The following is a 144,179-nucleotide window of genomic DNA, read 5'->3' as shown; positions in this document are numbered from 1 at the left end:
GGTTTGTTTTTTTTGCCATGCCCTTTTTGGAAGACAAAAGGTGTGCATGAATCATAGAATCATAGAATCATAGAATCATAGAATGGTAGGGGTTGGAAGGGACCTTCAGAGATCATCTAGTCCAACCCCCCTACAGAAGCAGGTCAACCTAGATCAGGTCACATAGGAACATGTCCAGGCAGGTCTTGAAGATTTCCAAGGAAGGAGCCTCCACAACCCCTCTGGGCAGCCTGTTCCACTGCTCCCTCACCCTCACAGTGAAATAGTTTTTTCTTATGTTTAAGTGGAACTTTTTGTGTTCCAGTTTCATCCCATTACCCCTTGTCCTATTGCTAGATACCATCGAAAAAAGTGATGTCCCAACCTCCTGACACCCACCCTTTAGATATTTATGAATGTTAATAAGATCCCCCCTCAGTCTCCTCCAGACTAAACAGCCCCAGTTCCCACAGTCTTTCCTCATATGAAAGATATTCCAGTCCCCTGATCATCTTGGTGGCCCTGTGCTGGACTCTCTCCAGCACTTCTCTCAGCTCCCTCTTGAGCTGGGGAGCCCAGAATGGAACACAGGACTCCAGACGAGGCCTCACCAGGGCAGAGTAGATAGAGAGAATAACATCCCTTGACCTGCTGGCCACACTCTTTTTGATGCATCCCAGGATGCCATTGGCCTTCTTGGCCACGAGGGCACATTGCTGGCTCATATTTAGCTTATTATCAACCAGGACTCCCAGGTCTCTCTCTGCAGAGCTGCTCTTCAGCAGTTCGACCCCCAGCCTGTACTGGTGCATGGGGTTGTTCCTTCCCAGATGCAGGACTCTGCACTTGTCCTTGTTGAACCTCATGAGGTTCCTCTCTGCCCAAATCTCAACCTGGTTGAGATCCTGCTGAATGGCAGCACAGCCTTCTGGGGAATCAGCCAGTCCTCCCAGTTTGGTGTCATCAGTGAACTTGCTAAGGGTACACTCTGTCCCCTCATCCAGGTCATTGATGAAGATATTGAACAAGACTGGCCCCAGAACCAATCCCTGTGGAACTCCACTGGCCACAGGCCTCCAACTCGACTCTGTGCCATTGATCACCACCCTCTGGGCTCTGTCATTCAGCCATGAGGAAAACTTAGGTTATTAGTTTCTAGTTTTAAAAGTTGTGATTTGAGTGTCTCCCTAAGGAAAGTATGAGAGCGGTTTTTTTTAAACCTCACTGCTCAGTGGTTGGTTTGTTTGTTTGTTTAGGTTTTTCCTACATGGAAGAAGTATGGAAAGACTGTACTTCTGAATAAAAAACAAGTGTAAGTAAAATAAAAGATTTTTATTTTCTTCAATTATCCCTCCTGCCCAATTTTGGAATATACAAGAAATTTTTCATTTTAGAGAAATTTTGCAGGAAATTATAGTGATTTTTCTTTCACTCCATCCACTGTGCTTTCCTTCCCTTTTCAATGTTTTTCACTGAGGACGCTGTATTTGACATCACACATTGTTAGGAGGTGAAATTAATGTAGAGGGTGTTAGACAGGTGGGAGGCTTAGCAGCAGTCAACAGATGAAAGCAGAAATAGAAGGAAAGAAAATCCTTCAGGGAAAGAGCTAAAGATATAATTGTTTTGTTACTGTTTGACATGTCTCGGAAAGAAACTGAGACAAAAAAATGTAGGATAAAATGAAGTGAAAATTTATGCTAAATTAAATAAGAGGGGGGTTTGTTGTGGGGGTTTTTTTTAATAAATAGACATCCCTTGGTGCAAAAGCTATGCCTTTTGCTGCAGGAGGCTATGAGATGGCCATCGGGTACTGGCCAGCTCCATGCCACCTGCATGCAGTTCCCTTAGAGCCTGGCAGAAGTCAAACAGTAGAATGGGTTGGAATGGGGGAGCCCAACTTTTAAATCAATTCATTTAACAGCTGCTTATACGGGGATCCTATCAAATTCCCCTGCTGCCTCATGGCCTTTCAGACCACCTCTGAGTGCCAAGCTCTCAAGCTGCAACTCTTGCTGTCTTCCACCACAGCTGGTGTTCTGTCATGCCAGGCTTGCTTGCTTCTCACCTCTCAAGGGCTTAGGCATCTCCTACTTCACAGCTTTGGCTTGGCTGTTGCTTGCTGCCTTAACTGTGTTTTCCTTGACCTTTCCTTGACCAGCTTAGTTTCTTGACATTGCTGAAGCTGGCTTTGGCATCTCATCCTAGCCCCTGTTTCCAACACCTTGAAATTCATTACTTGTCACAGGGAAGTATTACTGCTACTTCTTCAGCTTCTAAAATTTTACTTAAGGTGAACTATAGGTCTTGTATGCTGCACACACACCACAGTCTAAGCATGAATTAAAAACCAGACATTGTCATTAAAAGCCTAGTATTGTACAAGTTTTGATAATGAATTATATACAGAGACAAGGAAGGTAATTATTCTATTTGACAGTCCTGCACAGGCCTCATTTGCAAGGTTTATTTCAATTGTGGGCACGAGGTTTGAAAATGACCTCAGTATGTTGGAAAGAGTTCAGCTGACAGCAACAAAAACACCAAGAAGTTGAGAAATGAGGCCTATGAAGAGACGCTAAGAAATTTTGGCATGGTCCAGATAGAAAAAACAACACTGAATGGAGACATTATGATTTTTAAAATAACTAAAATGGAATGTTATGAGGAAAAGAGGGCTCAGTCTTACCAATGAAGAGTGGGACAAGTCCAGTCTAAACTGTAGATTTAGGTGAAATGTAGTTGTGACCTTGATGCTGGCTCCATCTGAAGGTTGTGCCAGACAAAACCAGGTGGAAGACTGGATTTTGGGGTGAGGGTTTTGTTTCTGGGCTGATACACCAAAGTTGTCCCTAGCCAGCAAAATCTAATTGCCTAGTTTTCCAGTCTTGTGAGACTGTGGCAGGTACGTTGTTTCTGTCAATCTAGGAGATATTGTCAAGGGATTGTGGAAATGGTTGCAGTAGGTATGGTTGAGATGAGATTTGCTATGTCTCTTTTGCTAGGTGCAGAAGAGTTTAGGAGTAATGAAATCAACTGTGTTCCTTGCAGAAGAATTAAAGTAGCCTACTAACAATCCTGTGTCACAGTATTGATTCTGTTCTTACTTTTTTTACTGCCTTGAAACTGCAATGGTCTGTTGGTTCATTAAGTTATGTTTACAGGTTTTCCCTAAACACTGGCTTTTACATAGTCTGCATTTTAACGCTCCTTAGTGCGTATCGATATGTTCTATCCTCTGTGTCAACCACAGTCAAAGAAATTCCATTTCTTCAATGGGTAATGAGGTACCAGAGTGGTAAAATAAACAGAAGAAGGAAATACACAGTGTCAGGAAGCTCAAGTAAAGGAATGTCACCTTCAGAGAAGCAGCAACTGAGAAATGACCTTTCGCTTTTTTACAGTATGTCAAATTTGGCTGGATTTAGACAAAAGCCTACAATTACTCAATATTTAGAAGTGTATACTCCTATTCACGAGGAAGCTGAATGGAGCTGGGAGGGCCCTTAGAAGTATATATTGTGAAAAGATGTGTTTGATACACTGACAAGTACCATGACTGAAATTATAGTTGAATTATGCAATTAGATTTTATTAACTATACATATTATTAAGGATTTTTCATTACAGAGGAAAGGATGTCAGGGTCCTGGTGATTGTGCTGACCTCTTGTGCCACTGGGAAAGATGCAGAGAGGCTTCCAAAAGAGCAATATAATTTCTATTTAATCTTTAAGTAAGAAAAATGGTCAAGGAATCATTGCTGAACTATTTTATTTCTCTCAAGTCTTCACCAAGGAGGTATGCTATTTTAACATGCATTGCCTTGCATTTATACATTTTAGCAAAATGCGAATCACTGAATATGTGCAGCAGAACTTACAAAGCGTTGTAAGTACATGTATATGCATCCTCAAAATGATGTAACGAAACTTTGGAGGTTTCTTGCTTTAATTCACTTCATTTCTGATACAAAAATTAAAAAGAGAAAAGAAAACCCTCGAACAGATTACTTAATGTCTCTGTAAAGACGTCCTGCCACACAGATATTCACTTATCATGCCAAAGGAAGACAACAAAAAGATTGGCAATTTATAACAGTTTTATTTTCAAATTCCATTAATAATTAAAGATAAGTAAATGAAGGTGAGCATGCAGAAAATAGTTGGCTCAAGACAAATAGGGGGTAAAAAAAACTCCACAAACCCAAAACCAAACAACCAAGATTGCAAGCACTGGTGTAATTACAGGGTTTTCCTCTCTCCTTCTGGAAGTTCACTAGTTATGCTGAAACTTTGTCAAGAAGCCTAACTGTTCCTTAAAATTTTTACTTCCCTTCAAAACTGGGAGTGACCCTTTCAGAGTAGGTACAGACCAGTTCTTTCAGAGTAGGTGCAGACCAGTTCTTTCAGAGTAGGTGCAGACCAGTTCTTCAAATGGCAGGTTGCTCAACTGCAACTGTACCAGAGCTGGTCCTTTATCACCAGCTTGATCTGGCACATTTCAGTAGGCAGAGCAGTTAGAACTTTACCCTTCCCCAGCCACGACTTCTGCAACACACAGAAAGCTCTGTTTAAAGCGTGTTCCATTAGATTCTAGAATTAAGCTTCCAGGATTTAGGAATTTGGATTCTAGAATTTAGCCTCCAGTACTGATGTTACAATACAAACTTACCTCATGTATCACAATGTATGCATGTATGCCTTGTGATAATCTTCAGCTATACGATTGTTGGTTGGTTTTTTTTTTTGGCCATTATAAAGAATGTCCTTTTGAGCTGTCACAGGTGTTGGAACTGCACTGTGATCATATGCTTCATAGTATGGGTTGTCTTATCAGCCCTCTAAGTTCAAGTATGCAATGAGGCTGGAGGTTTTAAGTATTTCACTTCTAACAGTTCTCCCTAGCAAATAATATTTTTCTGTTCAAGAGCCAGGGGATACAGAATATTTCAAAACAAAAGTCTCAAACATAGTTTGTAATATTGTTTTTGCAAGTCTCACTCTCAGAGCTGAACAAGACAGTCATCAGTTATGGAAAATTTCAACTCAAACATTTGGTCAAGTTATAAGAGGAATATAAAATAATAGAGCAGAAAGCAGTGAAAGTATGCCACTCTGGATTTGGTCTTGAATGTATGCAACACTTCATTCAAGGGGTAATAGTGGGATAGTTGTAGCCACAATAGAATTGTAATGGGAGAGAGCAAGCTAAATAAATTCAGTACGTAGATTTTCAGTTTAAAGAGAGGGAACTATACAAAAATGAAGCATATTCTCAAAATAAAATCTTAAAAGGAGGAGAAGTCTGAAAAGCAAGATACCTAAAAGCACTCTAAAGGCTCTTCAAAAGTTACTGTGTTAGAAGCCTAGGTAAAAAGATAACAAAGCAGTCCAAAAATCCTCAGCACTGCTCAATGTGAAAATATTCTAGTCCATCAAAAGAGAAAGGAAGGCTTTCTGCATATTCCTATTTTCATCATCAAATCCTTCAGCTTAGTGAGGTAGGATTTCCCATTACAGAAGGCAATCTCATTCCTCCTCTATAAGCCAAGTTTATCCATGTGTTCATGGATCTTGTTCCTTATTATTAGAGATGGCACTCCACCATTAAGCTAGGAATCACAGTAAGGCTCACTGGTCAACTGGGGGTTTGGACTAGATGATCTCTAAAGGTCCCTTCCAACCCTACCATTCTATGATTCTAAGAAACTGAAAGTTTGTTCAAATGAAAACAGGAAAGACCATGAAAATGGCAGGTCGGTTTCAAACAAGAAATTAAGAAAGCTGAAAAGAATTTCAAGACAGGCTTGCAAAGAATGTTGATGTGAAGAGTAGAGAATTCCGTAAACACACCAAAAGCGGGAAGCCAGCTGAGGACTAGTGGGAGCATGCAACGGCCAATGTATAGAAGGGGCAGCACAAGATGAAGCAAGCTCAATGAAATCTTTTGAGTTGTTTTTAACAGCAGAAGAAGTCCGATTCCCAATCCTGATGCAATCTTTGTAGTGGATAAGTCAGGAAATAAAAAATCAATTTGAAGTAAATACACAGGATGTATTGGTCCAAATAGACAAGACAGATGTCAGTAAGTCACCTAGACTTGATAACATCACCCCGTTGGATAACATCAAGAGTCCTGGAGGAACTCAGACATGCTGGCTGTGACGTGTAACACAATAATGAGGAGCCACTGTGCAGGAGGGTGAGTGCGTGGCCATCTGCAAAACTGCCAGCTTCCATCTACCAAAAGGGCTCTGGATGGGATCTTGAGAACTATGGACCAGTGAGCCTTACTGTGATTCCTAGCATAATGGTGGAGTGCCATCTCTAATAATAAGGAATAAGATCCATGAACACATGGATAAACTTGGCTTGTAGAGCAGGAATCAGGTTGCCTTCTGTAACGGGAAATCCTACCTCACTAAGCTGAAGTTTTTTTAATGGTGAAAATAGGAACATAGAGAAAGCAGATCCATTGGGCAAAGAGGATCCATTGGATTTAACATATGTGGATTTTCAAAATGCCTTTGCCAAAATTCCAAAGAAAACACTGGTGTAGTGTAAAATAGACTAGACTAGACTAGAAAAGAATAGTTCCAGTTGGAAAGGGACTTGCATTATCCAGTCCATCCTCTTAAGGTTATTAAAGAAAGGAAATTGCAGTAAGGCTGGAGAAAAGGTACTGAAAATTGGATACGGACTGAAAACTGGGCAAAGCATGAGAAGGAAAGAGTAAGGATTAATGGGCATTTCCCAGGAAGGAGAAAAGTCAACAGCAAGGTCCTGGGACCTTCAGTGTCTTCATTAAAGAGATGAAGATAGGAATGTACAGTGAAATCTTCAGGTTTGCAGGTGATATTAACTGATTTTGCATTTTTTAAACACAAATGCTCAAGGTGCTTTGGCAGAAAATAACCAAAAACAAACACATAAACCCCAAACAAGCAAACCAACCAAAAAAAATCTAAGGATGGTACAAAAGAGAGAAGACATTTTTACATCATAGAAAGCTGTGACTCACCTACTCAGTTCTTGTTTCCACATCTCAAGGAGAGGCAGCGAATTAAAAAAGGTAGAGAGAAGGTCAGTAAAAATGTTTGTGATGATGGGGCAACAACCTAATGGATTAGCTGAATCTTAAAGAAGCTCATGAAGGAATTAGAAACTTCATGGACAGGATGTGCATAAAAGGATACTAGAACGACTACATGGAAAGGTAACCTCTAAAACCTCTACAACAGTGGAGGCTAAAGCAATGCAAGAGAAAGACATTGCCAATAGTTGCCAATTTTTCCTTAAATGACTTTTCCTTTTGTTGTTACCCCCATTGGCTTCTCCACTGTAGGCCAGCCATTGGCCGAACCCACACAAAACTTCCCAGAGAGAAAGAGGTAAGGGAAAAGTAAATAAAGGAGAAAAAACCACAAAACTGTTTGAGGATGCAAAATCAACGTATGGTGCAACAACTGGGAATGCACTCAGGTATGTCTACTACTCCTCATAGAACTCTAGGGACAACAACAAAGAAAGCAAACAGTTCTGAGAACATTCCCTCCTCTTCGCTCATTTTCCTGCTGTCAGAGACACAATATCAAGCTGGATGGATCATTGGTTTTACCTCAGAGGGTGTTTCTTATGTTTGGACGGTCTTTTATTGGAGGCATTCTTGGCCTGGAATTCTAAGAGAGAGTTGTGACAAATTCTATAGAGATTTACTGCATAATTTGTTCCAGTCAGTTTCCATCTGAAAGAAAAGTACAGAGTACAGTGGACAGAAGAAGGGTAATACATAGAAGAAACTGCCATTATTTAGGAGAGATGTAAGTATGTAAAGCTGTATCTCACCTAAACCTGTGCTCTGAATCCTTTTTGATTTCCAGTGTATTTGTATGGCAAATTTAACCTACTTTGTTTCTTTGAATTTCCTTTTGCAGATCCATTGGTTTTCTCACAGTTCTGCAGACCACAGTTTGATAACTGCTACAGAAAAGAGATAATCTTGAAAGTTACCTACTTCCAGATTATTTCTGCAGTTCTGCATGGAGACTGACCAGATTATAATACCAGTGGTCACACTGTGGTAATATTTATTTTGGAAAGCTGAGTAATTGTACAATGTATAGCTGACTTTGGGGCTTAAGTTTTTAGGCAGATGCTCATCTTATTTAGAAAAGCAGAAGGGAGGCTCTAAATATAACATATGATCTCCTTCCATGGTGTATCTGTTCAGCTTTCAAGGAACTGGGTTGTCATCATTTGTGAAAGCGCATCACAAACCACAACAAAATCCTAAATGGTGAGGCTTACATGTCAGGAAATAGTTCTGTGCTTTTTGTTTCTCTAGGGCCTGATAAGGATAACTGGATAACTGCTTTTCTTTCTTTGTGATTCCTAGATACTACTATACTGAAATAATGAATGTATCTGTTTCCCTTTCTCTGATACCAATCAAATCCCACATTATGAAACAGATCTTCACCTACATTAAAGACAATTTGATTTACAGGGAGAATTTGGTGCTATATTCTTGTATGTGAGAAATAAGTGAACTTGATTTTAAAAAGGGGAAGGGAAGGGAAGGGAAGGGAAGGGAAAGGAAGGGAAGGGAAGGGAAGGGAAGGGAAGGGAAGGGAAGGGAAGGGAAGGGAAGGGAAGGGAAGGGAAGGGAAGGGAAGGGAAGGGAAGGGAAGGGAAGGGCTGTCTCTTTTTGCTATCTAACAATTATGCAAATATTTCTGATAAAATAATAGCTGGAGAGCATTTGTGGAAGATAAGAATTAGACAATCATAGAATTGTTCAGGCTGGAAAAGACCTTTAAGATCATCATTAACAGTCTCCACTAAACTATGTCCCGAAGTGCCACATCTGCACATCTTTTAAATATCTCCAAGGATGGTGACTCAAGTAATCCCTAGGCAGCCTATTCCAATGTTTAAGAATCTCTTTGATGAAGAATTTTTTCTTCTCTTAGCTCTTTTTTCCCCTTCTTTTCCACCACTTTATTTTCCTTAGCTATGCTTATTTTTCTCTTCTTTTTTCTTTCTGCATAGCTATCCTGCTCTTACCTCTTAATATTCCAGTTGTTCAGAGTTATTTCAAAAATATTCACTATTACATCTCAAATCAATTTAATTTAGGACCCAACTGTGCTCACCACCAAGTCTAAACACTGCTTTTGCTTAAGAGGACTAAGGAATACAGTACAATTCTGCATGACCAATAGCATTATCATCTGGACCTCTGTGTTTAAATAATGATTTTTATTTTTTTTTCAGATTAATTCATTTATTGTTTGCATCATAATTTGTATGATAAATTTCATGGACTGAAAATGGGTAAAACACAAAGATGACTGTTTCAGATGTCTACTCACCTTTGTGTCATCAATCAGCATGCACCTTCTGTAATTAAATATCTGAAACACCTCTGAAATAACATGGGCCAGGGAATATATGCCTGAACTGTCCACTCACATATACATCCTGGTACACATGTATCTGCAATCCAGAGAGGGTTTTCGTACATGCTACTGACTGGACTGGTACTATTTAGCTTCCTGAACCCTTTGTCAAAGTAGGTGTTCTTTTATTTGACTTAACTCAAAAAGCACCTTGGTTTTACGTATGCTTGAATGAAATTCATAGGCTGTGTCAAATCTTGAGGTAGACTGATACACAGAGGCTGGAACAGAACTGGCCAGTCTGTGCCTCTTGAGCTGCACATGTCTCTCCAACTATTCAAGTACAACTCCTGTGTTGTCTGGCATGGAGGCTGTGGCTAAATCCCTGCTCTCAGAAGCAGTGAGCCAGCAAGAGCCTCCAAGGCCAACATCAGGGATGTCCCTTGCCTCTGCCTTTTTGGCTAGCTGAGCCCTGTTCCCTGGTGAACTCTGCAAGGCCATGTCATCACCAGCCTCTCAGAAATGTTCCCATATCTTCATTTCTCCATGTCAGGATAGGCATCTTGAGGCTTTCAGCACAGTCAGGTTTTTGATGAGGTGTTTGGAAGGCTGAGGAGATTAGACATTATGAGAAAAGACTGTGATATAGTCTGATAGGTTACGGTTTTAAATCATATCTTTTCCTCAACCACAGTAAATTTTTTTACAAGCCATATGATCCTCAAATTACCAATACAAATGGGAATACAATTAATAGTGGTGCCATATCTTTGTAGAGTGCATCCCATTTTTGTGCCAGGAAGGCTTACCTTTCATTCTATTAAACTAAGAAAAGTCTTCTCCTGGGTCTCATCTTCTCTGTATGGTGCCATCTTTTCAGGAATACATCATCATCAGAGTGCTCTGTCCCAGTGATATATTACACTAATACATCTGTTGCTTTAATGATATATTAGTGTAATACCTTATCAGAGTGATGCATACCAATGATCTATTACTCAAAAGGTGGTGCCACTCAGGAATGAGAGAATTCATGGACATACTCAGTATAATTAGACAGATAAAAGCCAACATACATTACACTGGAAGCTGCTTTCATGGAACCAAGAACACTGGTATTACACTAGCCTGTTTGGTGCCATTTTCCAGTGCCATTGCACTAGATTTGTAATGCTGAGGTTGTTACATCTCTTTTAAACCTTTTAAATATACTAAGAGCAACTACCATTAACCTTGGGTCACTGTGAAGCAGACTGTATCCAGTTACATTATTTTTACTATATAGTAGTACAGTACTTACTTACCCGTAACCATATGAAACCAAGTAACATTAACCTCCAAATAGTCTGAAGAACATATCATATCTCATTATAATAATCTGGGCTTCATCCTTTGCTTGACTTTTATTATTGTCCATTCTCAAACATTTTCGATTACATGACAGTTGAACTTCAGCCTGCCATTAACTGTGGGCCTCTTTAATCTCAACCTTCATTTTCTTTACCATTACATTTTTTTAATTACTGTAGCCACTGAAAAGCAGACAAAGTCAGTCTCATTTATATTGTTTTTTGCAGTATGTTAGTGAAACATTTCAAAAGACCATCCACCAGAGATTGTGGCAAAACATAACTTCTATTTTCTGGCTTTTAAACTTTCATTATCAAGGAGAGTAAAAACGTAAACCAATAATATAAAAAACACCAATCTCAAAGCTTTTTCCCTTCTGCTTTAATTTCCTCACTAACTGGAACCAAGCTAAAGAGAAAAAGAATGAGAACCATATTTTGGTTTGTGGCAACTGAGGTATAAAGTATTTATTAGCTTATTTACATTTCCTCTAAATACGCTTTACATCAAAGTGTGAAGAACATTGCTTAGTAGAACATTAATGCCTCCAACTTGTTTCAGCTCATCAGAGTGGGAAAGGTGTGTCAGTACATCCAGAATTTTTTGCCAAATACTCCAACACAAAACAATTAGTAACACAAATGAGGAAGAAAGGGACAGGCAAAGTATTTATAGTATGTAAACACTGATTTTTTTTCTCTCTCTCTTTACTTTCTCTTCTGTAATCTTCAGCTTTCTAGTGCCAACTATCATTTTGGTTTGTAGAGTGGGTTGCTAAAGCAACTTTCAGGAATGTATTTAGTCAGGTGGTAAAGCAAGTTCACAGCAGCTGTAAATGGGAATACAGTAGGATGGATGCAGAACATCCTACTCTTTACATTCCTACTCCTCCAAGGTCACTCTGCTGACCTCTGGCCTTCCAGTTTGGAAACTGCTGACTTAGCTGTTTCTCTGATGAGAAGGAGAAGAAGTTGTCTTTGTAAGAGTCTGATGCAAGAAGTAAATTGTTCTCTTTAGTAACACAGGACAGAGAGTAGCTCGTTTAAGCGTTAGGGAATGCCTAAAGCAGAAGGTAGCATAAAAGGCTGCAGTAGGGGGTGAGGTCTGCAGTTGTGCAAATGAGGCAGCAAGATACAGATCAGTGTGGAACTTCTGGAGCAGCAAGTGTGGGGCCTTTCTGTCAGAAGATTTTTCACAGCCAGACTAAGCCTTGGCTCCTAAAGCATCAGGGTCTGAGAGGAGGTTGCTATAGCTGAGTATCCCACTCATTATCCTGTTAAACACTTTGGTTGGTGTTTTGTTTATTTTTTTATACCATCATCTCACTTATAATGTGGGAATCCATGAGTGGGACTCTGCTACCTGATCTCTGTAAGAAGTGGAAGCAGCCTGCTAGTAGAGCAGTGTAGGCTGCAGTGAGAAGAGGGCCCTTCAGCAAGAAACAGTGACTGATTCATTCTGATCAAGAAACCTTCAAGTTGCCTAACTGCACCCTGTGAAGGGTAGGGAGTATGTAGAAGAGGAAAGGTATCCTCTTTATCTGGCCAGAGAAACCCTGAACATCACTAGGACTGACCTCCAGGGCCAGGCTAGAAATCAGCATTTTACCTGAAAGTATAATAGCTCAAGTCACTGTACTAAGGATATTTGCAACCTTTTCTGCTCTTCTCATCTGAAGAAACTGGTTGTTTCACCAAGCATTTCCTAGGATTCATCCACCCTGGAAATCTGCTGGATCTGGCAGCTGACATTTGTGTTGTGGTGAGTGTAGTATGTTCCTCATAGAAGTCTGATCTATGGCAGAAGCCTTATTAGTACGCATGGTAACTGTTAATTCTGATAAACTGCAGGTGAGCAAACAGACCTTTCTCTAACTTTCCTTGTGTGCTGTGCAGTTGGAAGGGACAGATTTGGTATGGGAAGAGAGACTAGCAGGGAGGCACCTCGTGCCATTGCTCCTCTTGTGCACATCCTTACAGAGCATATGTAATAACATACACATTAACAGCTCATGATCTGCGGTATATTTAGGGTCACAACAGTCTAGTAAGGTAGAGAGTGTGTTAGTCTTTTCTTAAGAGATGGGGATCTACAGGGAGAAAGAGTGAAATGCTTAATAGTGTGCGACAGCCTAGGAGAGTGCAGGCAAAGTGTGTGGTCTTACCCAGCATGGCTTTAGTGGCCATTCAGTCACGGGCAGCTCTTGCTTTCTGCTTTAGAGGTACTGTTTGTGAGGTCTTTGGGAACCCATCTGAATGATGAGTGACTTTGGGGTTTTGTTTTTCTGAGCTAATTTTAGTAGCATCTGTTGTCCAATCTTGTTCAGTGTGTACTACACAAATGCTTTTGCTAGCATGGTGCAAAAAAAAGGGGCAATGACAGACAAGGTGGGTGGCAATTGCTTACATTTGCTCCAACTGTACTGGCACTGAATGTCAAACTAGGCTGTATCAGATGATGTGTGATGGCTTAGGACATAGCACTTGTATTGGCTAAATTACATTCCTTTTAGTTAACTGAAGGAATGATAATTGATTTGTAAGAGTTGGAGTTTGCCTTTAAGCTAGGTTTAGGTACCTACAAATTCGATGTTTTGGGCTGAATCAGTCTTTCAGTTTCCTCTATAGTCCACAGAGAGAGCAAGGCCTCTCCAGAGAAATTCACCCTTTCTTACACAGGTTGGGGAACAATTACAAAACTCTCTATTTTTGACAATAGGCAACCTAGAAACCCAGGTTAAACTAAATGACTTTGTAATAGTGAAGACTAGAAGACTTGCATTCGCTATCTAGTGCATAAAAGTCCTCCAGGCTCGAACCTTCCATTAATTTCAAAAAGCTTTAAACCAAAACCTGATACTACTGCATGTCTGAAGCTGTCACCAACAAAACAGTTAAATTAGCAGGAATTGGTTTGAGAGGGGAGAACTGTGAGGTGACACACGACCTCTGACAGCTTACCTGTGTTTCCTCTGGTACAGGCTGCTACCTACAGTCCCCAGCAAAGCTTAGTTTATCATCTTTTATTTTTGTTAAAATAGGGAAAAAAAGCCACTTAAACAATAAGATTTCAAATCTGAACTGGAAAATGGTAAGACAGAAAGTGAAATCACCAGAAAAGAAGCAGGAGGAGGGGGTGCAAAGGCATCAGAAACGTCAGCGACCAGTTAATCTGGATCAGAAGCAACTAGCTGAGTTTGCCTGACTCTGTCTTAACACCTACACTGCAAAATGCAGTGGCTAAGGTGAAGGTATACAAGTAATTCTGCTGACTTTGTTATGGGAAAATGGACTCCTGGCAAAGGGATAAAAAAACAGTTGGGGCAGGGAAGTGGCTCAGGCCTTAAAACAATTTGCTTGGGTACATGAGTGTTATCATTAGCCTCTACAAGGAAAACCCTAGCTACAAACAAATCAGTGAGGATTTTGCCATTGATTGAATTGGGATCAGGACTCCACTGTGATTACTAATTATGCCAAATGTGCAACAGTTGTGCTGCTGCTTAGAGTTGAATTGTTTACTTCTGGGCTTTTTCTGTCAATGCTAGAAGTTGGTTGTTTCCCTCTTCCAGTTTTTCAGCATGGAAAGTGGGGCTCACAAACTCCTGTGCTATTTGCTTTTAAAATGTGTGACTGAAAAAGTAGGATTTGGCTGATGTGGATGGAGGCATGGAAGGACCATTCAAGCAAATGAACGGTGAGTTCTTTCCTCTTCAGCCCCTCAGGCACTGCTTGCTGACCTAAGTGCATTAAATAACTGCATAAAATATTTGTGAATATTTCTACTCAAGTAGAGTAGAAAAACCTGATTTTAAAGAAAACAAAGAAAAGAACCTGTAGCAGAAAAGGGTCTTTCTGTGAAATGCCAGTACTATGTCAGTGGCAATACAGGCATTCTCACCTCTTGTTGACACGACAGCCGTTTCCGTTTATAGATACTTCTGGGGGATATTTTTTTTTTTTCAGAATAGCTCTCTTCTGTTTCCAGTCTAGCTGGTCTCCAGAGAGCTGTGATAGTCAGTAAATGATGTATGTTCCTAGAAAACAAGTTTCATGGAACTGGTGGCTTTATCAGGACGATCGAAAAGAACTGTAAAAATTTGAGGTTATGCCTATTAATAAGTCTCAGGAAAAATTGTATTTTTATGTGGAAAAACATATTGTTTGGTAAAAGTATATAAAGAACTATTGATTTATCAGAAGTCACTTTTTCTCTAGTAATCTTGACTTAGCTGACCAGTTGAGTACCCCAAAACAAGTGATACATGTACTGGCTAGTGAGTCCATCCCATAAAGCAGAATAGGAACATACTTGGTAGCTTGGTAGGACTACAGCATCAAGATTGGATCCACCTTTTCCCACAACATCTACTCCTGAAAAAAAACCCCAAAACCAAAACAACCCAGAAACCAAACCAAAACCTCAGGTATTCTGCAAAAAGAGAGGGAAAAATAATACTTTGATCAACTGCACCTGTAGGTCTTGGTTATTGGGTAAGCGGCCTGACTGCTGTCTAAATCTGTGCTGGGATGACAGCTAGTATGCATTGTGTAAAAGAGGCCTGCCTGGCCTCTTTTAGAAGGAAACTCTGATGCATGAGAGGCAGAGAGACTTATGACCAGGAGAACTTCCTGCAGTGAAGATGCAGTCTGAGACAGACTCACAGAAAGGTGACTGAAGACTAACAACATAATCCTGTTATTTTAGCTCCTTGGCATTCATCCTATATCTTTACAGGATGTTTCCATGAAACACCCAGGAAAGGTTAATAAAGTAAACTCTTGAAAGGGGTAGTGGGAACATACAATGAATTGCCCCATACTTCTGTCTGCCCAGACCATGTTGGGGGGCCAATGTTCAATAATTTTTCCAAGAAAACACATAACAAAAACCTACATACCCCCTTCCCCTCCAAAACCTTAGCTACAGCTCAGGATGCAATTAGGGGGGAAAAGCTTCAGCTGCTATTTAGCTCTGGAAGCATCTAAATTTGGCTTACCTTGTTAGAAGTTTTCCAGATTCAATCTGAGACTGAACCATAGTACACAGTTTGACTAGTGATTGTAGTTTCACTTGATCTGAATCAAGAACATGCTCACCAATGTGGGATTATCTATACCCTAATTTTTGTGCCAAATTCCTTCTCTGAGGCTGCTATAGAATGTGTGCATTTTAGCAGCAGTTGTTCTCTGCACTTTCCTAAATAAATTTCATAAATACCTTGTGAAGAAGGGTCTGGGATAGAAACAGCAGTACCAGAATATTTATTTTTGGCGGTTGAAGAGTTAACTGTATTAGCATTTACACATTTGACTCATTTGAGATTAATGGGTGAAATTCATAATCCCTCTAGAGTCTCACTTGCATCTTCTATTCCGCAGCTAAACCCCCAAGAAAATGGCCCTAGTGAAAGGTACTGCTCAAGTCCAGTGGCACATCTTACATGACGTCAGATTGGGCCAGCTCATGAGCTGAAGAGGTGTTAAGGCACTGACGACAGTTTTGCTTCACTGAGAGTCTAGTAGAGCATGTGGGGAGATTTTAGAACTGCAGGTGGACATACTGTTCTACCATGTCGTTGTCTTTAAATCATTGCTACTCGTGCTGTAATTTTAATTAAGCAAAAGGAAAAAGTTGGCTGCTAAACAGACCATCTTTGAGCACATGGAGAGACACAAATTGAGACACACAAATAAGCTACTAGCCAGTTGGGGTTATTTTTAAGATGGCGTTGATGAGTTCTTCCCTGCTATTTTGGGGTGCAGTTTTTTTCCCTACTTCTTGTGTTAATTTACTCAAAAGCTGACAATACAACATGGTAGCTAAAGGTCTGCCTGAAATTCTGCTTTAATCGTATATTTTTTCTAGTGATTCAGCACATTGAACTTTACTGAGCAGAAACAGCAACCTAACAAACTGTTGCATGTGTTTGCAGGTTGGTGCTTTTTTTACAGAAAGGGAAACTAAACGTTTCCTTTGAAGAGTGTGGCTCCATCAAAACCACGTTAACGATCACTCTGTAAGATTCAGAAATACGAAAAGAAGCAAAGAAACCTCAAGTTTGGGCCAGAATCGCCCCAACAATCTCTAATATCGCATCACAACGGGGTATATCCTTAACTCGCTTCTATTGTGCCTGCTAATGTCACGACGTACTTGCTTCCCTCACGCACCGCCCAGCCCCCTGCCTTCAAAGGCCGCTTTGGTTTAGCTTTCCTGTCCTGGGAGGGCACACGAAATGCCTTTCGCGTCCCCTCCACTGCCGGCCCACCCTCAGGAAGCGCCTGGAACGCTGCCCCGCCGGCTTCTCGCGGCTCCCATCGCCACAGACCAACGCTACCAGCGGAGCCGCCGGGGTAGCGCAGGCCCAAGCTGGCATTGGGGCCGCCGGGGCAGGCCGGGGGCGGGGCCCGGGGGCGAGGGCAGGGCAGGGCGGCAGCGCCCCGCTGCGGCCCGGCGGGCGCCCCGGCCAGGCGCCTTCGAGCATGCCCAGAGCACGCCCCGCGGGCAGCGCAGGGCAGGCCAGAGCAGAGCGGGGCAGGGTTGGGGAGCGGAGAGGAGTGGAGCTTTGCTAAGGGGACGGGGCGCACGCTGGGGCCCCGAAGGCGGGAAGCACTCTGTGGGGCCGCCTGCAGCCAGGGACTGCCGTGCCAGGCAGGCTCCCCTGAGACTTGTGGAAAGAGAGGCGAAGGAGCGCTTTGGAGAAGCCTTACTGCTATAGGTGCACTGCCTCTTCTCACCTGGTGCTGGTCTCTGTCTGTTCGGAGGCAGCCAGAAAGGTGCAGTAGATTTCAAAAGACAGCCCTGCGTTGAGCTTGAACTTGTCCTTGCTTACAATGATGTGAAACCCACAAAAATTCATGGAGGATTTTTATTCCTGCACCAATAAATACGTCATGATCTTATCTTCAGTATTCTTAACCTTATCACTAGGAAATAAGTATTGGCCTGTAACCTAATCTTTCTGCATTTGTGACTTTGTCATCCTCTGCATATTGACACAGCCTTTTCCCTCAGGAGACTTTTCTCCCTTTTGTGGAGAGGATTTCAAATGCAGGAGGTAGGGTGTTGCCTGTCTTGAAGGACAGGTGAGCAAGGTCTGAAGAGTTGCCTGGCTCTTGGATGTGGGCCAAGAAAGTGTCTGCTAGCAGAGCTGCCTCCGTCTGTGGTCTGAGGAGGTACAGGCCCTCAGGACAGGGCTCTAAAGGCCTGTAAGGTTTCTTTCTCCCAACCATGGCAAAATCACATTACCACTTTGTATATAAGCTGGCTTTGCTGTGTCAGTAAAAACCTGAGGCTTGGGTGTACAAGGAACAGCTAAGAAGAATGGGATGTTCAGTAATACGGGAAGCTTCAATGTGGACAGTGCCACTGAGGAAACGGAAGACTAGTAGGGACTGAAGTTGAGGAATTTGTCAGAGAAGGTCAGTTTGAAAAGTATAGGCAACCTATTTTGAAAGACACCAGACAGAGGAGTCTTCATATTAGAGGAAGTTGTTGAAGGCACAGCATTCCCATTTGGAAATGGGAAAGAGTTTGAGCAGATCAGTTAATTTTTAGTAACAAATTCAGCTAGAGGCTTTGAAATAGAGGAGATAATCAGAGGAATAATATGAAGTGTATTAGGTGTTCATGTAGGTGAGAAGAATGTTCTGGGGTAGGATGAAGCGGAGGGATGTGCCTTGGCTCTAAAGATAAAATTGGAGGAATGGGGAGGCATAAAGAACTGGATGAGACAACAGTTCAGAGGTAACTTGAGAGAGGGCCCCTAAGCTTAAAAGATTTCTATGTTAAATATTCCCTTATATTCCATGATGGAGTGACAATTTCAGCTAGCTGAAATGTTTGAGCTGTCAAGCCAGAAAGTGGTAAGACTTTCCTTGCAACCTGAAATGTCTTTGTCTTTTTAGCATCTTCTGGGAATTTTGGGGTGGTTTGTGGGTGATGTTTTGTTTTTCTCTCTTTGTTTTGTATTTTGGAACCTGGAGTATTTAGCTCCAGGTAACTTGTTGGAATTTATTCTTATTAATAATGTTAAGTCACTGAAAGCATAAAGCACAACCTTTGGTAAAAGACAATGTGTTGTGAAGATCTCCAACAGTGTCAGCTGTGAAGGATGACAGTCTTCAAATTTTTATATTATCCAGCAAAGAGTGTGATGAGCTCTCAGGATTTTTAATATGTTAATTGAAAGCTATGGAAGGGAGGGAAATAGGTGGGGGTCAGACTTGATCCAGCTTCCTTGATTACCATATGTAGTTCAGCAGCAGAAGTAATTATGTCTGATGTGGTATCACAGCTGTGGAGACTGGACGCTTGCATGAATCATATAAACTTGATAAGCCCTGAACAGGAGACTTCCTGTCATATTTTCTGCATTACTCTTCTCCACTGAGCAGACTTTCCTTTTTTCACACTAGATCAGAAAGATATTCCATACTGTTTCTTCCGAATCTCAGCTCCACTGCGGTACCTTCTCCAATGCAGTTTTCTCTTGGAAAGCTGCTCCTGAGTACCTTCTTGGCCCTCTTCCTAATCGTTTGGCTACTCAGATGATGATTTAAAAGCCATGTATTTTGCTCCCCTCTCCCATATAAATGAAACCATCCCAGTACCTCTCTCCTGAGTTAACTTGACAGAGCCCTTATAGAAGCATGAGGCAGCCGAAATGTTTTGTTTCCGATGGCCGCTGTTCTTGACATTCTGGAGTAGAGGCCACCTAAATGGTTGTTGAGAACAAGAAGGCTTGCTTGCTTTCAGATTATTTGCCATTCAATATATTGAAATGAATAAAACCTCCCAAATATAAATTTCAAAGAAAACCCGACAAAAACATCTTAAATCCTATCAGCCTTGCACGAGTGAACTGCCTGGCTGGACCTCTTCTCTAGTAATCATTCACTTTGTTTTTTCCTTTTCCCCCTCTGTCTGATGACCTTCACAAGACTAAGCAGGAGTTCTGTACCATCTCTGGCCAGGTAGGGAATACTTACTGTTCAGGCTTCTGCCAGCTTCCATTGATTTGGCTCAGGCAAAATCCTCCCCATGCAGGAAGTATGGGAAAAGGTACACCTCCCTTTAAGAATGCTTTGGCTTCTCTCTTCCCCACTTTCTTCTTTAATACAGAAAGGTGAGGGGCTTTGCAGGACATGGATGAAAGGTTAAACAGATTGACTCAAATGCTTTCTAGTATATCTTTCCATTTTTAGATCCTCATTTCTTCATTCATATAGTTGCTTTTCAAGGAGGGAAGCATACAGAGGTGCAAACTCCTGCTTCACAACTCCTCCACTTAGTTTCTTGCTCCAGTGAGGGGTAAAGGGGTGTGTGAGGGCATGTTGCTTGGACCACTTCTCCCTCTGCAAGCGACAGCATTTTGACCATCTTAACAATAAGTTGAGTCAAGTGTTTGACCGTCTTAACAGTAAAAAATTGGGGTTTCGTATTTAGATGGAATTTTCTGCTTTGTTTTGTTTTTAATTTGTGACCACTACCTCTTATCCTGTCAATGGGCACTGCTAAGAAGAATCTGGCTCCTTCAACATCATCCTTGCCCATCAGACATCTGTACAAACAGACAAGACCCCTTGGAGCCTTTTCTTCTCCAGCCTAGACAGTCTCAGCTCTTTCAGCCTAGCCTGTCTATAGGACAGATAGTCCAGTTGCTTAATCATCTTTGTGGCCCTATTCTGGCCTTGCTTCAATAAATGCAGATCTTTCTTGTAACTGGGAGCCCTGAGTGAGATGCAGCACTCCAGGTGCAGCCTCATCAGTGCTAGATAGAGGTGCAGGATTACCTCCATAGATGTACTGGCAACAATCTTTCTGACACTGGCCTTCAAGACTGCGAGGGTGCCTTGCTGGCATGTTGTCTACCAGGACCCCAAGGTCCTTCTTGGCAAAGTTGCTTTCCATCTGGTAGCCTCCCAGGATGTGCTGGTGCCTGGGCCTATTCCTCCCTAGATGCAGGACTTTGCGTTTCCCCTGTTCAACTTTGAGATTCCTCTCTGCCCACTTCTCCAGCCTGTCAAAGTAGTATTTCTGAAAAGTGACACAACAATCTGGTGTATTCAGGTATTTTATCATCTGCAGACTTGTTCAGAGTACACTCAGCTATCTTGTTGAAGGTGCATTATTCAGCTTATTTTTGTGTGGAAATGTAATCTGCTTTGCTTCAGGCATTACCTCTTCTCCTTTCTTCCTACTCGTGAAGTTTGATGCTACTCTGTTTGGTTTTTCATTTTTATTAGTCTGCTTCTTATTGACAAATAATTTGCATCTTGCTGTAAAGTGCAAAGTTGAAAATCCTGGATGGCCTTAGTGTAGCTGAAAAGTAGAAACTGTACTTTCCTCAAATGCTGTCAGCAGGGTTTGAGGAGACTAAACTTTATATCTAGCATCTCTAAAGACAAATAACCTTTTTCTCTGTGCTCTTTGGTATGATGAGGAAGTGCCAGTGCAAGAAGATATTCCCTACAGGAGGGGACTGGCCACATGACTTCATGCTCAGCAGGCAGTGGTGACAGCAGGCTGACTTGCAGCCCAAACCCTTCTGTCTGCCAGTAGGTGAGGGCTTATTACTGAGGACTTGCAGCATGGTGAAACATAGCTGAATGCCATATGAAATTCATCACACCAGACGGGTGAGGTCTGCTAGAAGCTCTGCCTCCACATTCTCTTACCTTAATGTGTTTCTTTTCCCTGTGAATATAAGATTTTAAGCTGTGGCTTAAAATGCTATTGCTTTGCTACTTAACTAAGCTGCAAGACTTCACACTGAAGCAGATGAAGAGGTCAAATGCACTCTCTTTTGGGGTGGAAAGAGTGAGCTTCTTCAGGAGGATGGTAATGTCTTCAAGTGTGGCAGGTGTTTGCTAACGAGCATGTGCCTAAACTTTCAGTTAACCAGTGACTAACAAAACGTTAACTGGAAGCAAAATGACAGAGGGAGTGCTCTGGGTCTTACTCTGATTTACCTTGAACCATTCTTAGGCTGGAGTAAGGTTACTGATTTCAATACATTTAAATGGAGAATGGAAAGCGGTGCAAAAAGATCAGGATTGGAGTAGATATTTGTCCCTTTTTTTCAATTTTATTTCCGCATTTGTAAATGTGATAGCCTTGAGCTAAGTGTTCCAGTCCCTAGTTGACTAAACAAATTCCTCTCATCAGCTCAGAAGTTGCTTAGTATTTTATGTTGTAAAATATTAATTCTTTTTTTTTCTATATTTAATCTGTACTGGGTAAGATGTTGCTGGCTCAGATTTTGGGGAAAAATTTTGCATTTCAAGTATCTGTAGGCTCAAGTGAGTTTTTCTGCAAAATGTGCTTACAGAAAAGGGGTGTGAAGAGGTGGTATAATGAATTACAGAATTGGGAAAGGCAACTGCACTTATTGTAAGCTAGGAATCACAAGACCTTCTTGATAACTCTAAAGAATATTTGAGTAGCAACAAAAAGATGTGGACACTAATTTAATTCCTTTCCAGACCTATAGACAGGGTATTTCTGGCCTGCAAAAATCTAGGATTATCTGTCAGCAGGGATTTAAGGCTAGTGGCTTTAAATATTGATTTTTAATTTTTAAAATTGAAATTAGGAGCTATATGACATTTCCTAGGTAGTGTGCTACAGCTGTGAAATATAAACACCATGTTTTTTCTGAAGAAGTATTGACATGTTAAATTTGTATTTCCATCTTGTGTTGAAGTTATTATGAAATTATTATGGCTAGTTTGTTTGCCAGGATTCTGATGAGATTCTGAGAAAACCAGTTGTGGTTTAGCTAAGAGATGTAGGATACATTGCATTTCTCCTTCCTGCCTCTCTGCTTTAAGGCTGCAAGATTGTAGTGGAAGTCACAGAAATCTCTGTCTTGAAGAATATTCCCAGCGCAATATGCTCTCTGTTCACAAGCAGGACACAGGCAGACAAAGAGTTAGGAAAGTGCTGCCAGTGATTTCAAGGGTTGCAAAAAGAGTCCTTGTCTAGGTACCTGTCATGTTCTTTGGCTGTGTCCCCTCCACTTTCTGTCCCTTTTAAGAAGGGAGAGGATAAAAAACTTTGGGGGAGGAGAACTTGGTTGTCTTTTACAAAAGCTAAAGCTTGTCTGTCCTTTAGGATCCACTGGTTATGCAACTCCACCTCCCAATTTGTAATTGTCCTGAGGTAGTGATCATCAGATAGTAACAACTTCTGATGATCGTTTATTGGCCTTCATGAAACTGGTTGTTGGCCTCGCCAGCCACTAACTTTGTTATTATTTGATTGTTATTACGAATTCATCACTTAATCTTATTTGTTTACAAAGCATTTGCAAACATGGATGATGGTATCAATGAGCTGTTATCCAATGGATTTCTTTGTCCCCTTATGTCCACCTGTTAAACTTATCTTTGCTCTAAAGTGTTTCTAACCAAGTCTTACTTGCAGGATTGATTCATAGTTACTGCTGCACGTAGAAATATTGACAGACATCAATTCAAATTAAAAAGAGGATGAGTTTAGGCCATGGAGAAGTTTAGGCCATTGAGGGTATCCCTCCAAGTGGTGTGTGAGGTTTTTGATGAAAAAACGGTGTGCATCTTGTTAGATGTTGAAGAGACGGAATCTACAGGCAAGTATCTCCTATGTTCAATAGGAAATTAATCTAAAGATAGGAGCACCATCAATGAGACCGTGTGAAGCTTGAATAGCTCTCCTCTGCGTGCTCAGGGACATGCAGCTGATCTGACCGTCATTTTGGTAGGTTGTACTTTAAGCAGAAGTGGCCTAATGTCATGGTTTGGTCCTGGTTTTCCACTCAGTACAATGTTTTAAAAGAATATGAGCCTGGGAAAAGAACTCTTTAAAGTTTCAAAGAATAAAGCAAGGATGTCAGCTAATTTTGAAGTTTAGCAACCTTTTTGAGTATTTGTTACATAAAGATAGTTTGGATGCCAGACACCCTGCAAAGATTTTAAGAAAGTTACAACATGTATTGCTGTCTAAAATCTTATCAATTTGTTTCATTTTTCTCCTGTGTAAATGAAGAAAATATTTACTCTGTTCAAAAGTAGTTTCTGAGGTTGAACTTAATTCTTATGTGTAACTAGGTTTGGTGTTTGGAAGGTGCCACACAATCATTACTTATTAATAGCAGGACCTGCGGAAGCAATGCATTATTTAAATTCTGTTACCTGTGGAAAACTTGCAAATATTTTCCTGTGTTTAGACTAGAACTCTTCAAAAGTATGGTCAGCCAACTTCATTCTTTTTCCTACCATACCACCAAACATATAATGGAAGACTATTTTTTAAATTATGCTATGCCCTTCGTCATCTTCCTTAAACCAATGTATGAAAGCAGGTAAAGTTAGGACTGATGTGTCTTTGATTTCAGTGTGATGGCTGGATACAATCTATTGACTAGGACAATATGTGGAGTGATGCCACTAACTGGGATAGATGTGGAGAACCAAGTTGTTCCCATACAGAGTATTTCCGGGCATGGGAGTAGAAACTTGTCAAAGCTAGGGTATATAGAGTTTCACTCTGATAGGTAATTCATTCAACCAGTGAAAAATCTTTCACTGCAGAACAGGCTTAAGGCTTTGGCCCCCTCAACTTTCAGGCAAATGGCTGGGATGTCTATCGAAGTCAAGGGCGCTCTCGGAGAGTGATGCTCTACTGCTTGCCATTCCCCATGACCCTTTCAAAGAGCTGTGTTCCTGCAGTGTCTTTGCTGCAGCCACCTCAACTCCCCTAAAGGGGGTTTAAAATGATGGAGGGAAAAAAAAACCCACCTCACACCATATTGTAAATTAATGCTGACAATGTCAACATTAATTTATGCCAGAAATGCATGAGGAGCAGAGATAGGAAAGAACAATGCCACAGAACGCAGTATTTTCTATATCCCGTTCTCCTGGAGCACCTGAAGAAGGGCTGCCACAGCAGTGGTGGATCATAGCACAGAGACAGGACTCTTTCCCTTTCCAAAATGGCTACTCTGTGGCCTCCTGCACAGGTAGGGCCATTCGGACAGGCAGAAAGCTGCTGCTCACGAAGATGACTTTGTTCAACACAATTGCCATTAGAGTATATCTAAAAAATAATTAAGAAGGGTTTAAGACTGCAACTCTTCTTAGTGAGAAAAGTTCTGTTGCTAAAAGTTCTGCATGGCAAAGCTGAGGTTTGTGAGGAATGGTGATATTTGTGGTAATGGTTAGTAATGCTTTACAAATCTCAAAAACCAGCATAATCTGGAGAACTGAAGGAAAAGACAGGACCTAAATATTCTGAGGGAATTCCTACTCTGCCGCTCTTGATTATGTGTGTGTAAGGCAGCTGTTTTGAGTTCATCTCCAGCACTGTTTCTGTCAGTTGTACACTTTGATTTCTACTTCTGGATTAAAAATAAGTAAATCTCTATGAAAATGAAGTATTTTAGCTGTATGGTGAGATGTTAAACCAGCTGAAGTCAGGAGGAATCTAGTGTGTCTCAGTAGAACTGTACTTTGTACATCAGGTTTTAAAACTCAGAATTGCACATGCATGCCAGTGAACCTGAGATACTTATTTATGTAATGTTTTAAAACTTATTTAGTTGTTTGGGTTTCTTCCTCCTGTAGAAAAGATAATTGTGGCTGTAAAATGGGTATGATATTATTTGAAACCATTCTGACTTGAGGTGATTAAGAGTATAAGTTGACTGTTTAAAAGATTCAGGTTGCAGATCTGCTGGATTGTGTGTTCCTGGACAGTTGTTGAGTTTTGGGGTTTTTTTGCTGGGGGTGAGGTGGATGTTTGGGGTTTTTTTCCTATTAAAAAGTATTTTGAAGTTAGGATAAAAACTGATGTGAGAAAATGATGAGTCAGGTTGTCAAAAGCAAAACAAATCTAACAGGTAGAATAACGCACCATTTTACTAATGATCTTGATTATGCATTCTGCCAAGTTCAAAGTTTCCTTACACAAAGGGAGTGCTCTATGAAACAATTGTGCTTCAAACCATTTTACTTCATTTGTAGTAACAAGTTTTAGAGTTTAAATCATTAACAACCTGTGTGTGAACTTTTTATCCAAAAGACTGCAAGTCACAAAGAGAGCACTTCTCTTTCGCGAGGTACCTTTTGTACTTTAGCAAGACCCAGTCTCTCTTCTGTTCACACACCCCCCCCATCTTCATGTCTTCCTTTGAAGAAAGATGTGTGATTTGTGAAGTCATGAAAGTATATATCAGTTAATGAAAACTGCTATCCTGGCTTCACAATGCACACTGGAATTGCTTCAGGATAAAGCTTCATATGCCTGCATTACAGCAGGAGGAAAAAAAAAAAAGTAAATTTCAGAAGTCCAGATTGCTGTGTGCACTGTACAAGTATCATGTAGCAGTTAAATCAACCATTAGGGGTGACCTAATCTTGATTTCCTCCCCTCTTCCCCCCCCCCACCCCCCCCCACTTCTCAAGGAGTTGTGGTTTTCATGCTGCTTGCATTTTTTCTCCCCACTTTTTAAAACCCGCAGTTAGAAATTGTCAGAATCTCATACTGGAACAGGGTATCCACATACTAACTTCCCCACCTTCCTTTCTTGATGGTTTTGTACACTTTAATTTGGCACGGAAGGAATAGCTGTAGCTAGACACCCTTCCCTCCGCGGCCCCCCCCCCCCCCGAAGTTCAGTTCCAAGAAGCCCCCTCTGCTTTGTGAAGGAACAGCTAAGCACATCCAAAAATTTCTGTGGGCTTGGCTTTGCGTTAGACCAATTTTTCTTTTCAAACACAGGAAGACAAGAAGTCTTAATTTTTGTTTTTTAAATATTATTGTTATTATTTTCCCTCCCCCCAGAAATGAGAGAATCAGAGTGCGAATGGTCGAGAGCCACAAATTTACCCCCCCACCCCCGCCCCTCTCTCTTTTTTTTAATTTATTTTTTTTTAAGGAGCGAAGGAGAAGCGGGTGCAGGACGGGGGCAGCGCATCCTCCGCCTGCCCCCGCCGGCGCGCAGCGGGGGCACCTTCCCCTTTGCTCTGCCCGGTCGCGCGTGTGCGTGTGTGTGTGCCCGCCTGCCCGCCGGGGTGTGTGTGCGTGTGTGTGTGTCGCTGCCTCTCGCCGCCTGCCGCCCGCGGGCGAGCCGTGAGCGCCGCCGCCGCCGCTGCCCTTTGATCCCGGCGTTAGTGTTAGTTAGGGGCCGGGAGGAGCGCGAGGCGCAGCCCTCAGCACCGACGCGCCAGCCCTCGCCCCGGCACGGCGCCCGGCGCCCGTTTCACCCGCCGGGAACACATCCTCGGTCGCTGAGGGATACTGCGACCGGGGACAAGCCAGGTGCACGACCGGGTTGCAGGGAGGGGGGGGGGTGGGGGGGTGGGGGGGGAGAGGAAAAAGAAAGAGAGAAGGGGAGAGGGAGCCCTTCGCGGTGGCTCCGGGAAAACCGGCTTCAGCCCCCTTTCCCCCGGCGAAGAGGGAAAACCCGCCCCGGTTAGCGGCTTTCCCGGGGGCCCCGGCTTTGTGCCTGTCTGTGCCCCCCCCACTCCTGGTCTTATTTGATCTCCCGTTAAACCAAGGAGGAGAATGTGAAAAAAGGGGGAAAATGCCCAGGAGGAAGCAGGAGCAGCCCAAGCGCCTCTCTTCACGTAAGTGCCTCCTCTTTTTTGCCATTTTCTCCTTTCTCCTCTCCCTGTCTCCTTCCCCTCTGCAGCCGCCTCCGTCGTTTCGTGCATTAGTTTAGGGTTACAGAGGTGAAACTGACAAAGACACAGCCTGGGTTATTCCTCTTTTAGGTCTGAGCTAAGGCAGCCATGTTGGTGATGAACAGCCTTGTGCCCTTTTAATTTTTCCTCTCTCTCTCCTTTCCCCCCTTCTTTCTTCGCGTCTCTCGCCCTTTCCTCCCTCTCCCTCCCCTCGCCCGTGATTGTGCATTTGTGTTTGGGGGGGGGGGGGGCGGTGTGGGTTTCTCTTTGGGGCCGGGGGGGGGGGGGTGTATCTTTTATTGGGGTGGGGAGGGGGGCTAGCACCGGAGGGGAGGGCGGCGAGAGGGGAAGCGGCTGCTGGCGTCTTGTGCGGAACCAGCCGAGAGGTCCGTCCCCGGCTAAAGGTTGCGGCGGGGCTGGGCGGCCCGGGAGCGGGGGAGAGGCGGGCAGCGGCGGCTGAGGGGGCCGGTGGCGGCAGCGGTGGCACCCCACACCGACCCCACGGCAACCCCGTAGGGGGCCGGGGCCACCGGTGACGGCGGTGGCGGGGGAGGGGGCGGCGGGGAGGCAGACCGTGGCAGGCGAGGTCCCTGCAGAGCAGGGAAGAGGCGGCGGCGGGCTCCGGGCTCCTCCTGGCCGCAGTGAAATGAAGGGTCAGGCGAGACTCGGGCTTCGGCGGCGCTGCCCCAGACGAGAGCAGCAGAGCACAGGGCTAAAGTGCATCCCGATCCGCCGCCTGCGGGCACCCCATGCGCGCTCACACACACGCACACGCATATCTCCTGACACAGCTCACCCTGCCCTGCTCCTGCTCGGTCCCTACCCCCTCCCTGCTTATTTTTTCCCCTCTTTGCAAAACAGTTAACTTTTCTCCTGCTCGCTGCCCCCGCCCCCCTCCCCTCCTTGTATTAAGCGCTCGGCAGCTATTGAGGGGGAGGCGGAGGGGAAGGGACCTAAAAATACCCTGCCCCTGCTTGGCCCCAGGGTTGGTTTAAGGCGAGCGGAGGGTGGATGGAAGGGTCATTTGTCTGTCTCCGGCACATCTGCTCGGTGCGTGTCTGCAGCCCATCCGCGCCGGGCTCGGGACAGGGGGAGAGCTGAGCCGCCGGTGTGCCGGAGCCGGGCTCGGTCACTGGGAGTTCACTGGGGCCGCCCCGGCCCCTGCCCGGGGGGCGCCGCTGCCAGCAAAGCGCGGTGCGTTACACACACTGCCCCCCCCCTCCTCCCCCCCAGCCGCTATGCAGGCAAAGGGGCCGGGGCAGCGCTCCCATTGCCCTCCCAGCACCGGCACACGGGCCGGGGGCGGGGAGGTGGAAGCGATGCGAGGAGGGGCGGCACTTGCAGCCCTGCAAACGTTTCGCCTTTTCAGCCGGAGCCGAGGCAAAGGCTTGACTTGTGATGGGGTTTGCTCGGGGTATTTTTTTGGTGGTTTTGGATTTTTTTTTCTTTCCCTTCCCGTCCTCTTGCCGTTTGCCCCTGCTCAGCCCTTTCGCCGCTCGCCCGCTAGAGGAGCCGAGCCGGCAGCCCTGCCACTGATTCCCCGCGCAGAGCGGCGGCCGGGGCGGGGGGGCGGCGGGAGCGCGGCGCCCGCCTCTGCAGCGCCCCGGCCCCGGCGCGGCGGGCGGGGGCAGGGGCCAAGCCTGGGCGCGCAGGGCCTTGCGTGGCCGTGCGAGGGGGGCGGGCGCCGCCGCCTCGGTCAGGCAGAAGCCCCACGGGCTGCAGGAGGCGAGAAGGAGCTCTCGGAGTGGGAGGAGGCGGCGGGGCGGCCGGGCCGGCGGCTGACCTTGCCCTCGCCCCCGCCCCGGTGCGGCTGCCCTCCGCCTGCCTCTCGGGCTGACATCAAACCTGGGCTCCATTTTAGCTCGCTCGGGCGTGCCGCTGCCGTGCGCGGCGGCGGGGGCTTGGCTGCGGCGCCGGGCTCCGCGCTGCCCCTGCCTCCGGGTTGCGGCTGAAGCTCCCCGCGGCCCCGACCTCCTGACCGCCAGCGCCGAGGGAAGTCACGGCCTTTTCTGGGCCAAGGCACAATTGCCTTCATTGTGCAAACCCAGTTGTGTGTGTATTGTTGTTGGGTTTTTGGTTTGGATTTTTTGTTTTAAACACACGGCCTAATTTACAGTTCTTTCGGATTATTCTTGTAGTTCATTTCATAGGAGTTTTTTTCCTTGATGTGTGAAGCACACACATAGTGTATGTCCCACACGGTTGCTAGTTTTTCATGGGGTTTATTTATTTTAAATTCTTTTACAACTAGATTGCACTGAATCAAAAGCTATTATTTGACAATAATAATAATATCTAATAATATATTAGGTAATTCAGGGAGAATTGCAGGAATAATGTTCCACCCTGCAGTCCCGCAGATTCAGAATATGCCTTGGAATCTATTGTGCTCAGTGTGCAAATGCTATAAACAAGAGATTTATATTTTTTTCAGCAACATGTTGCTTTAATGGGTACTCTGTGTAAACACACATTTTTATTCTACAATTCCTGCTGGTTTTGGTAATACATTTCTTAGAGGAACAACGTATATATTTCATTTTGAAGTATTAATGCTGGCAGAAGAATGTAAAGTGCACCATGAACATCTTGAAAGAAGATGGCTAATACTGTATTCAGCCTTAACTCTGCTCTGTTGTAGATGTTATGCCACGATTCTCTCCTGAGTTCTGCTACAGGTTGCTGCTGGTGCATGAATGCTCTCCAGTACACTGAAGTGATGTAGTGTCTTGTTGAACGTCTTTGTGATAGTTTGGATTCTGTTACGATCGTTTGGCAAATAAATGATAAGTGTTGATACACAGAATAATTTCCCAGTGTTACCACGTAACTGAGCAAATGTAACTTAGGCAAGTCTTGTGAACTCTAATATTTGAGCAGGAACCTGTGTTCTCAGCATCTCCAAGCCTCAATTAGTTGCTTATAAATTGTTACATAGCCTGAAATGCATCTGAAGAGTGCTGTTATGCTCCTTGAAGTGACAATACACAGTTGCTGCTGACCAGGACCCTGTTTTTATGCTTCCATCCATTGACTTTCTTCTTTCATACGAGGAAAGGCTGTGGGAACTGGGGCTGTTTAGTCTAGAGAAGATGAGACTGAGGGGAGATCTTATTAACATTTACAAATATCTAAAGGGTGTGTGTCAGAAGGTTGAGGCATCCCTTTTCTCTATTGTAGCTAGCAACAGGACAAGGGGTAATGGGATGAAGCTGGAACACAAAATGTTCCTTTTAAACATAAGAAAAAACTATTTTACTGTGAGGGTGACGGAGCAGTGGCACAGACTGCCCAGACGGGTTGTGGAATCTCCTTCCTTGGAAGTCTTCAAGACCCGCCTGGACATGTTCCTATGTGACCTGATCTAGGTGAACCAGCTTCTGCAGGGGAGTTGGACTAGATGATCGCTAAAGGTCCCTTCCAACCCCTACCATTCTATGATTCTATGACTTCATTGTACAGCCCTTGTGTACATTTAGAGGTAATTTCACAAGAGAAGACTGTGGTGCCAAAACACATGTTATGTTGAAGAGTTTCTCTGTACAAGAGTTTTCTAGAGATGTATCGGACTGTTGCAACAATTTAAGTTTCAAGGGAGTAGCTAGATACTGATACTTCAGTGACTGAAGGGAAAAAAAAATTAGATGCAATAATACTGGTTTTTGGTGGCATCTACTAAAAATGGCAGAATTAAGGTTGAGGTTTCAGACGGTAGAGTTGCAAACATAATTTAGTTTGGAAGGGTTCTTTGAAGGTCATTTGGCCTAGGCTTGTGCTTAAAGCTGGAGGATCCCCAGGGTTCATTCAGGTAGATGGTCCCTTTGAGACACTGATATTAATATGTACTGTAAGCAGAGTTTCCATGTGTAAAGAAGTCAGATTTTGGGTATTGTATAGTCACAGATGGCATCAGGTTGTCTTTATGAACAGTCTGTGATATACAAGAGAAAATGCATTCTTTTTAATTTAAGATACAAGTGAATGAGGAAAAGACTTCTGGAGTTTCTGGAGAGACGAGGGCTCATTCAATACCCAAACTAAACACTGCAGCAATGTATACTCAGTTTACAGTGACAAGACATAGGTCCAGAAATTAAAATTTTTTCTGGTGCATGTGTGTTTTACGATTACTTTTGGATGCAACTCAACTCAGTTCACTTTCGCTGGAATGTTTAAAGGACTTTTGATAATTCCTTGGTGCATGTGTCTGTGTGTTAGGTTTTTTCCCTTCTCAGCTGCTTCATCGCGTGCAACTATTTTTTTCCTCATTTATTCATTTAGCATTGGAATCTTTAAAAATCAATGTATCGATACAATTTTACTCTAGTTTTCGTATTGCCTTGCTTTCCATTCTACCTCACACTATTTTGTTTTCCAGTAATTCCTGAAACTTTATCTCCTCTGAACTGCACAAATATGACTTGGAAGAGTTTACCCTGAAAATTAAAAGTTTTGGGAAGTTTTGTGGTACTCAAGTAAACGTTTAATATCTAGACTGCTATGTTGCCTTAAGTGTAGCAGTCAGTACTCCTTGGTGGTTTGACTCTGTCTCAGAGGCTTGTATGCAATACAATTTGGGAATGAGTGCCACAATACCATATATTCAAAGCTTTTATTTGTTATAAAGTGTCAGGCAGAATTAGATGCTGTACTGAGAAGTTTGAAGTGTTACTGCTTTCTGAAGAATGTACTCAATGCAGGACAAACTGCAGTGGTATCTTCTGTTGAATTAGTTTTGTTAAAGAAGGAAGTGCAGAATTGATACAGTATTAGTTTCAATATCAAAAGCTAGATATGTGATAATCAGGGGCCATAACTTTTCTCATTTTCATGGTCAAGTATAGTGTTAGATATTCCAGATAATGTGTTGAAGAGTTCAGCTGTTTCTATACAGTAATAAAACTCCTTAAACTCTGTGAAACTTTTTGTTGTTTTTTGTTGCTGGGTTATATCATCAGATGGTATAGGAAATCCTGTCAAACAAGTAAATTAACAGTGGTTTAGAGCTTCCTTCTTTTTTAGTTATACACTTTGCTTCATTTGATACTCGCTGATAGCAACAGAAGATGTGTTGAATGGGTCTTTCAAAAGATTTCCCAGTGTCAGAAAAGCCTCTCTTACCATTCGGCATTTGAGAGTTGCCTCCAAGACAAAAGAGTTTTGCTAGGAACAGGAATTTTTCTCCTTTAATAGTTTATTACCTTACTAGAAGACGTTGCATATACAAGGAGTACTATTTTTTAACCTCATTCTGCTGCAGGGATCATGATATAGCTCGTTGACAGGAGAATTCATGTAGGGAAAATAATAAGTCTTCATATGATTAGGTTAATAATTTCATTGCTATCATCCTTGTTGTCCTGGTGGTACTGCAGTGCACTTTTCAAATGAACAGCAGCCTGTTGGTGAATGGAGTAGTGTCCATATTACACCACCTAAACTACTGCTTTTATTTTACCCTTCTTGTAATAGTGAAGTTATCATGGACTTTTTAGAAATACCATCTCCCTTTGTGGAGATTCTGATGTGTAAACTCTGTATCACTTCAGATTTGTATGCTAGTTTTTGGAGGTTTTTTTAGTGTTATACAAATTAAGTCACTTTTAGAAGATCATTCAATGATCTCTAAAGCCATTCAATGGTAGGCCACATCTTGGTATTGTCTGGTAATACAAAATAGGAATAAATTACACTGGATTACAGATTGAGCTACCAAAGTGTCAGCATTGTGGCTGTGAAGCTACTTAAGTCTTTAGGGTCTTATACATTAGATTTTCAAGGGACTGAGCATGCAAAAGACTATAGAACAAAACCACAAACTTTTTAGCTGTCTAAACAGGAAAACCTGCAGGTAGAGCAGTGGAATGGGAAATGTAAGAACATGCACACAGAATGCATTTTTACTATTAAATTTTAAAATGAACGAAGAAAGACTATGACTTAATCTTTGTAACAGTGGTTGTTGTCTTTTTCATATGTAAGAAGGCAGGAGTAGGAGGAATTAAGTTTAAGGAAAAAATAAAAAAGAAGAGCCAGGAGGAGCTGGCTGTTCAAAGTGAAGTATTAGTAATTTCCTATAATTTAATCAGACCAGATCCCAGAGCAAGATAATGAGAGCATGACCTACAAAAGAGGACTTTTTGGAAGTTAAAAGGGTTTCTAACATGAAGCTTCACAAGGAATATGATTTGTCATGAAGCACCATATAGAGGACTTTTTTTCTTTCACATTGCAAAGAAATCATAACGTAGACGTTAGTTCAGATGGTTACGGACAGCTAATATGGCTTATGTCTGGAATCCTTTTGCTGTTACAGCTGTTAACTACTCCAGAGTCATTCTTGAAGAGTGTCTCTCCTATATTCTGTCCTGGTTTCTAGTATACTATTTTTTGTTGCCTAGTTTGCCATAGAGTCATAGAATGGTAAGAGTTGGAAGGGATCTTTAGAGCCATGATTTGTATCGTTTACTTTTACGCGTGCAAAAACCTTCAGGATGGATAGAGACTGTGTTTTACAACAATATGCAAAAAATCTGGACTGCAAAGTAGCGTTGTGTAATGGAATCCATTTTTGAAGAAGTGGGGGAATTCTTTTCGTATCTCTTTCTGCCCACTGAAGTAAAACTTTTTTTAAAGTAGAATAAAACTAAAATGTTTGGTATGAAGAATAATAAATGATATGGGCTGAAGGGAAAAAAGAAAAAACAAACAAACCCCACACCTCAAAAAGGCAGATAATATCCCTATCCCCCAGGTTGTTGTTGTTTTTTTTTTAATGTGTAGTTAAATAATGCAACCCAGATTTGACCCACACTTCAGTTGACAGGATGTGTGCTGCAGGGTACAGTCAGCAGTGGTGCTGCACATGCACTCTACATTGTGGCTACTTGAATGAAGGATTCAGCAGTGCGTATCCATAAGCTCTCATGAGAGCTTGTCTATTACTTTGAATTTTTTACAGACTAACTTAGGGTATGCTCCCAAAACCAATTTCTCTTTGCCTCATGTACCTTCAATAGCATTTGCTAGCTGGTGTCCTCTGGTCTAGACTCCAAATATTTTGAATACACAATCTGAACTTGTCAGCTTAGTAGTTAGCTCTGTTCCTTAAAGTTTCTCCTGCCTTTCAAGAGATTTCCTTCTTGTGGTGTAGTTACACTGAGTATTGAATCCCAAGTTAAGCCTAAGACAGGCCTGTTTTCTTTTGCAGGTTAAGAATTCACAGAGTCCAAGTTTGATTAATTTGGAATCGTGGAAGAGTTACGGGGAATTTTTTTTTTATTATGACAAACATAGAATCATAGAATGGTAGGGATTGGAAGGGACCTTTAGAGATCATCTAGTCCAACCCCCCTGCAGAAGCAGGTTCACCTAGATCAGGTCATACAGGAAGGTGTCCAGGCGGGTCTTGAAGATCTCCAAGGAAGGAGACTCCACAAACCCTCTGGGCAGCCTGTGCCACTGCTCCCTCACCCTCACAGTGAAATAGCTTTTTCTTATCTTTAAATGGAACTTTTTGTGTTCCAGCTTCATCCCATTATCCCTTATCCTGTTGCTAGCTACTATAGAAAAAAGGGATGTCCCAACCTTCTGACACACACCCTTTAGATATTTGTAAATGTTAAGAAGATCTCCCCTCAGTCTCCTCTTCTCCAGACTAAACAGCCCTAGTTCCCGCAGCCTTTCCTCATATGAAAGATATTCCAGTCCCCTGATCATCTTGGTGGTCCTGTGTTGGACTCTCAGAAGTTCTCTGTCCCTCTTGAGCTGAGGAGCCCAGAACTGGACACAGTACTCCAGATGAGGCCTCACCAGGGCAGAGTAGAGGGGGCGAAGAACCTCCCTTGACCTGCTGGCCACACTCTTCTTGATGCATTCCAGGATGCCATTAGCCTTCTTGGCCACAAGGGCACAAAGCATGCAGGAAGGAGAGAAAAAATGGGCTTCAAAAATAGTCTTTTCACTCTTTTTGATCCTTGGGCAGTAGGAATAGAAGCTGGAGAGTAAGACTGAATAGTGCTGATAGTATGGTAGTATGGTAGACCAAGAGAGAGAGGTTTTTATGCAAGACTGATGATTTAGCTGCTGTTCAGAGTAAACTGTGTTAAGAATGAAAGGGTTACTGAGTGGTAAAGGTCTTGTAATGAATAGTTTAATCATCAGTTTCAGAAAGTGAAATTATGTTCCAAACATCTGCACAGTTTTATTATTTATTTATTTGGGATGCTTGCTGTCTCCTAGGGTAGAAATACATTTTTTGGAGGAACTCAAAGCAAGCTACAGTCATTATCCCTTTGAGTTCTGCGTGGTCTTACCTCTAGGGATTCTGTACTTCAAGAAAGTTTTATAGCTCTGTTGACCCTTTTTTGGGGTTTGCTCTGCTTGGACATGTTTTTATTCTATTACTAGGCTTTCTGTGCAGGTATGAAGAATTCTGCCCTGCATTGTCATAAATAAAGAGGATACTCTGAGAAGTTTCTGTAAGAGAGAAGATTTGGCACAAGTTTACTATAAAATTACAACTTCCTATTTTAAGTGAATGTTGTGGACATGTCTTGAATCTTGGTGCCTGTTAAGGTTTGTAATATGCTGTACTGGGGAAAAATGAGAATTCTGTTGAACCCTTAAAAGTAAATGGTAAGTAACTTTTAGAAAAAAATAGAAAAAATGTTGGCTTTAGCTTAATGAGTGATCCTCATGTGTGACTTCATTATTGAACACAAATTCTTTGCAAACTACTTCTAGACTTAACTTTTACTTGTGTAGTAGTAGAAGTAATTAAACTCATCTTAAACCCAAACAATAAGAGCAGATCTTCCACGGTTAGATGAACATGTAGTGAAAAGGAGGTGCGGAACAGAAAGGATGGCAGGCAAGTGGATTTAGATAGCAGCTGGTGATGTAGCTGTTTGTGTTTGCTTGCTTTCCTGAAGCACAGCCAGAGTCTTTCTCCTGATAGACCTCTGTGCCAAATCTAGGCCTGGCAACTAGTGACTGAGGAATTTATCTGTGTTTGGATCAGAACTTCCCCTTTTCTACCTCTATATTTCTAGCACTTCGAGCCCACGAAGAGCCCTTCTCAGACACCACTGTAAGCATAACAGCCTAGAGCTGCTCTAATTTGTGCTGCCCCCAGGCTCTCACCTTGCTCCTTGATATGGAAAGGAAGGGCTGACATAATCCTTCTGTCAATTCTGCATTGCCAAAGGGAGTTTTTTGCACAGCGAATAACTCTGAAGGGGGCTCTTCTGCCCACCTTGAGGTACTTTTACCTTGCCTGTAAGGTCTAAATAGATTTCACCATAATTGTTTATATTGTCTTCCTGCACAGAGCTATACCACATTGAGATAACAAAGCAAGCTCTAAATAAGCTACCTCATGTACAGGAGGCAGTTATCACAGCAGTCTACCCAGGTTAATTCAGCTACAATACTTGTGGGTGTACTCAAGCTGGCTCAGATATCACTACATACCACTGTGTTATTTAGTGTAGATATACTCTCATGAGAATCGAAGTTGTTGTCTTTGAAGGCATTTACTGGTCTGCATAAAAAGTGTTGGGAAAGCCCAGAAAGTTTTCAGCCAAGAAATGCACTTTGAAAAAATAAAATCAAATTGCAGTGCCATTGGCACACTGACTTGTTTGTTCATCAGAAAAGCCAGCAATGGAATGGAGCTGAGTGTGAAACTTCCCGTTTTGCTTCTTGCTATTCCTCTGAATTTTGGGTGGCTATTTTAGGCAGAATGTAGAAGTGGGTTGCTGCCATTTATGCTGTGGCTGTGCCCTAAGCAGCCATAGCATTAATTTCTTGTACCAAGAGCTTGGCGCAGAATCCTGAATCTTTTTAAAATAAGGTGAGGTTTGAGGAATGTTCACTTTTTATTCAGTGCTTGCACATTAATTATGTGACCTCTGACTTAAGAATTCTTAAGGTTGAAAGCTGAGGGAAGTGCCTTAAACAGTGTGTCTAGGAGTGAGGAGTGCCTGTTCCACATGGAAAAGTCTGCTTCTGTGTGTTAGCCTACCACTACTAGTAGTTTCCTAATCCTGTCTTATTTGGCTTTGCTTGTTAACCCCAAGCAATCCCCTCAGAGACAGAGGAAGCAGCTGTCTTTGGTAGCAAACACAGCACGACAAAACAAACACTTCTTGAAGCTTCCCTTAAATACGTTGCCATAATATCATCCTTGTGGGAGGAATTAGAAGCACGGAGAATATAATTTGCCATGTTTTAATCTGACTTTGTGAGAGTGGAAAAAATTAAATTATGGGGAACTAGACTCCTGTGACATTTACAGGAAGGGAAAATTTCAATATCTAAAACCTAACCCTTTTGTTTCTGAACCAGTCACAAAGCTAATATGCATAAAGCACCTCAGGTGAGTAATGGAGCAGAGTAAAATAGTAAATTAGGAGCACGTTATTTTCCAGAAGTAGAGTGGGATAAGATGCGTATAGCAAAAATAAACAGAAACTAGTCAACCCCAGTGGATTATTGTGGTTATTGCTCTAATCAATGATTAGAGCAGGTATGCTGGCCTGATGTCATCTTCTGTGCTTAAACATTGCCATGCATATGGTTTGTGAGCTCCTCCCTTCACTTTGTGATCTCTTGGTAGAGGTTGTAAACATAATAGGGATAATTAAAGGCACTGCAGCACCTTGATCTGAAGCTTCCCATATTTTGTTTATTGCAGCCTACATATTGAAGTGACATAGGGGGTTTCTGGTTGATTTTGTTGTTTCTTTTACTTTGTTGATCGTTGGAACAAGCTCCATAAATGTGTTCCAAAGAGACAATTCTGTATATTTTTAAAGTATTTTTTCCAAGAGTCAGTGTTTTGAATGGATAGTGTAGGGGTTCCTCTTTATGTGTTTTAAGGAAACAGAAAGAAAATTCACAGTATTTGCTGTCACTACCTTTCCAGCTTCAATATTTTAAATAATTTAAGGTAACTTCATTGAGTTCCACATAACATTCAAAGTAGGACTTGGTGTTTATTTTCAGCAACGGGACTTGTACTGCTAGGGTGATGCAAATGTTATGGAAGCTGCCTTGGCCTTCCCAGATGGGAATTCTCATTGTGTGGGGATATTTCTGTGGGGAAATAATACTGATGTTCCATACATCTTCATATCACTACAACTTAGAATAGTCTGTCAATCAGAAATGTAAAGGGTCAGAGATGAAGCCACTGCTGGAGCACGCTCAGATCTACTTACTGCCAGTTAGCAGCCATTTCCAGGTGCTGTTGATGACCCAGTCTCCATGCTGAGTCTAGGTTAGAAAACAGAGGAGAATCAGAGCACTGTAAAGGCTCATACTGTGTTCCTCCTTCGCCAAATACATGTCAGACAGGAGAGAACCTGGCCTTACGTGTAAACTGAACAGGAGTGTCTAGATTATTGAATGTGTAGCAGTAGCAATGCCTCCAAATTGAGTGGAAGGAATTGCTTTTGCCAGAATGCCACTGAGATTGTTGGAAAGTTAAGATGTCTTATGCTCAGAGAAGGAGATAATGAGCCAAACCAAAAAGTCAAAAGTAAGCATAGGTTAGAATGTACAACAGTACGTCCTGTCATCAAAGAAGGCAAACTTGACCACTTCTTTGAAGTTTTTTCAAACTCTGATATGTCCTTTACGTTCAAGGAAGCCAGCCAAGCTCCTGCAGTAGTGGAGAGGCAGAAAGATGGAGAGAAAGGCTGTGTTCTTCTTCCTTTCTTAGAAGCTACCTGGCTTAACTTTGTGCTCAGGAGATGAAAACCTCCCTTTGGCCAGCAAAAATTTTTCTCTTGCCATTTTATTGGTGCTATAAGCTATAACTCTGTTCCTTAGAATGGTTTTTGATTCCAAGAGTTCTAGACTGCAATGACAGAGCTGTCAGGGTTGTATGATGTTTGTGGGGATGTTTGGAGGCTCGGCAGGACAGTGTACAGACACGAACTCTCCAGCTTTTTTGACTTACTGGTTTTTCTCTTTTTTTCTTGTGGCTCGACAGCAAGTTCTCTTCAGAGATTCTTCACATCTATTGGGAGAGCTTCACAGACAGCTTTTTTTTTTTTTTTTCTTTCCCAGCTGTAATCCTTGTGTACCACTACTACACTGATGAGGACTGGTATTCTGCCTTTTTCTCTTTCTCCAAAACCACTTGTGATATATCACTGCTTTTATCATGGATAATTCTTCTCTTTTTTCACCCTTTGCCAGTCAATATTTATGGTAAGTTTTCTAGACCAGATGGAGAAGATTGGAAAGGTAGGAAAGTAGAGAAATACCCATTTTTCATTTTGATAATATCACTACTTTATCAGTGTCACTGTCTGAAGACTACTGGCAGTTTCAGAAGTTAATAGAATGAGAAGTTGTTTGGAACCAATTCAAGAGAAGACACGGCGTGCCTTTAATCCACTGGAGAGAGGAGGAAAAGTGAAGGTTGCCATTTGTATTATCCATGACATTGTTGGCCTGGCTTGGGAACTTAGAATCAGTAGTCATGGAGAAAGCAGATCAGATGCAGCGTATTCTGTTGGACTTCTGATTACACTTTTACCTGAGTTCGTCCCAGACTTTTGTTTTTTACAGTAGTGATTAGACACCAGAAACTGCACTTGAGGATTACCTTGTGGATGAGAAAGACAGGGAAATAGTGTTTCCTTCTGCTTTGTTCTATTTGTATAGTGTGTAGGAGCACAAGACAGAGTCTGCCTACTGTCCTAAGCACATGTGACCCAACAAAAAGATAGTTTCAGCCTGAAAGAGAGCTTGTATTATAAATTAGATATCCTGTAGGAAAGATGCGCTTGGCAGTTTCTCAGGGAAACCAAGGTAACAATAGAACCATAGAATTGTTTCAGCTGGAAGAGACCTTTTAAGGTAATCGAGTCCAGCCTTTATGCATCTGCATAGCAGTTGTCCCTTGAAGGAGCAGAGGTAAGCAGGAAAAAGATGGAAGGAATGTACCTTGAAATGACTAGGTAGGTTCTGCATGTTGGTTGTATGTTTTTACAGTGCTGCTGAAACCTTCTGAAGAGCTTTCCTCAAGTATTGAAGCAGTGCTGGGATTGCATTAGTCTGTCCCTGTACAAATCCTGGTGGGAGTTCTCCACTTGTCAATTCCAAAACTTGGTTGTACCTTTGAAGAGATACAGGAAAACAGATCTGTTGCACAGTCGTTTTAATAACTTCTGTGTATAGAGGAAAAAGGATGATATATGATTGTCCTTTGGTTTTCAGCTTCTGTATCATTAGCCAGATATTTTCTGTTCTGTTTTCTGGAAATCTCTTGCTATTAGCAGTGAGAGAGAAAGTACGGAAAGGGAGATCTTACCTTAGATCATGCACACCTACTGTAGATCATCATAGATGTGATATCCCATTTTGAGTCTAAAACCACTTACTGGCAAGGACAATTTTCCCATACTCTCGTGGCACCTGGGAGAATTGAGCTGTTCTTTAAATTCCTACCAAGGACACTGAAGCCATCTCTGCCTTGAAGAGAAAGTAACTCTGGTGCTTGAGTAGTATTTTCCTTCCTCTGGATGTTGATTTCTTCCTGGTTTATAGGGGCTTGGACAAGAAGGTATTTTGGACTTAATAGGAGGAGCTGAGGGGAGACTGGGAACTTCATGCCTGCAGGTGCTCATGCTGTGGTGTTCAGGTGGGCTGAGGGAGCTCTGAGGGTTGTGCACAGAGCAAGAGTAAATGTGAGACAGCAGCCTCAAATAATGACAGCAAGGGAGCTTTATTTTCTGGAGCTATCACTTCAGTGTTCACAAACCTTTTTAAATTAAGCCTGTTTTAACCTTATTTATAATGACTAAGGATTTGCTAGTAATTTAAATAGTTGTTTTTGGCAATGTACGGGTCATCTTACAGGTACTGGTAGTGTAAGGATAAAAACATTTATACAATAATAAAAGTCAAGGAAGCAGGTAATTGACCAATTTATCAACCTTAGCAGACAATTTTTTTCTGATACATCATGGTAGCTATGGTAAATTTACTCTGGATTGCTTAAGGGCACGATCCGATATGGTACGTACGGCACGTGAGGGCAACTCCTTGAAATAAAGGGATGAGGAGCAGGTAATCAACCAGCATGATTTTGGTGCCTCCATTACCCTTTTGGAAAGTTTGGGATTGCCCTGCATAGCACAGCTCCAAGCATAGGTGATTGATGGCTTTATTTCTTCGAGCTTTGTGATCTTTTTTAGTGTTTCAGGTAGTGGGAGAACTTTTTGTAAACTTAGCGCCATTCCAGACCGTAATGCTAAACTGCAGTTGTTACAGGGAGTTATTTGTTTTCATTGCAAATTGTTTGTATGTGACAAAGTGGCATGTTTGAATAGTTTTCTCGCTTTAGTCAGCCACTTTTGCCAGCTGAATTGACACTTGCAACTTCTTATCCACTGCTTTTCCAACTGTAAGGGTGACTAAAATGATGTTGCTGTGGTGACTCTGCCGGTTTTGAGTGACTAGCCACACTCAAATGAGTTGCATGTATTGAGGGTAAATCAGTGTTACAGTAATCTATAGCATAAACACATCACTTTATTCTTTGCTGCTGTAAATTGTGAGGAACGTGTGAGGATACTTTCTCCTCTTGGGGTTGTGACTGTGCTTAGGCATGCACTACATTTCATAGAATCATAGAATCGTTTAGGTTGGAAAGGACCTAAAAGATCAGCGACTCCAACCGTTAACCCAGCATTGCTACATGCACCACTAAACCATGTCCCTAAGTGCCACATCTACACATTTTAAAAATAACTCCAGGATGGTGACTCTATCACTTCTTGGGCAGCCTCTTGATAACTCTTTTAGTGAAGGTTTTTTTCCTAATATCCAAGAGGCCATTTCCTCTTGCCCTTTTGCTTGTTACTTGGGAGATGTTACTTGGGAGACCAGCACTTACCTCCCCACAGCCTCCTTTCAGGTAGTTGTGGAGAGTGATAAGGTCTCTGCTTAGCCTCCTCCTGGCTAAGCACTGCCAATTGCCTCAGCTGCTTTTCACAGGACTTATTCTCTAGACCCTCCACCAGTTTCGTTTCCTGTTTTTGGACGTGCTCCAGCATGTCACTGTCTGGTTTTAGTGAGGGGCCCAAAACAGGTCTCATTTCAGCCGATGAAGATGCATTTTGTCATAGTAAAGAGTTGAGACAGCTATTACTGCAGCCAGTTCTGGGTTGGTGTCAGGTCAGGTGCAGGCCCTAATTAACATGAATTGTTGGCTAATGAAGACACTGATTAAGAGCAAGCAGTTATAGATATAGCTCAAAACCAGAGAACACAGGTGTGGAAAATAGAGTGGACCAAAAATTTTATTTGTTACCAAGTTAAATGAAGATTGGAAAGCAAAACTTTCCTACTTTTTTTGGCACCTAGATCATACAAATGTGATATAAGAAACTCTGCTATTAATGCTTAATGCCTTACTTCAGTTTTGCTATAAATGTTTCTTTCCTTGGGAAGTGCTCATTGTGCATCAAGGGTGCTTCTCCCAGTATTTTCTAAAGCCCTGTGGGTACCAGTGACAGCCGAAAAGAATATGATGACTTCAGAATGCCTTGTGTCATACAGCCAGCAGATAGATTCTTTACATTGTGTCTTTGTCTTGTAAACACATCACAGCACCAAAAAGCATGATTTGGTATGCAGAAAGAAATTCTCCTGGTCTTACTTGAGCTGAGGCTTACCTCCCTGAAAATGGGTAAAATTCATTTATTTGTGAGTCTTTTGTTGCAGGTCATAGTTCAAGTTCTTGTCTAATTTCATGATGGTTTACCTCTTTTCTTGAAATCCATTTCCTTTTAAGGGATGAAAAGTATAAAGAACTGAGGTTGTTATTCTGCTTTTTTTCTTTTATATATCCTAATAACATAGTATGATCTTTCCATTTTCTCTAGCAGAGTTGTCCAAGTGAATGGATCTTGTTTTCCTAAACTGAACTGTATAATGATTGAGAGTGATGAGTTACTACATTGCTTGAGCTCATAGTGATTATCTAGACAGACCATGGTTTTTGATATCTTCTGCCTCAACTGTACAATACAAGACTGACCTAGAATTGGACTACTGCAAAGCACATAGCCATTTGGAAATGAGTAACTGAGCCTCTGATTTACACGTAGACAGTGTTTAAGATAAGGCAGTTTTGTATTTCTGCTTAGAATTTCCTAGTAGAGACTCTAGTTCCATGTTCCACAAGCTACACAGGACCTTTTTTATTCATGGAGTCAATTGTCATTCAAGGATGGCTTTAAAATATTATGGATTTCTATATTGACCATTTTGGCATTCAAGTAGTTGTCTCCCGCAATAATTTGATCTCGAGTGGAAACGAAGTTCCCTCATTTAGAGATCTTCTAGTTGTAGCAAGTTTCCAAATTGTTTACGAGAATCATTTGGGTTTCATTTCCATTGAAGGCCCGTGATGGGAAATTACAAAATATTTCCCTCCTTCATGAAGTAGATTGAGATGATAGGTCTTGATTGTGTATGCTTTGCTATCTAATACTTTCTCACTGCAGTGGCCTATGCAGCACTATGCCCTCGTGGCCAAGATGGCCAATGGCATCCTGGGATACATCAAGAAGAATATGGCCAGTAGGTCAAGGGAGGTTCTCCTCCCCTTCTACTCTGCCCTGATGAGGCCTCATCTGGAGTACTGTGTCCAGTTCTGGGCTCCCCAGCTCAAGAGGGACGGAGAACATCTGGAGAGAGTCCAGCGCAGCTATGGGAACTGGGGCTGCATAGTCTAGAGAAGAGGAGACTGAGGGGGGATCTCATTAATATTTACATGTATCTAAATAGTGGATAACAGGAGGTTGGGGCATCTCTTTTTTCTATGGTATCTAGCAACAGGACAATGGGTAATGGAAAGAAGTTGGAACACAAAAAGTTCCATTTAAACGTAAGAAAAAACTATTTCACTGTGAGGGTGAGGGAGCCCTGGCACAGGCTGCCCAGAGGGGTTGTGGAGTCTCCTTCCTTGGAGGTCTTCAAGACCCGCCTGGACACCTTGCTATGTGACCTGATCTAGGTGGATCTGCTTCAGCAAAGCAGTTGGACTAGATGATCTCTAAAGGTCCCTTCCAACCCCTATGATTCTATTGCCATAGACATCTATCTAGAGCAAAACAAATGAACAAGTGAAGTGAATTTTGAGTAACTAGGAATATTTTTAAGGAGTTTTAAAACTTTCTTATAACTAAGAGGAGGTAGGATTTCTAATCACTGTACTGAACTTAACATGTAAGTGAAGACTACAGTGATAAATGTGCACTGATGTAAGTGATACACTGTCACTCCAGGTGCAAGGAGACTCTGGGTAGACTTGCACACGGACTATTTGAACCATCAGAAATTTTTAAAGCTGATTCCCATTTGAAACGGCTGTGGGAATAACAGTTGATCTCCTGCATATTGAGTTTGTTCTCAGACTTATAATACCCCATCAGAGCCTTAATGTGATATCATAGCTGGTTTTAAAAGACCTAGGGTAGCTTGAGATTTCTGGTAAGAAACTTGAATCTGTCTCAGAAGTTACTGCCTAAAAACATGTTCAGTTTCATAGCAAATGATTTATCATACTCTGTGTTTTCATCTGGTAGAAGACGTGTATTCCTTTCATATGTTAGTGCAGATTTCAGATTTTCAGTTGGCCATATTCCTTTAGTGTATAAGTCAATCTGATCACTGTGTTGTGCTTTATGAAAGGTGTGACCAAACTCAAGTAGAGATTACTACAGGATGTTCATGAGGGCCTTTGGAAGAAACTTTCAACAAGACTGGCTGTGGTATTTTACTCAGTCTCTGTAAAAGTGTTGCAAGAACACCAGTACCATAAAATAAGTCTTGTAAGGAACATGATTTTCTGTTGTTACACTGACACTTTATGAATCTGTCTTGGGGCTACTAGTGAGCCTTTGCAGCATAAGCTGACTTCAGAAATATTTATTTTATCTGAAAACCTCAGTCATAAAAATCAACTTTCTTGTGTACCTTTGCTCCAGGAATTCTAGATATTGGTCAAGTCAGCTGATGAAAGCTTTGTGTGTAGGATGCTCTATAGTGGTGTACTGCTTGCGAAATAGGCTTAAAAAATATTCCTCTAATCTAAGGCCATGTATGTTCTGTTTGATGCACACACCTCAAGTACTTCAGCAATCCACCTAGAACACAATAATTCTAAGTTGTAGTGAGACAGATGTTATATATATATTATTATACATCTATTAGTATATACATTTACATATAAGTGACATTGTTATACATATACACTGTGAGACATACTGCTCTGCCCACCTTTTCAGGGTTGCAGATTACTGGCCCTCACTGTTAAGATATTATTTCTGGGTCCTTAGAACTTTTCTTCTCCCAGGAAGACACTACCAACCAATTCTAGAGAAGAGGATTTTTAATTAGTATCAGAAGAATCTATGGTGGTCAACCCAGTTGTAGATATCCCAGATAAGGCTTCTGAAGCAGCCTGTGTGATATTGAATACTGTGGCTGTCCTGATTGCCTGGGTCAGCACTTCCCTGAGAGAAGTAATACATTGTTGAAGTTTGGGATGGGAGAGAGAATCTTGTGGTGGTTTTTTGTTGACAAGATGCAATACAGCGTGTATCCCAAAAGATCTTAGAAGACAGATGTCTCAGATTGTTGACTCCTCCTCCCTTTTCCCCATTCCTGCCTCCTTTGCTTGAACTTTCTTGTCAGAATGAGTGGTTTTCTGCCAGATCACTGAGTTGAAATCGTCTCACCAAGTAATCAAACAACAGGGCAAATGTAAGGGAGGGCACAGGACCACTACTGCTGTCTGTCTTGAGCATTTGTCACATCTAAAGCAATGCCCATTCATTTGGTGCTTAAAACCTCTAGTGGAAGCAACACTCCTCAAACACTGATCCCACAGCTACTAACTACAACTTCTTGCCTAGAACAGAATAATTACTCTTTCTTGAAGGTAAGATGTCAAACATCCTCCATACTCGGAGTTATCTTTTGAAGAACTTGTTTAGGGAGAGATCAGACTTGTTGTCATTATAAAGTCCTATCTTGTGGTCTGTCAACAGACCTGAGAACCTTCAGCAGATAGTGACAGCTCACCTCAAGAGAAACCGTTGCTGTTCTTTTCCATGGATACTTAACTAGTAAAAGAAGGATCTTTTTGGCACATAATGAAACGCACTTGGCACATTTATTTTGGGGCTTGTGACTCAAAAGGCTACTTGTTTCCCAGCTACCACAAAATTCTTCTCCTTTGAGGGAAAGGAAATAACAGCAGTCTTACGTTGTCTGTGACCACCTTCCTTCTTTCTTGGAAGAGTCCATCACACCTGGATTCTGCCTTTGAGAAGAAACTGAGGTGCTGTACAGGCATTTTGACTTTCTGTGGTTATCTAGCAGTTGGCAAACCTGAATGCATGGTATTTTTGCACATTCACAGTTGTTTGTGCATGTGGGCAAAGCATCTTGAAGAGTTCCATTCACTGCAAGGTAATTAACTTTCTCTGACCTTGTTCACCTTGGAGACCTTTTTTTTTTTTTTTAAAAAAAAAAAAAAAGAGTACTAGAGAAATTCCTGGGTGAATATTCTGTGTTTTTTTTCTTGTAAGTGAATTTTTTCAAAGTCACTTTAAGTTAGGGATGAAAGTATAGGATATGTGGCCTGTTTTTAAAAGCTGTGCCTTTCTTTTCCCCTTTCCTCCTTCCCTCTAGTTAGAAAAATCATTATTTTAGAAGATGTGGAGATGAAATGCAGAGTCCTACCTAGGGCTTCTTTCCCTATCTAATTGTTTGAGTATTTTCACACATCTTAAACACAGGGGACAAGGACAGAACAGAAGAGCTATAGCTTTTTGGCAGTTCCTTCTTGCAGCTGTGTTGCTCTCTCTAGGTCAGACTGCAGTGGAGAAATTTGGTTCAAACATCAGCCACACTGCTAAACCATTTTGTGATGGGGTCAAGAGTTGAATAATCATTCCATTGATAAGTGAACAAGCCAGAAATTCTATTCAAAGAGGACAGTGACTGCCTGTGCTGCTTACCTATTATAGGTCACAGAAATCATGAAGGAAAAATGAGGGACTGAAGGCACTCTAGCACATGACTGTTTATGTAACTGTGACTTTTAGGTTTTATTTGCTGCTGTTGATATAATAAAAGGCGTTAAGCCAGGCTTTTGTGTCTTTATTAAAATCATGATTTTCTTGCAAGCATCTCAGTGGGAAAGTCAACATAGCTGCTGCTCTGGATGTATGGTCTAATCAGATGTGACTGTAAGTGCTTTTTGGAGGTGGAGCCTGTGGGATGTGTGTCCAACTTCTCTGAGGTAGTCAGTCCAACAGCACACACATCCGCATGGTCTGGTGGATGTGGGAACTCATTAAGGTTGTTCAGCTCAAAGAAACAACATTCACACTTTTTAATTTAAAATAAGAACCATCCTGAATAGAAAACAGGCAGTTTGTAGGCAACTAGAGAAGCAATTTATATGGGATACGACAGAATATAGACTTCCCAGATCTGACTGCCATTTTTAGGCCTGTGCATACTGCTTTCTATAGTACCTTGCTGTGAAATCAGCAAGAGTTTATGTGAAGCTGACACTCAGAGACAATATGAATTAGAAAGTGATGTGGTATTAGCAAGTGATTGTTATTATTTTTTACCTTTGCTAAAATGATGCTCTTACACAGTGTACCTAGTTTATCTAAAGGTATGTAGTGTACTCAGACTGTAGCTCCTTCATTCTCTTCTCTGTATTATCTGGACTGCGCTAAACTCTGATGTGACACTTTTGTGGCTGATAGTGCTCACTGAATGTGCCGTTTGAAGTTAGGTCTTCAAGTTCCTTTCCTCGGATTTCACCCTGGACCTTCTCCCATACTGCTTCTGCTTTCCGTGTTCCACTAAAACCGTTCTGCCCAGGATGGCTAGCAACCAGTCTCACACATTTCAAGGCTTCTGTGCCAGTGGCACAGAAGGAAGGGAGCATCCTTCTGTATTCCAGTTCTAAAGGGCAGTTGTCAAAAAGAGTATCATAGACCTAAGATGGAGACAGGTGGGCCTGTGTTCTCTTCTTGAATGTGCAGCCATCATGTGATAGGAAACTCCTCTTATTTGGATGTGATGCTGATGGTAACAGTCATAGAATCGTTTCGGTCGGAAAAGACCTTTAAGATCATCAAGTCCAACCACTAACCTCACAGTGCTAGGCCTGTCACTAAACTATGTCCGTCAGCGCCTCATCTACATGGCTTTTAAATATCTCCAGGGTGGTGACTCCACCACATCCCTGGGAAGCCTGTGCTACTGTCTAACAACCTTTTGGTGAAAACTTTCTTCCTAATCTCCAATCTAAACCTCCCCTGGCACAACTTGAGGCCATCTCCTCTCATCTTGTCATTCATTACTGGAGAGAAGGGATCAACCCCCACCTCACTACAACCTCCTTTCTGATCTCTCCTCAGCCTCTTGTTCTCCAGGATAAATAATCCCAGGCTCCCTCAACCATTCCTCATGAGACTTGTTCTCCAGACCCTTCACCAGCTTTGTTGCCCATCTCTGGACATGCTCCAGCACCTCAGTGTCCTTCTTGCAGTGAGGGGCCCAGAACTGAACACAGTATTTGAGGTACTCAACACCAGCACTCAGTACAGAAGGACAATAATTTCCCTGGTCCTGCTGGTCACACTATTTCTGATAGAATACAGGATGCCACTGGCCTTCTTGGCCACCTGGGCATACTGCTGGCTCATACTCAACCACTGCAAACCAACATCCCCATGTCCTTTTGTGCTAGACAGCTTTGCAGACACTCTGCCCCAAGCCTGTAGCATTGCCTGAGGTTGTTGCAGCCCAAGTGCAGGACCTGGCACTTGGACTTGTTGAACCTCATGCAATTGGACTCAGCCCAGCTATCCAACTTGTCCAGGTCCCTCTGAAGAGCCTTCCTGCCCTCAAGCAGGTCTACACACCTGCCCAGTCGTGATGGAGCTTGGGTAGGAGCACCTTTAAAGAGAGAGTATTCTGAAATGGACTGCCAGAAGAGTGAATTTTGGCCAGTGGCCTGACCCCTAATCGTTGTTTGACGGTTCCAAGAAGGAAAGGGAACAGGACATGGGAAGCTATCCTGGAGGCCAAATATGAGCACACCAGTTTACTATCTGTCTGTCTTCTTTCTTGTCCATCACTAGTTACATGCCTTTACAGTTGTCTGTGCTTTCTTGGTTGTCAGGTGCTGTTTCTCTTTATTCATTCCCCTTTTCTTGCTAAAAGTCACATGAGGCTGAGTTCTAGGTTGCTCAGTTGTTGTCTCTGCCTCATCTTTGATGTATCTGCCTGCTTACTTGGCCTTAAACTGATTGTTCATCTAAGACAGTTTGTATTTCCTCAGAACTTCTCATGAATGGCTTACTGCTTCATTTAAGTTTAGTAAGTCCTTGTCATGGTTTAGGCCTGTCAGGGAACAAAAGACCACCATTAGCCTCAAGTGCCAAAGGGCAGGGAGGGCTTAATTGCTGCTTATAGTCCAGGACAAAACAGACCAGGCTTGGGGAAGAAAAGAGGAAATAATTTAATCCAACACCAACTAAAGCATAACCATAAAACTCCAAAACATAACAAACACAAAACAACACAGAATGGTATAACGATGAGGAGCACAACAAGCCCTTTTTTTAGACCACTTTCTCCCCACCCCTCCCCTCTTCCTGGGCTCAGAGCCCTGATCCTAGTGTCTTTATCTCCTGCCCCTGCTGAACAGCTCAGGGGGGCAGGGAATTGGGGGTTTCAGTCAGTCTAGTCTTGATGGCTTCTGCTGTTTATCTCTCCTCAGGGTGGGCAGGCTCTGTGCCAGTCCTCCCTGCACCTCTATGGGTTACCTCACACACCTGGCAGCCCTGCAGGGGCTGCTCTGACATGGGTTTCACCCCAAAGGTGCACCTCTTCTCTGCCTCTCACGTGGGTCTGTTCTGCGGCCCGCAGACTCTCCAGCATGGCCTCAGCCATGGCTGCCTCCTCACACAGTCTCTCACCCATCTGGGCGCACTCACACAGAGCTGCTGGTGGCTCTCAGTCCTGCCGTTACCCTCCATAGGTTGCAGGGGCACAGTTGCATTCTCACCACAGGTTGCAGAGGGGTCTCTGATCTGGTGCTCCTCCTTCTTTCCCCCTTCTCTGACTGTGGGGTCCGCATGGTTGCCTCCATCTTATACCTCCTCCCAAGAACTTCAAATTCCCGTCCCTAAATAGTGATCGCAGAGGCACCAGATTGGCCCAGCTGGGCCAGAGGTGGATCTGAACCCAAGAGCTGGGGCAAAGTCCAAGAACTCTTACCGGGTCTTCACTGCAACCCCTTCCCCCTGTTACCAAGCAAAAGCTGCTCCCCGCTAAACCATGACAGTCCTTTAAAAATCTTTAAGTATCTTTGCAGAGTTCCTCAGTTCCCTAGTGTACACCTATCACTTAATCTTAGCTCCTTCAGTAGTCCTAGGTATAGTGTTTAATATAAGGTAATACAGAGAACGGTTGATGATAGGCTTTAGAAGTGGAATAAGACAAGCTGTTGGGGCAACAAATTAGGAAGATGACCTGGATGGCAAATAGCCAACAAATGCAATGCAACTTTATTTAGATTGACACAAACGTGAATGATCATATCTGAAATGTGATTATAGATCAAGATATGTGATATTCAGATATGATATATGATCTTGACCAGCTTGAGAGCTGCGCAGAGAGGAACCTCATGAGGTTCAACAAGGACAAGTGCAGAGTCCTGCATCTGGGAAGGAACAACCCCATGTACCAGTACAGGCTGGGGGTGACCTGCGGGAGAGCATCTCTGCAGAGAGAGACCTGGGAGTCCTGGTTCATAATAAACTGAACATGAGCCAGCAATGTGCCCTCGTGGCCGAGAAGGTCAATGGCGTCCCGGGATGCATCAAGAAGAGTGTGGCCAGCAGGTCAAGGGAGGTTCTGCTCCCCCTCTGATCTGCCCTGATGAGGCCTCATCTGAAGTCCTGTGTCCAGTTCTGGGCTCCTCAGCTCAAGAGGGAGCTGAGAGAAGTGCTGGAGAGAGTCCAGCGCAGGGCCACCAAGATGATCAGGGGACTGGAATATCTTTCATACAAGGAAAGGCTGCGGGAACTGGGGCTGTTTAGTCTAGAAAAGAGGAGACTGAGGGAGGATCTCATTAATATTTACAAATATCTAAAGGGTGGGTGTCAGGAGGTTGGGGCATCACTTTTTTCTGTTGTATCTAGCAACAGGATAAGGGGTAATGGGATGAAGCTGGAACACAGAAAGTTCCATTTAAAGATAAGAAAAAGCTATTTTACTGTGAGGTTGACAGAGCAGTGGCACAGGCTGCCCAGGGAGTTTGTGGAGTCTCCTTCCTTGGAGGTCTTCAAGACCCAGCGGGACACCTTCCTGTATGACCTGATCTAGGTGGACCTGCTTCGGCAGGGGGTTGGACTAGATGATCTCTAAAGGTCCCTTCCAACCCTACCATTCTATGATTCTATGATATCAAGATAATAAAAATGGGATTTGACTCTCTTATCCCTTTAAATCCTGGTCGTGTAGATTCCCAGTTTTTACCTGAAATATAACTGCTGAAGTTAAGGCAATCTTACCAAGTTTATCCCATCAGCAATTTTCCTGTGCACATTTCTTTGTGATTATTTGACTTTTACCTACTTTTATATTTGTTTTAATTTTCATTCTATAATCTCCTAATTACAATTTCCATATGTTTTGTATCACTGTAGCATATGGATATCTAGTGTTAATTCTGTATTGAAGTTCTTTAATTTACTCATTGCACTGAATGATTAAAGTGAAATTTTGTCTCTGTTAGAATGACAATTTAGTCTCATTGGGAAGGATTCATCAGCTGTAGCTTCTTCTCAGGTAATCTCTGGTGATCAAAATGGTATTTTTCCAACCGTTTTTTCACTGCCCATGTCTGTCACTGAGTGCCAGAATTTGGAGACTTCCCTTTTCAGTATGCTGCACAGACTGTTTCTAAGTCCAGCCTACTGCATTCACGTTTCTCCATTCCAAGTTCTACAAAGTGGAACTGTGGATCGTCTCACACTTGCTACTTTGAGGAATGGTGTGTGTACATTACATTAGGTACAGTTAAAGTTCCCAGCATTTTAACTGGATGTCTCAGTATATAAATGAACAAACATATTTGTTTTCTTCAGTTTTTACGTAGAAGTAGTTTGGGCAAGTTAACATTTACATTTGTATTGATAATCAGGGTCAAATTCTAATCACCACTCAAAGTAAGAGGGCAGATGCTCAGAAAGTGAAGTAATGTACTTTGGGATTAATAAGATTTGTCTGTCAAACTGATCTCTTGAAGAGGAAACTACTACTCTGTATTGGAAAACAAGCAGATGAGTGGACGATCAGGGGAAACTGGCACTTCTTCAAACAGTGCTTGTGCACACATTCGTGGCTTTGCCAGAGGTTATTTGATCTTGGACTCCTGATCTTGGCAGCGGTCACCCAACAGTACTTTGGTGCCTTTTGCCACCATTGAAAGGAGTGGGAAGTACTCAGGTAAGGCTTCCAAGTGCTGGATGCCTGTAACTTCCACTAGCCTCTGTCAATGGCAGAGGGTTCGGGAAGCATTCCTCCTTCCAGAGCTGCCATGGAAATAAGGCAAGATAAGCTGTAACAAGTCTTAACTCTTGAATCACGTTGAGAGGAGGCAATCACATGAGTGGTTCCTTGGCAAAAGTTGGTGAGATTCTCAGACAGGTCTTGTTCCAAATGAAGTCAGGGAGAATTTGTCCCTAACTCTGAAGTTATCTTTTTTTTGCTTCGTGACTTCCATATACATTCTCACCCATATTTAGCATTTCAGACTGCAATAGAAATGAAATGAAATAGAAATGAAATGTGTCAGTAGCTTAAGGTTCATAAGTAATTCTGTAATAACAATCTATGGTATGTGTTTGGTGGAGAGAAGAAATTTAAATGTGGTATTACGTTTCTATTCAGAGCTTTCAAGGATTTCAAGGATTTCTCTCTGGAGCTCCTTAGCTGTGCAGCAAGAGAAAAGAAAAATATGCATATGACCTGCCACAGACTTGAAAAAAGAGATTAAATTCCTTGACAGATGCATAGAGGTTGGCTCCTGTTTCAGACAAACCTGGTCTGGGTGTCCCATGAACCCTCTGAGTCCTGAGGAAAATTGATGGGTTAGGCTGATTTTTCCTGGAGTTCTCAAGCTTGTTCAAACTCACAGAGTCACTGGTCAATGTAAATTAAAATCCTGCTCTGAGGGCCTTGAATGGCAACTTTTGCTTAGAAGTGAAATTGCCAGGCTTCACTGTTATGCTTCTCAACCAATTCACTAGGCTTTGAAAGGAAGTTTGACTGAGCTCATGGTAAGACACTGATGTTGTTTTTTTCAGCATTAACTTTAAAATACAGTGGACTTGGTACTGCAGCAACTGAGGGAATCACTGGGAAGAGGAAAATTAGAACTGTGTCAGAAGTTAGAGGTCTGGTTTCTGGGCACAGAAGCAAACTGCACTGGTAGAAAAAGAAAAACAAATGGCTTTTGGGATAGAGATGATGCAGAGGAGATTTCTGCTTTGTTGTGGAGACCACTTGAAGATTTGAGAATGGGTGGTAACAGGTCTCTGAGTGTACTCAACTGTGCAGACATCCCTCAACATCCTTTTAATGTTCACAGGATGAAAAAGAAAACATTCAGTTCTCCCTTAACCTGCATTAGTGTTGGTTCAACTGATTAGCATCTATCTTCGTTATTTATGCATGATATTAGCCTTTATGGGCATGTTACTGTTAATCTTGTTGTGTCTGTGATGTTAAGTTGGATAATATAAAAATAATTTTAGGTAAGTGCTTTGGATTTTGCTTGGCTTTTGTTTGTTTTGAGTAAGAAAGTTTCAAACCCTCTTCTCCGTGAATTGCTAATCACATTGATGATTTTTTGAGTAAAAGGAACTTAATGTAAAAGACTATTTCTCATATTCTGCATGACATTAAAAACCCACAAAACCTTTGCTTTCAGAGCTGTCACCTTTTAACCTAGTCCAGCAACTAAGCATCACACAGCCACTTGCTCACTCTCTCCCCACTTTGGGATGGAGGAGAAAATTGGAAGTGTAAAAGTGAGAAAATTCGTGCATTCAGATAAACAGTTTACCAGGGAAAGCAAAAACCACTTATGCAAGCAAAGCAAACCAAGAAATTCATTCACCCCTTCCCATGGGCAGGCAGGTGCTCAGCCATCCCCAGGACAGCAGGGCTTCATCACATGTAACGGTTATTTGAGATAACAAGTGTCATCAGTCTGAATGTTCTCCCCTATTCCTTTCTCTTCCCCCAACTGTATACGCTGAGCATGAGGCCATACAGTCTGGAATATCCCTTGGGTGAGTTGGGGTCAGCTGTCCCAGCTTTGTCCCCTCCCAGCTTCTGTACACCTCCAGCCCACTCACTGGTGGAGTGGGATGAGAAGCAGAAAAGGCCTCAACACTGTGCAAGCACTGCTTAGCAATAACTAAAACATCCCTGTGTTATCAGCACTGTTTTCAGCACAAAACCAAACCAGCCTCATACTAGCTACTATAAACAAAATTAGCTCATCCCAGCTAAAACCAGTACAAGAGTGAGTGTTGGTATCTCTACGCTCATGATCCATTTCACAGAATCACAGAGTGTTAAGGGTTGGAAGGGACCTCAAAAGATCATGTAGTCCAACCCCTCTGCCAGAGCAGGACCACCTAGAGTAGGTCACACAGGAACTCAACCAGGTGGATTTTGAATGTCCCCAGAGAGGGAGACTCATCAGCCCATCTGTGCAGCCTGTTCCAGTGCTCCATCACCCTCACAATGAAGAAATTCTTCCTTATGTTTCTTTGTAACCTCTTATGTTCCAGCTTGTACCCGTTGCCCCTTGTCCTGTCATTGGACATCACTGAGAATAGTCTGACTCCATCCTCCTTTATGTATTTGTAAACATGAATGAGATCACCCCCCAGTCTCCTCCAAGCTATAGATCCCCACCTCCTTCAGCCATTTGACTGCATTTTTCCTCCTTAAATTCATTACATCAAAGCAATAATATAAATCTTAAGTTTTTATTCATCAACTTCTCTCCAAGTTTTAGAATTTGCTGAAATTAAATAGGGAATCTGGGAATAATAAATGATCATAGATACAGTACATATCAGGCAGACTTATTTCCAGAATGTCAGTGGAGGTTTATATTAAATCCCTTTGTTTTGCTGTAATATGATTACAAAAATTATTTTGTAGCTTACGACGTTGAGTCTGAAAGCAAGAAATGTGAAAGATACCTAGTAAGGAAAGATAACATGAATGTAATTCTAGCATTGCTGTTGGTCTTAATTATGTTCTGATTGGCCAGCGAGATCTGAAAGAAGAGTCTTCGTCATATCTGTGTGACTTTGAATACCTATCAGGAAGAGGAGCAATCCAGGGTCACAGTGCTTTAAAAACTGCCAGTTAGGTCTCAGGAGAGACTAGATTTATTGCAGTTATCAGAAAGGAGGAAATGTAACTAACTGCTTTGAGTCCGATGTTTCTTTCTTAATTTTTTTTTCTTTTTCCGCCCAACTAAGTTAAGCTTAGGATAGTCTTTAAAACTTCAACATTAACAAAGTGTGACAAACAAGTAGTGTCTATATAAGAAGAAAAAACCTCAAAGACTAGTTTGGTGTATACAATAGTCCTTTCCCAAGTAGTTGGAGAGATGAGAGCTTTAGCCTGCATTCGTGTATTTGTCACCTCAACTATTCAGGGCTTAATTGTGTGTTACTGGTACAAATTTTATTTTATTTTAGATAGGGGTCACTGCAGGATTGGGCTGAGAATTAAAGAGACTACTTTAAATAGCTACACACCTGGTTGACTTTTGAAGGTTTGCCTGTGCTAGTTGTACAAAGAAACCAGTAATTCCTGGGTCTGTTAAATCTCTGCTTTATACCACAGGATTTGTAATATTTTTGCAGAATGTACAGACTATACCTATAGTAAAATATTTGCAAGATATGAGTATATATTGTGTCTAGTGTTGCAGTTTTAGCCGTGTTAGTTATGCTGACTGAAAGATGACAGGTTTGTCATGATTTTATCTTCAAAGAAGGACTCACTGATTTTCAAAAAACTTTTTCCTGATCACTCAATCCAGGCTGATGCCAAGTGCATGCACTTTAGGGGTGATGCAGAGGTCAGGCGTACTTCATGCTAAGAAGTTATTTTACACAGATTTGGGAATAACACTGTTGTTCTTGGTTCCACACAGATGGTACCAGACAGGAAGAAGTGGAAGGTGAACTCAGCGAAGAAGAACGCTGGTTTGGAAATTCTTCAGAAACTCCTTCAGAAGCATCATATGGAGAAGTCCAGGAGAACTTTAAGTTGTCTCTTGAGGACAGAATCCAAGAGCAGTCCACTTCCCCAGATACTTCATTGGGAAGTGCAACTCCTAGCAGCAACACAGTGGAGCTGGGATCCATTGAAAATGAGGCACTAAGAGATACATTACAGAGCAAGGAGCACCTTTCTCCTGATGTGTCATCTCTGTGTGAAGAAGAACCTCCTGGTCCAAATAAGCCACTGAGTAGTAATCTGAGGCGGCTATTGGAGGCTGGCTCCCTCAAGTTGGATGCTGCTATTACAGTCAATGGCAGAATCGAGTCCCCAGTAAATCTTGGCTCAAATATCTCCTTCTCTCCACCTGCTCATCATGCCCAGCAGCTAAGTGTTCTTGCCAGAAAGCTTGCTGAGAAACAGGAACAAAATGACCAATACAATGCAGATGGTCACTTTATATGGAATCAAGGCAAGTGGTTGCCAAACTCAACCACTACCTGTGCTTTGTCCCCTGATTCAGCTATCCTGAAACTGAAAGCTGCAGCCAATGCTGTTTTGCAGGACAAATCTCTTTCAAGGACTGAAGACCCTATCAGATTTGAATCCTTCTCCTCACCTTTTAGTTCTCAGTCAGCCAGCTCCACATTAGCAGCTTTATCTAAGAAAGTGAGTGAAAGAAGCATGACTCCTGGGCAGGAGCACCCACCTCCGGCTAGTTCTTTCCTTTCTTTGGCTTCCATGACCTCTTCAGCTGCTCTTCTCAAGGAGGTTGCTGCAAGGGCTGCAGGCACTCTATTGGCTGAGAAGAAGAAATCACTGGTTGCTGAGGATCCCCTGCAGCTTTCAGAGATGAAGCAAGAGAAAGCAACTCCACCACAGTCTTTGGAATTATTGTTATTGCCAGTCACTAAGGGAAGAGCATCCAAACCCACTAGTACAGGTATGGATTTGGATACTACGTGGAATGTATTTATTTTGCTATAGGCTTACACAATATCTCTTCAGTGGGTCTGGATTTGATTGTGTTCTGGGTATTACAAGAATAAGAAATAGTTCGTTTAAGTGAAAAAGCTTTTTAAAATACCACTTGAAGACTAAACTGTCACAAATGTTTCCATATTTGAAAGATAGGAGTGTGCAGTTGAGTACTTTTTTTTCTTTTTTTGTTATTCCATACAATGCTATTTCTCCCTCTTACCAAGTTCAAAATAAGTCTACAAAAATATTTAATGGAGAAGATCAAAGAGTCCCTGTTAGGGAGCTCATGGTATCAATGAGTCTGTACAAAACGAGTGCTTTTGAAATACTGGACCACAGAATTCTCCCTCCTGCTGTCTCTGTCACAAATGGACTTTTGTATCATTGCTTACTACCCTGTCCCAGTTTACCAGAGTATATTATTATGTTGCCACTTTTCATTAAAATTTTTTGCAGCACTTTGGTATTTTACAGTCTTTTGTCGTTTAAAAAAAAAAGTGAACTACATTTCTCTAATTTGGTCAACAAGAACCATTTTACACTTCTGACTTCTCTCCACCAGTTCCAGCTGTCAGCAGTCAAGGAATCAGGCTTATAGAGAATAAGAAGAAACAGTGTTGGTAACAAAAGCTTTCAAGAACTCGTAGGCTAGGCAGGGAAATGTAAATGATCCTTCTTTAAAATAAGGGAAAAACAGGTTTCTTTCATCTTTTTTTCACATCACAGATTTGTATTTCTACTAGAACATACAGCTTGAGGTGTTGTCAGTGTTCTCCCTGGAGTGATGTTCTGCTGCAGAGGAGAAGGAAGCATGCCAGCCAACTTCACAGAATCCATAAAGTGCCTCAGTACACTACGGCTTTGTCAGGCTGAGTTTTGTCAGGAGTACTAGCTTAACTGCACAGGTCTAGCAAGCCAGTGTACAGACATGAAGCCTAACATGGACGTATGTGATTGCACTACCTGCAGACCTAACCTTTTTGATTAGGGATATTATGAGGTATGATCTACTCCTGTGCAGCTCTTTGTTGTAAGCTCATAGGGCAGCAGCTATTGTGTGGACAGCAATGCTCTTTCCTCCCCTAGAGGAGGAAGGGAATGGATGCAATGAAGTGCAGCCAGTACCACTTTTTTTCTTGGAGTTACATGTGTTCTACAAATGATTTGCTGTTGTGTTCTGCCAAGGCAATTAAAGTGGCAAACTATTCTTGGCATGGGTCTGGCCTAAGGTTTTCATTAGTTTAGATGAAGTCCTTTTTGAAGTAACATAAGCTAAACCAAGAAGAGGTCTTTTTGTATAGGAATAGGAGTAGCCACAGTGGATACACCAAGTGTGACTGTGGGTGTTAATCTAACTTTCTCCATGGAGACTGGCCTTTGTGTAAGAAAGGCAGCAGTCTGTAGAAAAAGTAAAAGGTTAAAATTTGTTTGAAGGTAATAGTTTATTCCCTGCTGGAGAAAAACCTGTTCATATCATAAGTTTCTACTGGGAAGTAGATAATGGTTGTAGTAAAACCCATATTCTGTGTTTGTCCAATAAACTATGAGATTTGTCTGTGCAGCTTATCCTAGAGGAGAAGTGCTCTGTACCAGCAGACAAGTGTGCTAGTAGTACTGGCACTTCATAAACTCGCTCTGATGTAGCAAATTCCTGGCAACTATTCTTTTTGCTAAAGGCGCAAGCATTCTACACTGCTAAAGGGTAACAATGGGAGCTAGGTGCCTCAGGTCCTTGGTAACCACGGAACAAACTATTCATTTTCTATAATATATGGGATTAGTATCACAAGAGGAAGGGTGTTTCCTTTCAGTCCATACACACTGGGCCAGTGCCAACTGACATCTGAGCAAACTTTTCTTGTCAGCATTACGCTATAGTTCTTTAAGTCCATTTTCTGATATGCTATTAAGTTTTTCCTCTCTAAATTATTAACAGACTGAAAACAAGGCAAGCTCTTGGTTAGCATATCTGGTTGTTGATTATGGAAAGCCAGAGTCCTTCATTCCTTCAGCCATGGAGAAATGCAGCTTGCAAAAAGAGGTCACTGTTTAGTGACCTTTGATTAAAGACCTAACTTCCGTAAAAGTTGAGTAGGGCAACTGATCATGCAAAATTGCCATTAAAATAAATGTCACATGTTCTTGACTCCTTTTGCACCTATGACTTATGGCACTAAAAGCAAAAAATGGTATTTCATTTTATAATGTTTTATCTTTTTGTGTCTGTCTCATTGCTTCATGAGATTGCTCCATGAGATGTGTTTTTTTTGTCTTGTTCCCAGAGAGACATCTTTTCCTAGTAGGCGTAGCTTGAGAGATGTTTTTTTTCTCCTCTCGTACTTTTAACTTTTAAGACACCGGAGAGTTTGCTTTGTTATTATGGATCTGATTCACTTACCCACCAGCAGCATCTAACTTTGGTTATGAGATCAATACTCAGTGAGATTAATTAGATGTCGACAGAGATGGAGGCTATTTAAAGAGAGATAAGTTATAACCAAGAGTATACCTGATGCTCTTTTGTACACCATGTTGAGCTATTTGCTCGGAATTATTTCAGGCAATAAACTGGAGCCATGGTGTATCAGAAACTCACCTCTGAAACTGCATGCCAGGTTTGATGGACCTAATCATTACTATAACATTATAGGTTACAGTAAAAGTGCTACAAAGAAGACTAACTTTTCTATCAATCTACTGATATTGCCAATTTTATAAAATGCTCACATGATTGGGATGAAATTTAGAAGGAAGCCTGGAGTTTCTGTTAAAGATTCAAAGTTGTCCTTGAAAGTATGTGGGTGGCAGACCCTTCTTTCACTAATTGAATGTTTGGTAGAACTTTTTGCCTGTGATGTCTGCTTTTTTGTTCCTGAAGCTTCTTTTGGAAGTACTGGCTGATTCTCTTCTCACTGAAGTTACTCTTTCCAACTAATTGACAGCATGTGACATTAAATAGACATCAATATAAATGAAGGGAAGCTGAAGCCCACAATTTTCTTTCTTATGGTGAAGTTTACATAGTATGGTGGAAAGCTAATGTGATATAGCTTTTGAGAGCATTAACACAATTCGTGTGTACTATTAGTTATGTTTATACATGGTCATATGCATTCAGTCCAGTTCTTTGCATATTTTGTAATGTGCTAAATTACTATTGATCCATCTTGTTTGCAGATTTTTTTTTTTTTTTAACTGGAGTGAAAAACAGGTAATAGCTTGTTACACATTTGTTTTCTGGCTCCTTTGTGATGATAACCAGAGGCTGGAGAAAAGATATCATGGAAGTAAAAGAAATGATAGGTAAAAATGCTACCAATATACTTTTTTTTTCCTGTGGTTTGCCTTTCTCCTGCCTTTTGTGAAGAAGTAAGATATTTAAAAACTGAAACTCAAGCTATTATAGCATTGGTTTTGGCTTACTCTTTAGAGGTGCAGATAATAAGTTGAGTATGACAGAATATTTAATTAGCAGAACTTCAGAACTTGCAGAAGTGCATGTTTTGACAATGTTTCCTTTTTTGGACTTACATAATGACTACCTAATCTGTTGAATTACAGTGTTTTTGTTTCCTACCTAATAGCAAGAATTCAGTTTTAGGATATGACAAATCTTTCTGGAAGTTTTTATCACTTAGTTTCCCCATCAAGGGAATTTGATGTTTGCTATATCCTTATCAGTAGGAAGTAACTGATAATAATGAGATTAGAAATTCTCTCAGAATATTTAAATAGCAGGATGCACATTGCTGAGCTCTGTATATTTGAAAATAGATTGTCCTTTATAGTGAGGAATGAGGCTTCCAATTCTGCAATAACACTAGGCTTTTCTTTAGAAGCAGAGGAAATCACGGTGAGAGGATGAATGGATGGTTAGTTCTGTAAAGTCAGCAGCAGTCTCTTTCCTATGGTAAACTAACTATATTTGCCAGAAAAATGTCACCAAATCCTTTTCTTGACTTAAGTAAACTGGGCAGTAAAGCAGAGGAAGACTGTAGATTTGATGCCCTGAAAACTTAGAGGAGCAGAGGGAAACCTACAACTCAAAGACCCCTGATGGCTGAAGTTGCAGCAGCATCTGCTCAAGCCATAACTAAACAATTTCAGCAGCAGGGGTTCAGAAGTCATTCACCTCTGGAGTGAAATTTATCTGATATGCAATGCCAGCATGCTCTTCAGTTAGAAGTGGATTGTTCTGTGCTTCAAATCCCCCTCCCCTGCTGGCTAATCATCAGATATGGAAATGTATCATTTTTTTAACAGTTAAGTGTATTTTCCATACTCTGCCACAAGCAGTCTTTGATAGGAAATGAAGCTGCAAAGTGATGATTATGAGAGACATCCATCTCTGTTCAGTTAATTTATAAGGAACATTAGGACCAGATGAGATAGAGTAGCATCCCTTACTGATCAGCCAAAGGATGTTTGGGTCATTAACCTTTAGAAATTACGGTGACCTTTCCTAGAGGGAGAATGACTAGATTAAGGGGAAAAGGGATGTATGCAGTGGGGAAGAACTGAAATTTCTGGTACATGTTGTTGTTTTACTGATGTGTCTCTTTGCAGATGAAATTCTAGCATTGAAAAATGGTATCTTGAGTATGTTTGCAAGGGGAAAGTACTCGGCAAGTGGCTGTAAAGGATCCTCTCTTTTTCTTCCCCCTTCTGCTAAGCCTCAGAAGAAGAAGGAGGAAAACCTTTCCAGTGTCCAATCTGTGGTTTGGTTATCAAGAGGAAGAGTTACTGGAAACGGCACATGGTGATTCATACAGGTTTGAAAAGTCATCAATGTCCGCTCTGTCCATTTCGCTGTGCACGCAAGGACAATCTCAAATCACACATGAAGGTAAGAGAAGTGTTTACTGCCAAATACAACACTTGAATTGCCAGTCAAAAAAAAAAAAAAAAAAAGATACTGTAACAAACCTATTTCATTTGCATTTGCAAGAACAAAATTTCCCTAGTTGTACTACTAATGATGCCTTTATTTAAATAAAGAGACCTTAAAAAAAGAAAGAAACACCTTTTTTCCCCTTTCCTTGCCTTTTCATTTTACACAATGTGGAAACTGCCTTGCGTTATGATAACCTGGTGCAGCACAAGCTCTCTGTGACTTAGTTCCAGACCTTGGAGCCACCAGAAGCTGGGACGTTAGCTGAGATGTGACACCATACAAACACAGCACTGCTACTTTTCAGGATGCCAGCTACTGTCTCATAGCATCACACTAAGCAGGCATGCCAACTTGCCCAGCACTAGCAGGGAATTTCTCCATTACTTCTGCGGAGAGGCCTGTAAGCTTAACTTTTGTCCTGCTATAGTTTTTAACTGCAGGAACTTCAGCAGTAAAGCATCCAAACCAAAATGAATGACAGATTATATTGTAACATTTTGTTTTCAAGTGTTTCCATTAAGTTTAAAGTGTGTTTTTAACTCGGCCTGAATTTTAGGCCCAAACTGAAGATGACTTTTTGAAAGAAGCCACATCTGCATTGATACAGAAAGATATAAAAATTTGGAGAAACTCTCTGCCTGCCTGAAGTACTACGTGGTTGCAACATGCAAAGTGCCTGGTCTTGCAAGCTGTAGAACATATTTGGTGAAGTAAAAATGGTACCTGTCCCATTAACCCACAGATGAAGAAGCTGAAGTGCAAAATGTTTCCCTTGTTAATGCATTTGTGTTTTACAATAGCAGTGAAATATTTTATTATAGTTAGTATTTTGTCTGTGTTAGATGAATGGGCGTAACAAAGCACCAGACTGATGTGGACTAGAACAGAAATGCCCATTCAGCTTTTATATATTCTGTTGTGGAACCTGAAATCACTGTACAGGAGTCTGACCTTTGTTTACACCCAAGTAACTATTCACATTAGTGTAAATGATTCAGATGATTCCACTGATCACAGCAGGTCTTTGCTAGATTTGAAATCATCCCCCTAAACTCTGAAGTTTGTCCCTTAACACTCCTACTGTGGGTCAATGCACTATTCCTAGACATCCTTCATCTATCATGTATATCCTTGTCAGGTACAAGTAGGTTTGGTATCTGTGGCTCCTTCTTTTAGGACTTGGTATTCCATGGTGACTAGAGGGCACAGGTGGCCATCCTGAGTAGAAGATGAATAGAAAGAATGGGAACACAGCATAACAACAAAGGTTTTTTGGTTTTGGCTATTGACAGCCTTTATAGAAGTATGCATCCATCACCTAAAAGCTTGCTAATCCCTTGCAAAGACCTGTTGTCATCTCCTGCTTTGTAAAGACCATCCCTATTACTCCCTGCAGAAATTTTTGTTACCTGTTTTTTTGCCTGTTTGGTATTATTATTTGCAGGTTGAGGGCCTATCCCTTCGTTTTTGTCATGGTGATTTCTATAGGTGGTCACAGAAGGGATATTGGAGACAGTCAGGGACTTTTTCACTATCTTTGTGTGCTATCAGATTGATAGCTATCTAAAGCCCTTGTGCACTTTTCTGCTCCCCACCTAAGATAAACCCTTTCATTAACTAAACCCATGTCATCTTTAAACAGCCCCCTTGTACAAACATGTAACATGTAGTGTTAATTATTTGGTAATATAGTAATCATTGCCAAGTAATGTTCAGTTAGTCATCACTGAGGTCAGAGTCAGGCCTAGAGCTACTTGACACAGTGTGAGAGATAACAGCTTCCCTTAGCCATGCTATGGAGATAAGATCTGAAGTCTCAGCAGATAATGCAATCCAGTCACTCAAGTCTTGGTGATCTTTGGTGGAAAATTGCTCTTTATTTAAGATGAAGGCAATTGTCCTAAAAAACTTGATGGCCTGTGTTTGTTCTTTTGTCCTTGTTGTGGTCTTATGGATAGATGTAAAGAATCACATGCACAAGAATCTGAAAAATAATGTTTTACTTTAATTTCAATGGGTTTCATACACATTCCTCAATTGAGACAGCCATTTGTAAAAATATTTTATATCACAGTTCTTCCCCACATCTACTCTGCCCTGGTGAGGCCTCGTCTGGAGTCCTGTGTCCAGTTCTGGGCTCCCCAGCTCAAAGAGTGACAGAGAACCTCTGGAGAGAGTCCAGCACAGGGCCACTAAGATGATCAGGGGACTGGAGCATCTTCCTTTTGAAGAAAAACTGCAGAAAGTGGGGCTGTTTAGTCTGGAGAAGAGGAGACTGAAAGGGGATCTCATTAATATTTACAAATATCTAAATGGTGGATGTCAGAGGTTGGGACATCTCTTTTTTCTCTTGTATCTAGTGACAAGACAAGGAGTAATGGAAATAAGCTGGAACACAAGAAGTTCCATTTAAATATAAACTATTTCACTGTGCGGGTGACAGAGCCCTGGCACAGGCTAACCAGGGAGGGTGTAGAGTCTCCTTCCTTGGAAGTCTTCAAGACCTGCCTGGACACCTTTCTGTGTGACCTGATCTAGGTGGACCTGCTTTGGCAGGGTGTTGGACTGGTTGGTCTCTAAAGGTCCCTTCCAACCCCTACCATTCTGTTATTCTGTGAATGAAGTCATGAGTCCAACAGTGTCAGACAGAATATGAATTCCATTTGGTGAAAGTATAAATTGATAACAAGATTAAAAATAAAAAATACCAGATATTTTTCCCATTATAAAAAAGTGCTGCTTTTAAATCTATATATAAATATGTATGAGATTATAATAACTGACACATATATAAGTCTGCAATGTTCAAAACTGAATGAATCGCAGAATCTCAAGTGTTGGAAGGGACTTGTAAAGATCATATAGTCCAGCCCCGCTTTCAGAGCAGGACCTCCTGGAGTACTCCTCAGAAATGGTACAACACAACTGGGAGCTGCTTTAGGACGCAACATTCTGCTTATGCCAGTTGGATGTTTCAGTTATCTTCTTAGGATCCACTGGGAGCCACCTGGACTTATCTCTTTCCTGGCAGATAACCCATGAAGTCAGAGCTGCATCTAGCTGTCTGTTCCACAGCCCCTCCCCATAAATCAACTGCAGCTACAGGTGAAAACATGTTTTTCAAAACTGAAAGGGCTACTCAAAAGTATGGTACTTCATTGGTGTTTGTCACTCATTATAAGGCAATCTCACAAGCCAAGCTTTTTTTCCTTTATGCTGCTCTTCTTTTTTCAGATTTTTTGTTCTGTTTGACAACAGGCAAAACCTGGCGAGGTGTTTTTTTCCAGCTACAGTCCTCGAAACCTAATAGTGTTGTCTTTGTTTCCTCATAGGAGACTGAAGTATCTCCTCTTTTTTCTACGTTCTTGTAGGCATTTTCCATTGAAACTGGTTATTTAGAAATTTAATTTCCATGAGTGGTTTCTGTGGATCCATATGGGCCTTCCTTATTGTGTGGATCTTTAGGTTAATGAATGATAACCATATAGCAAAAATGCTGTGTAATTTTATGGTAATTATAGCATGTCAAAATGATCAACCCAGAAAAAAACATTGCCAATAATTTTGGTGTCATGTTCCCATATAACAGAGAGCTGGATTGATTCCAGTCTTGACCCATATTCAGATCTACATGATGATGTAACCACCATGTTGATGAAGTGTTCTTCCAGTAAAGGCACTTTACCAGGAGCACCTCACAACTGGAGGTGAGGAAGTGAAAGGCAAGAAGAGAAACTGAAGGAAGGTTTCCATGCAGACACACAATGAACAAGGAAGGCTGGGTAGACTGCCTTTTAAGGCACATAGTGTTATCTTTAATAGTTATGTTGCATTTGGATTCCACAGTGATAGGCACTTTGGAAAAATCCTAAAATAGACACTAATTTTATTAGTCTGTTTTGGGGACAAATTACACTATATGCATAACCACAAGTTTTGACCCTTATTCCCAGGAATCTGGGGATAGCATCTCAGGACTTGATTCTGGCCCCATAGTGTGGTTTCCAGGAGTGCAGAGAATGTTGAAAATGAAGCCAGACAAAATGAAGGAGGGAGGTGACTTGTCCAGGCAGGCACCAAGGCTTGTGCTTGATTCCTTCTCTCTATTTATCTAAAAATATATTCAGTTGGAATACACTGTTTTCTTTTTGAGGGGGAGCATCTATGTCCTCATTTTGCAGAAAGCAACAGGAAGGAGTGGTGCAGTTCAGCAAGATGTTTTCAGGCTTTTCTGGTTTTCTTGGTAGGGAAATAGGGATTAAATTTACTGCAGAGCAATACCACAAGCATCAGACGTTGGCCAATTGGTGTCTTTGGATCATTCACGTATCTTCCTCAATAATTGGTGGACAGATAGGTTGTGAGATCATACATATATGTTCCAAGAAAGCAACAGGATATTAGCCTCAGCTCTTGGAAGGGGGAAAAGAGGAAGAGGAGCATATGGCCAAAAATAATATCTTGTGCTGCTGTATAGACATAAGGCAGAAATGGGTGAGCCAGATCTTCTAGCAGTGGAAAAGAACTTTGGATTTTGAACACGTGCTGAAGCATGATGGCAAGTTTGACTGACAAGTTAGATGTAGTGGCAGGCAGGTCATGTGATGCTCAACCATGGGATCCTCCTGCTTCTGTTACTTATGAAATGGGACTATCTAGTGCGATCCAAGATTAATGTTTCTGTGTAATATGAAGAGGGTTATAATCAGCCTTCGGATTAGGGAAATGCTGTTAATTACATGATAGTGGGAATAAGGAAAGATACTGAAGAATGTAGCCAGACCCATAGTGATTTGCTTTTACCTCTTTCTGCCTTAGCTAAGGTCATACAACTGAATAAGCGTTCCTAATCCATTTTGGTGAAGTATAGGACAGGTTATTTTAAAGTTTCTTTACCATATTGGGAGAAGGAGGTTGACTCTGTTTTATGGGAGGGTTTTTTGTTTAGTTTGGTTTAGGCTAACCTTAAGGAGCCCTGGGAGCCACATGTGATTCCATTACCTCCTCTCTTCTGAGGGAGGGTAATGCAAACTTCTGCAGCTTGACAAGAAGTGAAATCTGTGCCCTGAGCCTCAGACAGGTACCACAAGTGGCTTTAAATATCTGCCTTCTGATCTTGTCACTTTTCTCAAATGCGACAAGGATAAGACAGCGTATGCATTGATACCTTAAATCTTAAAGAAAAAAAGATAAAGAAAATATTTTCTTTGGAACATCTAGTCCAGTCCAGCCCTGCAGAGAGGCTTTTTTCCCCCTTTGCTTTCAAGCAAAGCAAGGAAATAGTTTCAAAAAGAAAATACTTTATAAATAATGTATGTGTCCTGAGGGGAAGGATCATATCAAAACTATCACTGTAGCATTAAACTTTTGAAAGTGCAATATTAAAAAAATGAGGGAACTTGTCAGAAAAGACCATGAAATGAAAAAGCAGAAAGCATGTGATAGATGCAAAATGGAGACCTCTCAAGTGAACTTCAGTGCAGTCACAGAAGAAGGCATTTACTAAAAGAGATTTTAAAACAAACAAACAAATAGGAAAAATCATTGAGCAGGCAAATATAGCTAAATGACAATGGCCAGATTGTAGCAGTTGTTGATTGCAGTAGCTGCTTTAAGCAGATGTCCCACATGGAAATGTTAATCCACAGGTTCTCAGAATTTTTTTTTGCCTTATTCTGAATATTAAAAAAAATAACAAAAATAACCCCCTGTTAAGTCCCACAAAAGAAAGATGAATGCCAATTCCTCTCTTCCTATGCCTCGTAACTAGAAGGGAGAGTCTGTCCAAAGCATTACCCCACCTTTAAGGAGAGGGAAAAGATCTACCTCACCAGTACTATGAAATGGCAAGATGTGCCCACGTCACTGTTTCACTCATCCCTACTCCCCATTGTACACTGTTAGGTAAGATCACAGATCTGTGTAATTATAGTACATCTGTATGGGCCAGTGTGTAGTTCCCATGACTTAAATTGGCTGGTAAATCAGCAGTGATGTTGCTTTTAAGTATGAAAAGATGATTTAAGAAACTGCTTATGCTACCAGAAATGATAGTATGTCAACAAAAACGCGTAACAGAAAAAAATAAAACAGTACAAATGATGTGATATGATAGGCACATGTGGTTTCTGTAAAAGAACATCATGTGTTCTTCTATTAAGATGTTTTGAGCATGTCAGGAAAATCATGGACTTAAGAATCAGATGAAATTTATTTTTCTTTAAAAAAGCCTTTGGCAAAGCTTCTCCCTGAGAAGCTGCCAAATGAATTAAGCAATGTGATGTAGCATGACAAATTAAGAAATTCACCAAGAGACAGTAAAACAAAGGGTAGGAAGGAATTAGCAATTTTAAGTGTGACAAAAAGCTAGCAGAGGAGTGTTCCATTACTGAGTGGAATTGTGCATATTTTAGCAAATGTGATCTACAGAAAATGATTACTGTGGGTAAGAGAATTGTAGGCAATATAACCTTATGTGCATGAATCAATATTAGAAAAGGCACAGCTTGGAAGGGAATAAAAAGAGGCTGGCTGAGAGATGAACGAGGGGGCACATGAAGTTATTGTTGACAAATACAAGGTACTGCACCTTGGAAACAAGAGTCTGATAATGCACCTGGCTGTCTGATACAATGAACTGTAACCACTCATGGAAAATATCTGAGTATCATTGTAGACAGTTCACCAAAAACCTTTTCTTGACATGCGCAGCAGTGGTTAAAAAGTACATTAGCTATTTCAATGTCTGTAGAATAAACTAAAAATAACACTGAAAAATAATACAATGCTATTGCAAACGTATGGTGTGCTGCCACTTAGATATTCACTGCTGTCCACTACATCACAGTACATATCAGAAATAGAAGGGATTTTAAAAGCTGACAATGAAATTGATTAGTGGGTTGGCAAGAACTCCTGTTGAAGAAAGAAGCTGAAAAGAAGGGGAATGCCAGGTATAGAAAGGAAGTGTGATGAAAATCATGTACGTTATAGAGAAGATAAGTTTAACAGCCTCTTATTTTTTTCTTTCTGGTAGTGTGAGAATGAGGACACAGCAAGAGAAACTGATAGAAACAAACAAAAATGACCAATATATAGTTTGTACCCGAGTCTTCAAACTAGGCCTAAACTTTGTAAGGAGTGTGTAGTTCTGCTAAAAATTGTTCCACACACTGAAATAAAAGCTGTATAACCACAAAATCTTGTTTGAGACCAGGAAGACTGTCAGGTTAAAATAAAGATGATACCAGTATTTTGCACAATCAAGGCAAATATCCACAGTTACATGAAATAAACTGAGAAGACAGAAGTCTATAACTGTTTCTGACATAAGTCAAGCAGTAGTTTTATGGGATTTTGAAAGAACTCTTCTCTCTGAGCAGGCTATGCACTGTGGTTTGTGGCAGCATAATTCAGAGACATCCAAATCTGGCAGCAGTTAGGCTCAGACAGGGACTTTGGAGAAAACTTGTCAGCTGCCCTCTTGTCTCTTCGTGCCTCTGGTTCTTACAGGAACAGCATAGTTGAGTCTAAATAGGACATCTGATGGTCTGGGTAACAGCACAGCGTAAGAGCCATTCCCTGTCTCACTCATGGAGGGAGCAGGCAGCTTTTTGGACTGTAACACTGCATGACCTGGGTCTCCCCTGTGACATTCTTTGTAGCTCTACAGGGTTTCTTGTTTCTGATTCTGCAGCGAGTAGTTGCTGCCTTGACTTTTTCATCCAAATGGCACAGAATCAGCTCTCTTAGCTGTTGAAAATAAAGGATACTTTTTCTTCTAAAGGGACTTTAATTCTTAGTTTCTATTTCTAACAGAGTTCAAATTTTTAAATGAATGGGGTTTGGTTTTTTTTTAGGGAATTAAAAGAAAATGGGACTGGACCCAGGGATGGACTTGATGTTGATTTTGGATTTTTGGGTTTATTTTGTTTTGTTTTGCTTTTTGTTGAGGTTGTTTCTGGTTTTTTGTTGGTAGATCTGGAATACTTCTTTTCAAAACTATAAATATTTGGTCTTGAATTCTGGCATTCCTTGTCTGCAAGTTATAAATATACCTTATTTTATGAGCAATCCATTGATGATGCTGCTGTTGTCTTTGAGCAGGAGAAAAATCCAAATCAGATGAATCACTACCCCTATTCTCATCCATTGTCAAAGGTATTGCAGAGGTGGCATGCCATACTTCTGGGGAGAGAAGGTGGGCTCCTACACAGACTTTGCCACATGGCTGCAGCAGTAACAGCCTTCAGAAGCCAGTGTATTGGTGGTTGTGATAAGGGGCCGCTAGAAGTAGTAGTTAAGTATGTAGGCAGGGAAATGTTGATTGAAGGGGATCCTGGAGAGAAACCCTGGCACATGGAATCTCAGTGGGTGTAAGAGACAAAGTTGCCATGGTGAGAGTGCTTGCTACCCTTAGCACATCTCTTTTGCTCTTCGTGAAGAAGAGTGCTTACATACTGCTCTGCTCACAGACCATCCTGTTTCCAGTTGTGGAGACTAGCAATCTGGTTGGCATTTCTGTTGTAACCTGTTATTATTTAGAATTTATTGGGCTGCTGTTCTTCTGCAAGGTTGCTGCTTTAAAACTTTCTTAGGTTTAGCATTAGCTTCTAATTCTTTTTCTTGTTGTCAGGTGCAATTATAAGATTCCAGAATTACTTTGTCTGTAAATGTCATGTTTATACAATACTGAGAATGGCATTCTGTGAAGCGGCCAGCCAAGAGAAATTCTCTTTTGGTATCTCTTTGTTAAGTACCTAATCTCTGGAGCCCTTGAAGAACTACTGAATGAAAAGTTATACAGCACTAATGAAATGTGTCTTCACTGAATGTGAAAAGGACTGAGAGAGTGATGTCTCCCAACTTCACATTTCAGCAGACCTGAATTCAGGTCCTGTGTATGTGTAGAGCTCTTAATGCCAGATATGAGCATTGACTGAATTCCTTTTACTATGTAGAAAATTAATCAAGCCAAATCTATAACCATGGGAAATTCCAACATGAGTTTTGACAGAGTTGTGTTCGGGAAATGCTATTGTTACTCCAGTGTTTTGTACTGGGACTCTCAGGATCTAGATCTCAGCTCTATGGGAAAGTGGAAAGTACTAAAAGCCTTGGTTAAAGCTGGCTTTTCCAGGCTCCTTGGTGTAAAGCTGAGCTTTGATTACAACTGGACCTCTTGGGGCTTTGGGGCTCCCAGCCTATAGGAGAGAGCCTTATATCTCTAACACAACTGGCTTGCTTCTGAGCAAAACCCAGGGAGCAGGAGTGAGAGTGCTACTGAGTAGAGTAGGTAAACATGCTGTGTTTGCCAAGAGTTCACAAACCTCTTCATATTTCAGGTGAAATATTTCATGTTCAACAAATTGCCATTTTCCAACAAAAATCTGTCTCACTGAAAAGTTTCCAATGAGCTCAAGTCACAAATGAAAATGAATGTGTGGAGCTCAGTCTGGTGCCATTTGTCCTGATCACGTGTTCATAAATTAGTAAGGACAAAATGTGTTATTTGCCTGTCTTTCTCCAGGGAGAAGCCTGGAGTTCTACTGTGAGGATTTCAAAATAATCTTTGAGGTATAGGAAAAAAAGCTTTTGATATACTTGCCACTGTTATGCTGGGCTCAATTATCTCTTCCCTTTCATGACCACTGTCTTAAACAAGGAATTGTATGATTATATGTATCTAGTCTATATTAATGAGTGTATCTTTTCAAATAATATGTAAATCATCCCATATGGATGATTGGGTAGAGTTCTCTTTAAAAGGTAATTGGGATCAGGCCTGAGGATACTAGGCATCATAGCCACATTACTGGATCATGCAGTCAAAATATGAGGACAGCAAGATTAACTGTGGTCATTAACTGTCTGATAAAACAGAAAAAATGGCAAACACCATCTCTCATGGTTGTATTTCAGTAGCATATTGGTACTCCCAGGTGCTGTGTTTTTACTCTAACAATACTTGAGTAGATGATGGACGTTCTATGCAGGTTCATGTTTTACTGGGTTGTTCTCAGCAATTGTTATTTATGACATGATTGCACATCATGGTCATGCTTAGCAGATCGTGTAATAGATAGAGGAGTGGGTTTTTGTTTGTTTCTGAACCAGGAAAGCTACTAGTTACAACTTGGAAGTCTTTTTATGCACTGTCAGATCATCAGGATGTGGTTGTAAGAACTATTCCACCCAAAGTAGCCTTCATCATTTCCATGCTGCAGAAACAGATGCTCCTGATATTCTTTTTCAGTTGAGTCTAATGTTTATGTTCTTCGACTAATGTGTGAAAGAATCCTGCTGTTCTTGGTGCCTGACCTCTTTCTAAGTGCACAAGAATTAAGAGTTCGCTCATTTTTTTTTAAGTGGTGTGAGAAGTATAGAGTTGAGATGTCTATGCTAGTAAACTGATTTGCTTAATACAGTGTTTCTTTCATCTCTTGAACCAGGTTCATCAGCACCAGGATAGGGGTGAGACCTTTCAATGCCAGCTATGCCCTTTTACCTCCTCCCGCCACTTCAGCCTGAAACTCCATATGCGTTGCCATCAACATTTCCTCAGGACAGAATCCAAAGTGAAGGAGGAAATACCAGAAACAGAAGTGAAGGGGTCACCACAGCTAAATAGTGACTCCTGCCTGGGACCACAGAGGGAAGGAAGTGGACCTGACCTTACGGGATCAGCATCTGTGTCTAAAACAACTGATGTGGCTGGGCAGTCTGGTGGAGGTATTCCACCTTTACTAGTGAAAGAAGAGCCCAAAGATGACAATGGCATCTCAGCTGCACCTTTTGCTCTTAGCACTGTTGACAGAGCCCCCAACAACACAAAGCTGAAAGACTCCTCTGACTTTGTGGCCAATACAGCATCAGCACTATTCAGCCAAGACATCTCTGTCAAGATGGCATCAGATTTTCTTATGAAGCTGTCAGGTAATCAAGCAGCAAGCAGCAGCATCAGCTGCTCCTTTGTGGGCTAAGACACACTTTGCTTGAGTTTGTTAAGTCATGGAATTGCAGGGAGAAAAACATTGTGACTTCTTAACTTAGAATTTCTTGGTTCTTTGATAAAGAGAGGTGCATGACAGAGAGAAAAGGGGAAACACTGAGTGAAGAGAGGAATTTTACTGTTTAATTGCTGGGATTTGGAGTGAGATTTTTTTATGCAGGCTTTCATGTTCATTGACTATTACTGTGGCAAATCTAATTTGTTTTATTTTTTAAGCATGCTAAATACCAATGGTTCTGCTTTGAAATCGCTGATGATTGTAGGTGCCCAACGTGTTACAAAATTCGTCTCTTAAGTTCTCTGCCTTTACCTAGCTGTTAAATAAGACCAATAAAATGTTGGTCACTTCAATTCAGAGTGGTATTTGAGGTCTAACAGTTAAATACATGTGAAATATGAATGTTACTGCTTTTCTTGATTATTAACACTTTAAAGAAGGTGATCCTATAGATTAATGAACAGCTTTTAAATTTCTTTACAATTTTAAGTGAAATCTATATCTAATGCAAAGAATGTGTTGTGTTTTCTTTCACTGTCAGATTATTGGTGTAAGAATGATACTCACCTGTGAGACTGAAGTGGAAGATGTATTTAGGATGAATCTATTATATTTAATGTGCTCTTTCACTGATTTGACTGAACACTTCAGAACTGTGGACAGGATAGGGGGATGTTCAAGACTAATTTTTTTCAGAACTGGCCTTTACTATTTTTAAAGAGAAAGGTGTCACTGAAGAAACTTCTGTTTTACAAGTTGATGCCCGTTCCTATGGCAAATTTTAGTCTTGAAAATAGAAGATAATCATTTCAATAGAGAAAAATTGGTCACTTTTTTCCTTTAACCAGAGTGTAAGTTACATTTTAGCAAATTTTGTCGTCAGGTAAGCTAAGGAATTAGATCTGTCCCTAATGCCATTACCTTGGTGAAACCCCAGCCATATATTTTGGAAAGGCTTGCTGTCCTCATCTGTCTGGACCTTTATACCTCTGGGATCACAGTTCTATGGGGAGTCAAGTAGAATGGGTAAACACAGGAAATCAAGCCTGAGGCTTCATGAAGCCAACCAGGAAAAGGGAAAAGAGCTAAGGACAAGCAGGAAGTAAAATGATCTAACAAAAAGTCTTTTCTCTTTGGATTGGAAGAAGCCACAGAAAACTTTCCTTTAAAAAAAAAAATCTATTAATAGAATTTATTATTATGACCAACATAAATTGAAAGAGGACGAGTCTTTTTTTTTTTTTTTTTTTTTTTTGCTTGTACCTCTTTTTAGTTATACTAATTTTTAATTGAGTTTCAAATTTGGAGTCAACATGAAATCCATTTTTTTTGCTGTAAGACAGCTGTCCCATATATATCGTCTTTCTGACATCTATCTTAAATTTGGGTTGCTGTGCACTCAACACATCAACTGTTCTGACTTGGTAGTGCTCATGATGGCTGTGTGTAGCAAGAATCGGAGCAGAAAGCAGGAGAGGGGGGGAAAAACCTGAAAGCTGAGAAAACATACATTTTGATGTGTTGATTTTTGTGTAGCAGTTGATGGGGAGCTGTTTACAGTTTGGCAGACGATCATGTTTTCAGTGTTTGATCTATTGGCATCAGAAGGAGGATACAAATGTACATTATTCATGCATAAGGCCTATGCAGTTATTTTATGGTGACTTACTAAAGGTCTTGAAACCTGACTTGTATGCACTGTTACCTAGCAACATGTTATAAAGTCACTGGGGGAGTGAGATGTATCTGTAATTTTGTATGTGTGCACATTTGGATGAAAATGTACTGCTAGTCACCAAGTTTACTACACAAGAAGAGCAATGTTAAAAGGAATTTCTTTTCTCCTGAGATATGTATTGTGTTATATACATTTAGCTCATGCTTTCCTCCATACAGTATGCATAAATTTAGAGTAGGAGAAAGTATTCTCTTTTAGCAAGAGTGTTAGCTACATTTTTTTCAAACTACTTGCTGTGCTGAACCAAGTTCCTTTAATTGATCCCTTTATTATGACACTGTCTTGTTAGACCCTTCAGAACTTCAATTATTGGCCCTACCTTTTCAGTGATATAAATCTTTTGACATCACAGTTTTTACATGCCAATTGTAACAGCCAACATAGATTTGTCGAGACTAAATTATGTCAAAACAATCTAATTTTCTTCTTTGACAGGCCTTGTGGCTAAGAAGGAAGCAGTAGATAGATATTTAGACTTTTAAAATTTGGCATTTATTCTTACTGAATATTGATGGTTTAAATGAACATTTATTTTTGCTTGCCAATGTTTATTGCTCCTCTTCTTGGTTGGTGTCAGTTTGTATGCCTCCTCTGTCATGGACACCTCAGGGCCTGTTGGTTTTAATTTCTATGCAGTTTCAGCTTCTTTTTCTTCCAAGCGTGTGACTCAGGAGAGCTGGTCTCCCTTCAGACCTGAGAGTAACAGTTTCCAGAAGTTTAACCGGTGCACCTAGGGTGAAAGATGGTACAAAATTCATGCTCATTAACATTTATGAATTATAAAATTGAATCTTAATGAGCATGTATATAATCTTGACTCTGTTATTTCTGATTGTGCAATGCAATACCTTTCTAGTCCAGATGAAAAGGGTATTAGATGGTTTGAAAACACTGAAAGTAGTTTACAGTCAAAATAAGAGAATCGTAGTCAGAAGAGATGTGTTAAAAATGTGCAGCTGTTCAGTGAACAGTTGCACAAATACAAAACCAGGAACTAGCTAGGTAACAGTTCTGTGGGAAGGGAACAGCAGTTAACAATGTCATGCTGGTGCTAAACCAGCAGTTGTACTGGGATGTATATAAACAGCCTCAAAGAAGAGGTAAACAGTCCTGCTCTTCTCAGTCTTGCTGAAGTCCAGGGTTTTGGCACTATAGTTAATGAAGAGTGTGGACATTTGGAAGGACTTGAAAGGAGAGCAGCAGAAATGACTGGAGGTTTAGCAAACATGTCCGGTGAGGATGGATAAAAGGGAGACAGTTTGTGAAGCCTATAGAGGAGACTAAGGAGAGTGATTTATAAGCCTTTAATGCATTAAAAAGTTTGTAATGGGGAGAACGAAATAATGTGCTGGTGGTCAATTGTAATTAGGACAAAACCCAAGAGGTTTCTGTTGCTGTAGGTTTTAAGTTGGCATTAGAAAAATCTTTACAAAAGTTGGGGTAGTTAAATCTCCATGGTAGTTTGACTGGAGGAGTTGTGGCATCTCTGCATTGGAGAATTCTACAAACAGGTTAGATAACTGTCAGATTTAGTTGATCACATATTAGGCAATAGGATGGACTAGATCTTGGTCAGTGAACCATAGGACATCAGAAGGAGTTTCGAGACAGTTCATCTGAATAAAAATAAGCAGCAATCTGAAAAGAAGCAAAATGGGGGGAAAATGTACCTGTTCAGAGTTAGACCTAATTTTGAGTGGGCTAGAAATTAATTGTGATGACACTGCTCAAAATGACCTCTGATTTTTTTTCTTCAGAAGGGGAAAGACTTAAAGGAGCTTTAGATTTAAAGAGGTTGAGAAATACTGGTGTTGGTGACCATTTGAAATCCCTTCAGCCCTCATTATATGCCATTGCTTGCCAGAACGACTTTTAGTTATATGCTTTAGGAATAAGGCGTAATGCAAATTACCAAATGTAAATCTAAAAAGAACAAAACTTGATTTTTTTAAAAATTATTTTTTCTTCCCGTGTTCCATTCTCTAGGTTCCAGTTTAAGGGGGAGATGCTTTTGAATTCACAAGAAATTTTACAGGATTCCCCAAAGTTTATTTAAATTTGGAAAGGATTCTTTTTTGTAAAGGCAATTAGCAGATGACTTTTAACATATAAATGGAAGAATATTTAAGTGTGGGCATGTTTTTACTTTCAAATTTTCCCCCATTATTTCAGTAGGTCTGTTTGTATGCTTTAAGTTACCCAAATTCTTTGCTGGATCAGTGCTTTTCAAGAATATTTTCTTCCCCCGGTTCATTAATTCCACATTGAAACTTTGTAACTGCGTTCATATCTTAATTTGCAAAGGTGGCAGAGATTATAGAACACACCTCTTTAAATACTGACACCCTTCCACCCACTTCTAAGACTTGTTTTCTTCTGTAATAAACACTGTCTTTCACAATGATCCAAATTACATTGGCCAGCCTACTCCAGTGAAGTTATCACTGTGCTTGTGTTATGTGCGGCAGTTACTTTTCATAACATTCGAAAATAAATGAATCCCATCAAAATGAATGGGATTCTTGTGTTATTGATCTCAAAGGAATTCTGTGTGGAAACAGTAATTGTAAAGCATACTTCATTTCTGGCCTCGCTCCTCCACCCCTCTGTATTCACCATCTAGAAAGCATGTCTCTTCATCTTGTGACAGGGTATATTATCAAGTGTGTCCTGCGTCTGCCATTCTTTTTATATTCCCCAAGTTACTTGCATGGAAAAACTTTAAAATAGAGAGAGAGGGAAGCAGAGATAATATTCTGAGGGTTTGGGGCTGGCCTCTTGAACAAATGAGAAACCGTATCTTCTGCCAGTCATATCTGCAGTCACTATCATGTGAGGAGTCAAATCTTTCTTTTGGAAAATAATGTCACTGTGGGATTTTGGTGACTGTCCATAGTACTTGGACTTTGCATTGATGTTTCATTAGACGATTCCATTAATGGAATAATGAAATAGTAAATCATCAGACAGCTACATACAAAATATTAATAAATAAGCTACATAATCACTTTTTTTTTTTTTGTTCTGTTTGGCTCTTGAAAATTACTGCATTCCTTAAAGCTAACACAAGTAATTTGAAATGTTTTAACATTTGCCGTTGACAGTACTGAACTGACTGGCTTGAACTCTTCAAATAGCTATTTTTAATAAAATAAAAGCATGTCCAATTAAATTGTCATAATTGATGTATTTGTGTAGCAAATTTCAAAGAAAAGTCCGCGCTGCCTCTATTTAGGATTCATAGTTTACGCCAGAATGTAAAATTTCAATTAGAATATGTAAGTGCACAGGACTGCCAATTATTGAGCCATAGCCTCAATTTAAAAATACTGTGTATTTCATAATGCTGCTGTCAGTGTAAATACCCCTGATGTCATCAAATCTCCCTTTGAAGTGTCTCTCCAGATTCATGTTTTCATGACTTCCATATAGACCTTTTAAATTAAAATAAATCTGGAAAAGGGCAATAGCAGGGCTAATTAAAACTCAGGCAAACAAAAGCTTGTACTAATCTTTGCCACTGATATGTCACCATCCTTATAATCTTTTTTCAGCAGTTGCTGGTCTTAGATCTGCTCTTTCTCAACATCTTTAAAATTGTAGTCATCATGTTTTACACCTTGAAGAAATATATAGAATTTAGCGAGATAAAGCAATGTAGATTGTTCTGATTCAGTCTTTTAAAATGCAGGGTAACAAACTGGGGTTTTGTGTACTTAGCCCAATACAACTTGAAAAAAAGACATGAATATGATTCTGAACCAGCTCTCTGCTTACAATTTAGTTTTAATAGCTATGCAAACACTTATACTTCGAGTGTAAGACTAGAATAGACTGATGGCTTTTTTGCTTCCCTGATTACACCATTACTCTGGTCCTAGATCATCAGCCTTTCTGTCACATCTACCCAAAATGGGAAATGTAAATTGTTAGTTCAATCATCTCTGTTTGCTTCAGGTAGTGTTTTCTTAAACAAATAAAAAGGTCTGTCTGGTGGTTCTTCTCTCCTTCTCTGTTTCTATTCCTGTGTAGAGAAAATAAATTTTCATACTGCAAACAATTCTTTCCTATCAGCAACAAATTTCCCATTGCCACTTTCACTCTCCTTTCTCTCTTTTCTCTACCTTCCCCAGAATTTTACTTCTTTTGCTGTTATTTTGATTTTTACGCAAAAGGAGAAGATGATTTTGTTTAGCAGTTAGAATTTTTACTAATTCCTCCATTTCACTTGGATTAGAACATTATGAAATTTTAAGGCGACGGTAGCAAAACTGATTGTTCTCCAGTGCTGTGTCTCATTTAGCTTCACTACAGCTCCTTAAATGCAAAGCAGCTTTAGAGAAGATGTGGGTAGTTATCTGACCTTTTCTTAACCTCTGCATACACACATTTTTAACATACTTACAGCACCTTCCAAGCCATCTTACTTATTTTAAGTGATCTCTAGAGGCCCAAAGGTGGCAAGTCTTAGCCTCATCACACTTCTCATAATTGTCTATTCTGCTGTTCCACTGCTTTGGTAAAAATAAATGTTTTAATGCTCAGCACCCTTGAGTCATAAGTAGCTTTTTCTTTTCTAGTTCCCATCGTCTTCCTTGGAAGTCTATGGGTTAGTTTATTTGGCTGAAGGCAAAGCAGCGGGCTTCCAAAATGAGATATAATTCAGTTAGTGACTCCCAGGAGGGTGAGTTAATGTGAGGTACTCTGGAACAGATTAATACTCCAGGACAGAAGACACTAAGAAAAAATGAGACCAGGTATACTGTCCTGCCAGAAGAATAGTATTTCTCTTTTTGGGCCACTTAACAGTATAGACACTCTCTATATTTAATAAATTGAACATAATTTGTCAGCCCAATTGGATTTTAATTCGGAGATTCTCCAGTGGGTTCCAATTGCACAGGTTTTCGTTGCAAAGCGGTTGGCTCACTTGTGGCTTCTTCTGCTGTGCTTGTAGCCCTTAGTCTGGTCTTGAATGTCATCACATATAAGCTATAGTCTCCATACAGAATGCCAACACCTATCTGCACATTTCAATTATTAGATCAAAAATAGTGGAAGACTCAAGTCATACCCTTTAGTGGCCACAGCTGCCTTCAAGACAGTGATGATGTCAGGTAAATGTGTCTTCCAAATACCACAGAACTGATGTATCAGAGATCTGTGGTTTCTTTTAACAACAGCAGCTCACAGTTTACCACCTGGAATGGAAGGCTCCCCGTGTCATTCAGATGCTCAAGCTCCAGTAGGACCTGGATAAAACACTGTCCTTTCTTCCTCAGGTAGTCATGCCCTGGTTTTCTTGCTGTAGCGGCTTTGAGGAAAATCACAAGGGGAGGATTTCCTCCCAAGATCTCAAGGAGACCAGTTCAACTTGCAGTACCTTTTGGATTGTCCCCTCTCTTCCCCCTTTTCCCTCAGCTATCACTGGTCTACTGTCTCTCATCTTTATGGCTGTACTCACTTGTAAAATAATATGATGGCACAGCAGTGTGCTGTGGTGTTTTCATCACAGTTCCTTTCAACCCAGACTCTGTAGAAACTTTTTCTCGTGGACTCTTTCATAGCAGCATTTTTCTTGTGAGTTCTTTTTTCTTTCTTATGTTCTTGCTCAGATAGCTAGAATGGTGACCATCTCCTTGTTGATTGTTACTTGTAACATTGAGCTTGGCTTGAAGTAATCAGCCCATTCTTCTTTTCAATTATAAACGTTTTGAGCATTTAGAAATCCTCTTAAGTGGACTGATGCAGTTGGCAGTTCCTATGTATTGGAGTGTTCCACATAGTGGCAGATGCCCAAAACTTTTCTTGTGGCATTTGTCAGTTTGAGGAAAGTGTTATAACTTTTATCATCTACTTTTGCAAAATGAATCAAATTATTCCAGTTACCAGAAAGATAAAAATCTGCAGTCTGGAATATTCTTTGATCTGTCTTTTTTCTGGACATAAAACAAATGGAGAATTACCAACCCAGCTTGACAGACTGCTGCCTGTTGGTTGCATTTGCTGGGTGTGTTGGGTTTATTTTTCCTTACCGTGTGTTTCAAAATTAAACTGTTGGGGTTTTTTTATACAGTCTGCAGGCAACTCATCTTTCAGTCTGTTCTCATTGCAGTTCAGAATGAATGTAAATTAGATACAAATTAAATATATGTATGTGTGTCTATTTTTGTATGTAGATAGAAGATGTTATTCCTTCTGGGAAGTAATAATTTTGTACTTCAAATACACTTTAATAGACTTCAACATCATGTTTTTAATCCTTGCCTTGTTGTAATTTTTAAGATTTCTCAATCATAGTTTTTTTAAAAAAAACTAGTTTCAATAATCTTTTATTTTCACTGTTTTCAGTGCTTTTTCTTGCATCTGTTAATTGTTCTCACTAGCAAGACTAGTGGATGCATAATAGTTGCTATTTCTCATGTGCTAGCAATTTTGCCCATAATTCTGAATCCAGGATGGGACACAGGCAACAGTGGTCTGGAGTTTTGTTGTTTTGGGAATAGTTTGATTTTTGGTTTTGAGTGCGGTTTTTTCCTCTCATCCAGTTTTATTGTATGGATCTGATAGGCTGTACAACCTCCCCTTTTTAAATTTGTCTTTCTATTTGGGATTTGTTTATATTGGAATCTACTCTAGTATATTTCAGGAAAGAGTGAAAGCCTCATTAACTGAAGCAGTTGGGTTGAAATGGACCCTATTGTCTGATTTTATTTGCTTTTGTCTTCTAGTGAAAGAAAAATTAGGTAAATAACTTACATTTTCATGATTTGTCTACAATTAAAATGTTTGATTTTTGGAAAATGTGGTCAGCTTAAGGAATGTGCTGTCACATAATTAAAGAAATAAACCTCTACTTCTTTCTTAATGCATTAATTCTGTCTTCTGTCTTGCAAAGCAGCTAGAGTAGGCAGAGCCATCAATATGGAAAAGAATAATAGCCTGGATTTCTTTTCCCCTTCAGGCAATGCTACCAAATGCACATCTTCAGGACTTTCTTTGGATTGCAGGACCCTGAGCATGTTTTATATTTCTCATGGATGACTTCTTGTAGACACACAAACTGAGCACATAGACCTCATGAAGAGCTCTGTTTATATTATGACTGATGTTGTGCTGGTAGATTTATTGTCAACATAGTTTTATCATTCTAAGTAGTGGTACAGAAGTGTGAGGGAGCACATGTTTATAGCAGCATGTGCAGTCACAGTAAGAGAGCTAATGTGTGGGGTAGAGAGAGAGGGAGAATGAGACAGAGGAAAGGTGGGAAACTCAGTGAATGCCCTGTTCCAGTCATTCTAGATGTGCCACTATCATGAAACTGTGTAAACTCTGATGTGACCTACCTTGGATTTTTATGTTGTCTGAGCTATTGGAACTTGGCTCCATCTTGTAGAGTTTGAGGATACACTAGGATGAAGAACATAGAGGTATCACTTGACACCTGCCCTTGGATTGGGTCAAACTGGCTCCTGAGTTTTTACTTGGTGATAGGAAAGTTTAATAAATGCTAATTTCCTCCAAAAGAAATTCTTCCACTTGCTTTGGTCCTCCTTCTTGTGGTAGGGGAATCCATAAGGCATCTGCTGCTGCTTACTATTGCTCCTGACTCTAAAGTTTCTAGTTTAAGGCTGTGATAACACATGAATTCTATTACAGTGGTTCTATTTATGTGTCAATGTTTTTACATTGTTCTTAACCTGGGTTATAATGGAACATGGTATATCAGTGCAAACTTATGTTGGTCTATGTATGTGAGTTGAATATCGCCTCTATATTTTAAATGGTAAAAGTGTATGCTGACCTGGTCTGTAGTGCTTCTTATATCTGGTTCATTTTCTGCCCTGGTTCATAGAAAAAACATAGCTGGCTTCAGAGGTTAACAGTGATTATTGTCAGTGAGGCATCTTTACCTCTTCACTAAGAGTCACGTTTTCTTTATTTTCTGGGACAATTTCAATTAATACTTTCTTGAAAGGAGTAAATTTGAAAGAGATATTTTTGTCCAGGTTCTCTGAGGGTTCAGGCAGAATGCTATCTGCCAGTTGCACTCAGGCCTTGTTGGAGGTTTTTTTCTTACCAGTAGCAGCTAGAGTAGTATATTTCAAATGAGAAAGAATGCAGAGGGTAGTGTGGCATAGAAGGTTAGAGTCTTTTTTTGGTTTTTTTTTGGTGGTCATTCATCACCCCAGGTCAAAGCCCAAAATAATCTGAGCTAGAAAGGTGTAGACCTGGATGAAGAAGAGAGAGAGAGAGAGAGAGATAGATAGATAGATAGTTAAGATGGTTTGAGAGCGTTACCTTGTGATTTGATGAATTAAAGCATACTTTCATGCTTCAGATTTCTGCTTTTGCTTTTTTTTTTTTTAAAGGTACTTATATGTCACATTAAAAATTAGACATATTAAAGTAGTTTAGTTTCTGAAGTAATGAATAGCAGCAATGCGTACATACATGCTACTTATGTGTACACTGTGTATACCACTTGTTTTAGTCTTGCTCTTTGGTAGTGGTTTGCAAACCAATAAGAAAGGAGAAAAAGCAAACAACCCAGGAACATGAACTGAAAATATGTCTTGCATCACACATCATGGGGTAATGTAGGAGATTTAAAAAACAAAGAAAGAGCCAGCCACCAAACACAAAGAAAATTTGGATTTTCTAGGAGTCAGATTTGGGGGGAAGTGCTGAGAAGGAGGAAAAAAGCCAGGAAAGCATAGGGCCAGAGAGTAGGTAAGAAGCAGTGAAGTGGAAAGAGCAGACCATGGGCTTAAGCAGGTTATTGATGCCAGATTTTTTTGGGTTAGTTTGACTTGTTCATACCCTGCCCCTTCAGTTGGGTACTACCATCCCTGTGATATGCCAGTTCCTCAGCTTTTCCTGTTGATTAAAACAAACAGCTCTCAGCAGCAGGCAATGCTCATTGGCTTCTAATGCCCTGCTACAGCCTGTGAACAGGATGATGGGGTTCATCCTTTTACGTAGTCCAAGTGAGATTTGACAAGGATCATCTGCAAGAGTCATGCAGGTAGGCAGGGGAAAGTCATGTGGAAGGAGGAAAATATGTAGGAGACATATTGAGGTAAAAAGTGAGAGAGCTTAGAAAGGTAATAAAATGGAGACCTTGCTCTATCTTTCATATATGTGGAGACAGAGATTTACAAAGGTGAGAAAGATGTAAACTCATCAAAGTTTGAGGCACTGAACAAATCATCTGCTGTGTGTTACTGGGAATTTAAAGTGAAATTTTGAACAAGAAAAAGCCACCAAGAGACAAGGAAGGAAATAGCTCTTAATGGTCAAACATAAAGAATTATAAAAAGAGCTGATGAAAAATAGTGCAACTTCTTTGTTGTGCAGTCTCCCAATGAATTTATATTGCTTGGGTTTGGAAGTATTATTTAAGGGGCATTCTTGATTTTATTCCTTCAACCAAACACAGTGCAAAGGATCTACTGCTGTCAAGGAGCGTCAAAAAGACCATTCAAGAACAGTCTTTTTCAGTGAGTAGATTTTAAGCAGCCTCAAGGTCTCTGTACCCGTCTCTGAGGCTCTGCAGTTACTTATATGGAATATTTGAAAGGATTATTTTAAACTTACTCTCTTTCTTTTTTATGTGTGTAGAACCTAGAACAGTACTCTAATAGCATCTTGCAGTGCAGCACTGTGTTCTGAAAAAAATCCCTGTTTCCCTTCTTAACAAATGCCAACTTTTAGGACCTAAGAATTTGCTGTCTTGTCATTTTTACTTCCCTTTTAGGTTTCCCTATATGCTTTGCCAAATTTGCCCTTATGTGAAATGATGTTTAAAACTTTCAGAGAGCCTACAGAAGACCTAGATACTAATGGCCAGGGGAATGCTTTAAGGAGTAGGGACAAAAAAGTAAGAGGAGAAGGATTGCTTCTTGAGGTGTTTGTGTTTCAAAACTGTCCCCTTGTATGAAAGATGTAGAAGTTTGTTTACCTCTTGAAGCATCTTTGAACACTGACATGCTTACTTCCAGCACCTGCATTTCTCAGGTTATGGTTGCTTCCTGTTACTAGCTGCTCTGTGATTATATGTTACATACCTCATTAAGTCTCACTACTTTCCTTCTCTTCACAGCTGCAAATCAAAAAGAGCCCTTGACTCCTACATTTAAAGTGAAAGAGGAGCCAAAGGATGAAGAGGCTGCAAGTTCAGCCTTATCTCAGTCCAGCTATGTGTTCAGCCAGGAATCTGAAGTCTCAGCTCCAAACATCTCTGAAGAGAAACTCAAGCCACAGGAAGCACAGGCAAATGTGATGAGGCAGGACATGTCAGTCAAGGCAGCATCTGAGCTCCTCATGAAACTCTCAGGTAGATATTTAATTTAATAATATTCAACTTATTTTTTTTTTTTAATACTAGCAGGATTAATTAATTCTAGCCGTGCAGAAGTGCTTGGCTTCAGTGGCAAGTGAAAGAACAATTGAAAAGTTCTGTCTACACAGGTTCATATACATAAGACATCTCAGTTTGATCTGTTGCCATAGTATCTAATTATCTCTGCTCTGGTTTTCAAATTTAAGACTGTGTGATAAGTCAAAAGAAATGGTTCTGTAAAGCTTTTAGATGATGTCATTTTTAAAATGTACCAAAACACGTTGATACCTATTTATTCATGTGTCACTTTGTTAAGATCACACGAATGTATGTCTTTATTGAACAATACCCAGTATAGCTTTATAAATGATGATTTTTAAAGCCTTTTATTATCTCTGACAATATCTTCTTCTCAAACTTGTCATATATACTTAAAAAAAAAAGTAAACAGAGACAACTTTCTGCTGTGAGGGAAATCATCTGAACTTTGCCTTAGTGTGAAGCATCCTTCTGCCAGACAGGTAGATGGTATGCATGTGTATACACATACATAGTGGTCCTCCTGGAGGAAGTCAAAGAAAAATCTGTATGCTGTGAATTATGCTTTGTCTAATGGTCAGAATCAAGTTTTAACTTGAAGGGAAAGAAAAGGATTTAATTCTCCATGCTGGAAACATGTTAAGTGAATGACAAAAAAGCATTGAACTTCTAATAGACCAGTTTTTAGGACTGAGATGTGAAAGTCAGTCGGAGAGACTGGATTTGCACATAGAATCATAGAATGGTAGGGTTGGAAGGGACATTTAGAGATCATCTAGTCCAACCCCTCTGCAGAAGCAGGTCAATCTAGACCAGATCACATAAACTGGATAGGTTAGTTTTTAAGTCTTCTCCAAAACTGCTCAAGACTTAATTTTTTTAAATATATCAAAGTCACGGAAGCAGTTCTAGTGGAAATTTTACAAGTTTGGTAACTTCTGAGGTCCTTGCAAAACCTATCTGAAATTACTTGGCTTGTGCCTGAAAGAGTTTGACTAGGATTTCCCCCATAAATTCTAACATGTAATTAAGACACTGCTGTTCATATCTGCATACTTTAATTTGCAGAAGAATTTGAATAATTGATTTGCAAATCTTCTGTGTTAATGGTGCAAAAAGTGTTTCACAGGTCCAAAAGTTGTTCAGAGCAGAAGTTCCTGAATTTTTCACAGACCTTCAAATATGAAAGATTTGGTTATTGATATGGTGCACTGTTGCTACTGGTAACTGGTTCAAATGTAGTGTTCTGGTAACAAAAGTTCACGGCCTAATGAAAGTTAACCTCTTATGTTATTTTTCTTGGTGCGTGTGCATTTATATCACTATTTCCATGAAGAAAGAGGTCTGTAATTTAATGATTTGTCAAGTACTTCAGAGATACTAGGGTTCTTGATTGTAAATCTTTAATTCAGCACTAGCAGGCTATGTTTAAATGGGTTTATTACAGAACATTGTATTAGAATGTGCTTTAAAAATCTGTTTGTATGAGTGAAACTTGGCATGTTTAAAATATTAGTCAAGTCTTTAGTTGCTTCTTTTGGGAACATCCAGTCTTTAAAAGCTGTAGTAAGAAATACAGTAGTTTAACATTTCTCTTATGATCTCAGAGTGATTGAGCAGTTTTGCATGATAGTGGTTGTTTTGGTTGATCAGTAGATTAGAAGGTAAAGAATTACTCCAGGATTTACTGACGTTATTGCTGCAGTTGGTATTCCTGAATCAGCCAGTGGGTGGGGTCGTACCAAGTTTGTCATATACAGTTTTCAATTTCCACTTCTCTGAATTGTCATCTAAGACAAAAGCTGTAACGGAGGAAAACACTAAGTTACAGTTTAGTGTAGGAAAAATATAAGAGGATATCAAAGATGAATAGCCTTTTTAGGGTTTTGAGGTGTTTTTTAAAAAATATTATTCCATTTTTGGTGATTTAGAACTCAAACAATGAAGTTGCTTCTTCAGAAAAAAGGGAATAAGACAAACTTCCTCCTTTTCCCAGGTACTGGAAGGAGATTTTAAAAAAATGGGGGAAAAATGAGTATGTATTAGATTTCATATATTATATAATTGGATTTAAGTCAGATCCTTCTGGGCTGTCTATATTCTTGGTAAAACCTGAATGGATTACACCCTTGTTTTGTTATTTTCACTTTATTCTGTGTACTACTAATTACCAAAAGTTGCATTGCATACCGATTCAGCAAGGGATTTTGATGTATTTTTCATTCTGCATTCCTGACGCACAAATTTCTGTTATCCCCCGAGCAGTTGCAGCTTCATGGGAGCCTCTTGGGATTTAGGCATTAGACTTTATTGTCTCCTTTCATGGGAAGTATTCCCTGGCTTCTGTTTTTCACTGGGAAATCTCTTTTCCTACACAGAGACACTATGTTGCTAGCTCTTAGCTGAGTTTGTACAGTGTAGTGGAAAGCCTTTCCAGCTCTGGAGCCTAGTTTGGACTGGTGCACAATGTAAGAAAGACTTAATGTATATCACCAACCCCTATAATGGAGGGGCTTGTCAGCCACTCAGAAACTACTCTAAATCTAGGAAAAGTTAGAAGAATAAGCATATTTTGCTGTAGCAGAACATTAGCAGAACATTTACTAGCTGCCATTGTAGATGTACAGAAACATGGAAAATCACACACAGCTGTCTATTTTACTTCTGCTACACAAACCTTTCTCTTTTCTCATTGAGCTAAAAAGCTGTCAGGACATTTATGTGCTTCTAGCAGCATGCAACCTCTGTTTGAGATTGGGCTTTTACCCTGCATATTACTTTGGTGGAGTTGAACCTTATCTGGAGGTGCTATGCCCTGTTATGCCAGCTTTTTCTCCACTCTGTTCCACTTTGGTTCAGATCTTTCCCCTCACAAACTTGACACCTGGTCACTTGACACCTGGTCACCTAGTTGTGCCAAAGGATTATTCAAGCTAAGATGGCTAATGCCTCTTGCACATATCTAGTTAGAATCCATTTCCATACAGATAGTCAGAACTTCCTAACAACTGGTCTACTACTTAAAAATAAATGAAATACTGATTTTGAAGAAATTATCTAAAGGCAGGTTAATGGGCAAAGTGCAAGACTCGGTGCAGACTTTCAACCTACAGCTTACAGAAGAACGTGAAATGCCTACTATGATTTATACAATTGTACAAAGGTCAGCTGCGAATTTTGTCTATTAAGAAGTCTTGACTGAGATTAGATCCAATGGTAAGCAAGTGGATTTGAAGAGATAGTGGAGTGGCACCGTCTCTGTTTGGAAGGATGCCAAGAAATGGAAGTAATGCATTTCAAATACACCTGAACCAGTTTTCACATTCTTACCACTTCTCTTTCATGGAAAAGCTAATTTATTTCTCAAAATGTTTCTTCAAGTGGTGCACCCAGTGATCACTGGTCAGTTTTATACTATCAGTCTTGTAAGTTGAAAGGTAGGTCTCAGAGGAAACTGAAATTTAAAATAAATGTTTACACTTACATGATAGAGTCTAAAAACTCATTTTCTGATTAAATAATCATACTGCTAATATGTTTGAGCACTTGTTGTCTTTCAGAAGCCAACAGTGTTTTGCCTTCTTGTCCAAAAATGAATTCATAGCTGGAGGTGTATAAAATCTATTCCAAGTACTAGCAATTTTACCCTGATGCTTTGAACTGTGGCATTAGCGTGTCCTCTTCTTTCCTAGAAATGTTGTCTGAATAACAGACAACAGTCTTTATTTCAGTTATATTTTATTTGTCAAATATAGTCATTTTGCATTTCAGTAGTAACTCAGATTGTTTTTCTCCTCTCTGTTTTTTCAGTGAATTGGTTCTCCATGTATTGCACGTAGGTTTGTTGTCACTAGCAATTGCAGGACCCCTGCACTATTTAGTTCCTTTGGATTTTTTATACTTCAGTCCTCAGGTCAAACAGTACTTCTTGAAACACACCAATTCCACAGCATCAACAGTGTGTCATAATTTGGGGTTATCAGCAGATGGAATTAGTGCATATTTACTTTTTGTGCCAAGGTCGTGAAGTAAAATGTTGCATATGATCGATTCTAAAAGCATTTTTGGTCAACTCCATTTATTGTTGTCTATTTATATGACAATTCTTATCTCAGCACAACTGGTTATTGTGGGGTTTTTGGTTTTCCTTTTTTCGGTTAGGTCTTTATCTACTTGAAAAATGTTTATGTTCATTTCCTATTTTGAGCCTCATAGTTTTTTGGACACTTTATCTTTCATTTAACTGAAATGACATGTTCTATTCAGAAAGAGGGAGAAAAGGAAAAAAGAATGGTAGTACATTACTAGCATAAGACAAAGGCTAGAACATCTCAGTTGTATTCCCATTGGAAAAAATGGCAGATTGTGAGTTAGAGCACAATGAGGTGAAAGACTATTTGAGACTATAGCTCAGTCACAACAGGACAGGCTTCCAGAGGAACTAAATAGCATCAGATTAAAAAGTTTACTAACTAGGGGAGTGCTATCTAGGCACGTGTGGCTGGACAGCTTTTGTCAGGTTTGCCTCATTTTAAGTCTTGGGTAGCTTTATGCTTGGCGTCAGCAAAGTGGATTGATAACAAAAATGAGTTCATGGCTAGTAAGTTTTTACTCTTAGCTGTCAAAAATTCTTTCCAGGTTTAGTGAGTTGCATTGGCAATCTTTTGCATACATTTTGGTTTATTGTTACCATGGTGAAGAAAAATCTCATTACTGTGTTCTTTGGGTGAAGTGGAGGACAGAGAAACTACTCTTACTATATATTTTTCATAATGTTTTCCATAACTTCATGGACTGTTCTGGGAAGCACTTGTGTGGAGCTAGGATGCTGTCTTTGGAGACAGCTGTTGTCAGGACCTCCTAAGAGTCTCCTAGACTGCAAGTGAGCTTTCATCACTGCTTAGAGAGCCTTGATAATGGACAGAGGAGGGAAAATACAGGAAAGTCTTTTGTTCCTTGGTCTCTAAAGAGCTCATTAGAAGGTTTTGGGCAGCAGCAGGTGCTTCTGTGGAAGCCCAGAAAAGTAAGCAGGGAAGTGTATGACCCAAAATAAGACTGTCTCTTGATGGATAATAGATGGCAAGCCATGGCAAGTCATATCACCAGGTTAAATCTTGCTACTTGCCAAGTGTGTTTTGTTTGGGATGGGAATCTTTGTGCTTTTTTTTTTTAACCAACAGAAATGTGAAATTGGTTATGAATGATTAAACTGTGCTTTTTTTACAGTATAGAAAAAGATACAAATTTCTAGGTAGCCTGATTTATTATTCCAATGTGTTAACTTCCAAAGGTTTTTTTTTTCCTCAAGGTTTTGAGACTCTCTTGATAATGCTGTGCTACATGAAGTTTGTATGTTCACATTCAGTTTAATAAGCTTTTCTATGACATCTACATAATAACATAATCCCAAAAGAACTCAGCTACTAATGAATTCTTACGTATTGACGGGTTTTGCCATGTTTCCTGGCAACATTAATGTCTAAACTGCAAAGCAGGAGAAATGTGAAAAAATACTACCCATTGACAGGAAGATAAAAGTATAGAATGGGTTGTGTGGAAGTCTGCAAACTCTATGGTTTTTTTCTCCTATAACATTTTTAAAACCCACAAAACAACAAAAATCACATACACACAAAAAAGTGCCTTGTAACAGACCTTAGCTTTTAGTTCAGTAGATTCCATGTTATAATTTAAAGTTACTGTAATTCATAATCTTCCTTTTTTCATGTCAGAGTAACCTTGATGTTTAATGAAAACTGTACTAATTTGAAAGATGAGATAATTTGGAATCATAAGAAATCACAATGTCTCTGGTTCAAGTGTGGCCCTTTTGGTGTTATTTTATTGCCACTAAAGAGTTTAAACAAACCTGCTGATTGAGAATTGGGCAGTGAGGAACCTCATGAGATTCAACAAGGACAAGTGCAGAGACGTGCGTCTGGAGAGGAACAACCCCATGCACCAGTACAGGCTGGGGATTGACCTGCAGGAGAGCAGCTCTGCAGAGAGAGACCTGGGAGTCCTGGCGATAATAAACTAAGTATGAGCAATGTGCTCTCATGGCCAAGAAAGCCAATGGCATCCTGGGATGCATCAAGAAAGGGTGTAACCAGCAGGTCAAGGGAGGTTCTCCTTCCCCTCTAGTCTGCCCTGGGGAGGCCTCATCTGGAGTCCTGTGTCCAGTTCTTGGCTCCCCAGTTCAAGAGGGACAGAGAACTCCTGGAGAGAGCCCAGCACAGGGCCACCAAGATGATCAGGAGACTGGAACATCTTTCGTAAGAGGAAAGGCTGCGGGACCTGAGACTGTTCAACCTGGAGAAAAGGAAACTGAGGGGCAACCTTATTAATGCTTACAAGTGTTTGAAAGGTGTATGTCAAGAGGATGGGGCAACATTTTTTCTGTAGTGTCCAGTGATAGGACTAGGGGTAATGGACAAAAGCTGGAATACGAAAAGTTCCGCTTAAACATAAGGAAAAACTATTTTACTGTGAGGATGAGGGAGCCCTGGCACAGGCTGCTGAGGGAGGGTGTGGAGTTTCCTTCCTTGGAGGTTTTCAGCACCCACCTGGATGTGTTCCTCTGTGACCTGTTCTAAGTGGACTGGCTTTGGCAGGGGGATTGGACTAGATGATCTTTAGAGGTCCCTTCCAATCCTTACCATTCTGTGATTCTGTGATCTTTTGCTTTACTGCTGTTCCCCGATGTTCAGCCAAGTGGGAGTGGGCATAGAGCTATGGAAAGCGGGTATGTAATTTTTTTTTCAAACTGTCAGGGGATTGTGGACCCACAGTATTTAGAGAAAGGCCTTCTGCAATCACCTTTGGCTTTGGAGAGACCTCTTGTAAACACAGCAGCATTGGAGTAAGGTACCTCTGCAAAGGTACAAGTTGCTGTGGAAATGCCAGACCAGAATGCATAGATCAGAATATGTTGTAAAATAATAGTTCACTGCATATGTAGACTTTTTACCAAATTCTTCTTGATCTGTGTTTGGAGGAGTTGGCTGTGTTCTGCCAGTAGGATTTTTCAGGTAAGCACCATAATCCTACTGTGTAAATGGAAGGACCAGGAGATGTGTATTATTAACTCAAATTAGTCAATTGCTTGAATTTGTTGTCTTTTTTTTTATTGGGGGGGGGGGGGCAGTTAGGGCTTGCATCTTTGTGAAACTCAGACTGCAGTTGCAAAATTCTGTAATATTAGAGTTCAGAGGTTCCACTTGAACAAATATGAGCCATATATAATGACTTTTTTTTTAGTGTAGGATGCTGTTACATTGATTCAAGGCCTGTTGACGTTGTCTTGTATAAAACAGCAGTTTGGAAAAGAAACCCTAGCAAAATAAAGCATCAAGCGCAGTGCCGTAGGGAATGTTAGATATTACTTGTTTTGTCTTGATAGCAGAACGTTTAGGGGTCAGCAACTCTTCCCTACCTGTGAGGCTTTATTTAAGTTGTTTTAGGGCATGTTTGTTTCTAGCAAATCAGAACAATTAGCTTAACAAATTGCCTGATTCTCCATACTGAAAGCTTTTGAAGTCAGGACAAGTTGACCCACTAGTTACCCCTGTCTGCCTGATTGTCAAAACAAGTACATGAGTCCAAATTATGAGACATATAAAGTTGATTTCTAAAGCTGATGGGCATTTCAGCAAACATGAGCAACTTAGAATATTTTTCTGGATGAGATTTTAAATAAAATGATGAGAAAAACATTAATGATTTAACAAGGATTCATTTGATTTCAGCAATGGAAAGTCACTGGATTTTTGCTGATACATTGCTGTTGTATCAGCAGAAGCCATATTTACTACATGACTTCCTCAAATGATCACAAACCTAATCTTCTCTTACAGTGGGAGGGACTTTGCTCCCCTAGTCCCTGTCGTGTGGTCCATCCACTTGAGAGGTGTGGGAAGAGAGTTTGCCAGTCAATACTGAGGCAAAAATGTTGTTGAGTATCTCAGTCTTCTCCTCATGCAGTCTTATTCATTGGGGAGGCAGGGGTGGGTGGTGTGTCCACTTATTTTGACCTTCATTTTCTGGCTAACATACCTCTGCTTATTATTCTTTGCATCCCTTGTCCAGTTCAGCTCCAGATGTGCCTTGGCCTTCCTGACCCTATCCCTACACAACTGGACAATATTCCTCTACTCTTCCCAGGATCCTTGTCTCTCTGCATTTCCTTCTTGCCCTTCAGTTTGACCAGGAGGTCTCCACTCATCCATGCTGGTCTCCTGCCTTCCTATTCTGACTACTTACACCTGGGAACTGAGAGCTCTGTGCTCTATGGGAAGTGTTCTTAAAGATCTGCTGCCTCTCTTCTGCTCCGTGTCCCTGAGGGGCCTACTGACTAACTCCTTGAAGAGCTGAAACTTGGCTTTCCTAAAATTTGGGGTCCTGACTTGTCTCTTTGCCTGACCCGTATCCCTCAGGCCTGCAAACTCCACCAGTGCTTGATCACTGCAGCCCAGGCTGCCTCCAGTCTTGGTGTCACCCATTGGCTCACTTGCGTTGGTGACCATCAGGCCCAGGATCACATTCCCTCTGGCAGGGCTGTCTAGCACCTGGCTTCAGAAGTTGTATTTTATGCATTCCAGGAGTCTCCTGTTTTGCCTGCAGCTCACCATGCTACTTTTCCAGCAGATATCAAGGTGGCTGAAGTCCCCAGGACAAGGGCCTGAGAGTATGATGACTTCTGTAGTTGGAGTAAGAAGGCTTCACCCTTGATTCAGCAGCCTGTAGTAGACAGGAACCACAAGGTTCCCTTTCTTGCCTCGGTCTCTATTACCAATAAGCTTTCAACCTGCTCATGGCCATTCTTCAGAGACAGCTCTTCACACTGTTCGTTTCTTTATGTAGACAGCAACCTCTCCACCGCTTCTTCCCTGTTTGTCCTTTCCGAACAGCCTGTAACCCTCAACATCCACACTCCAGTCAGGGGATTTGTCCTGCCAGGTTTCAATAATGGTAACTAGATCATAGCTTTCTAGCAGCACAGTGGCTTCCAGCTCCTGTTTTTTGCCCGTACTGTATGCATTGGTGTAGAGGCACTGCACTTGGGTTGTCGGATGTGTCACCTTCTTAGAAGAACTTCTCTTAGTTCCTTTGAGGTATTTCACTCGTGTTTCCCTCTTGGCTTCTGTTACCTCAGGAACCCTTGGCTTATCTCTGTAAGACTTAGTGTGCTCCAGTGTGTGCAGCATAGCTCAGAGCAACAGGCTGAGAGCCCTTACTAGTACCAAGTCCCTCTGACCTTTGCATGTCATCACACAGCTTGTTTACAGACAAATCTGGTATTCTCCTCCCCTTCCAAGTCTAGTTTGAAGCTCTGTCAATAAGCCCCCTAGCTCTTGAGCAAAGACCTTCTTCCCCCTTTGAGAAAGGTGAATTCCATCTGATGCCATGTAGACCATCCCACTATAAAAAAACCCAGAACTGTGGCAATGACACCAGCCATGTATTGATAGACTGGGTTTGGCTGCTTTTTCCAGTGTCACTGCCAGCAACTGGAAGGAGAGAGTTAAAAATAACCTGTACTTGAGATTCCCTTACCTACCATCCCAAGGTTCTGAAGTCCTTTTTAATCAAAAAGTACACATTGCAGCTCCTCCACACACGGAAGAGCAATGATAGGTAGTAGTCCAAGGACCATACTGGCTAGCAAGTTTCTTAGTGATGTCCTTAATCCAGGCCCCAGGGAGGCAGCAGACTTCCCTAAGAGGAGAGTCTGTCTAGGACATTGAACCTTCCGTTCCCCTGAGAAGGGAGCTGTCTGCAACTATAACCTGTCTTTTCTTCCTCGTGAAGGTAGTCATGATGCCACCTTCTGATGGGGCCTGTCTGACCTTGGCAACACCTGCTAAGTGGCCTCCCACATCTGGAGCATCATACCTGTTGTACAGAGATACCTGGGAAGGCAAGGTGGGCATTTGCCTGCTGCCCCAAGTGTGGACTTGCCTCCATTCACTCCATTCCTTTTAAGCTACTGCCTCTAGTCTGGTGGGGGTAGGATTCTGGGTTTTTTTCTGGTGACTGTTGCTGTTTCTGTCTCAGGGAGGGCAGAGCTTGGTTCCACCAGTGTCTCTTTCTCAGATTCCCTGATGTTCCTTGACCTTTCTACTTCCTGCATGTAGAATACTGTATAAGTTTTGGGCTCCACTGTTCAAAAAGGTTGTTGAAAGGGGTAATGGGATAAAGCTGGAACACAAAAAGTTCCATTTAAATATCAGAAAAAACTATTTCACTGTTGAGATGAGAGAGCAGTGGCACAGGCTGCCCAGGGAGGGTGTGGAGTCTCCATCCTTGGAGGTCTTCAAGACCCGCCTGGACATGTTCCTGTGCGACCTGATCTAGGTGGAACTGCTTCTGCAGGGGGGTTGGTCTAGGTGATCTCTAAGGGTCCCTTCCAACCCTACCATTCTATGATTCTATGAATTGGTAGAGGGTCTAGAGAAAGACAGCAGACCTGATTAAGGGTCTAGGACCAATGACCTACAAGTAGGGAACTGGGCCTATTCAGCTTGGAAGAGAGGGACTAAAGGCAGATGCAATCTCAGCCTGCAACTACTCAAAGGAAACTTGGAAGAGCAGTAGGGTCAAACTTTTCTCTAGTGGCAGATGGTAAAAGAAGGGACAGCAGCCACTAGCTGCAGCTTGTAAGATTCAGAGTGGACGTTAAGAAAAATTTTCTCATGCAACACTGGAACAAGCGTTACCCAAGGATGCCATAGCTTCTGCTGCTTGGAGGATTTGAAAAGCTACTAGATAAACCTGCAGCTGATCTGATGTAGTGGTGGTGATTCATGGAATAATTTAGTTTGGAGGGTATCTCCAGGTTATCTAATCCAAAGTCTTGCTCGAAGTAAAATCAACAAGACCAAACTGCTGAGGGTGTTACTAAGTTTTGAACGTGTCCAAAGATGGAGAGCCCTAGCCTTTCTCAGCATTGTGTGCCAGTATTTCACCATCCTGACAGTGGATTTTTTTTCTGTATACCTAAACAGAATTTCCCTTTTTCCAATGTGTGTGTTGACTCATAATATCACTGTGCGTTTCTGAGAGAAGTCTAACTGTAGCTTCTCTTTCCCTTTATACCTTAGAGAGTTGTCAACAGCAATAAAGTGTCCCTTTAGCATTGTTTTCATAAGGCTGAACAAACTCATCTCTCTCAGCTGTTTTCCTCTTACGTCTCACAGCAGTCCCCTGGCTATCTTGGTAGCCTTCCACTGAACCTGCTCCAGGATGTCAGTGTCTGTCTTGTACTAGGAAGCCCCAAATGGGGTGCAGTCTCATAAGTGCAGAGTAGAGAGTGAGAATCTCATCCATGTACCTGATGGCTACAGGTTTGATAATACAGCCCAGAATGTGGTTGGCCTTGATTGCCATAAGGGCCACGTTGCTTGCTTGTGCCCAGCTTGTGTGTGATTGTGATAGCTTGAGTAAGCTCCTTCTAAAACTTGACAGTCTCTGTCCTAGGCTGTAGAGAGGCAATGTTATGCAATAGTTTTCTCATATTTTGTTAAGCTGTTTCCATATCACAAAGTTAACAGCAGAAAAAGGTGCATTAGGTGATTTAGTTCATCTTTTGCTGGATGAGCAATGTTCATCGCTGTGCTGTTGTTCTGATCTTCATCCAGGTTAGTTTTGAATGAATAACAGAGCATGTTTAGGAATTGATGGTTTGGATACGTTAAAGCTACTTGAGTCTTTATCCCCCACTGACTTTTTGCTAGGAATTATATGTCTATATTTGTGCAAAAAATCTGGCATGAAGAGGATGATGCTCATGTAGTAATTCTGTATTCTGATATACTGCAGTTTATTTAACCTAGCCCATCTACTCAAGGAGAAATGCAAAAGTGGAAAAAAGCCAAAGCTATAATGATTTTAATAATTAGAACCATGAGCTTTTTCATTGTACTAGTCCTTGACTTGAAAAACTTCAGCTGCACTGAAGTGACTACATGAGATACCTATGTAAGGAAATAAGGGGTATCACTTTACTCCACAAATGAACAGTCTGTCACACAGAAGGGAAAATAATCTTCAAGAAGTTACAGCTTGACTGCCAGTATGGAGAAATGGGTATGGACAGAACCTTCATTACAGCCTTTCACCAGCACAAGATCTAGCACAGCTGGGTTGTATGCTTGTGACTGCCACTCTTGGGACAGACGGTGTTTCCCTTTTTGTTGGCTCTGTAGAGATGTTCCTTTGGTCTTCTGTGTGCATTTGATTTTGGGATTTGATGTATGACAGGATTCATACTTGACTTGGACATTCTGTCAGATCAAAAGGGCACAACAGGGAAGATAAAGGTCAAAGGAAATGATCAAATATGTAAATTTAGTTAGGACAGTTTGAGTGCTAGTGGATTGTGAGGGAGAGAAGGTCATTGGTGTTGCTTGACTCTGCCTTAGTTGGGGTCATATCAGTGTGTCTGATTCAAAAGCATTTGCAGGACAGGGAATTAAACTGTGTGATGCAGGAACAGAAATAGAAAGAATATTTTAAAAGCAGAAGGATCAGCAAAGGTCAGCTTGACTCTGCACCTAAATTTGGCAGCTGGGTACAGAGCTTGGTCTGTCAGACATCTGAAGAACTCATTTGTTTGCGGAGTTACCTGAGCTTTTGATTGATGGTGTTACCTGATGTGTTCCTTTGCCATTCTGTGTTCACTTTCAGAGCACCACATGCTATTTTTATGCTTTTCCACACAGGTGCAGTGTTCTGTGGTTGTATAATAAGAGGCTAATGGAAACTTAAAATTTTTTAAAAAAATCTGCTTAACAGGACAAAAAAGGCTTTAAATGATATTTCCACTTTGCCATTCAATTGAGAATCACTCTGAAAACTTTCCAACTGAAATGTATCTGGTGGCTCCTAGATGGTAAAGATTTTTAACAATATTTACATGTTTCTTTTAAAGGTCAAGAAACATTGTAAGAAAAGATTGAAAGCACTTCATGTAAATTGTTCCTGGAACATATCCAAGTGCATTTTATCTCCCAGCTTTGATTTTTTTTTTTAATCTTTTTTTTTTTAAGAGCTGTAGGCAGCAAAGACCCTTTTTCTGCACTTAAGAACAACAAGAGTATGAGGAGAGGGAGAAAGCAGGGGGATGAAAAACGTCTTGATGTCACACATCAGTTTAATTTTAGGTGGAACATGTATGCCTTCATGATAAAGGGATTCTGTTCATCTTTGGCTAGAGACTACAAGATGACACCAGCCAGATGATTGGCTTGAGGATGTTATCAGGGATGACTGTGTTTTGCTTCTCAGATTCACTGTAATATTGGATAATTGAGAACAAAAGTCTTGGTGGTGAAACACTAACACTTGGAATAAAATCCATGAGGTGACACAGTCATATGTGAGTTAGAGAAGAGGGAAAAAAACAGAGAAAGCAGCCACAGAGTAAGTTATCAAGTGACGTTAGTGGATTCACTCCTCTCATTTTTTTCTCTCTGACCCAAAGTTAGTAGAAAATACTGTTTGTGTTTGGACTTTCTCTTATGAACTAGTATTCATTTATTTCTTTTTAATATCAGAGCCTTACAAGTAGTAAAGTTTGACAGATCACAAGGAAACTTTCATGTGAGGAAAATCACTGTGGAGTGTCCTCTTCTGATGCTTTGAGGATGGCCAGCCCATCTGCACCAGCAAGCACACTGGCTCATGATCACATCCCCCTAGTCTGTACAAGGGCCAGACTGCTCTCTCAGATCCTAAATTCCCTTAGCATCTAAGTTCCCTGCTTTTCTGACTCCATCTTCTGCAGTGTTCCTCTCCCTTCCCTCTACCACAGCTCTTTTGCAGGGTGCTAGATTTGCCTTTTCCTCCGTTGGCTCATGCAGTCTGAGCAATTCAAACTCACGCTTTCCGTTGACTCCAGCTGTGGAGGTTATGTAAGCAATAACGTAGGGCATGTGCTAATCGTGAGTAAATAGAAGCAGATTTTCCTTAAGGTTTTCACTATCTTGCCTATTACCAGAAGTATGTGTACAGGTTTAGCCAAAATTAATAAATCCATGTGCATTTTTTTTTGTTAGAATGGTTCCCTACCTGGATGTCCCTTCTGGTATTTAACTGTATTCATGCATTTATTGATTTTCTTAATCCTCTCAGACATTTTGCCTGTCAGGCTGCCCATTTCCAGAATGTCTGATCAGCATCCAGCCAGCAGAAGCAACAAATAGTTGGGCAGTTCTGCCATGCCACCAGTGTCCTTTCAGGACCACTTGGAATGAAAATAATTGTTAAAAACTCATCGTCTTTCTCTGAAACTAAATTAAGAATGGATTCTATAGGTCTTCAGCTTCTCTTTTCACAGCAGAAAGTCTGAATCAAAAGGGCTGTATAGGTATTTGGGGAGTGGTAGGCAGATTACCTTGGAGTGTTGATTTTGAGATTATCTATACGTGTTACAAAACCAAGCTTAGGAAAAGCATGAGCCCCAGAATACTCCTGTTGTCTTGAAAGCATATGCAAGTATAACAAACCAGTTCTTCATATAGTTATCTGGAATTTTCCTTGAGGTTTGATCCTCTGCCCCTATCCCCATACTGGTACTTCTGGCTGTCTGTGCTGGCACTTCTGCTGATAAAGAGTAATTTAGAGTTTGTAAGAGATCTTCATTGCCCACCTTTGGAGAGCTGATGTATAGTTGCAACTTCATTTAATAAATAAAAACAAGGCTTCACTGACTGGTGTGTGATCATCCAGTATTCAGAAGAAGTGCTATAACTCTCATACTTACAAACATGCCACTGTTTTCTGCACTCTAGTTTAAAAGATTATTTTCAACAGGTTGCTTTCTATTTATAACTCCCAGAAGAATATTGTAGCAGTAGCTGCTTGCTTCCCTTACCATTTGCAGTGACAGGGTGTACAAATGATAACTTTGTAATTGTGATTCCCGCTTTGAGCACTCTGAGAAATTGTAGCCTAATTAAATAATTGCTGTGGTTGTTTATTTTTCTAAATACATATTTGCAGCTGAGAGTTACAAGGAAACGCAGATGGTGAAGATCAAGGAAGAACCAATGGAAGTTGATATTCATGATTCGCAGGCTTCAGTGTCACCCAGCCAACCCAGCCAAAATGTGGGATACAGCACTTTATTAGGGCGAGATATTAGCGAACACACACAGAAGGCACCGGAAGGTCGTGTGCTCCCAGAAAGAAATCTATTCAGCCAAGATATATCAGTGAAGATGGCATCAGAGCTGCTCTTCCAGTTATCAGGTAAAAGCAGTGGGAATAGTCAATTGTTGAATTTAAAGAACAAAAAGAGATTGTATATAACCATTTAAGGTGTTGTGAAAGAGTGAGATTGCTAAGGCATAATAATAATAGAAGTTAGATCCCTTCTGCCCTCACATTTGGAACACAAAAGCCATGCTAAATGTCCCCCATAGTTAGCATAAGCTTTAGAGGACTGTGACAGTCAGGTCAGGGTTGCAATATTTGAACTGAATTGGAAAAGCCAGAGTTCAACTCATGTGTTTTTGAAAGCTAATTAAATAATTTGTGACAACTGGTTGAACCAGGCCTTGGAGTACAGGGGAACCTAGAAATGGCAGTTACTGGCACAAGTGGCCAGTGGCTGCAGCGTGCAGTGCTCCTGGGGCTGCACTGTCCATTTCTCTCGGCAGAGAAGGTGAATCTCGGCTATTATGTACAGGCAACAATGTCAGCACTATGTTTAATGAATGCTTATATTGCACACTTTCCATGCAGCACTAACAAGGAAATATGAAGCTGCAAAAATGTTTGGTGCTAGTTTAAATAAAGTCATGCCCAGTTGCTAATGATGCTGTAACCAGTTACCTTTAATTACTTTGGATTATGTTGTTATCAGAGGTATTAAAATAGTTTTGCTGAATAAAGCCTGATAGGGAAAATAATATATATGCCCATCAAATTAAAAAACCAAAAATGTATCATCCAAACCCTTGTATGTTCCTCTGCAGAAAAGGTGAGCAAAGAACACAACCACAATAAAGATAACACCATCAGAACTACAGCCAGGTAAGTACAGTCCGTTGTTATCTGCAAAGCTGTAGTGTAATTGGCATTGCTTCATTTTGCCTTGTGAACTCAGATGTGTCTGTCTCCTGCAAATGTGCCCCCGATATTACAGGTGCAGGATAGTTTCATGAGCAGTGTAACCTGTATCTGAAAAATTACACTGATAGATACAATCGCTTAAGTTCATGAGATAAAAGGCCTGTGGGCCAAAATGACTGTTCTCCTCTGATCCAAGTATTCATACAACATTTTAAGAATTCTTTTTCTGTTGGGTTTTTTATTATTATTATTCCTATAAACCCTGAAACTGAAAAGCAACTGCATAGTACATGCAGTGCTAGAGCTATGGACTGGCTGACAATTGGATTTTAAAATGTGGACTGATGCAAGAGGAGGTAGTTTGATTCAGTCTTCTGTCAAACTTGAATTTCTGTAATAAAATTTCAGTTTAGTATTTCTATCATCTCAATGCCTTCTAGAGATGAATTTTTAAAATTCTAATGCTAATGAAACATTTGTTAAAGATTATTGAGGATGAAATTATCCAGGAATTAAAAACATATTCCAGTTATTGCACATGGCTGTTAAAGAAACATGCACTTCATGTTACTGTGTCTGGGAACGAGCCCACAGGTGGTGCACGTATATGTGAACAGCCAAGAGAGATGTCCCTAGGAGGAAATTCAAAGCTCTCATGTAGTAAGTGGTAGGTAGAACTGGTAAAAAGTTAAGAGCTTGTGGTGAAGAGCAGGCAGCAATTAGCAAGGGTACACTTATTTCCTACCTGAAAGTTCCCTAGTCACTGTTGTAGACTGAGTGCACCGATGTGGAAAAAAAGCTCCTTCAATGACAGAGCAAGACCTTCTGGGCCTCTGCAGCTGCTTCTACAGAAGTTCCCCATATATTCAGTGCCTGCTAGCTAAAACAACTTTGTCCACATAGAAATTGAAAAACATTTTTATTGCAGAAGAAAAGATCCAAATAAATAATTTGGTTTTAATAAACAGAACAGCTCAGTAACTGTTCATTAGAGACTTTTTGGTGTTACAAGTTGAAAGGTAATTAAATTGAGCTTTTAGCTTCTGGGTACTGTGAACTCTTCCCATGTTTGCTAGTTTGGGAATGTGTGGGATATGCACCCTGCAAAGCCTTCCTGTGACTATTTAAAAAGCATAAGTCTGAGCAATAGATATGGAGATAAATGCACATATTCTCTGGCTACTCATTAACCATCCACTGTGCACTGCAGGGAGAGGGTGACACATAGTCAGTTGAAAATAGATTTCAATGTCTCATAATGTTACCGGCAGGACTGGTGTGAGAATCCAGAGCTACTTTTGGATCTCAAACTGCAAAGGTTGAGGACAGTTCAAAGATAACTTCCCCTTCTGCTGTCACTGTCAGCTTTTTAAGGTGGTAGCACAGTTGGCTGTTGTCAAACTTGCAGTGAGTTTTACTGAGAAGTCCTGATAATGGCTGCTACCTACCAGGGCATGAACTGCTGAGCACCTGATTCAGTTCTTCGCAGTGCTTTTTTATCTTAACTATCTATCAACAGAAGAAGAAACGAATGAGAAGAGCTTCTACAGGAAAGTGAAACAGATTGACTTTAAAACCCTTGCCAAAAAAACCAAAACCCACCCAAAACCAAAGAAACAGCTGGAAGTCTTTACTGTTAAGGGTATGACACCTCCTCAAAAATAAAGTGAGAATAGCAGCCAGTGGAGGATAGAGGCACTCAAACAACATTAAGAAAATGTGTGGTGTTGCGGTTTGGCTCCACAATTTACATCTGGTGCAATGACAGAAAGGGATTTGAATCACAATTGTGATGGGAAGTTTGCTGACAGCTGCAGAGAACCAAGATGAGGTCAGCATCGTGCACTTCTGATTAGTTGGGGAGCAGAGAGCTTAAGCTGTGTCATTGGAGAGAGTCTTATATCAACAAAGCCCAGCAAGATGGGGTACGCAAGCACTTTTTGCTGTCTTATTCCATATTAGCACTTTTTACTGTTGCCTATCTGTTGCTATTCCTCCTGTGAGTATTACTGGGCTTTGCAAGCATAGTCTTCCATATGACTTTGCTTAAGCAGATGAAACTGGCAAGATGCCTCACAGTTCAGTGGCTGAGTGAGATGGTAGAGCCTGCCATCTGTGATATAAAGGCAGAAAGTGAAGAAGCAAATGATCTGGAAGTGAGTACGCCAGCCTAAGATGCCAAGACGAGTTTCTTTCATCTAGAGAACTGCGTGGCCATAAAACTGGAAAAAGAAAAAAATAGTCCTAAGGCTTAGTCTTAATCAAAAAGGACTTTGCACAGCAATTGAGAACAATTTATGGAGTTTCTCTCTGTGAAGCAGAAGCTCTTTCCTTGAAGCAGAAGCTCTTTCCTCCACATTTGCACTGGGAATTGGAGAATGTGTCTGCTGAAATAAAATTAATAAGGCCGACACTGAAGTATCTCAGCTGTCATTCTAGAGGAAGGCAGAAGAGAGGTATCCTAGGGTGGCTCTGTAATTCACTGGAGAATGACAGTGGAGAGGGAAATCCTTGGGACACAACACGATGCAGTCTTCAGCAGCAACTTGTGCATAATATATGGCCTAGCCTGAAAGAGATATGCTCTTCGTCACCTGTTTTGCTTAGAGCCAGCAGTGAGCGGTATCCCAGTGACTGGATCTAAGGCACAAGCAGGCAGGCCAAGATGGAAATCTGAGCAGATTACAAAATTTTGAAGAGTTGCAACAGTAATAAAACCTTCTCTGTTTGTATTTTCTTTTCAAATGATTATTTAACCAGTGAGAAGTATGTTGCAATAAATTATGCCATATTTTTATACAACATCTGCCTGGTTTATATTGTTATGCCTGAGTGGGAGTGAGAGGCTTGGAAAAGGTTAAGTTTTGCACATGTGGACTGGAGCTGTTTTGCTTCATCCTGGTCACTTGTTCTTTTGAGTATTATGCATTGTCCATCTGTATGCATACAACGAACCATTCAAGTTTGGGGCAGCTTCATCACAAGCTGCCCTTCAGCACAAGCTGATGTTGACTGTGTTTATGGTTTTGTTTGAACTTTTGCAGAAAAAACAAAATATCCCATGAACTGTCACATATGGAAGAAAACAAAATGAATAATGGCCCAAAAAACTTAACGACAAAGTAAAAAACATGATCGCCAAAAGTGCTACATTATAAAATTAGCTAATTATCAGCAAGTTTCCCAAAGGCAGAAGAGATCTGCCAGAGAATACAGGTGACTCAGCAGACAGCACCTTGTTCACTCTGCAGGAAAACTATATGAAGGAAAACATATTCAAGTTGTTGACACCTTGGGTATCTGGACTATTAGGGTCAGCCTGATGGATGCTGCTTGCACATACCATCTGGGTCTGGACTACCCACTATGCAATGCTTCCTAAGACCTCACACTATGTTCTTTATCCTAAAAAAGTCATTGGGTTTTATTGCTGAATAAGAACAGGCTGCAGAAATGAGCTTTCCTTCTGTGCTGCACCTTTAAAACACCTACTATAGACACCAACCTGTTAAGGATTCTCATATGAGAGAGATCAGATTTAATGTAACTCTCATTTTGCTTAGAAGAAGCTGGTATTTTGCATGCAGATGGAATACACTGCCTTAGAAAAGAGTTTTCCAAGGAAGACTGTCTTTTGCCATTTTGAACTTTCTGTTGTGCCTCTTACTGAAGTCTGTCTGTACTGTAGACAAGGAATTCTTGTTTCTGTTATCATCTTTAATTAAGCAGAAAATAAAATACTTTGTCAGAAATGCCAATTCACTATTGACATTAACTTTTTACTGCCTGTTAATTAAAACCAAAGCATGCTATGCTTTTTGGAGTCAAGTAGCTGGTAATTTTTGCACTTGATAGAATTTGGGAAGTAACCATTCAGTTAGCTTATACAACTTGTTTCCTGCTTTAAAAGTTAAACTTACTAATTTCATTTACGGAACACCTTGTCAAAGTAGACCTATTCAACTATTCAGCATCTCAGACTAAAATTTTTAAAGGTGGATTTAAAAAATGATTGCTATATACCTCAGATTATTAAATATTAATATTTTCCACCTCTCCTGATTGCCTTCTCCAGATACGACAGTAGAATAGAAAGTTTTGAAAAAGTTTTAATGATCCATATTGTATTGTGATCTAACAAATCTGAGATGTTGTAGGTAAAAACCTTTTGGAAAGACTTCAGTTTTCATTCTGAGATGCAATTTAACAAAGCTTTCCTCTTCTCCACGCCTTGCCTCATGGGCTGCATATCTTCCAGAATGAACTTTGTAAATGTAACAGGACTTTTGACAAGATGGTATTTGATATAATATTAAGATGATAGGGTCAATAATCATATTTACTTATTCTGTTAATGACTATTTTTACTTTTTTTTTACAAAAAGACATCTTATTTTTTTCTATAGCCCTTTCTTTTCGGATGACACTTTTAGACAATCACCGTTCACTTCCAACTCAAAAGATCTCCTGCCTAATGAAAATGCTCTTCATGGAAGGACACCTGCACCAGGTCAGATATCCTTTTCTTTCATTAATCCCAGTGAATATATCTTTAAAAAATGTTCCTACTGCAAACTGCACCACCTGACTAATGCTCTTAAAATGTAGTTTGCTTTGTCAAAAGGCAACTCTCCTATCACAAGTGGTTATTATTAAAGAGAAAAAGAAAAAAGTTCAATATTGCTCAAGTATTTGTATTAATAGTCTTTAAACTGCTATTTCCATTAATTTTACAAGAGTCTATAACAGATTAAACTCGCCTATTTTAACAGAGTGGGGGGTCTTTTGTATGTCTCCCATATGTAAAGGAACTTTACTGATATCAAATTGCTGACTGGTCATCTCCTGTTACTAGCAATTTCCATTTCTCAGAGTGCAGATTAAATGTTTGCAGTACATGTATAAGAGTGGCTGAGCTTGGCAGCACAATTTTCCTGCTTTAACGGCAATTTAGAAACCTTTTTAAAAGGGTGTAGAGTTCTTAAAGTGAACTAAAAGTCCTCAGTATCTGTAGGTACGTGCCCACTGATCTTCTGAACTAGTTGACAGGCATTTTATATCTAGCTGTAGCTTGGGTTATATCTACATTAAAATGGAAAATACAGGCATGTACCAATACTATTGACAGTGGCACTGAACACATACAAAAACTGTAAATGTGCCTATACTGTCCTGTTTCAAAATAACTCATTTGCTGTTCTTAAATTAATAGCTCTTGGGTTCTAAAGGTCAGTAATTACACAGCCAGCCATAGAGGGGGTTATTCACCTTTTCTTAGCAATCAATAAGTTTTTGGGCACGTTACTGCTAATTTTCAGCTATAGACTGTCGTGTAATTTACAACTTAAGAGACTCTTAATTTTTTTAATGCCTGAATAGTCATTTGACAGCTTGTGAAGTGGCAGATGAGGTTAAGAGCTAGATGCTGTTTAAGGGTAAATATACATAGGAAGAAGAAGAAAATTTGTAGCATAAGGACAAGGGGCTTCAGGTAAGACTCAGCCACTCTTTTGCGAAGTACTGGATTTTGTAACTCAGGGTGAGGAGAACCAGATTAAGTGTGGTCCCTTTTAAGCATTAAAATGTAAACCAGGTTAGCACTTCAGTCCTGGCTTTTGACCTTGGCATAACATGGAATATTCATATACCCATATGAAAGACAAGAACTCTTAAGACTTCTCAGGTGGTACTAGATACCTCAGAGGATATGGCCTCTAGCAGCTTACCTCATACCAAAATGAATGTCTGAGAATTTTAATTCTCCATGAGACCTCATTTTAAAGGCCACTAAAACTGTAGATAGGTTTTGGTGACATGTTCCATCTTCCACTTAAAAGATGTAAAGTATCTAGTTGGTTAGGACATTCTGAAGTGTTAGAATGGCTCCTGAGGAACTGGGTTTTGTATGTTTATGCTGCCCCATATTCTGCCTTATGGAGTATAAGTATTACCTTGATAGGTTTGTGTATTACTATACATAGTGCTGTGTGATTATCAGACTCTGATATGTAAGACCAACATGTATACTGAATACCGAAAATGACAGTTTCTGCTTCATTTTTATTTTTGGAATAACCTTATAATTCCAAATATGTTAATTTTTTCTCAGCTTCATAATAAATTCTTGTACCTGAAGTGCAACTTCACAATAAATAGCACCAGGAATGCGATTTAAATTTTTAATCAATTACATATGTGATATTCATGTAAAAGAATGGCAGAATACCTGCACATAGATTTCAGCCTTGCAAGAAGAAATAGTCTATATAGTGCTATGGATAGCTCAGAAAAAACTTTATCCCTGCAGAGAGTAGCATAAAGGAATGGTGGGAAACCATTTATAAAGGCTAACGGGATACAGCAGAAAATTCTGTGGAAATGCATATGTGATGTCCCGTGGGTAAATGGTATGTGTGCCTTCGCTTCAGATTTGGTTTGGGTTACTTCATCCCTGAAACAGGGTAGTAAGAAGCAGAAAAGAACAATGTAAGAAAATGACAGGACATTCCCAGTCCAATGTTGTCTTCAAGTCATGAACAAAGATCCAAGCAGATCAACTGCTACTGGCCATGAGTGTTCATCAAGCAGCACCCACATCCAAAACTGTGACTCCATGCTACGCGCTGCACCCCTGTTGCCACAGCTTGCAGAGTCTGATGAACAAGCACTGGGGTCTGAGCTGCTGGTCTGTGCTGGCTCTCTGTGACCAGACTGGACTCAGACAGGCAGAGTGGCAGGAGTGACCCTTTGCTTCCAGATGGTCTGGACTGCCTTGGTGGAACCCTGTGTATATAGTGTTTCTTTCTAAGAGAGCACCAGTATGGGTGGTTATATCCCCAGATTGCTGCCAACTTTCTGTCTGCAGACTTCTTGGCATCCTAGCTACAGAGGAATTGGGAAAAGTGACAGAAGCATAGGACAGTAAGATACCTCGTGTCAAATTCAGTTCTTTACTATAATAGGTAACAACATTATATAATCTCCTTCGTCATCAACATCCATCTTAAACCTGTCCTCCTCATTATTTGTATGAGGACATCATTTCAGAAGCTCACCCCTTTGAAGGGTTGGGACCACCCTTTTCAGCCTGAATTTGCTCACAGCAAGTTCTACTTTTGTTGTTTCACCACTGCTGTCCTTCAGTTTGATAATTCTCCCTTGTGATGTTCACCATCTGATGTGCCATCTTGCATCCATCTAATCCCATCTTCGTTTTGGAAAAGTAAGCCAGACAATGTCTTTAGTCTCTTTTAGTATTACAGGGTTTCCGTTTCCTGACCAACATTGTAGCCTTTTTCTGCCTCTGTTTAGGGAAATTAATTTCTGCACGTATGAGTAGTCAGAACTATGTATGCTTTTTTACAGGAGGTCTTGCCAATGACTTTTTCGGTGGCATGCAGTCATATATATATTGGAAATGCCTCTTGTGATTGATCACAGTCTTTGTAACTACAACATGCTGATAACTCTCAGTCCATTTGCTAATCAAATCATAACAGATTTTACTTTTCTTTTACAATTTCAGTTCGTGATTTCAGCATGCAACAGAAATTCTTATTCCTACTTTCTAGGCATATGGCCTTGTAATTTCAAATGTTTCCCTTGTTATTGTAGCTCTCAAGATTATTTCTTTAGTACTCTGGAATCTCTGCATATTGATGATATCACTTTTTCATTAATGCAATTCTGGGGGTTTTGTGTGTCGAAGCTATTAAAGAGGATTTTTAAGTATGGTTGGTCCAAAGTTTAGTCCTCAAGACTTCAGTTTAGTGACCGTCTCAGCCCAAAGCACTTCTCTTTGTAGCCAGTTGATAAGAAAATTGCAAGATTGACTGTTAAAGAGCACTTTTTGTAGGGCATTGAGTATATAAGATCCCCAAGGAATATGAAATAATTAGGGAAAACATATTAGGATATATGTGAGAGCAATGTTCTGATCAGGGCACTAACTGGAGGAAAAAACACCTTAGTAAATAACAGCATAATGTTGGATTTGGCCTGAAACAGATCTGCAGTAATCCTGGTCAGCAGCACTATCGCAGGTAGAAGTGGTTCTCATGCAGCCGCTTTTAAGTCTGTTACCAAAGGAAATGACAAGGGAATCCCCACCAGCTGTCAAAAGGGGACTCAACAGCCCCACAGAAGTCATGGTAACTCCCTGATAATCTGTGGTGAATTCTTAATAATCTGAGAAGAGAAGAGAAGAGAAGAGAAGAGAAGAGAAGAGAAGAGAAGAGAAGAGAAGAGAAGAGAAGAGAAGAGAAGAGAAGAGAAGAGAAGAGAAGAGAAGAAGGTGGTTTTGTCTACTACGTAGTTCAAAAGATTAGATAGATTTCGGGAACTATTTCCCTTCCTTTTTAAGGTATTCTGTATATTAATAACCATACAAAGTTAGTTGTAGTTACATGACTCTTCTCTGTATTACTTTACTGTCCAAATGAGTTCATTTTTACTCAAAGAATGGAAATAAAACAGTATTGTTATCCACATCAATCAAACACACCATGCTCAAAAATTACCCCACTATCAAAGTCCTGTCTAATACAAAGTCATATCCAAAACAATTCAATAATTTCAGCTTTCCCCTATAAGAACAGCCGAAACACCTTTTTTGACCTAGCAAAAGGTAGGAAGAGGAAATGAAACTTTTCATTTCAAACGGTTCCTTTAAAAGGGCATTTTAATCTTTTGTTTTCTAAGACTCTTCTTTTGACAGAAGAGAATTTAGTTTTATGTCAGGCTGTATAGTTCAGTCCAGATCACTAGATAAATTAAAAACGTGATCTTCTGCTGGTGTTCCTGACCCTTAGCCAATCTTTAATGTGTTTAATAGTTTTCCACTATTGTACTGACTCCTTCTGTAAATCAAACCTGCCTTTGTGAAATCCAGATGAGTGCTATTCACTATTCCAGTCAGTTCATTAATATTGGCAAAGACTCCAGCCATGGGTTTGGGGGAATATTTTTTTCTCTATATATGTTAGTGTGTAGTATAATATTTCATTGTTTTCTCTCCTATTCACCAAGGACCTGGTTCTCCTTCATTTACACTGATGGTGCCAAATATTGAAACACTGTCATCTGTAGAGGATGGAATTTTAAAAAAATCAAAATCAAAAAAAGACCCACCCCAACCCAATAAAAATTCATCTTTTTTTGTGAAAATGTACTGCTTCTTGCAAAACTGTAATTTTGATTGCAGTAAATGAATTTCACGTGGCTGAAATAGACTTTTGGAACTGGTGGATGTAGGTTTTGGGAAGTTCCAGTCCATGAATAGCCCTGGTGTTTTTAATTTTGTCCATTGGTGTCAGAGCTAAATTTACCAGTGTTATTTATTTCAATGAAATAAAGCTTCTGTCCTCAAGTACCCTTTTGAAAATGCATCAGAGTCTCTTCTGCCACACAGTGTCTCTACACTCTTTAATTGACCTGTATAATGACAGATAGGCTGTGCTCTACAGAAATGTCCAGAAGTCAACATTGAATCAGCAGTATGATCCTTAGTTCAGCAGAAAATTGGAAACACAGTTTTGGATTTTGGTACTGTCAGTTTTATTTTTGTTGAACTAAGGTAATGTGTGTAACACAGATTCCTATATGTTTGGAACTATAGGTCTATCCAGGAGATGTACATGTTTCTCTTATTACTCTCACATTCACACCTTCCTTCTTTTCTCTAAAGCAGTAATTGCATGGTAACTTTACTATCCTTTAAGAGAAAAATCTGCTGCTCCCTGGACCTCATCTTTGCACATTCTCCAGTACTAACATTTGTGTGGCCACACTGTAAACCAGACCAGGGGAAGCAGTGAACTAATTTTTTTTTTCCTAATAGTCTATGGGAATGTTGAGATGTGAGCGGGGTGAAGGCAAGGCCATATCTTTCAGCTGTGTGAAATTTCAGCAGTTGCTTGAGATTGACGAGGCTGTGGCCACAATTAATCTTATTTACTTTCTTCTGTGACTGTAGTTGAAAAATACTTCCTGAAGGTTTAGAGTTCTAACTTGAAAGTGATAAACAATCAAGCTGTTCATGTTGCACAGATACCACATTGTTTAATATGAAGTATTTTGCATGTGCTTTCTGTCTTAATCCCTTTTTAAAGACACTTTAAGGTCAATATACCTTTTCGTGATGTAATTGTTTGTGGCTTAAAGCATCTAGAAGAGTTCTTTTGATCTAACCTTCAGATGTGTTCGTTCATATATATGCTATTTTCCAGCAGTATTTCTGCTCGGTTGTGGTCCCCTGTGCTCTTCAGCAAACTAAACTTCTGCAACCACCTACAATAATCAGCTCTGAATTTTGGGTCATCACTAGGTCAGTTAAGAAAGTCAGGACTTTCATGAAATAAACATGAGTTTAGAGACAATCCAAGTACAGTTTCCATTTCTTCGCAAGCTGCTAGAGACAGTTTTCCTTCTTGAGTCTCTTTTAGCCTGCTGCCAGACTTTCTACTTGTGACTTACATTATGATGTCCTTGAAATCACTGGAACTGCACTGCTGAAATGAAGGGACACCCTGAGGGTTTGATTTCTCTGTAGGGAACTGTGCAGAACGTACTTCTGTCACCCTGGAGAATGGCCTTAGGCCTTAAGGGGACTGTGAAATGCACAAGCCTTGAGGATTCCTGCTAACGTGACCAATGATGAATGTTGGCATTTTAATTGCCCTGTATATCTTTCCAGTTGTGTACCCATGGAGTTAATTAGAACAATCCACACCACCTTCTGGTTGGTGTTTGCTTGCATCTGCCAAAAAGCCTTTAACTTCACATTGTGGGTAATCCTCTGTGTTGGAGGGCTTTCTCCAAGTTCTAAATGCTAGAATCTGTAAAAGAAAGCTAGGGGTTAAGAGCACAGTTAGAAGCAATGGATTTCTAATTCAGTCAGGACAGAAGAACTTATGGATTAGTGTTTTTGAGAGAATCACAGAATGATTGAGGAAGGGGGTCTAGTTCCACCTGCTTCCTCAGAGCAGAGAGTCAACTTGTTGCCTGAGACTGTGTCCAGTCAGGTTTTTAATATCACTAGGGATGGAGACTCTTAGGGCGATCTGTGGCCAACCTGTGCCAGCATTTGACCACACTCACAGTAAAATAAGTGGTTTCTTATGTTTTAAATGGATTTTCCTGTATTTCAGTTTGTGCCCTTGCATCCTCTACACTGGGCATCACTGAGAAGAGCTTGGTTTCGTCTCCTTATTCCCCCTCATCAGGTGTTTATGTAGATTGGAAAGCTCTCACCAAAGCTTCTCTTCTCCAGGCTGAACAAGTTCTAGCTCTCTCAGGCTCTGCTTATATGACAGATGCTCCAATCCCTTAATCATACTTGCAGGACTTAAACTTCTCTGAAAATCTGAAGGAATATTTCAAGATCCTGGCAGTGGTTTCTGGCCGTGTGATGGAACAGCAGTTTTTATTGCCAATATAGTTGCAGAAGGAGTGCACATGCACGTGGATTGACTTATATAGTGCATTTTTCTCCCTTGCCTTATCCCATTAGTAGTGCTTATGATTCTTTTATTTGCCTTCAGTTTTGGTCAGAGTTGTGAGCTCTACCCACCCAGGACATTAGATATCCCCTTTGGTTTCTTGATGATAAGAATGCCTGACCCCTCTTGGCTTCCTGGCCAAGAAAAAGTGTGAAAAGTGGCACTTAAGCCTCCACACAAGGCATGCTTCATCAGGCACTGGGTCCTGTTGTTCATTTATCTCTCAGTATTTCTGTGAAACGTGCTTGTTGAAAGCAGTGCTGGAGGTAGATGCCACACTGCTGTCCTTGCTGCTGGCAGAACACAATGGTAGGTACTCACTAAGCCTTGCAAATCTGGATTCTCTTGGTCCTCAAAAGCACTCATTTAATTTTATTCCTGTTCTGGTACCTGTCTGGGGTAAGAGTCAACTAAATACTCTTTGTCTATTTGTATGTCAGTGTTAAAATCCATACAGGTGCATGAAAAAGAATACTGGAGAGATCCTTCTGACAAATCCAACCTGTATGACAGCAACTTTTTTTTGTAACAGAGTAGCAGATTGACTTGAGCAACTGATTATAGTTCCTTGTCTCCAACATGCATTTTACTTTTTTGTATTTATTACATTTTTGTACATTTATTCTTTTACATTTACATTACATCTATTCTTCTTACATTTTTGCATTTATTCTTCATGCAAAAAGAATGTCTTTTGAGTACACGTTGCCTGGTATATGCTCTCTGTCTTTGCACTCTCTAGAAGGCCAGGGACTGCCAGCCATCATGGCTGCTCTCTGGAGTCTGATAGCAAGAGGCAGATAGTTGGTAAGTTGCGGAAGGCGATTCTAGGAAGGTGAGGTATTTGGACAGCTATAGAAGTGGGCTGTGTTTGGCATAGTTTTCCAAAGCAAGACAGATTTTGCAGAATTTGTTCCACAGAATTCAGTGCTCAACTGTGTGACAGTGGTTCTGGCTCTAGCATGTTTTTAATCTGTCACATCCTGTCTTTGGATTTCCATGATCATCGGCCTGGGTGCAGCCTTCTATCACTGTGTACCCTTCTTTCACTGTACACCCACTTTCCCTATGTCTTGACAGCCACTTTGCACTACAAGCCATCAAGCAGAGGCTTCCAAATTTCTGCCTCATTTAATGGGATTGTAACCAACTTGGCTGCAACTAATTATTACAGCATTATACTTCCCTTGCAGCGTTTTTGGGGTCTGTTGCCAAACAGGTTTGCATCTAGTGTAAGCGTGTTGCAGGTCTGTGATAGAGCAGTAGTGAGTGTGTCCTGGGCAGCCAGACAGTCTGCATAACTAACAAAGTCCCTTTCAGAACTGAAAATATTATTATGCAGAACGTTTGAAATCAATAGATTGCCTCGTGCTCAGATATGCACGAAATGTCCTTGGGTTAAAATAGGGCAGGTGAAGGGGGAAGCATGCATAATTGTACATGTTTTAATTTTTCTCAGTAGTCGGGATTTATTGTCCATTCCCAAAGCAAGTAAGGAGACTCTGATCAGATCCTTCTGAGGAACACATGAAACTCCTGGTGAATTGGCCAGTTCCTCTCAATACCACGTATGCTAAATAGCAGAGCTTTGCATGAATTGTCACAGACACACACAGTGCACTTCTTTTGCTTCTGAAGTCACTGCACTAATTATTTTGCCAATTATTTACAGGACCTTCAAGACAAAAGGTGTTAATTAAGAGAGACAAACAGAAAGATACACATTCCGGTCCACATCTAATGGCTGTCTTGAAAGGCACTTGACATCTGTTTGAAAATTTGTGATCCTTGGTTTATTAACAGCTGCCTTTGTGCAGAGTAACTTTTTCCCCCCCCTAATACTGTACAATCTTCTCATACAGGCAAACATTTATTATTTCTTGTACTTTCCTTTTATGTTTCTTCCTCTTAAAGGAAGGTCAACCTCATGGTAAAGGAGAGAAAAAACAAAGCAATTTCTTCAGTCATAACAAATACCTTCTGGTTTCCCTCAGAATAAACCCAAACTAGACCTCATTCACTAAACCCAGCAAACCAAAAGCTGTTAAGAAATATCAACATCAAATCCAAAACAAAATGGCCATAGATAGCTGTTTCATCTCACATGAAAAAAAAGACTTAGCAATCGGGTGGTTTACCCTTTCCAACAGAGCAGGCTTTGGTACCTCTGATCATTTCTTGGATATGTTTTCTGAGTCTCTAGTTATTCACAGCAAGTGATTTTTAAAAAAGCACAATACTGTCATTAATTTTAAATTAATATGTAACACTAGAGGATGGCAAACTTGAGAAAGGCTTCCTGAGCAGCTACACTAATTCAAAGCACGGAATGAGAAATGTGGGATTTTGCCTGCCTTGTTTTCTGCTGGGAAGTGAATTCAGGACAACACAAGGCTGCCTGGCAAGTTCTTGAGACCTGTATTTTGATGCAGGTGACAGAAGGCAACTTGGTGAAGAGGCACCATGAAATAGAATATGGTGTTGGGGAAAGGACAAAGGGAAGACAGCAAAATAACAGCAGCTGGCTTCAGGAAGGACAACTGTAACTAACTTGGAGATTTGTATGGAAAGAAAGTTCACAATAGTTGTTGTCAGGTCCTTAAAGAAACTTGACCTCTTGAGTTGTGAGGCTGTCGGTGCTGCCTCTCATAACGTGCTCAATAGTAAGCAGGGAAACTGAGAGTAGGTTAAGTGGTTAAGTGTAGCTGCCAAACCCCGGGGACCATTTGCAGCTCTGCAAGGGTCTGCTTGCTCTGGTGTTAATCAGTCCTTTCATTAATGTTGTGGATGATGGAAGAGAAGGCGTGTTCGTTTTAAATGTCCTGGTGACACCATGCATGGATGTGCTATAAACACTTCAGAGGACAGACTTAGAGTTCAGTTTTATCTTGAGGAATTGCAGAAACAGTCTGGAAAATAGTTGCCTTTTCAGTGAGGACAAAATTTTGTGCCTGGGGTAATGACGAGTGGCCACAAAGAAAGAGGAGGGATGAATGCCCAGGCAGTGCAGCTTAAGGGAGGGATCTGGATTAGTCTTGATCAGACACTGTGTGTAGAGCTGACATTATATGCATTGCAGAAAGGGCAAACATCTGGTTGAGATGTTGGGAATGTTGTCTGTAAGGGACACGTGTTAATTCTGCTCTACAGCTAAAGCCCTGCATTCAGTTTCGGGCTCTGTAATCCAAGAACAATGTGGAGGACAGTAGTGGACAGAGGTTTAGAAAACATGAGCTGTGCATAAAGGTTGAAGGGTCTGTGTTTATTTAGTCTGGAGAGGAAAAGGGGGAGATGTGATAATGATATTTAAATGCTTAAAATGAGGGCTTTGAGAGAAAAGGAATAAACCTTGTCTGTGTTCGTGTGAGCAGAATAACAGGCTTAAATGACAACAGAAGAGATTTCACACAAACATCAAGTAAAACCATTTCTAGCAGTGGGGTGGCTTTGCACTGGCAAAACTGTCACAGGAGGCTGTGGATACTCTGTCATGGGAGGATTTATAAAAAATAAGTCAGACAAGCACCTGTCGGGACTGTCAGGTAAGTCTGGAGTGTGGCCAATGTGCCTCCAGGCGAGGGGGAGAGGAGGTGGCCTCCTGAGGTCTCTTCCAGCACAAATTCTGTGCTAGAAATTCAGTAGCAGAGTTATAATGATGATGGAATAACCTTGTGAAAGAGAATTGATAGATGAGGCTTCTGGTTTATAAATACTCAGCATGCTGTCTTTTACATTCTGCATCCTATTCATACCCATCTATAGTTTCATATCCTCTTTTGTCTTTCTTAATATCTGAATCTTTTGTAGAGTGAACATCAGCATTGAGTCAGATTGAATATGCAACTTTTCCGAATACGAGCTCAACATGAAATAGAAAGACAGATTTGAAACTGACTTTTCTCGCTCTGCAAAAAGAATTGGAACACATTATTCCTGACATTTCTTTTTAGAGTTACCTTGAGACTTTCCAGCCCTTACCTAACTTGTCTTGTACAAGGTTGTCTTCTGTAATATTTGTCTGCCTAAGAGTAAATTAAATGCAAAATTCATCAGGCCCCTTGGACAGGAAGATAGATATAGATTTAGATCTATATAGATATAGGAGATTTTTTTTTTTTAAAGACCATTGTTTGAAAATTACCTGAACAAAGCTGAGGAGAAGTTTCCTTTCTTCTCCAGTGTGATTTCAACAGAGGTTCAAATTTGCCCTTCTGGTTGCTAGCTGGTTTAGTTGAGTTTGGGGCAGTCGTGCTGCTCACTAGTGTCCCACAAATGCAACCCTAGCAGAAGGCAGATGAGATGGGAGAGTAGTGCAGAAGGAAGGAGAGGATGGTTTGCAGCCAGATGCATGTGATTGTGATAAGAAAGAGAGCAAGGAGAGAGGGAAATCTCTTAACAGGTTAAGGGCCTCAAGGAAATGGCAGATTCACTGCTTATCACCTGGGGAGTCTACCATAAAAGCAGAAAGAACTTTTTCTTTTACAGCAGCAAGGACAGACAGTGAAGGGTGGTGCCTTTCCCTGGCAACTTGAAGAAACGTAGGAAGGTGGATCTGGCTGAACATTCACAGTTACTTTCATCTAGGTTTGACTCTTTTGTGCTAATTCAGTCAGCTCAGGAAAAGGGTGTCTCAGTCTGCACTGGGGCTTTCCTCCACTGAGCTAGGTTTCTGGTCACCAGCTTACAATTTCTTTCAGTACAGTGGCTTTTGCTTCACTAAGAAGGATACAGAAGGTGGGAAAAGAAAAACATGGTCTAAAGGCCAATTTGTCTGTCTCTGTTTCGGAACTGTGGATGGAGAGTACTACAGGTAGCCTCTGCAAAGTGCCCAGTATGTGTTATTATCTTCTCTCTATGAAAGAAAAAACACTATTTTGGGTGGACTTACAAGTAGGAACTGACACAGTGACAAAACCAAATAAACCCAAAAATTTTACATACGCCATAATACTCCTAAATGTGCATCAGTGTCTCTGATTTTTAAAGGGGTTTCTAAGGAAGTGCATCTTAAGCAGAGCTGTAGAAAAGAAATTAAGAGGGTAGAAACCTATTGGCATTATATACATTCATTAATTGTAATTTAAAAATAATAATAGGAACAAATTGTATGTTCATAAGTTCATATGAACTCAGTGTTGTAGCATACAAAATAAACGTTCTAGGCAGTGTGAATGGTAAAGCTAAATGTGAGAGCTACCTGCTTGGGATTGAATGGGAGAGATTGTCTAAATTCACAATGGCATTTCTTACAGTTAACGTGCAGCTATTTTCAGGATAGTCTAGCGTTATATTGAAGAAAAAGATGTTGTGCAAAGATGACAGCACATTATCAGATTTTTCTCTGATAACAGATGCGGATTTTTTTTTTTATTTTACAATAGCTATTATTTCTAAACAAGTAAAAAAAAAAAGAGTTATGATGATGGAGCTCTTTGCTGCTGACAGGACTGACTGTTCTCCTGGCCAACAATGACCAGGTACACTTCTAAAAGCACTTTTGAGGGAACAGATGTTTTGGTATTTCCTAACTCTTTCTTGCAATGTCTCAACAGCCTCAGTGAAAAAAAAAAAAAATCATAGAATCATTTCAATTGGGAAAGACCTTTGAGATCATTGAGTCCAAACACTCGCCTCACAATGCCACAGCCACCACTAAACCATGTCACTCAGCACCTCAGCTACACAGCTTTTCAATATCTCCAGGGATGGGGACTCTACCACCTCCCTTATGAAACAAATTATTTCTCCTACCCTTTTTAAGGCCCTCTTAAGTGCACTGGGACATGCTCCCCTGACCCATTGCTCCTGCCTTACACCAACATCTGCACGGCAGAGAAGCACATCTGGAGAGACAACTGCCAGTAGCTGGTCCTTTCACCACTGGAGAGCAGCTCTGCAGAGAGAGACCTGGGAGTCCTGGTTGATAATAAACTGAACATGAGCCAGCAATGTGCCCTCGTGGCCAAGAAGGCCAATGGCATCCTGGGGTGCATCAAGAAGAGTGTGGCCAGCAGGTCAAGGGAGGTTCTGCTCCCCCTCTACTCTGCCCTGGTGAGGCCTCATCTGGAGTCCTGTGTTCAGTTCTGGGCTCCTCAGCTCAAGAGGGACAGGAAACTTCTGGAGAGAGTCCCGCGCAGGGCCACCAAGATGATCAGGGGACTAGAACACCTCTCCTAGTAGAAAAGGCTCCAGGATCTGAGACTATTCAGTATTTGAAAGATTTATGTCAAGGGGGTGAGGCAACACCTTTTTTGTATAGTGTCCAGTGATAGGAATAGGGGTCATGGACAAAAGCTGGGACACAAAAGATTCCTCCTAAAAATAAGGAAAAACTACTATAAGGATGAGGGAGCCCTGGCACAGGCTGCCCAGGGAGGCTGTGGAGTCTCCTCTGGCAGTCTTCAAACTCACGTGGACATGTTCCTGTGTGACCTGATCTAGGTGGACTTGCTTTGGCAGAGGAGTTAGACTAGATGATCTCTAAAGGTCCCTTCCAACTCTTAGGACTCTGTGATTCTATGATCTATAGGCATGAAACCAAATTAACCTTCTCCGCTGTGCTAGCTGTGAAGGATCAAGGAACTCCTATAGCCTGTGCAGTGAGCTATAGGGACTCTAACGTGACTATTTCTTTTTGGACAGTAAATTCACAGCTCAGGGCCTTATTTTGCGTATATATCAGGAATTTTACGTTGCTCTGTTTTTTGTTACAGCTTAAAGAATGAAGTTACTACCAAGACAATCCTCTTTATGCTTTATGCTAAAGCAGTACAGTGGATAATGCAAGTTGGGGAGCAGAGGGTGCTGGCCACTGCTATCCTCAACTTCATGGCATAGTGTAGGTGTTGTAAAAATCATCTTCAAGAAATAACTGCAACATTATTGCAGCTTTAGAGTTCCTTTAAAAAACTGCATCTCCAGCCACCTTGCACACAATTTACATAGACTGATGTAAGTTTTGAACTGAGGATTTTGTCTCTTGGTTGTTTCTTGCATATTGAGCATAATACAGTTAATGAAAGCAAATCTCAAAAGCTTCATAATGCAGCTGAAGGTTATCATAAACTTTGCTGTGTACTCAGAAGTCTTCTGTTGTATAAGCACAGTTAAAATAGGTGTTAGTTTTGATGCAAAGGTAGAAGGTGGAGAGTAGCCTTGTGTTTTCAAGTCAGAGTGTCCCCATCTTGTCTTTGCCCCGACTCAGGTTTTGTTTTTTATACCCTGCTTCTAACTGTCCATTTTTGAGCAACTGGCTCAGTTCTGGCAGTGAAGTGGGCTTCACTATTTCTAAGGAGGCATCTTTAAATGGAATCTTTTGGTTTTGTTCATTTCACAAACCTCAACATCTTTATTGCTTCTCAGTGACCTTTTCCAGTGTTGTTGCCTATCATTTTGAATTTGGAATACTTCCATGCACAATATAAATGTTCCTTTTTGTGTGTCAGGCAAGCTCTTTATTCAAATATTTCCACCTTCCATGGTTGATGTTTTTAGAAAGAGCAACTTCAGTGCTATGCTGATACCTAAAACCACTTGGGTTCTATTTTCTTCCATATCAAGAATTTAGTTAGTGCTTTTTACCATATGCCATAATGTTAGATATTTGCAAAAGCATGAGAGAAAAAAAGTAAGAGCATCAGTTGATAAAGTTTTCTATTCAGCAAGGAGACTTTCTCTGCTTCCTTTGTGCTGACTCTCTGACTATGTGCAGTTTTTCTGGACTTATGAAACAAAAAGTACATGTCCCCCTCACAAGTGGAACTAGGGTTCTTTTATTTGAGCAATAATTGTGTGTTGGTAAATTCCTTCAAATAACTTCCCATACCTTCCCAGCTGGAACTTGTGTTTCAAAAAAAGAAAAAAAAATCTTACCTTTGTTCATTTGTGGTGGAGAATCAAGATTATTTTTTAATGACAAAGCACTTGCTTATCTCTGGCTAATAGTGGATGAGTGTGCTCACTGGAAAAGATAACATCCTAAAATAAGAGCAGACAGGTTGCTGTGATGCTGGTGGTGACAAATGCAGACTGCAGGACCACTCAGGATCACAGATACTTAGATAATCATAAGACGTGTCTTACTCGGGAACTACAGTATCTAGAAAGATTCCACCATTTATTTTAACTGACTTACTCGAAATAAGATTCCTGTGCTACAAATAAAACCTTTGTGAAAGGCACTTGGGAAAGAGAGTAAGATCCATAGCATTTAGAGCACTGCAATTTCAGATAGTCAATCTCTTTTTGAGCTTGCGAGGTTTTCGCAGGCTTACAGCAAACAGGCCTGCAGCTGAGCCTTCATTACACACTTAACAAAAGGAGTTCTCAATTTTTAAACAGTGTGTTTGCCAGAGGTGATGGATGAACATGTAAGTGGAAGGCTCCAAAGCAATAAAATGCATCTTTGATGATGGGGACACTGTAGAAAATAGGAGGACATCCTGTTAACACAGATTAAATAAGGGAAGGAGGAAAGACAATTCTTTGACCAAACCAATGTTTTTAAAGCAGTGTTTGCACGATTGCCTCGCTGTGGGATGTCTGCACTACTGGTTACATCCTCTTGCCATGAGCTCATAGAAACCCTGTTACCTTGTCCAGCATTATTTCTTGGTCAATTGGTTTGGTGGAATTTTTTTGTTGCACTCTCCCAAGGGAGCTTCCGTCTCCACCTCATAGTCTTCCCACCAAGTTTTATCCCCTGGAGTATGAGGAGGGTGATACTGCACACCTCTTTTCCTCTTTTTCTGTATCACTTATCATCTGCCTCTTCCCAGTTTACCTCCTGCTCTGAGTTTGGCCATCTCTCCATCTTAGCTTCACCCTGGGTGGCGATTCTGTCACCAGATCCTCTAGACATCGAACTTGTTTTCTTCATCCCATTTGGCTTGCATGTAGGATTGATTGAAAATAGTCTAACCACCACTCTCTGTTTTCTGCTTTCACAAGATTTCTGTTCACATCATTTTCAAAATTACTTACCTGATTTCTTCTTGACCATCTGAGTGGTGCCAAATTGCCTGAATAACCCCAACTATAAACATGACATACATTTCCAGAAAAACGGAGAGAGAATAAATTCTGACCTTCCTTCTTAAGACTCATCAGCACTTCTCACTTTCTCCACTTTAAGGACTACTTATTGCAAAGGACAATCTACTTAATACTTATCTGTAGGATTCCATATGACTGTAAGGACCTGGTGGATTTTTTCGTTTCCGAGGTCTGTAGAGGAGGTGTAAAGATGAAACAGAGAAGAGGCAGTTTGTGACAGCAGACAGTAAACCAGTAAAGTTGATAAATATATGTTTATCTTATCTTGAATAACACTTCAGCATACTTTTTGTTTGTTTTCTTAGCTTTATCTTTCACAGTTATGGTGGTTTCATTCTTTCAGTTATAAAAAGGTAGGTATGGCACTGAACAACAGATTAAAACGCAATGCAGTATAAAACACTGCACCACAGTAATTGAAAAATACGTGGGCTAACTAAAAGAAAATAAGTAATCAAAGTACCCCATAACAGCGCACAAAGCCAGGCCTGGGGAAGTTCTTTGTGCATGACAACTACCAGCAGTCACAGGGCCCGTTTGATGACTCTGGACAGTTACTTATGGATTCAGGTCACACTTTGTTCTCTTCTTCAGTTACAGCTTGAACCAAATAAGGTATCCTCTCTTGGCATTTCTTGAAAAAAGTCAGGCTAAAGGCTTTTCAGAAGGGGCAGTTCATGCACTCCCCAAATTTATATTACCAGTTCAAGGATAAGAGAAAAGAAATTAATCGTTAAATGTGCAAACTGAAAATACGTACCTGTTCAGAATTGTGCCCAGCAGCTTAGGAAGGGGGTAAATATTAACTTTCTCAAGCTGCTGGGCTTCGTTTGCCACAAATTAATCTATTTGGAAGGGCAAGAGGAGGGACAGAACAATATTTCTGCTGTTGATCACCCCTCAGGGAATATACAGATGGTGACAGTCCCAGAAGTTTCTAACCACATCTGGGAAGATCAGCTTTACACAGCTACTCATTAGGATATTGACCCGGGGTCGGTAGGGAAACTTACACCATGCAATGCAGAAAGGCAGCAAAGGTGTCCATAAAGATGTATTTCACTAAATTTCATTGAGAATTTTTACCTTTACATACATTTTTTAGCTCTTAATACTTCTATGCAAAACGATTTCAACATAATTTTATTACTAGCCTGTAATATACCAAGTCTTAATCTTTCTATTACTTTTTTACAATGTACTGGAGAACCTGGAGGCCTTTAATTTTACTAAGTGTGTTTTGTTTAGAACCCCAGAACCCTTTCAGAAGTGCAGCACAGCTTACTTAGGAGCATTATTTTGTCCTGTATGCTATTCTAACATACAAGCTTTTGAATTTGCTGTGAAGTATTCATTTAAAGCAGAAATCCTGAAATCCTTCATTTTTTTTCATTTATTCATTTTCCCCTTCATTTTTTTATAGGGATGTTACGGTGAAAGATGGATTTCTGTGGGATATCTCTCACAACAGTGATTTATTATTTAACATTAGTTGACTTCAGTCCATCTTCTTCCTGGCCACTGTGTAAAGTATTCTTAAAGGATCGCAATGTTGACTGTTTTGGTAGATGCTTTGGGACACAAGGAAAACACTGCACAAACCCACATTACAGTCCCAGAGTCACTGGAATTGTTCCCACTTCACAGAAAACACCATTCCCTGGTGTTAATTAGAGACAGACCCCAAGGGCTGAGTTTCAAAGTTGACTCACCTGATTCTTCAAGTCACTGGTGAGGTCAGTTCCTGGGTACATGCTGGGAAGATTCCTGGACCACTGTATGGACACAAAGCTCGAGTTTCCAGGCTGTGAGCAAAGCTGCCCAGAGGGTAAGGTGGGTGGAAGCAGGTGGTTTTCCTTGGAGCTGAGAAATCTTCCACAAAGTGCTGAGGCTTCTGTTGCACCAGAGTCCAACTCTGGTTTGCCGTGAACAAGCTTAGAAGCTTGCTGAACAGAAAAAGCACTCTGCCACAGAGAGAAGATTCAGTTGAAAGAGAAGGAGGAAGCACTGTAGTTAGGAATAAATCTTTAAAGTAAATAGTACTTTTGCAAGTAGTACTCTTTTGCATCAGTGAAAAACACGCAGTTGCTTTACAAGGGACTAACTTTCACCAGCTTGAGATAATCAGAAAATTCCAGCTTCCCATGATCTTTGCAGAACTATTAGCTATAAATCCGGCATAGGGAAGATTATCTTTCTTCTTCTTAAGAGATAAAAGAGGGCTGATGACTAATGCTGAAGTGAATTGTTAAGAGACTTATTTACTTAATCGAGCCCGTTTATTTAGTATGTGTCCCAATTAATTCCTTTCTGATGTTACCATATTGAAGCAACCTTCACCCTGGTGACCTTGTCTTATAATTATTACCATATTCCTCTCATGAAGCCCTGTTTTGATTATGGACTCAAAAATCTCTGTTAAAATATCTGTAGCATTAATACAGAGTCAAATTTTTCCATTGTTTTGAACTCTATGATGGTAACAAAAAAAACACATTCTTTATTGATGTTCTTGGGAGTTATGGGCTACTTCCAGCACTTAGGGGATGGGGGGGTCTTCCATTTTGATTTCACAGAATTACTACTTTGAATAGGCAGAACTTGTTCTCTAACTAGAAATTCTTTCACAAAAAAATGTGATGTTGGGTGGTAGTGCTCAGAGGTGCCTCATATTCCTCTGGTATGCTGAATGTTGTACGTGCTACAAGGGCACAGGAAGAAGTAACAGCATCTGAAAAGGGGCTGCTGGCAAGTAGGACCATGCCTAAACTTGCTAAGATTTCAGTGTGCAGTCTCTATCCCAAATGAGGCGTTGTTGTTGCTTAAATTAACTACAGTATTTGACAGCTCTGCCTAAACCAGAACAGAGCTCTCTGGAACCTGCATGTGAAGGAGACACTCTTTCAGATATGGCAGTCAAATTTGCAGTGGTAGGTGACTCTGTCAAGGGTGGGGGGGTCACCTGTACAAGGAAGTTGTTTATTCCTTAGTGCTTTCTTGGATGAAGATCTTGCTTTTTTTGTGCCAGCCTCTAGAGCAGTAACTACTGCTCAGTAGGATGTTTTTGTACTCCTGTCCTCAGCTCTTCTCCTCCTGTTTACCTGAAAATTCCAGCCAAATGGTTTCCCTCCGTCACAGTGTGCACATATGCACTTGTGGAGCATGTAACAGCAGTGGAGACAGACAATCTTTTACCAGAAGTAAACGTTAAATCAAGCCCCACCACCACTGACTGTCGTATATGAAAGCTGCTGAGTACCCTTGCAGTTTTGTGCACCTCTTACAACAGCAATCCCTTCTCAGACAACAAGACCCTTGCAAGCAAGGCTTGCTGACACTGTTTCTCTGCTTGAGCTAGGTAGTATTCCTGATATCTCCAATCTCTATCAGCTCTCCCTTCTGCAACTGGCCACGCTTTTGCATTGTTGATGCACCTTGTACTTTTTTTAAACCTTCTTCATTCCCAGCCCTTTACTCTCTACTTCCTTACAGAATGCCTTCATGCCTGTGTTTTATGCTGTGTGGTAGACTCTCTCTATTTCTGAAACAATTAAAACCACTTATTTAAAGTAAATGGCTCGCTCTGGGTCTCATTTTTCAATGGATGTCCTTCTAAGTTGCTGGGGATTTTGATGCCTGAGGACAGCAGGTGCTGGACAGAGCTTACCTTGAGTGCTACTTGCTCGCTGGCATGCTGTGTCTTCTTGGTTTAATGTTTGTCTGAGCAATTTTCTGTTCTCCTTCAATGTAAACAATTCTCCTTCAATTTTTTGCTTATGTAGCAAAAAATCCTGTGTTGGTAGAAAATGTTTAGAAATCTTCCTTCAACCATGACTAATAATCCAGTGTAAAACAGACCACCACTCAGACCAGCCTTTCTTCATGCAGCAGGCAAAGGTGAGTGACTGAAAAAGCCAGAGGAGTACTCTGTCCATGAAGAAAAAAAACCCAGAATTAGAGGTCAATGCTTTGCCCTGCTCACTCTTGGCTTTCACTCTTTACGAATTCTGGTTTAACTCTTGACTATGTCTATGCCTAGAACACTTTGGCAAAGTGCTGTGCTTTATAGCATATGTATGAATGATGCTGTGTGAAAGATTAATTTCCTTTCCGTCACTGGGAGTTTCCTTTTCACACAAACTTGTGTGCCAGATCACACAGCATGCAGCTGAGGTGTTGCATTTTATATGGCACCTACAGGACTGTAGTGAATGAAATACGCAAGTCTTCAGAGTTCTTAAAATAGGACTTTATGTGGGTTTTTTTTTTGTATAGAAACAGAAAAGCTGGGTCTGGAGGTGGGAAATGGATTGCCATCTTGGAAATTTAATGACCAGCTCTTTCCCTGTGATGTGTGTGGAAAAGTGTTTGGTCGACAGCAGACTCTGTCCCGGCATCTCTCGCTGCACACAGGTAAGGGGATGCTCTGGGGTGGGTTGTTACAGCCCTGGGGAAATCTATGCCTTGGTAGGGGGGTTGCTTGAAGCGCAAGGGGGAAAGAAGGTAAGCAGAAGGGTATGTGAGCCACCCTCAGCTCTTTGCAGTCAGAACAGAGCCAAGCGCAGAAACAGGACGGAATGTCAGAGTGGTGTTCAGGGAGTTAGTTAGCTAACATTTTATTTCTTAACAGCCTACTTGTAGTTCACCTTTGCAAAATGTGTAAACTCCAGTTTGCCCAGGTTCCAGTAGACCAGCCTGTAGATACCAACTGGTTAAGCGGGCTTGTTAATGGAGTTCTGAAGAGAAGGTGCAGCCTTTCCTAAATACATGAGCTTTTTAAATGTCAGTGAACAAAAGATTTGGCCTTGATGTTTCAGATCTGGTGAAACTGGAAGGATTTAATATCTGTCATTCATCTTTGCTCTCATGATCCAGGTCTGAGAGCAACAGGGCCTGGTCTACCTCATACCCACTTTCTTAAAGTGAATTGTCTTCAAATCAGCTGAAACTAACAGAGTTTTTATATGGCAGATGCACCTTGTGAGCCTCTGCAGGTGCTCTGCACAAAATAAGACATGAAAGCAAGAGTTTCTGATGCAGTGCTAGGAAAGATTATTGGTGTAATGCCAGTGTACCTTGTACCGTCTATTCATAGAGTTGTGCTGAAAAGGTTCAAATGCACTGCTCTGTGGCATCTTGGGGTTTCCTTAGTCATAAGCTGCACTGTTGATTGCCTTTCCCCTAACATTTGTGGCATTATGTTTTAAATGTAGAGCAGCAGCTCCTCAAAGGGAAAGGTTGTAAACGCTGATGTAATGTTTTGTTATTTTAATCAACTCTTTGCAAATAAAACCTGGCACATATGAAAAATGTGCTGCCAGGATTTAGAAATGTTTAATTTAAAAGAAAATCATTCTTGTTTTAAGTTGTGAAGCATCAGAAACTCGTGATGAATTTAATTTCTTCATTGTTCTTTGAGTGAGTTTTCCTTCATTAATTTGTGACTGGAATTGGCCTAAAGACACAGCCTTCCCTTTCCTCCCCACTGTCTAGATTTTAATACAAAATCATCAACCGTCAGCTTTCTGCAAGTGATCACGTGGGGCAACCTCAAGAGTAATTGGACCTAAAATTCAAATAAAAGATGCTAGGGAAAGGAAGCAGTTGTACAGTATTGACCTGTTTCTCTATTGGCTCTGCTGCAGTTCTCAGAGCAGCAGTTGCCCCAGTTTTCCACTTTATAAGGTTTTGTATTATCTGGCTACAAATGATAGAGCAAGTTAAAAAACCTAGGCCTAAACTACCTCTGAATTTGGGTGGTAGTTCATTTTCTTTTTTCCCCTAAGTAATTGCTGTGAACTCCTAGAAGTTTCCAAAATGGCGAGCTTCCAAAGCCCCTCACTCTGCAAGCTGCTCAGAGGAACGTGAAGGAGTGCATCCTTGGTCCCTGGCAGCCTGGAAAATAGCTGGCTTAGAAACGAAGGCTACATTTTTCGTTTCCTGTTTCCGTTTTCAGAAGAGAGAAAATACAAATGCCACTTGTGCCCCTATGCTGCTAAGTGCCGTGCTAATCTGAACCAGCACCTGACCGTCCATTCTGTGAAGCTGGTGAGTACAGACACTGAGGACATTGTCAGCGCTGTCACTTCTGAAGGCAGCGATGGAAAGAAGCACCCCTATTACTACAGGTGAGGACCCAGGAAAGAACCTTGCACCAAACGTTGCAAGCTGTGAATGTCTTGTCTGCCTGCTGTGAGGTGTTACAGGGCCACCCCTCTGGTGCTGCAGGGTGGAACTGCCAGGACGGTGTTTGTCCTGCCGGTATCTGACTTGAGCTAAGCAGCAGAATGCAGCTGGCTGCCTTGTGCTGTTTGCCTTGGCCAGCCTTTGGGAAAGGCTCTGGGCTTCGGTGTGGACTTCGTATTGTTAAACTACTTCAGGAGGCAGATGGGCTCGTAGAAGCCTCCTTAACCTTTTCTGCAATGTTTGTTGAAGTTTTTCATTTGGAAATATCCCACCCCGTACACAGATTCGCAACAAATCGAAAGCGCTTCCAGTTGCCTCTGACAGCTCCATTTTTTCAGCCAAGCCTACAAAATCAAATAACAAAGTGTACCGAGAACTGTTGTGTTGATGCACGTTTCTGTCTCCTCCAGTTGCTGGGGGTATATACACTTAATGCCACGCACGATGAAAGAAAGAAAACCTTTAGGAGAATTTGCCTGAGTAATTAACAGATACAGTGGGTATTTGGACATTCTCCTTGTTGTGTGGACGGTTGTGCGCTCTGTGAGAGGTGATACGGCCAAGCAGGCGGATGACCAGATCACTCTCACTTGCAGTCAAAGTGCCAAGAGCAGATTTAATTACAAAATCATAGAAGTAAGAAATAAATGAGACCTGCTGGATTAGATTATCTAGTCCATCCCCTTGGGAAAGCAAAACAGTGCCCCAGAGTATACGCCTTTTAAAATGTTTTTTGCTTGCTTTACATGTTAATGGCCTAATCAAAGTGAGACAAGGAGTTAAATTAAAGGGTCCTTCCCATTGCCTCTCAATATCACTCTGTTTATGCACTGGCTGTGAAATCTGTATCCCTGCTAATTATTTGCATAGCTGATGAGTGCTGTTTTCCAGTCAAGCATAAGAAACGTTTGAACCCATTTTCACTTGCTTACACTGAAACTGCCAGGCGGTTTTTCACAAGATCCCAGTTTGGCACGGGAACCATTCCAGGGCTTGAAAATAACTCCTGGAGTGTGCAGCAAGCTCTCCGTTTGTCAGTGTATCGGCCGTACTAAACATCTTGGCAAAGCTGCAGTGCTTCTTATTGCCCAGAGGAATCGGGTAGGTGATGCGCAGCATCTGGAATCTGTAGTTTTTAATTAACTTTATAATTACTTAGTGACGTTACAGCATGTACAGGATTGTTGCGTTGTGCCTGCCCTTAATCACGTTGGCATGGCCGTCAGTTCAACGGCAGTTCAGCAGACAAAAGAATTTTGCAGCAAACATTGACCAGTGAGGAAGAGAAGAAATCCATGCAGCCTCTTCTTGGAAATTCGGGGAAAGGCAAATACGCTTCTGCTTGTGGTTTGGTTTTTAACCTTGCTTCTTCTTGCATTCCCTTCTGCCTGCAGTTGTCACGTGTGTGGGTTTGAGACGGAGATGAATGTCCAGTTTGTCAGTCATATGTCCCTCCATGTGGATAAAGAGCAGTGGATGTTCTCCATTTGCTGCACAGCATGCGATTTTGTCACTATGGAGGAGGCAGATATGAAGGCTCATGTCAACAGTAAGCACACAGGTGATGATCCCTCTCTCCCAGCTGCAGTGATCTCTCTCTTCCTTGCTTTTTAGGTGCAACCTTCACACTTCCCATTAGCACTCTACTTTCATTGAAACGCTTGCTAATTAAGGCCTGATCTCTCAAAGTTGAAGTGAATTGGACTCCAGCCAGGCAAATAATCTGGTAGCACGGATCAATTTTCAAGCTTAGCAAAATAAACAAAGGTCTACTTAACCCTCTCTCTCCTTATTCCCCTTATCCCCCAAATCCCCTCCCTCGTTGAAGTCCACATTACTTGGTTTTTCTGAGTGGTTTACTATTTCATTGGAATCCTGGCTTGACTTCAGTGATGATATGGTGCCTTAGAGTGCTAATTGTACATACCTGTCTGTGAGGTTGAAATGCACAACACATTGAGCTTCGCTCTTCAGTTTGTTTGCCTCCACAGTCTGTTTGGAATTTCATGCCAATGTTTAGTTGATAGTATGATTCAGCAAGACCAGAAATGTAACTTTATATTAAATAACAGGACAAGTTTTGTGTTCTCTCCCTTCTCCTCTTCATTTAATAGCCAAAGATAAGAGCAATAGCAGTTTTCAAACAAAGTCCATATGCTTACTCCAACTAATGAAGTCTGGCATAATTTAAGGAGAAGAAAATGAGACTCCTCTTAATTAATTTCTCTTATAACACCAGGCAGAAGCACTTTGCTGTCACAAACTACTAACAGTTTTCCATTGCTAAATTGCTTTAGGAATAAAGGAGGAATGAAACTGGGTAAACAGAGAGGGATGGAAAAAGAGAAGGAAGAGAAGAACACACTTGTCCGTGCTCACAGATGAGAAATACAAACTACTGGAAAGCTCTCAGGGGATTTCATGGCACCGTAACACTCGGCACTACTCCCTGCTCTCTGAGATGTTTGCATTGAACATCACTTCATCTATAGGAAGTCAGTCAGGGACAATGAGAAAGGCCACCCAAAAGCTTGTATCAGAGCTCAAAACTGAGCTATACTCTGCTGTAGCTTCCCATGATGGTGGAAAGATTAGCACTGCTGCTTGTCTTTTAAAGACAGACAAAATACCCCTTGTTCTTCCTTCAGCCTGTCAAACCCAGCCACTTGCCTGCCGCTTCAGCCCAGTGCCTACACACATGGAAAATAATACAGAGAGTAAAAATAGAATGGATTTTCTAGATCACTTGACCTCAATCCCTTACCCTTTGATGCTACCAAGTCATAAAAGGCCTGTTTGTATGGATGTTGGCATATGTCTTCAAAGGAGTTTAATTGTTTTAAAGCAACTACTTGTACAGACAGGCAGCTTCAGATTTTCCTGCAGTTAAGATTAAAATTTGCAGCGTGCATCTTACTGATAATCAGAATAGACACAGGTTGTTCTTGTGCCAAACTGGCCTTTGTTTGAAAGAGCAGTCTACCTCTTGTTCCCTCCACCTCTTGTTCCCTTCTTCCATGGTATTTATTCCCTTAGTGTAGTTATGGAGAGCAACCCTTTCCCCTCTGAACGTAGATTGAACCTTTTCTTATGTGAAACACAGGTTTCTTACTGTACCAATCCCTCGCTGCATATGTTCTTGTAAGAACCCCTGCTCTCGACATATGCAATCACAGCAGTACATGGTGAAATGAAATCAGTAGTGGTGGCAGCATAAAACAGCAGCAGCCACTGGAAACAGCTCGCACAGCAACATCCTGTGATCATATTATTTACCTTCCTTGAAGGCTCCCCCACACCAATTGCTCGTATTCATCATCCCATGTTCTGCTCAGGCTCTTCCTTTGTTTTCCTTGAGTGTTTCCAACTTAAGCACTCCTCATTTGTAACAAAAATTCTCGTTACTGGCCCTTCAGGTCATAACCTTGTACTCTGTGCTATTAAATTTCATTCCATTTCTATTGCTCTGGTCCCCAAGGTCAGTGAATCTTTCTCTGTGATATCCCCGTCTTCCTCCCTATTGACAGTACGTGTCGTCGTGTTTCAGGAGCGCATTCCTACCTTTTTATCTTGGACTTAAAAGGTGCCACTTATCAGTTTCAGGCTCAGCACACGGGTACTGGTGTTTGCAGAGGCCTTGAGCGGGGCACTTTTATCACATAGAGACTATGAAGTTTTAGTGATGTCTTCTTTTAATGCGGCTCTGATGATTAAACCAGGCCACAACGGGAGGCTAGGATTTGCCGATACTTGCCTCATTGCTTCACGGCAACTCTCATATGAGAACCCTTACTCTTGTTCATTTCTAGGGTATGATAGGGTTTGGGATTTGAACTTAATACGTTTCTTGCACACATAAGGAAAATCTGATCACCTTCAGATCCAACTACACAACAGGGCAGGGCTTTAAGCTAATTCTCTCCAATAAGAAGTCCTAATAAAAAGAGATCCTACGCTGCTATTTCCCACACTCATTACTGAGGATGCTCCTTAGTACAATGAGTGAGACCATTCTCCTTTCCCCTTCTGCCCAAATCCACCAATTGGACCCAGGTAAACCCAGAGAAGTGGGGGAAGTTTTTAGCTCTGGCCTACTGGCACTTCTGTTTTCTGCACCTCAAAACTACAGCAGCTCTGTTTCCTTTCCAAGTGACAAGTTGTTCATTGGTTTTGAACTCTGAGCTAATCAAAGGGTTTTCTTGGGATTTTTCCACACTGGTAATGAGGTAGAGGTGCATGCTTCCTTCCCACTGCCAGTACAGACAGACTCGATTTTAGGACAGACAGAGACTCGATTTTAGGACAGACAGAGATGTACTGCTGTAAATGCTAATAAAAAGGAAGAAGGTGCAACTGTGATTTCTTAGACGATGAATTCATTTTCAGACTCGCTTATAAGCATTAACTTTAAATATTTTTCCTGATATTTGAAACAGGATCATTGAGATTCCAATCTGCTGTACTAGTTATTGCTCTTTATTCCTGCTTTTCAGCTGAAGAGAGGAAGACACCCAGTGACTCTAACAGTCCATCTTCATCCTCACTGTCAGCACTGAGTGACTCTGCCAACAGCAAAGAAGATGCAGATATACTCCCAAAACCCAAGGGTTCAAACAACCTGCTAGTCATTTCTGTAGTGCCTGGTAGCCAGACCACAGTCAACAGTGAAGAGAAGTCAGAGAAAGGTAAACCTCTGTCAGACAAATACAAACCGACGCCTCCCGCACAGTGGCTCTGACTGCAGCATAAGGAATTCCGCCTTCCTCTTTTTTGTTTTCCAGGCTTTGAGTGTGTTTTCTGTAATTTTGTCTGCAAAACAAAAAACATGTTTGAGCGGCACCTGCAGATCCACCTGATCACACGGATGTTCGAGTGTGACGTGTGCCACAAGTTCATGAAGACACCCGAACAATTACTGGAGCACAAGAAATGCCACACTGTCCCCACCGGTGGGCTCAAGTAAGGAAAGCAAGTACACAAACTTTTCCTGTGTTAAGCACTTCTAGTACCGTGAAGCTAGGATGAGCAGAAGTCAATTAGACAGGGTTGGTTAAGTGTCTGATAGCCCAGATTTGGGGCTTCCTTTTATTTAGATATCCCAGGCCCAGTCCTTTAGTGTAGGCAGTTGGGTGACCTAGCAGCAGACATAGTATCTGCTGATCTTACAACTATAACAAACCCTAGTCCTTCCCCTTTTCGAGACACCATTTGATGGGTCCTACAGAGAGTGTGGCCACACTACACTGAGGTATTGGCAAACTAAGGGGGTGGGGGGAACGTTTCACAAGGCCTCAGAGCAAAGGAGACCACCCAGCACAGGCTCTATTATGCACCTGGCTCAAAGCAGCTAAACCCTGTTCAGTCTCTGCAGCCAGTTATGGTATTATAACCTTAAAGGTTATAACCTTTGTAGACTCCAATGCAACATCAGTCCTCTCCAGGAATTAATAACTGTGATGCTTTCTGCCCTGCTTTGCATGCCCCAGAATGATGGCTGTTGTTTAAACTGACACATAATGTTAGAGTAATACACACTTTTAAGAAGAAAGCCCTCTGGCATTGGCCAAAGTGGTGTCCTTTAAGGTCTGTTTGGGCAGAGCAGAGTTTCTAGAGAATGAGCGTGCCCTTTTGACAAAGTTGGACCCTTGAAGGAAGGAGAGACTGCTGGGGCCATATGCTTGCTCTCTGTGGGCAGGCAACATGACGTTATGCAAGATGCATGTCCCTGGTCTCTGTTCCAGCTGCTGCAGGAAAAGAGGCTGGAAGCATTGGAGCCCAGGTAGCGTGCTGCACAGGACTCCCTGCTTCTGTTGCTCTCACTAAGCAAAGATGTTTTCAGTGCACTGTGACGGTCAGGTGCTGAGCACACCACGTTTAATGTTACCACAAGTAGCTCTATCAGTTTGCACTGCAGTTTTTTTGAAAACTGGTTCTGTTTGCCAGGCGGCGTCTGGTCTCCAGCTCAGTAGTTCCATGAACTGGGATCTGTGGTCACTTGAGATGTGATGACTGAATCTGGGAAGAGGACCAGAGAAACAAGTAGTGTGCCAGAACGACGGGATGTCTGTCTTGGACGTACAGACCAGTTGTCTAATGCACTTTGGGTTTAAACTGCACAGAATCTGTTTTATTTACCAAGGAAAAAAACCCCATGACCTATGACTCAGACCTTCCTGACAGAATGGGCTTCTCGGTCTACAGAAGTTATTCCTGCCCAACTCAAGTAATAATTAGGTACCTTGAAAGCTGCACCTAAGAAAAAGCTCTGATTTTTTTTTTAAGGCATCCAGAAGAGCCTGAAGAGATCTAAGTAAATTGTCTTTTTCTACCTCCTGTTTGCTGTGGGGGAAGAGAAAAAAACATGATTCTTCCAGCTCCAGGTCAAAAGATTCTGAGATTCTGATCCAGAGAGCACCCAGCCCAGGAGAGGTATGTGTGCATAGACAGATGAGTCCTCTGTTGCAATAGACCTAATCAATCACCTTAGCAGCCTCCACGCCAGGCTCCCTCTCTGGATCAGAGTACTTGATGTACATCAGGAGAAGTGTCTGGATGTTTTAGTATCCATTTGTCCTCCTGTATTATTGACTGTGCTCAAAAGTCTCTCAATTAGAAGGTAGATTAATATTAAACCCATGTGTGCTACCAGAGAGAGAGAGAGAGAGAGAGAGAGAGAGAGGGAGGATCTCTGCTTAGAAGCGATCTGAAACACTAGAACACAATTGGCAGCCCTGCTAAATGAGTGGACATGGCTCAGCAGCAGGTGGAGCTGTCTGTAGGAGAGCAGCCAGGTGCTGGATCTTAGTTGGGTTTTTTTCCCCTCAAGCTGCTCTTTTAGCTCACCAGCCAGTTCTGGAAGGAAGCGGGCTTTGTCTAATCCATCAGAGATCCCTGGCAGATACCTACCCTCACCTACTTCCTCTGAGCTACATAAGGCACGAGCAGCTGTATTTTGGGTTTGTTAGTGTCCAGGCTTGTTCAGCTCAGGCTTCCTTCCAAGCAACGTTCCCTCCTCCAGCCTTCTCAGCCCTTCCTGGACCAGGAGCCAGGGCTGAGGCCCTTTGCCACATCCAGCCCGGTCTGGACACTTGCAGCTGGGAGTAAGAGGAGCCCACGTCCTCTTCCCACACAGGAACCATTCCTGCCGTGGCAGAGGTGGCTGTAGGCAAACCTTGCCCAGCGAGTGCCCCCTCTGAGTGTGGCTAGCTCACCTCCCAGAAACAGGAATCCCTACGAGTCGTCCCACCAGACTGGCTTTCAGCTGCTCCTAGCAGGGTACCCAGCAAGCTTATTGTTCAAGGTCACACAAAAGGAATTTCCTATGCTTTTGCTGTACATATTTGGTATTACAAGTTTATTCCATCTTTACTTAAACAGCTACTTTCATACTCATCTGTAAACACTCACTTTAAACCATTTCTTAATGGAAAAAATGGCCAAAGCGACTTCGTGCAAACACTAGGAATGTCGTTGCACAAAGTACCCGTGAATCAGTCACCCTCTCTGCACTACCCGGCCTGCCTTGCAGAACCTTCCCCATCAAGGTAAGCCAGAAGCTTAAAGGGATGCTGCTTCAGAGCAAATCAGTGTTTTCCTAGGAACGCGTGAGCTCTGTTGCTGCTAAGCGGGCAAACCTCCTCTAAGTAGAGATGTGGCAAGGTGAACCAAGTATGCAAAAGAGGCTTTGCAGGGAGAATCAGGTGCCTTTTTCTCCTCTTTAGTAGGTCAGAAAAGGATTGAGCGACAGGGTTAAATGAGGATCGCGGATCTACAAGCTGAGTGACTTCTCTTTTCTCTGTCCCTGCCTTTCCTTGCTGTGTTACCAGGTGCCCGTTCTGCATCTACTCCACTAACCGCCCTGCAGCGATGGAGTGCCACCTGAAGACTCACTACAAGATGGAGTACAAGTGCCGGATCTGCCAGACAGTAAAAGCCAACCAGCTGGAGCTGGAGATGCACATCCGAGAGCACCGCCTTGGCAACCATTACAAGTGTGACCAGTGTGGCTACCTGTCCAAGACCGCCAACAAGCTGATTGAACACGTGCGTGTCCACACCGGCGAGCGCCCTTTTCACTGTGACCAGTGCAGCTACAGCTGCAAACGCAAAGACAATCTCAACTTGCACAAGAAACTGAAGCATGCTCCACGCCAGACTTTCAGCTGCGACGAGTGCCTGTTCAAGACTACCCACCCTTTTGTCTTCAGCCGCCACGTGAAGAAGCACCAGAACGGGGACTGCTCTGAAGAGGAGAAGAAGGGCCAGTATTCAACCTCCAAGGAAGCCAGTCCGCTCCTACCAGTGACCAGTTCCAGAAACCTCCTGTCACCCCTCTCAGTCATGTCTGCCTCTCAGGCTCTGCAAACAGTGGCTATGTCAGCTGCACACGGCAGCGGGGCAGAGCCAAACCTGGCAGTGAAAGCCTTGGCCATCAACGGCACATCCCTGTGCTTTGATAAATACTGGAACTCAGAGTTTGCCCACCTTATTCCTTTAACCATGTTTTTCCCCAAAAACCACTACGATCTCACATTCCATCCGCCCAGACCTCAGACTGCACCGGGAGGCGCCTCTTCACCCAAACACTCCTTCCTCGCCTACCTTGGACTAACAGAAAGGGCAGAAACTGTCTGAGGGCAGTTACGTTCTGTACCAAAAATACCCCACCAGACCCAGCAGGTATACATTGCTGCAAAACGTAGACCCAAGAGGTAATGAACACTTGTACTATATCGTTAGTAAGGTTTAGAAAAATGGCTCTGTGTGTATACTTATTGCATTGACATGAAAGCTGCTTTATTAAATCTTCAAGAGGTGACCTACTGCATACTTCTACCTTCAGAGGCATGTTCCCAGTACTCTTATCTAAGAAACTATTTTGTCTTGTTAAGCTGAAAAAAAAAAAGAGTGTCCTTAATGGCAATCAGCACTTGTAAGATTACATATTGATGCATTTTGTTTTGGGGCTTTGTGCGGGTGCGTGACAGCGAACCTGCGCGTTAGCGTGCCATGACATTGTTTTTGCACATCCCTTCTATTGGCTTATTTAGTTGTTACTCTGTTCCCCTTCCCACACACTCGCCGCCCGCCTCGCCTCTGTCACCCCCTGAAGCACGGCACTGCGGGAGGTGGGAGGCTGAGGTCGGGGTGCGGCGGTGTGTTACCTCAGCGCTGTTTGTTTGCAGCCTCCTTGAGTCTTTTGGTGCCTCGTACTCAGTTGTCGAGGTTTGAGGATTTGGGGTAGAACTGATGAGGAAAGAAAGAGTTGCTTTCAGCACTACAGGATGAGAGTACAACAGTGAAAAGTGTGTACACACACTCACACACACACAAACAGGTGTGCAGCGTGGGCAGGCCTAAACACCCACGCAGGAGGCCCAGCTCTTAACTGTCACGTAGGGGTAACAAACACCTGCATCTGGGCAACAACAGACATCTTTTGTTTTAAAAGAGCATATAAACATTATTATATAGATAGATATACTGTATTATGCAGTGGTTACCTTTTAGTTTGCAGGAACAACTTGTATAACGGATTCTATGGTGGAAAAAAAAAAGAAAAAATCCAACAAGGGGATTTAAAACAAGGGTATGGGTAAATTCTGGGTATAAATACTCAGACTAAAAAAAAAAAAAGGCAGTTTTGCACAGTGCTTTAAGTCTTGCACTAGTTTGTTTCTCACTTGCAAAAAAAATGTTAAAAAGTGGAAAAAATAAAGAATCTGTGGGCTGAAGGTAAGATAACTGTTTATGTGAAAAGGTACCAGTAACTTCTTTCAAATATAAAGCTCTAAAATGATGCTGTTTGAACCATACAGTTCTCTTTTATACCCTCAGTATTTCAATTACACTTGCAAATCCTGCGGTCCTGTCGATTCCTTCCATGTTATTAGTAATATTTTCTTCCTTTTTGTGTTGATGGCGGCTAGAGCGTACACTGCTAGGAAGCTAATTTTGTACTTATTTAACACTCCTAAACTTGTGGTCATTAAAATGACGTGTTATATGTAGCACTTTATTGCAGGAAGGAGCAGACGGAGATTGGTTGTATAACCTTGGTTGATCTCAAAATGCCAAGAGTGATCAAAAGAAGCTAACTGACTGTTAATTGATTTGTGTTTCTTAGACAACTTAATACCCAGGAAGGAAGATTAGGATTAATAATACTCTGCATGAAAATTGGCAGTAGAAAATATGAAACATTTCAAAACTATCATGTGACTTACAGGAATGCTTTCTTACTGGAGGATTCTTTTCCACAGTGTCTCTCCAATTCGGATCTCACTGTCTTTCATCAGGCATTAGAAATGTCTGCCCTAGCTTTTCTCAGAATCCCCTCTCTATCCTTTGGCCAAGCCACTGTAGGAAGTGCCCTGAGTCACATCGAACTATTCACCTACCCTCATGCTGTCCTGAAGGAACTTCTGCTGCTGTGGGTTGTTGTGGGATGGTGAGGGAGGCGACGGGCCAGTTGGAGCCACCCTCTTCGTTCGTGATGGCACTAAAGCAACACCCCAGTTCAGGAAGGCATTTCTGGTCCCCAAGGGCTCAGAACCATAACTCAATCTTCACTAGTTCTTACATGAAGCTTGTGTAGAAATACCTTTTTTTCGATGCAAAACGTGCATCATTTGACCTATTTGCAAGGTTTCTACATTTGTTTTGCACTGAGACGGCCAAACATTCTCCACTCCATGACCAAACTCTTCCAGTCTGGGGAAGACGTCCCAATCTGTGCACTCCTGTTAACATACCAGAAGCTAGTTACAAGGGGGAAAGACCCAAAATAGTAGCAGGTTATCATGTGGAATTATTAATTAAAGGACAGAGAAGTCCCACCATTTTGTTTACATTCCAGCAATCAGTTTTGGTTCTAACGAGCGCGTGGAATTGCCCTCTGTCTACGCAGTAAAGCAAAGCCATCAGTTCCAAACTAAGTACAGACCTTTGTAAGCCACCGAGGTAACTCAGGGCCCCGTTTGCCACGCTTTACTTCACCACAGCTCCTGGTTAACACAGGCAAACACCCGCGTCCTCCCCACACGCCCCAGAGTACAAAACGAAATAGAAAGTGCTGTATTAGTTAAATACTCAAAGCATAAAAAACCTGGATATCTCGACAGCAGGAAGTGTGCAATCTGCATCCAGAAATGGTACCAGTTCTTTAAAACACGCCCAATGCATATATCTCTGACCCCACCATAGAAGAGCAAACACTCCCAAGTCAAAAAGCTTATTTTCCGAGCCGACAGGTAAAGTGCAGCTGCCTAGGAGGAAGGAGTGGCGCTAGGAGACTTTGTGTAAACCAAACAGCAGTTTAAGTAAATAGGGCTGGAACTTTTAGGGCTGAGCTGGCAGTGTGCAAACGCCACGCGCTCGACAACGTTCCACCGTACCTGGGAAATTCGTTTAGCACTTTGGAAAGGATGAATGAATTCTTCCTGGCGAGTTACAGAACTATTCGCTGTAAGGAGAGAAAACCATGTTAGGAGGGGTTTATTTTTTTAAGAAAAAGGAAAAAAAAAAAAGAAATACAGTATTTATCAGAGCTGGTGCATATTGAAACCATTGGTGTGCGCTTCAAGGCTAAAGAAAGGAATGTTCCCCAGAGGTTCCCCTGACCGAATAATGACCAACAGTTCTGACAAATTCCTCCCCCCCACCCCGCCACAATAAAGCTAATCTCATCCTGGTTTTCACTATGCATTCTTTAGTGGAAGCTAGACTGTTTTTTCCCATTTGGTAATTCAGTTTAAAGTTCTCAGCACTTTTTTCTTTCTTCTGTCTTTTTTTTTTTTAACTTGTTGTATTATGTTCAAATATCATTCTGTCAAGGTTTGTGTACATTAATAAAAATTTGTATTGTATAAAGCTTTTTGCATTATAAGGCTGTACAGGGTCATTTTGACAGTAACTGATATATTCCTTTGCATCTTATGTTGCATTGCCAATTTCTAGTGTATCCAGTTTGGAAGTACAATATACTCTAATTAAAAAGGTTGGCTATATTCTTGTTTCTTTTTTGGCTTTCCTTCCTCTTTTTTTTCACCTGAAATAGATTTAGGCTCAGTTTGGAGGGTAAGGCTTGATCTGGGGGAAAAGGATTATCCTACAAGACAAGAAGAAAAAAAGGTAAGACATTATCAGTGGTTGGAATTGAAAAGGAAAGCTCTGGCTGTGACTACTGATGAGGAACTACAACAGATACTGCAAGGGTGGCTACAGGACTTCTCTCTGCAGGCTCTGCACTTGTAGCCACCTGCCAGGTCAGCACTGAAGGTGGAGGAGTCTGCTCAGGCAGGAGCAGGATGGAGCTCTCCAGCCCTTACCCTCCTCAGGCTGTGCGAAAATGAGATCCTTAGGCAGCGGTTTGGTGAGCCTGGCTTTGCTTGGGGGTAGCCTCAATGAAGTCAGGAAAACGCTTTCTTGAAAAGGAGCTACAGAGCAAAGAAAGGAACAGTGTATGTTGAAAGATTGCAGTGGAAAACTACTTTTAAAATATCACATATGCATATCACCATAAATGCTGTAGAAAAGGCGCTTTTTTTTTTAACCAAAGATTAATAATTAAAATGCACAGAGGTGGCTAGAGAATGAAACCCTAAGAGCAGACAAATTTCCAAGAAGCAAAGATGTTATTGACTCCACTGAATAAGAAAAGATTCTTTACATTCTAAAGGGAAGTTAGAGTATTTAAACACCAACCGAGAAAAAAATAATCTGGGTATTCATTGGATAAAACTGATCCTCAGATAAATTCATGCTAACAGTAAATACATGTGGATTTCCCTTTGCCTGCAGCTGGGCAGTGTTAAGGTCTAATCAACTGAAAAATCCTTACAGTTATTTATGCTGGGGTGTGGATACTAATTTTACTCCATCAGTACTCTGTGCATTGAATCTGCTGCTGCTCCTCCTTTTGGCAGTGACTGCTCAAGTGAAGGGATGGCATCTCCAGCTTTGATGTGGGGTTGGTACATGCTGTTGAAGAAGAGGTGGTCTTTCTCTCCTCTTGAGCTGTTCCTGCACTAGAAAGCAGTGATATTCTACATGGCATTGTTTTTGCGCTAGACAAATAGTTATCCCAGCAATTTTAAGACCACCATGCAGATTCTCTCATTTTGTTTGAAAGGTATTGAAGAGACTGATCCACCAAGCCCTGATTATATCTTGATGATTTTAAGAGAGACCTCTGCCCATCTGAGACAGTTCTGCTATAAGTTATTACAATGGTTCATGAGACAGTTCTGTTGGAAGTTATTATAACAGTTCATTTAAGGTGTAGGTTCACATGTCCAGTTAAGCAGAGGTGGTGTAAGGAGCAAGTCAGAGCCCCTTGGCTGGCATAGGAGTGGGAACACAGCTGTCTCTGGAAGGGGGCTGACCACAAGGTTGAATTTTCCTGCCTGTGTAAGAGGTCAGATAGTGGTTAAGTGCAAGTCTTGCAGCACTTCCAGCCCTTCAGTCTTACTTAAACTTCTGGTTATAAGCTCAGGCCCAATCTCAACCAAAACATTAACCATCCTCTTGCAATCAGCCCCTCCAGCTTTACCAAAGCCCAAACATCTGGCAGAAGAACCCTATGTGCACCCAGACGGGGGTATTAGTGTCACATGCTGCTATCTGATAAAGAGCCACTGTGCCTTGCAGCAGGTGTCTATAATGTCCTCATCTACGGCATGCTTTTAATCAATTAACTCAACTTCCCCTAATCTGTCCTTTCTGCCATGTACATCCTAATACATGTGTGGTGATGATAGGAAACATACCTGGTGAACTGACCCTCTGAGGACAGGAAGACCTGCCCCTCTCTCATTCTGAATCTGCATATATTTTTAATATGCATGTATATTAGAAATAATGATAATTAATATAAACATGGATATTTTTTCAAGTAAAATTATTTCTTATGATCCTTCACCTGCCACAGTCCATGCAAGCCCAACAGGACAAGGCTTGAGAGAAAAACTTTGGAACAAATCCCTGAAATTGTCTGTAATGCCTGATAGTAGAGAGGAATTCTTTATGCAGATCCACATTTTAAAATACAGGTTGTGCTAAAAATATATCAGTTTTGCTCCCAACAGACGGACATCTGAGTTATATCATCCACCATCATATCTGCTGCTAATTGGCCTCCTTGTTGACAAGTCTCAGCAGCAAGGTTAAGTACAGGCTGTAAAAGCAATCTAGCCTCTTGCCCGAGGGGTCAGAGCTCAGGCAGACCATGCAGGAGCCAGTGCAGCCTCTTCCCCGCTATATATTTTCTGAGAGCTAATAAAACACTGGCGCAATCACTCCTACCCGGAGGTCTGCCAACCACTACAAGTGTCTGTAGTGCTGCAGTAAAGTGGTATGTCATCTTATCGCAGTGGCACTCAAGTGGTCTGCAAGGCAAGAGGCAGCATCTTTAGCATCAAAGTTTTAGAAACCACCAGTGAAACATCTAAAAATTCCGTAAGTGAGGGCTGATCTTGGACATGGGGCAGCACGAGTCCTTGGAAAAGGGATGAGGGGGTGGGTGTAGTGCCCTGAGATCAACGGTCCCTGAAAGGTGAGTGTCTTACAGGCAACTCCTCCAGACCAAGCAAATCCACTGGCCACTTCAAAAACATCTTGGTCTAAATGTGGTGGTGCGAGGTTGCAGGGAGCAGCCTACTACCCATGGGCCGGCACTGCTGGCATGGGGCCTGCTGGGCCCATGCAGACCTCGTGCCTCTTCTGGCAGACAAGGGTTGAGTTAACAGGTTCCATCTGACCCAGAGACCAGAATTGCACTTGGCTTGTGGGCTTGTGGCATAGCTCCAGGGAACACACTGCTATGTATAGGAGGAAGCCAGCCAGCTGCTAGATACCAGGCAATGCTTCCACATGTGTACAACAGCTGCCTTTGCCCAGCCCAGCGCTAGCTGTCCTTACGTGTATGACTCTCTTCAGTAACCACCATTTTAAAAAAGAAAACTAAAAATAAGATTCTTTAGAGCTGAGCTGAGCAGTAGCTGGGTATGGAGGTCACACAACTGTAAACATTCAGTTTTAAGTTTTAAACAAAAACAAAGAAGAAAAAACTCAACCTCCCCCCCCAAACTCCCAACAACTGTACAACAAAAGGGCACAGTGATGTTCAGGCACTTCTGTGCATCCCTGTGAAGCCTCTGCAGTCTATTTCCCTGCTTTTAGATGGGGAAGAGGCCATTCCACACAAGGAGGTAGTTTTGCTTTGGTTTGCTTCTTTATAATTGTTCCATTTCCCTCCCCCACAACCGTGAATAAAATGCAAACACATGGCACGTCTGAAACCCACCCCCCTCCCCCAACACAGCAGTTTTTCCCAACATAGGCTATAGTTAATGAAAAAAGACTTTAGTATCCTCTGTTGTTCACACATAGCTCTGCTCTACTTTTCAAACCTTTACTTTCTACCACATACCTTTTTTTTCCAGCACTTCTCAGACAGCATTTCCCTGAAACTGCAAACTTTGGACTGTTTTCTTCTGGGAAGGAGCCTGGTTAACTAAGGAATAGAAAAATACTCTGTATCACTGAGCTTTCCA

General features: G+C 41.2%; 1 protein-coding gene across 4 annotated transcripts; it reads left to right on the top strand.

Moving 5' to 3' along the window:
- Window positions 1-27,101: 27,101 nt before the first annotated feature.
- ZNF827 (zinc finger protein 827) lies at window positions 27,102-140,603 on the top strand. Of its 4 annotated transcripts, none has more exons than XR_009818506.1 (15): window positions 27,102-27,347; window positions 56,737-57,747; window positions 62,459-62,631; window positions 73,131-73,614; window positions 85,532-85,765; window positions 100,814-101,062; window positions 101,791-101,848; window positions 106,294-106,397; window positions 126,715-126,852; window positions 128,396-128,567; window positions 130,020-130,186; window positions 133,119-133,310; window positions 133,407-133,584; window positions 134,569-135,054; window positions 136,452-136,539. XR_009818506.1 is itself a non-coding variant. In XM_061993766.1 (14 exons), the coding sequence occupies exons 1-14, from the start codon at window positions 27,305-27,307 to the stop codon at window positions 137,257-137,259; spliced, it is 4,011 nt and encodes a 1,336-aa protein (XP_061849750.1). In that variant the 5' UTR covers window positions 27,102-27,304; the 3' UTR covers window positions 137,260-140,603. The 4 variants fall into 4 exon arrangements, 2 of the variants coding, with proteins under 2 accessions (XP_061849750.1, XP_061849752.1); XR_009818505.1 differs by lacking the exon at window positions 136,452-136,539 and adding an exon at window positions 136,003-136,093; XM_061993766.1 differs by lacking the exon at window positions 134,569-135,054 and having other exon boundaries at window positions 136,452-140,603.
- The last annotated feature ends 3,576 nt before the right edge of the window (window positions 140,604-144,179 follow it).

Source organism: Colius striatus, chromosome 3 (assembly GCF_028858725.1).
Source record: "Colius striatus isolate bColStr4 chromosome 3, bColStr4.1.hap1, whole genome shotgun sequence".
NCBI classification, from domain to species: Eukaryota; Metazoa; Chordata; class Aves; order Coliiformes; family Coliidae; genus Colius; species Colius striatus.
The sequence above is the reverse complement of the archived record's forward strand: the minus strand, read 5'-3'. Positions and strand labels throughout refer to the sequence as shown.

Coding starts and splice junctions, on each gene's coding strand:
- ZNF827 (XM_061993766.1), top strand. CDS start 27,305: ATGCCCAGGAGGAAGCAGGAGCAGCCCAAGCGCCTCTCTTCAC. Junction 73,615..85,531: donor TTTTCTTATGAAGCTGTCAG/GTAATCAAGCAG, acceptor TTCTCTTCACAG/CTGCAAATCAAAAAGAGCCC. Junction 101,063..101,790: donor GCTGCTCTTCCAGTTATCAG/GTAAAAGCAGTG, acceptor GTTCCTCTGCAG/AAAAGGTGAGCAAAGAACAC.